General features: G+C 32.5%; 3 protein-coding genes across 5 annotated transcripts; 2 read left to right on the top strand and 1 right to left on the bottom strand.

Annotated features, from left to right (window-relative positions):
• Positions 1-4,371: 4,371 nt before the first annotated feature.
• Positions 4,372-10,137, bottom strand: LOC127700595 (mpv17-like protein 2). Its single transcript, XM_052204141.1, has 2 exons — positions 10,065-10,137; positions 4,372-6,715 (listed from the first exon to the last, which is right to left on the bottom strand). Exon 2 carries the CDS (start codon positions 6,657-6,659, stop codon positions 6,066-6,068), a length of 594 nt encoding a protein of 197 aa, XP_052060101.1. The 5' UTR covers positions 6,660-6,715; positions 10,065-10,137; the 3' UTR covers positions 4,372-6,065.
• A 4,189-nt stretch (positions 10,138-14,326) lies between these two features.
• Positions 14,327-80,801, top strand: LOC127700592 (uncharacterized). 3 transcript variants are annotated; one of them, XR_007981652.1, is made up of 9 exons: positions 14,327-14,444; positions 21,478-21,904; positions 26,473-26,530; positions 40,580-40,773; positions 41,223-41,360; positions 43,088-43,200; positions 50,936-50,983; positions 77,397-77,734; positions 80,523-80,801. XR_007981652.1 is itself a non-coding variant. In XM_052204137.1 (8 exons), the coding sequence occupies exons 2-8, from the start codon at positions 21,502-21,504 to the stop codon at positions 52,465-52,467; spliced, it is 999 nt and encodes a 332-aa protein (XP_052060097.1). In that variant the 5' UTR covers positions 14,341-14,444; positions 21,478-21,501; the 3' UTR covers positions 52,468-53,325. The 3 variants fall into 3 exon arrangements, 2 of the variants coding, with proteins under 2 accessions (XP_052060097.1, XP_052060098.1); XM_052204137.1 differs by lacking the exons at positions 77,397-77,734; positions 80,523-80,801 and adding an exon at positions 52,423-53,325 and having other exon boundaries at positions 14,341-14,444; XM_052204138.1 differs by lacking the exons at positions 77,397-77,734; positions 80,523-80,801 and adding an exon at positions 52,423-53,325 and having other exon boundaries at positions 14,341-14,444; positions 50,936-51,019.
• A 9,324-nt stretch (positions 80,802-90,125) lies between these two features.
• LOC127700594 (uncharacterized) lies at positions 90,126-91,926 on the top strand. Its single transcript, XM_052204140.1, has 2 exons — positions 90,126-90,368; positions 90,939-91,926. Exons 1-2 carry the CDS (start codon positions 90,158-90,160, stop codon positions 91,355-91,357), a joined length of 630 nt encoding a protein of 209 aa, XP_052060100.1. The 5' UTR covers positions 90,126-90,157; the 3' UTR covers positions 91,358-91,926.
• The last annotated feature ends 34,038 nt before the right edge of the window (positions 91,927-125,964 follow it).

Here is a 125,964-nt window from a genome sequence, read left to right as displayed (position 1 = left end):
ATAAAAGGCCCCGACATGAAAAATATGAAACAATTTAATTGAGAAAACTAACGGCCTAATTTATAACAAAACAATTAACGAAAAACAAATATGACAGCCATGAACCAACGACAACCACTGAACTACAGGCTCCTGACTTGGGACAGGCACATAAAGAATGTGGCGGGGTTAAACATGTTTGTGAGCGCTCAACCCTCCCCCTAACCTGGGACAGTAGTGTTACAGCACAACATAAGAACAAACTATAAAAATCAGTTGAAAAAGGCTTAACTCATCAGATCGATACAAAGCAGAAAAACATCAAACATAAACACAGACCGGACGTGGCAGGGTATTTATCCAACCCTCATCCCTAACAAAAAAAAGGACACTAAGTACAGATCTGAGAGTACTCGCAGTTACTGACAGCTAGTTCAAAGCCAATAACAACTAATAAAAAAAATCATGTATCTAAGACTAAAATATCAATCAGTACACATCCAACATCCAATGGATTTAGTTTAAAGACGTCATTAACAGTCAGAGAAAAAACTTGACCTTGTACAATGCCAAAATGCCCCTTTATAACTTCGAATTTTTTGTTTGTTTCCGCACTCTTAACTTGCAGTGACATCAAATGCTCTCAAAAACTATTGTCACGTATTATAAACAAACTTGAACGGGGGCATTCGTGTCCTCATACATGTTTTTTTTTTATTTGGCAAATATATTTTGAAAATTCTGTCACTTATTTCTAAACAAAAATTCAAAATATTTGTTTGCGGTATACGCTGTAGCTTATATTAATATTTACCGAAACTCTTGAAAATTGTCACTTCCGGTCAATTATGTTTATGACATTATACTTCCATCACAATTGAGATTTCTGCAGTAAAAAGTGACTAAACTATGAAACTATTCTAGTTTAAGCATAACTTGGAAAATAATTGACAAATCTATCTATCACGATTTGCACTTTGATGGGCCTTATAATCTTGTCACGCATCCTCCTGCGAAGGGGCATGCAGAGGGCGTGTAACTCCTGAGAAATAACCATAACAGCTACTGTATAAGGTAAATTTTAAACGTTAGTTTTTGTAAAATTTACCAAATATTAGAGCTTATTCGAGGTTCCTTACATCCATTAATGATCATTAGGATGACAAACGGCATGTTTGGTTCTGATTGGTCATGCATTTCGCAGAGAATATGAAAATGTGACCGATTTCCAATCCAAATCCACTGGGATAAGTCTACACTCTAATTCATCATTATTATGGAGTTTTAAGAAAATTAAGTCTTATTAAGATTCAGATGAAAATAGAAAATGTACGAATTCATCATCATTAACCAGTAAAATGAGGTAAGGGTCAAATGAACCCGGTCAAACGGACATGTGCACTTACAACCATTCCATAAACCAAATACAGTCAACCTTTTGATTATAATATCTGAGAAACGGACCTTATTACACACACAAGTTTTTATCACTGGTCCAGGTCTGAAAGAACCGCCTAATAATCATTCCATACACTAAAAAGATTATACCATTAGAAGTGGACCATCACGAAATCTCATCATCGACCAATGAACCCACGGATCAGATGATCCTACCAGACGTACGTACATACATTCATCCCTTTATACCCACAGGCACTTGTCTCAGAAAAAATTTCCTATATAGGGGAAAAAAATTCCGAGACAAGTGCCTGTGTTTATACCTTACATATATTTGACCTAAAATGAACAATTAAAAAGTTAAGGTCAGACGAACCTGGGACTATTATATTATGTCCCAGGACGAACCTTGTCAGGTGGACATATACATCTTACAATCATTCCTTACCCAAAATATATCGTATATATTAGCGAATTATTATAAATTTAAACCAAACTTGTTGGGCAGGAAAATTTTGAAAATGAATAATTTGGCCTGGTAAGAACTGAAAATAAACTTTGCACAAGACAGGATGAAAATAAATATTCTGCAACACAAAATGCCGAATCTAAATGCGTACTAAAGCAAAGCTGCGGAATTTGTATATGTCTCTGCTATTAGCCTTTTTCATCTCATGAGGAGGAAAACCCCACCATGATGGGTCTGGTGATTTATAATAAATGTTACGCTCCAGGACAATAAAACAATTGCAAAAGCTGAAATGTCGCTCCTACTCGCCTTACGGATCATGATTAAATGGAGTCATGGTCAGATGAACCCTACCAGATAATGATTATTATGTACACTTTAGGACATTCCATACACCAAATAAAGTTAACCAATACCTTATAGCAAAGGTATAGTATCTGACAAACCGACATAATCACAAAAACTTAATGTTGACCAATGAACCATGAAAATGAGGTTAATGTCATATGAGCCCTGCGAAACAGACATGTACGCCTTACAATCTTTCCATAGACCAAATATGCTTGACCTTTAATTAATCAGACATAACCATGAACATTTAATATTGACCAATGAACTATGAAAATGAGGTCAAGGTCATATGAACCCTGCCAAACGAATATGTACACCTAATCATTCTATACAACAAACAGTGTTTACCTTCTGTTTATAGTATCTTAGAAAATGACATGACAAGAGAAGAGTGCACACGCTGAAATAGCTCGCCTGATTTACTGACCATGATAGATTTTATGTTGATAGTCTTAATGATGAAGTGTTACAAGTATCGCATACACAGTATCAATGATCCATGAAAAAAGAAGACAAAAAACAAGCCAGACAGACATGCACACATTACAATCATTATATTCCCAAATATAGTTTACCTTTTGCTTATAGTGTAAAAGAAATAGACTTAACCATGAAAACTTAATAATGACCAACGAACCATGAAAATGAGAACAAGGTTAGATGATACCTGTCTGATGGACATGCAGACCTTGCTAGGGACTTGTATATCAAAACGTCATCTTATTACCTATAACAACTGATATATTTTAGCAGTTGCTAAGCAATGAAAATGAGATCAAGGACACTGGTCACATAATAAAGAGAAACTTCAGAAAATAACGCATCTGTATACAAGGTATGATATACCTTCTCAAATATGAGGCTGTATACAAACAGTTTTCCCTGCCGCCGTTTAAGCACCCTTTTATCTTGAATCAAAAAATCAATTGCAGCTCAATTTTTTTTGTATGCGTTTAAAAAAAATTGGTTAACCAGAAACGTGGGGCATTGGTGCCAGCATAGTCCAAGTAGTTCATCTATAGTGATCACTAGTCAACACTGATGTTGTTAGTTTTAATTAAGCTCGTGGCAAGGTGCATTCGAATCATTTCAAAAATGACAAGGAGACTCTGCAGAAGCTATGTATTTCTCTCTAGTTTCTTCCACAAATGTAAACTGTTACTTGCTGACATGATATAGAAAACAGTATTGAAAGTGGCAGTAAACACAAGCAATCAAGCAATCAATTAACTAGAAACAAGACTGTCAAGAGGTTCATTATGAAAACCAAATGCCTAAAGATTACAACAGGAAATACAATGGACCTTATAAAACAAACTGGAAAACTCAAAAATGTTTTGCATGACAAATTATTTTGACCATACTTATCATAACCAAACCACAATGATGTTAAAATGTCTCAAGGCATGCAGAAATTAAATTTCAAATTAAACTTGCTATTTGTTCAGGCTTTCAAAATTTGTGTCAGGTTTTTATGCTTGGAAAGTACATGTTAATGTATTAAAATATAAAATCAATTTTGGTTAACAAATAACAGTTGCTTGTAAATAGATATTAGTCATGCCAAAGGCCAAAAAACGTCTCTTTGACATTATTTAATTTGCATAAAATCAAGCCACATCAAGTAGTGGTAACAATTTCCGTATATGAACCAATTATAAAAATAAGAAGATGTGGTATGATTGCTAATAAGACAACTCTCCACCAGAGACCAAATGACATAGAAGTTAACAACTATAGGTCAGCGTACGGCCTTCAACAATGACCAAAACCCATACCGCATAGTCAGCAATAAAAGGCCCTTAAATGACAAATGTAAAACAATTCAAACGAGAAAACTAACGGCCTGATTTATATACAAAACAATGGACAATTAAACCTAATTATGAAGCTAACTTCTTTTCTGGGTTTAAGAAAACTATAAAAACAAGATTTACATGTTCCAACTTTTAAATTTAAAAGGAACTACACTCATGACACTTAGCTATGAAATCATAATCAAAAAGAAAGAATTTTTGACATTTTTCCACCATTTTAATGTGTTGTTGTCCATGTTGGGTTGTTGTCAAATTGTCCTTTGATCTTACAGATACTAACTGAAGTTAGTCATTATCAAAGAAACAATTTGAAGTAATTCAAATAAGAAGGAACAGAGTATTGTCAAATATCTGTAATAAAATTTCATAAAAATATTTTATTTCAAATAATTATATAACAAATGTAATAAATTCTCTGTTTATAGAATATTCATATAACAAATTAAATACTTCATTTAAAATAATATATTTAAATAAAAATTCAGACTTACACATAGCACCATATTCATGATATTACAATTTAAACATTAATCAGCACTTTTCAGCACTGTTGGCTATATTGTGGTGGTAAGTTAATATTGGTGGAGGAAGCCAGAGTGCCTGGAGAGAACAATTGACCTATGACAGGCTAGTGAAACTGTAGATGAACCACTTAGACCACTCCATCACTGAGGCCCGTCTTTGACGTATGACAACTTTTTTGTAAGATTTGCTGGGGCAGTGCAAGTCATAAAATAGCCAACCTACCTCAGAGCAATCTCACACTAGCTGTACATTGGCCTGCAGTCATGCCATAAAGTTATTTTTTCCTATAAACATTAGGATATATATATAAAATTGTAATTTTATCAAACCTCTCTATGGTGTGCTAGTCCCTTTAATTACAATTCCTTAAATATTATTGGCCATGATCTGTCTCTTTGTTTATAATTATTAAAATTCTATTTGCATTGTTCCAGCAGTCCCCTTGTTCACAACTCAATAAATCTGTTTTCTAATGTTTGCCAGTATAAAGGAAATTTAGTTGAAGGACCATATTTAAGTCAAATTTGAAAAGATGGTTAACAAAAACTTAACTCATATGTGATCTGAAACTAATCATTTTTAGTAACAGTGGCTAATATTACAATGTTGGTTGATTTTAAGGAACATTTGCCATTTTGGAACATATTGAAAACAGAAACCCTTAGCGGATTGTGATCAAGTTTGGATTCATTGGACTCAGTGGTTTCAGAAAGAGTTATAAAAATGTCTACAGACCAACAGTGACAATGCTATGGACATAGACTGAAATACATCAAGGAACAACAGCTCACACTGGCCCCTTAAGCCTCATAGGTTAGCAACATAAACCTAGACATAGGAAATACAGTCAAAAAGATTTTTTTGTCAGTTGGAATTTTTTTTTACCTGTGCAACTTGACTTCACTATGAAGTCAGTCAACCTGTGAGTTTAAGAAATATTATTAAAAAATTTTGGAGAATTAAATCATCATTTCGTTGGTCAGATTATGGATGACTTTATACTTGCTTTTTTTTTTATTGTTTTGTCATAAATCAGGCCTTTGGTTTTCTTGTTCGCATTTTGTCATGTCTCTGCCTTTTACATGTTTTATAGATGTATGGGATTTGCTCATTGTTGATGGCTGTACAGTGATCTTTTGTTGCTTATATCCACGTCATTTGAACTCTGGCAGAGTGTTGTCTCATTTGAAATCATACCACATCTTCTCTTTTTTTTCATATCAAACTATTTCTTCAGATTTTAGTTAAATATTTCTTGTTTGATGCAAATATATTACATCATGATCAATACAGATATAAAAGTTTTATTCCAATATTTTAAGAATCAGATAGAACATGTAGAATGACACCTTTTCAGGTTTGTAATAAGAAAATCAACTTTGTTGGACTTGTGCTTGGTTTACATTAATCATAACATATAAGATAAATGTACAATAAAAAATGCCACTGTCATAATTTATCTTCATTAAAATTTATAAATAATTAATTAATTCAAATTTTTGCATAGTATACTATATTCACCAATATCAACTTTCCACTCGCCCGTTTTTACCGTATTTCACCCTAGAAAAATAAATGTCAAATAAAAATGAGACAGCATTGTCAAAGAGTACTCTATAATGAGTAGGTAAGAAATAAAAGTTGAAAAGCTGTGCTGGTGGCCATACAGCTAACTCTGCAACAAACAGTTTCCCGCCTTTCTCAGAACATTCTTCTTTAACAGCAGTCAATGATTTCTTTTCTAAGAAAGTTGTTATTCCTAAAAACAGTACAATCACAACAGGTGAACACACCAGCTGATCAACAATTAACTTTTTAGCCAGTAACTTATAGCATCTACCTGGTATCCACCAATCAAGAAACAGATACCAATAGTGACAGAATGGTCCAATAAAAAGACCCGTAATAGCAACATCACGTGAACGTTTTATATCAAGACTATCTATTTCCTTTTGTTTGATTTGGAATCTCTGATTGAGAAAATCTCCCGTTGTAGATAAAGTTACTCCTATACATACATTGGTATATAATAAATACTTCCTTGAGAACAATATTCTTCCCCTTGCTGCCCAGGTTTTTACAATAGGATGAAATGCAACTCTTACTGAACCAAAGTTCATCTTCAAATGGTAATATCTGGTATAAAGGTTTTATGGTACACATTTACTCATTGTTTCTGAAATAAGAAATTGATAAATATATAAAAATTTCAACAATCAGCTTTAGTTCAAAAATGCATTTTTTTTTGTCTGTCTTAATTACAATATGGTCTAGATAGGCAAAAGGGGAGACTTGTGTGCATAAACTGGTTTAACATCATTTCATATTGTGCTTGCATTTGTTCCAAGTCTGGCTATATGTAAACTATATATATGCAACAGTTTCACAGTCAATAAACCATAACACACAATGACTTAGCAGCCAGGGCCAAAATTTTTTACTGGAAATGAGATGTGCCAATGCTAATACAAATGCATACCAATATAATTGACCTACAACTAGTGGTACCCCATAAACTGATCTAATTACAAACTAATACATTGTTGATGCCACAGTAGTCTAAACAAGAATACACAAGTCTGATCTTTGAGTGATATTTTATGAATTAAATTGTATGAGATATCTCTTACAATGTCTTATATTTCATGAATTATCTCATATAGAAAGTATTATAAGATATCTTTATATAATCATGATAATTAACTCGTACATTTGATAACTTATAAAAAAGTTAATAACATATCTGATAAAAAATATAAGATGTCTTACAAACTAATAAGATTTAATTATAAAATATCGCGGCATATTTACAGTTTTTTAAAATTACGCCCCTGTCAAAAATTCTGGATCTGCCCCTGGATTTTATAAAGTACATTTTATATAATTAAGATATCTTAAATTGGCGAGTTGAATAAACATAATATGGGATTCCATAGCAGGTTGACAATTTAGTGATTGCACTTATCTACATTTGAATATTTGACCACTAGTCATGCTAGTTGTCTTGTTTTTGTGTTGGGTTGTTGTCTCATTAATATATATTCCACCGTTATGGCCCACATCTTCTTTTATGAATATTAATTGATTTTGTCAATAGACGTAACCCTCAATATTTGCTCAATGCAGATGCAGGGTTCCACAGTCCGCTGATATGAGAAATCTACAATTTTAGCTTTATAGAAATGATTGACCTATAATATTTATCTCCCTTTGAAATTTTTAAAAAGAAATATAAGTTTCTGCAATAATATTTAGAAGTCAAGTCTAAAATTTTACAGGCATAATGAAAAAACATAATTTTAACTCTTAAAATGATTTTGCAAAGTTTTAAATTGCACTTCAAAATAACAAGCAAAAAACTAGAATTTCATCAATAGTCGTCAAAGGCAAAGGAGAATATTTTGTATAGTCTAGTCGGGCTTTATAAATACCCAGATCATGCAATATCAAATCACAATTCAGATAAGCAGAACTTGTAACATATGTGGGGCTAGTTACTCAGCATGGTCATGTCTTAGTCTCAATAAGTATAACATCTTTGAAAGATATTTAATTTTTGCTTTGATGTCTTCATACTGATATCTCCAAAATACGCTCAGCAGACATCATGATTATCTGCACTAATCGTCTAATCCAGTACCAGTTATCATCACAAAAAGATTTTAACAGGAACTCTTTTTAGAAATATTCTATTGACATAAAAAGGGTTACGAAAAGTAATCACCATAGACACTGACTTTAAATCCCTATTGACAAAAAAGGGTTACAAAAAGTTTAGCACCATAGACTCTGACTTTAAATCCCTCTTGACATAAAAAGGGTTACGAAAAGTTTAGCACCATAGACTCTGACTTTAAATCCTCTTATAAATCAAATATATAAACAACAAAAAACAGGTAATAAGTGTGCAGTTTTTCATGAAATTTTATTGGAACGAGGACCAGTTACCGGGTATTTTGAGCCCCTACTATGGAAAATTGAACCCCCCTATAAACCTCAGATTTTCAAATTGTCATAGCTATTCGAACTACTTTATATATTTTTAATGTTTTAATAAGTAATTGGTAGGAATAAAAAATGTAAGAAAAGTCTGGTTTAAGCAAAAACAGGGGGTTCAATTATCCATATGGTATTTTGACCCCGATGTCATGGATGTCAATTTTCCATAAGGTGTTTTGACCATTGGTCAAAATACTATGACACCTGCACACATAAAGCTAGCTTCTAAATAATAGAAATTTCCAGATAATTTGAACAGAAAACTGCGGAAGGAGACAAAATATTTTTTGAGACGATTTTATGCTGAAAAATCATGTAAATTCACGAGAAACATTTTAATTACTTATTTTTTTGTGATCAAGAATGGGTGGTGGGTGATCGACCTCGGGTTAACAGTGTTACTCATTCATAAAAAACAACTTGAGATTGGTGCATCAGAAAACATATATAATAAGGACCATTAAAGAGTTAAGGGACCACCCTTGCCGTAATCCCTTTTGGGATTCTGAGTCTGGAAGGTTTTCTGATTTTATGTCAGAGGGTGGGCAAATCAGAAAATCACTCCTGACAAAGAATGCCAAAAAGGGATTACCCTGAATGCACCTAGCTAGCTTCTTATTATTATCTTGTATTGTAATCCCAGCTATGGGACACCAAGGAGTCAGTATATATGTTTAACTTCTTGTTAAAAAAACATCAATAAAATGGTGCAGTTGATTGTTAAAAATACATTTTGGTATAAAATCTAAAATATCCTCACAATTACTTCATTAAATCCAATGAATTAAAACATTAGTAGTGGCAACAAAAATTATTACAGTTATCACTATGTACATCTTCAGTAGGCATGGTAGGGATTCAAATATATATCATGGTGGACCTGTACACAAATTCAAGCAAGGCCAATTTCCATGCATAAATTAGACAAAGTAAATCCATCTTGAGTGCTTAGCTATTTATCTAGATACATGTCACTAGCTATATCAAGCCTACAGGCTACAGCACTTTAAATATATGAATAAGCGTACACAGAGGACAATATTGTATGGATGTGTGAGTGGAGCATAAAATGACTATTCATGATAGATGCATATGATTTCTATTGGTTTAGTGTAGAACAACCCACGCTGATCAGCGAATGCTTTAATTCACAATTGAGCACAACATCATCAGTAAATGAGGCAAATGCGTTGAGATTTGGCAAAAATTGTAAAGATCAAAGAGAAAAAACAAATTATTTTATAGATGAAAGGAAAATGCAGCCAAATAAGCATGCAAATGCGTGAATCTCACACAAAGTGAGGCTTGACAGCACTGGAGATAGTCAGGTCTTTGAACTTTGTATAGTACATGTTGCTCTGAGGTCCTTATGTAAGTTGTGATATTTTTTGCAGCCAGCTAACCTGTCCCAAGTTATGCTCTTGGTGCCTATTTTTCCTACCATTCATAACAGAATATGTGACAATCTCGACTGGTACTTTGTTCAAACAGTCACCAGGTTCTTATAAATCGTGTGTAAACCTTACCTCTATGCTTTTATAACCGGTCCAAGGTTAAGTAAAAATATATTACTTTCGGTTCTCCACGGCATGAGGTAACATATAAATTGCAAACCGTCAAGAAAAACGAATTATCGACACTCCACAGACTGGCGGTTCAAATATACAAATGTGAGTATTTGAGTAATTGTTATTGACTTTAACAACATGCACCATTACAACTTTTTTTCATAATTATCAAATTAACTGTACATGTATTTAGAATGTATTATTTTATTTGCTTTTTATGTTCTATAAATCAAGTCACTTTTCCCTCAGAATTGTTCTTTTGTATTTATTCAACTGTTTATAGTAATAATCTAATGATGCCCATTGTATGCCCATTAATTTTGAATCAATTATATATTCTCTATATATGTATCTGCCAAAATGAAAAGTTGGCTTAAAAAAATTATAATAGTAAGAATTAACGTGTCTGATTATACTATATATTTAAGTTTTTTTTAAAGATTAGATTAATATTAGATATTTTATTGGTTTAAAATCCAAAATTACAGGATTGTTATATAAATTTGTATCAATAGTGGCAAGGTTCCGGTGCAAAAAATAGTTGACATGCATTTTGTAGCCGGACACACGGACACAACCGGATAAATTATAAATATTGAATATACTAATTCAGTTTAAAGGCTTAATTTAATACAAATGACGGTGTTCTAATGTAAAATGCCACAAATGTAAATTTTAATTAAATACAATTTTCTGGAACACAAATTATACTGTAAATTCGTATTGTCATTGCGTAGGCACCGGACACATCCATCTAGAATACCAATATTTAATATTCAAATAGTTCCAGTGTAATTTGTATATCCCTTCCATTATTAACAGATTCTTACATTAATATATGTATGATAATCTCTGCTGAAGAGTTGTAACACACATAGTTATTTATTAGGCGTATTTATTACGAGTCAATAAAGATATATGATTATACTTTCCTCGTGTGTTTCAATTCCTTTCATGATGTCCAAATCGGATTTTTTTGCATTGGCTAACGAATTAACTTTATAGTTATAATCTTTCCTAAATATGGCACTTTGTGAAGTTGGAATCAGTTATTAACCCTCAAGAGGAAGAAAGCAACCCAATCTAATTAAAATATAGAACTCGGGTTCTATATTCTAATTAGATTGAAAGCAACCCCGTAATACCATATAGACTAGAATCAATCTGATTAAAATTCAGAAATATCGTAACTCGCTTACTCGTCGAAGAGTAATACGAATACGAATACGAATACGAAAGTTTTATTTTGATTCGGTTCACATATAACAGTACAAACAAGCTCTTGAGAGCTTTTTACCCAACATAAATACCATATACATAACATTAGAACAGATAGCATGCAAATAAGATATATAAGCAGCATATATTACAGTGCATAGATACAGCACAGATATCAGTTTTGAAATACATGCAAAGCACTACTAAACTACACATCTAAAGATGCTAAAACTGAAGCATACTTAAAAATGATTTAAGCACAACTAAAAATTAAGCAAAACTAATTTGAAGCACAACTTAAAATTAAGCAAAACTAATTTGAAGCACAACTATAAATTAAGCCGAAAACTAATTTGAAGCACACATCCAAAATTTAAGGCATCATGCAACATTAAGCGCTATAACTAAAAAATCATATCAATCTAATCTGATTTAACTATAAAACAATTTTTCACGATATACAAATCAAAAATCGAACCACGCTAGTATAATTTTAAAATTTCAAAATTGACGCAGGCTAAGTTTTTACAACAGACAATGCATAGATATGCATCCAAAAAAGAATAATAATATGCGATATGAGCTGATAAAATTTTAAAATTTCATAGGTGACGAATGACAAAGACTGCGTATAGATTAATAGCACTGTACGATTTGAACTGGTATAATTCTAAAATTTCAAAGTTGACAGAGGTTAAGTAATTACAACAGAGACTGTGTATTTAAACATCCCAAATGAATAGCACTGTTCGATTTGAACTGGTATGATTCTTAAATTTCAAACTTGACGAAGGTTAAGTTACTACAACAGATAGATATAGGAAGATGTGGTATGAGTGCCAATGAGACAACTCTCCATCCAAGTTACAATTTATAAAAGTAAACCATTATATTTCAAGGTACGGCCTTCAACACGGAGCATTGGCTCACACCGAACAGCAAGCTATAAAGGGCCCCAAAAAATTACTAGTGTAAAACCATTCAAACGGAAAAACCAACGGTCTAATCTATATAAAAACGAGAAACGAGAAACACGTATGAACTACATAAACAGACGACAACTACTTGAAATCAGATTCCTGACTAAGGACAGGTGCAAACATTTGCAGCGGGATTAAACGTTTAAATGGTACCAAACCTTCTCCCTTTTCTGAAACAATAGTATAACATCACAGAGGCTGCATATTTATACATCCCAGATGGATATAGCACTGTGCGATTTGAACTGGTATAAATCTAGAAATTCAGAGTTGACGGAGGTCAAGGAATTACAACAGCGGATCCAGGGGGGGGGGGGGGGGTTCCGGGGGTTGGAACCCACTTTTTTTTGACGATCAATGCATTTGAATGGGGACATATAGTTGGAACCCCCCCCCCCCCCCCCCCCCCCTTTATCCTGGGTTGGGAACCCCCTTTTAAAAATGGCTGGATCCGCCCCTGAACAGAGACTGCTTAGTTAATATACAACCCAAAATGAATTGCACTGCGCGATTAGAACTACACCTTTTCATTGATCCCATTTGGTGCCATTGTTTTTAATTTTCTTATCCCAAATCTTTCCCGAGTGATTCCCTCCTCCTTAGACCAAGCAGTGTTGTGGTCTATGATGGTAATAGTCAGTCGATCGAGATCTGCCTTAGTATGGCCAGGGATCTAAAATGTCGACTAAGAGGAAGGTCTGGCTTGCATTCATAGTCCCCGCTACGATGGCCGTTCATACGTTAGCGAAAAAGTCTTAAGATTTGCGCAACGATACTAATATAAGATGGTAATATACGGAGAGGATGTTATAAAATCGTGTTATAATATAAGATGGTAATATATACGAAGGGAATGTTATAAAATCGTGTCAATATAATGATACAGCAACAAATGACAACCATGCACTGAATTACAGGCTCCTGACTTTGCAGGCGCCCAACCCTCTCCTACCCTAGGGCAGTGGTGTAACAGCGCAAGTTAAGAACAAACTATAAAAATCAGTTAAAAAGGGATTAACTCGATCATCAGATCGATACAAAACACAAAAATAACTAACAAAAACACAAAAGGCACAAAGTGCAGATCTGAGAGTAGTAGTTCGCAGTTACTGAAAACTAGTTCAAAGCCAATAACAACTAATAAAAATATCAGGTATCTAAGACTAAAAGGGCCTTGTTTGTATATTGATATAAATATATATATGTATATGCTGCTTTGGCCGGTTTGCTTCAATATGTTTTATGTGTATCTGCTGGTATGCTATGATTGATTATGTAATGATATCATATATCAGTCGGGATAAAGGGGCATTAGCTACGAATTAGAAAAAAAATGTTATTTTTTGTTCCGAAAAGTGTATAAAAGAAAAATATAGAATTATTATTTCGCTATAAGAAGCGCGATGGGTGCGACATGTGGAGTAAGGTCTGCTTACCATTCCGGAGCACACGATATCACCCCGGTTTTTTGTGGTCAGTCTTGAGTTTTCTATGCAGTGTTTTGTAGACATGTTGTTCCTTTTTTACACAGGTACTTGGGGACAGGACATTTTTGCCCTCCCCCTTTTTTTTATATATGTCTCTGTTTTTACTTTCGATTTTTAGTTCTAATAGTGATATACCGCAGTTGTAGGCAAAACGTTATAGAAATCTGTGACATGTCCCATGTAGTACATATAATTCCATCTTTAAGTCAGGTATTTCGAAAACTAAGAGGCGGCAGATGATTTCAAAAGAAAATCAAACTCATAATGTAGGTACATGTGTATAGAAAGACGGTAAAATCGAAGAAGAATATTCTTTCAAATTGTTTTAAAATCACATCAAATCTCCAAGATCTTCATAGATTTTTCTTCAACATTCTAATTTTGCTTCAACAAAAATTTACGTTTTATTGATATAAAATAGCAAGGACGTATATTAGACGTATGTTAGTTATACGTCCTTGAAAATAGTAATTGGGTCACCTACTTTCTAGTTTTCTTTTTGTTATTCGTTTTGTTTCGAATTTCGCAAATTATCCTCTCATGAAAGGAAGTTCATCAAACGCCATTTCCCCCGTTAAGAAGAAAGGAACATGTGTTGAAAAAAGAGAAGTCTTTGAAACTCTCTGTTTAAATACACACTTAATTTCACAAAAGTAAGAATTATTTGAGTGGTCTCTTATTTTCCAACAAGTCCTGTCTTAAAAAAAGAGCGCAAATACGATATTTTTTTCTGAACCACCAAAAATGATAACGATATCCGATATCGCAAACATTTACCAAGCGGACCGACGAGGCATTGAATTAAAGAATGTCAAAGTACATACCACACCATAATGAAACATAAACAAACATTCGATAGTTTATAGCTACATTGAAAACTTTGAAAGACTAGAGCTATTTAAACCCCACAAATTTGAAAACAAGATGTTCGGAGAGTGTAGGCAGTGTTTCTGGTCAGGTCCACCATAATTTAGCATCTGCACCATGCATAACTGTGGAACCATAACTCCTATGTCTCTATGATATTTTTTGGACAATTTGTGTACCATAGAGCTACGCCTACAGATTTTTCCTTTTTCAAAACGTTCAGAATTGCGACCTGAAGGACTCAGCTTCAGGTCGCACTTATTTCCAAAATTTTATTGTTTATCGCCTGTGCATAGCTTGTCAATGTATATAGTTTGTTTCATTATATATTTTTCTTTGAAGTGACATACCTATTTATGTTTGACTATTCATTTCCTTGGCACTATTTAATTATTTCCATTTGTATATGTCTCTGTAAGTGTAAAGCAAAATATTGTCCTATGAAAAATTTTCCCCTAAGACAATATTTTATAACTTTATATCATAAAATTTTGTCCCCATCTTTGAAATAATGTGCACAGAAGAAACTCTCCTTGAACTCTCCTATTCCAAACTCCATATTCCACAAATTACAAAAACAGATTTAGATGAGCTAGGCCAGACTTAAAAATATTTCTGTTTGCCCAAACCCTACCCACCAGTCTCAGGTGTGGGTAGGTAGGTAGGGAAATTCTTTTTTAGTCCCCAGTGTTCTCCATTTTTCACTAAGGTAAGGTGGGTGTTTTGAAAAAATCACTTTCAACCGGTTGGTTTTTTGTTTTGTTTTAACATTTCCAACCGGGTTTTACTTTACTGTTCTTTGGGACACAAAAAGAAGGATAAGTATTGTATTCACATTTAATAAAATTGAACCGTTCTTTGCTATCACTGCTGGCCTTTTATTTGACAAATTAGTTGTTAGCATCTCGGATAGCAGATATGGCTTTTGCAGGACTCCCTTCTCCTGCATATGCATTGCTTATCGATCCAAGTTTCTGTCCTGTTCCTCGCTTTAGTGTTGTATTTTTGGCACACAGAACAGAAATATCCTCCTTTTGTGCCGATTAGCCATTTAAAGTCCTATTCATATTTATCAGCTTGGTAACAACCCCTCAAATGAGGGGTAGTTTAACTCTCAATGTAATGACTACCCTTTTATGAGGGGTACATTTCACGAGATACAAATGAACTCATATTTATTTTATTTACAGAAACTTTTCCCAAAGAACTATACATCTATTTGGTATTATATGGTCAAAACATGTCCAAGAAATTTGTAATATTCCTGGACTTATATCTGCTTTATCATTAAAAATAAATGGACCCTCTTTTAAAAAAGTTGTTCCAAATAGAACGATTTTCCCCCTTTTAAGTTAAAAAATCTAAGTTTTTCTCTTTTCTTTTCTTCAACAGTATTGACATGACCTCTTGCCAGAGAGACAGTCCCTCATTTAAGGGATATCCCTCATTTGGGGGATTGTTCCCAACCTGTTCATCTTCGCGATCGCTTGCGTGCCTTTTCCGTTGTTTGATACTTTTTTTTCAATTTCAACAATTTCAATAATTTCAATACAACTATCCGTTTTAGTTGACTTATTTGGCAAATAATTTTCCTTATCACCATCGTCACCTGCCTTTCTCTTCCCCCGATTAATAAAAAGAAAACATTGAAATTTAACGATCCGCCATTTTTGTCAATGAAAACAAATGCGAGGCGCGATTAGTATTTAAATTTTTACGGTGCGGAACCGAAAAAAACAGGAATTTGAAAAAAAAGCCGACCACCTCCTAAAATGGAAAGGTGGTCGGCTTTCAAAAGAAGGTGGTCGGCACACCCGGCTTAAATGCCGAATGGAAAACACTGGTCCCCTACCGACGAAGTCGAAGGGGACTTTAGGTTTGCACTCTGTCCATCTGTCCATCCGTCAGTCCGGCAAATCAGCTTTCCACACTTTTTTTCTTCGTTCTTGAAGTTATTGATTTGATATTTGGTATATAGTTTCATCATGACACGTTATAGGTCAAGATCGAATTTTGTTCCGGTCTGATGATTTAGTCCAGAGTTATGGACCATAACTCTGGATCATATCTAATGTTAGAGTACTATGTTAAACCATATTTCTGTACAAAGGGAGATAACTCATTTTTTAAAAGACATTCTTTGTTAAATTATTTGAAGAATTTTTTGGCAGGTTTGTTTGTTATTTAGTATAAAATAATTTTCTGAATGCTATATATATAAAAAAAAAAATTATGAAGAGAAATCCTTTAATTAGATAATAATCTATTTTTATTAATATATATATTTCAATACATTACATTGTGCAGAGTTTGCAAAAATGGTCGGTCCTGTCGGTCAAAATGAGGCTCGGACCAGTATTTTGAAGGCTAGTGCCGGTCCCGATGACCGATGTAAAAACGGCCGTTGTAGTGCATATTTCGGCACTTTTTTACATCGGTTATCAGATGTACCCGCTGCCAATTTCCGGTACTGGTTTACGGATGTATTATAAACAAACCAAAGCGGCGATCTACACGTGGCCTACTAAATTTGTTCATAGAGCCATTCCTGGCAAGCAATCGGTGATTGAACCCTACAATGGAGCAAACAAATACTGTAACAGCCGAGAAAGTGATTCAGATGATGAAATGGATAGTGAAGATGACTTTAAAAAAGAACAATCAGAAGACTTGAACTGGTCCTTCATTGTTAATTTGCCTGTGGGTGCGAAGAATAAAACTAATATTAATAAAGTTATTTTTCGATAAAATATGTTATTAATTTTATTTCAGGATAAAATTGACAAGAGTTTGTAGGACTGGCTAAAATTTTGTAGGACTGACAAATAATCATGCTTTGTCGGTCCCATGACCGACGGGTCAAAATAAGTTTTCGCGAACTCTGATTATGTAGATAAAAGTTGTTGACATTTTATAGATAAGTTACAAATCTATATTAGTTTGTATTGCCATGCAATACTCTCAGAATGCTTGTTTTTTTATACTTTTCATGATTTTAGAGAAAAATAGAGGAACAAATTTTTTCACCTTGTAAACAACTTTTAAAATGAAAGACTATTATAGAGTTTTGTATAAATTGTCAGACAAATATATGCCAGGATCTATATGTACTATAAAGATCTTTTCTATTAACAGTTTTTTTTTTAGCATTCCACCTCAATGTTCACACTTTTTTTTGAATGTTAACATGGTAAATACATAAAAAATCATATGGAACTGCACCTTCACAAACAAAACTGCGATAGTACAATTGCTTATAGACTGTTCAAAATATAAGGAGCTGTTTGATAACTGTGAAAAATTCCAGGAAAATATTGAAAAACAAAACCAGAAATATGTTATTCCAAATGCATATAGAAAGATTGAAAATTATGGACAACAAATAGCAAGACATATATTGCATATATACGTATATACATCAGTCAGAGCTCAGACATAAACAAGTCGTTTTTATGCCCCCGCCGTACCGGAGGGGGCATTAAGTTTTACCCTTGTCCGTTTCCGTTGGTTTCCGTTCTCCTAACTTGAGTTTGCCTCAACCAAATGTTATGAAACTTATACACAATGCTTATTACCACAAAACACAGATCAAGTTTGAATTTTGGTGGCGTCACTTTAACCGATCTAGAGTTATGCCCCTTTATAAAAGGAAATATTGCAAAATTTTTAGTTTCCGTTCTCTAACTTAAGTTTGCCTCAACCAAATGTTATGAAACTTATACACAATGCTTATTACCACAAAACACAGATCAAGTTTGAATTTTGGTGGTGTCACTTTAACCGATCTAGAGTTATGCCCCTTTATAAAAGGAAAAATTGCAAAATTTTTATTTTCTTCTAAATATCAAGTTTATATAATATATTTTTAAAATTGGAGTTATCTTCCTTTGACCATAATTATAGTTGAATCAACTACAATCAATGCTTTATACAATGCAATGTTTAATTTTGACTACCAGTGATAAAACACAGATCAAGTTGAATTTGGGTAGTGTCACTTTAACCATTATTGAGTTATGCCCCTTTATAAATAGAAAGATTGCAAAATTTTTTAGTTTCCATTCTGTAACTGAAGTTTTCCCCAGCCAAACATTGTGAAACCTATACACAATATTCATTCCAACAAAACTCAGTAAAGATCAAGTACATTTTTTTTTGTTTCAGTTCTCTAACTTGAGTTTGCCTCAACCAAATGTTATGAAACTTATACACAATGCTAATTACTACATAATACAGATTAAGTACGAAATTAGGTGGCAACACTTTTACCATTCTAGAGTTATGTCCCATTATAAACATAAAAATTGCTGAATTTTTTAGTTTGTCTCAACCAAATGTTGTAAAACTTATACACAACCGTTCTAGAGTTATGCGTCATTACAAATAGAAAAATTGCTGAATTTTTAGTTTCTGTTCTCTACTTAAGTTAGCCTCAACCAAATGTTATGAGACTTACACACAATGCTTATTACCACAAAACTCAGATCAAGTTCAAATTTGGGTAGTGTCACTTTTACCGTTCTTCAGTTATGTCCCTTTATAACTATATGATATGCAAGCGGGGGCATCATCTGTGTCCACATGTGGACACTATCCACATTTATTTGTTTTTGACTAACAGAAGTCAAAAATTGTATTATAAAAATGTGTTTTCATTTTCAGACTTATTTAAGTCAGAAAATGACAGACTTGTTTAGGTCTATTCGTGTTTATGAAAAGACTTAATTTTAATTGGTGGCCAAAGTGCACCACCGATGACATCATTAACTTGTCTGAGAGTTCACAAGGACCTGAGCTATCTATGTGTAATTATCTAATAGAACATTTTTACTTAACATAAGATTATTTTCCTCATTTTGTGTGGTTATAACTTATAGATGGTTGCATTGTAAAGTAAATAAACATTATCTCCGTTTTTTTAGGCTCTCATGCTTATTTTTCTTGAGAAGACAAAGCATTATCTTTCAATGTTGTCATAATTTCATGTAGATGCTCGAGCTTTTTATAAATATGCTTGGGTCTTGAAGTTGACCAATTTTGGTAACTTATTGATTTGTAGGAGTCAATATTTGCAACTTTTTAATTCAGGTCAAATATTTCTTACTTAACACTAATCGACTTATTGAAGTCATAATTTGTCTTAAATTGAAGGGAGATAAATCTTGAAACCTACATATTTAGACCTCTAGGAGTCAGAAGCAGATTTAGACTTATTTATGTATGAGCTCTGACTGTACATATATCTCAAAATGGAGGAAATGACAAACAAATGAAAATAGTGATTATCATAAGTGACTTATATATATACCGACACAGAGTCTGTCATATAACAATTGTAAGAAATGTAAAGAAGCTCTGGACAAATATTAAAAGCTATGAAAATGAAATTAAATAATTAATAAAAAGGTCCCTGTAAATATGCCATGCATGATACTTTTATTGTTTTATATTTATATGTGCTGTACATATGTTGGAAAAAACGTTTTTGTTTTATTCTTTAAAATTTTATTGTTAAGGAAAAACTCCAAATATATTTGGAGGTTCTCCTAATTAAAGGAGGCTCATACTAAGAAGAAGAAGTTTATTTGAATACAAAATTCAAATACAAAACACTTGAACAAAACACTTGACAGAACTTCTGTCAGAATAATATCATTTTAATCAAATTTTAATGCCGAATCAAATTCCTGAACAACTTGGATTGGTTCCTCAAAATTGGGCTCAAACGAGTGTCCCGATCGGTCAGAGACGGTCACACAAATTTCATCAGTTTTCTGTAGGATGAAATCGTCATCACACACTTTATCAAACACCTCTTTCCATGTTTTTGCGTTTTCAAAACAATAGAATTTGTTGGAAACTACAGGTTTTGATTTTAATCCAACCTTTATTTGTACTAGACAGTTACATGTTGTTTTTCATCCGTATCAATTGTAGGCTTTAATACATAACACAAATTGTCCTGTGATAAAGCGCGGTCAGATTGGGTCAGGTTATTCTATGCAACAAACTCAAGCCGGATACAGATACGACAGAACTCTGCAAAAAAAAAATATCACGAATTTTGAATAAAAAAAGATTTTGACTCAGGTGCTTTTTTATGGGTCGTTCCGGTTAGGGCAAACCAACCTATTCTTTATTATGGTCCTACAAGTTAAGACGGCCACTTAAGAGGTTCTGGATTTGTTCAACTCAAATGATCATGTGGTAGCGTAAAACTAAAATTTTTTTTGGTATCTCAACCCTCCCCCTTTTCATTGATCTGCAAGAAAATAAAATAACCAGTTCAGAATAAGCACTTGACTCAATATAATATCATATAGAATAATAGATATGTGTTCCCAAACTATCCAAGTGATTATAAAATTGAGAATGGAAATGAAGAATGTGTCAAGGAGACAACAACCCAATCAAAGAGCAGAAAACAGCAGAAGGCCACCAATAGGTCTTCAACACAGTGAGAAAACCCCGCACCTGGAGGCGGCTTCAGCTGGCCACTAAACAAAAATGTGTACTAGTTCAGTTAAAATGAACGTCACACTAAACTCGGAAACATACAAATGAACTAAAATTTAAAAAACATACAAGACTTAACAAAGGCCAGAGGCTCCTGACTTGGGACAGGTGCAAAAATGCGGCGGGTTTTAACATGTTTTGTGAGATCTCAACCCTCCCCTAATACCTCTAGCCAATGAAGAATAAACAAACACACAGCCAGACGCACAGTAAAACTCAGTTTAAAAGAAATCCCGAGTCCGATGTCAGAATATATGTAATGTTTATGTATGAGTTTCATCATAATTTTTTTTTTATTCACAGACTAATAACTAAAAAATTGTCATCATGATGCCCAGAATGAGAATGCCGGTTCGTCATATGGGACCACGTGGTATGCGTCCCAGAGGACCACGTCCCGTCCCCCCACCAGGAATCAGACCAATGAGAGCTCCAGGAGCACCACCAATGCGTCCACGGTTAGCTCCACCACCCCAACCTGTACCAGCTCCATCTATCACTGGAAATGCCACAAATGATCCATCGACTGCTAACAAAAGAGTATTTGTTGGAAACCTTAACACAATAGCAATCAGCAAAGAAGAAGTGGAGAGAATATTTAGTCAATATGGCATTATTACTGGCATATCTATGCATAAAGGTTATGCCTTTGTGCAGTTTGCTTATGAACATGAAGCTCGAGTAGCATGTGGAAGTGAAGATAGTAAGACATATGCAGGACAAAAATTAGGTATGTTGAATGAAGACAAAATAACTGCAAATCTCATGTTTTAATATTGAATACAATGGAACTTAGACTAGAGTAAGAGAATACTGTACATATTACTGTAAATTCAGGAATTGTTTCAGATGTTTTTTATACGACTTTTGCGGTCGTTTATTGGTATCACTTAGTCGTTGTCCGAAGTCACATTGATCTCCGGACAATAACTTTTGTTTATGTGTATGGATTTCTATGAAATTTTACCATAAGGTTTATGACCACAATAGGAAGGTTGGGATTGATTTTGGGGGTTATGGTCCTAACAGTTCAGGAATTAGGGGCTCAAACTGTTTAGGAATTTAGGGCAAAAAAGGGGGAAAACAAGGGTTTCCAGGTTAATGGACAATTACTTAAGTACAAAACATAATTTTAAAGCAGTGTAAGGGAGGTAATTCAAACACATATTGTCAAATTACCTCCCTTACACTGCTTGTAAATTATTTATAAAGAAATGTATTGTCTTTAGGTGATTAGCTGTCTATTTATTTTTAGAAGTTACTATTTTAAAAATGTTTAATAAAGGTAATTTAATTATAGCCATGATTATGTATATAAATGTGAAGGAATTTTATTTTTAGATATTACTATTTAATGTTGCTGATGGAGGCTTTTAAATTTTAGGCATGATTATGATGTCATTTTTGTCGAGCCTGCGACTTTTGTCGCAGAAAGCTCGACATAGGGATAGCGATCCGGCGGCGGCGGCGGCGGCGGCTACGGCGGCGGCGGCGGCGTTAGCTAACTTCTTAAAAGCTTTATATTTTAGAAGATGGAAGACCTGGATGCTTCATACTTTGTATATGGATGCCTCATGTTACAAAGTTTCCGTCAGTCACATGTCCAATGTCCTTGACCTCATTTTCATGGTTCAGTGACTACTTGAAAAAAAAGTTCAGATTTTTTGTAATGTTAAATTCTCTCTTATTATAAGTAATAGGATAACTATATTTGGTATGTGCGTACCTTGCAAGGTCCTCATGCCCGTCAGACAGTTTTCACTTGACCTCGACCTCATTTCATGGATCAGTGAACAAGGTTAAGTTTTCGTGGTCAAGTCCATATCTCAGATACTATAAGCAATAGGTCTAGTATATTCGGTGTATGGAAGGACTGTAAGGTGTACATGTCCAACTGGCAGGTGTCATCTGACCTTGACCTCATTTTCATGGTTCAGTGGTTATAGTTAAGTTTTTGTGTTTTGGTCTGTTTTTCTTATACTGTATGCAATAGGTCTACTATATTTGGTGTATGGAATGATTGTAAGGTGTACATGTCTAGCTGGCAGTCGTCATCTGACCTTGACCTCATTTTCATGGTTCAGTGGTCAAAGTTAAGTTTTTGAGTTTTGGTCTTTTTTTCTAATACTGCATGCAATAGGTCAGCTATATTTGGTGTATGGAATGATTGTAAGGTGTACATGTCTAGCTGGCAGGTGTCATCTTACCTTGACCTCATTTTCATGGTTCAGTGGTCAAAGTTAAATTTTTGAGTTTTGGTCTTTTTTTCTAATACTATATGCAATAGTTCAACTATATTTGGTGTATGGAAATATTTTATGATCTATATGTCAGTCACGCAGGTTTTATTTGACCTTGACCTCATTTTCAAGGTTCATTGCTCAGTGTTAAGTTTTTGTGTTTTCGTCTGTTTTTCTTGAACTATAAGCAATAGGTCAACTATATTTGATGTATGGAAGAATTGTTAGCTGTACATGCCTGCCTAGCATGGTTCATCTGACCTTGACCTCATTTTCATGGTTCATTGGTCAATGTTTAGTTTACTTGGTTAATGTTAAGTTTATGTGACAGTTGTAATAAAGCTTTATATTTAGGACTATCAACATAATATCAATGATTAGTAAAGAAGGCGAGACATTTCAGCGTGTGCACTCTTGTCTATTTTAAAAATTATTTACTTTTAGCCATGATTATGTATGTGAAGGAATTTTATTTCTAGATATTACTATTTAATGTTGCTGATGAAAGTGTTTTAATTTAAGGCATGATTATGATGTCCTTTTCTATTTTAATACTTTTATGTATTTAAATGGGTTTTATGGTTGCAAAGTCCTAGCTGTCAATTTATTTTTAGAAGTTACTTTTAAATGCTGATGAAGGAATTTTATTTTTAGATATATATTACTATTAAAAGTTGCTGATGAAGGTTTTTTTAATTTTAGCCATAACTATGATGTCATTTTCTTTTAATACTTTTATGATGTATTTAAATGGGCTTTTATGGTTAAAAAAAGCATTTTTCTAGTTTCCAGACAGTAACTTGTGATGAAGTGTATGGATCTCTCTAAAATTGTACTACAAGGTTCCATACTACAAAGGAAAGACTGCCATTGAGTTTGATGGTTAATGCTAAAAGGGGGATTCAAAAAGTTTGGGGGGACGGGTGGGAGTTTCCATTTTTTTTCTAAAAGGGTTCATATTTTATTTTCAAAATTTCAAATTTTTGACAAGTTTCAAGAAGAAATCTTCAATTGCACAGTATTGCACATTAGATTTGTAAGATCTTTGACCACATTTATTTTGTGTCAGAAACCTATATTATGTCAAAAATTTGATCACAATCCAAATTCAGATAGTATCAAGCTTGAATATTGTGGCCAAATTTGCTTCAACTGTTCATGGTTTGACCACTGCAGTCGTATCAGGCTGCGCTCAGCGAAGCATTTTATTTATCATTGTAAAGACTTTGTTGTGATAAGCAGCTCATTCATTCAAACTGATCAACTTAAATTGCATTATTTGTATGCAGTATTTCTTGAAATTACATTGATTAATCTAAAATTTTGCTGATTGACCAATAACACCCTTTATAAATGCACTTTCCTTTGCTTTTTATGTGTTTTTTTGCTGGACATGTACTGATTATGTGTTATGTATGGATATCCTTTGTTTTTCTTTTATACACAAATTTCCGAAATAGAATTTTTATAATTTGTATGTGCATTAGTACATACAGATGATTTTTCAGATATTTAACAAACAATTGTACATGTAAAATTTCACAAATGTGATCAGACTGCCACAAGTACAAAAAATTAAGCATTTCTGACTTTCTTGACTATTCCAACTAACTTCTGTAAAGTGTAAAGAGAGAGCCAAGTCAGGAGGATTTGGACTTGAAGGAAGGACAGTGTTGTTCAAAGAAATTTTTAATAGAATCCTAGCATAGAGGAAATTTTCGATAGTATCTAGTCCAAAAAATAACAAACAACATCAGGGCTAACCAAATATTATTATTAAACCATCAAGAAATTCCTATCTGAAAGGATCAAAGTGAAATTGATGACATTGTATATCATTTGTATATTATATATATATAGTTTTTCTGGAGGTTTTGGCGTGGTATGGTGCCCTGCCCTTTTTAGGAAAAAATTTTGGCGCCATGCCCCTTTTCTGTCGTATTTTACAACGCCCCGCCGTAATTTAATATCAATTCTGCAATACATCCCTTGGAACGGAAATCAAAATTTTAATGGCCGACATTTTATTGAATTTGGTGATTATGTTTGAACAGTTTTGAAGTGACAGAGTACAAATACGATTCATGATTGAATCTAATAGGAACAATATTGATTTGTACCTCTACGAATTTAAAATGTAGACAATTTAAAAGGGAACCATGCGACCATTTGAGTTATTGGGATGAACAAGATTTACCACTGATTACGTAAACAATATGATGTTTGTTTATATTTTCTATTTATACTATTTGGTCGGTCGAGATGTCAGATTTGGTGTGAATTTACGACGGCTTTCTTACTGTTGTTATCTTAATAAAATTAAAGTTAAGAATACAGCTGATATAGTTTTGAATAATACGAAAAATCGTTTCAATAAAAAAAGACATGCATAAACACAGATTGAAAAAAGATGGAAAGTAGAAAAAAATGTATAGTAAGTCTTGCTATACAAATCTTTGAATATCTTAAAAATATTTGTACAGTTATGAGCCAAGGTAGCTTTGATTGGTATAAACATGTGAGATCCAAAAGGTATTTGGCACTTTTTTTGTGCATCTAAAAAGCAATGCATTGCATATGCTCTTGGTCATACAAAGTCCACTTTCACAACACATCGTTAGACAAACAGCCTGAGTGATCCAGTATTAAAGTTTATAACTGGAGTTATTGGTTGAAATGAGGCAGTTGCACAATGAACATGTTCAAGATACTATTAGCTGAGTCTAGAAGTGATAATTTTATTACAAAAAGGAATTAAATTAACAACCTAATATACATATCTTTATTTCTTACCAATAGATTTGAAACAATGGTATATTCGATTAAATCCCTATCCATAACAGTGCATTTATATCTATGTAAAGAGGGACCTAAAAGTGTCGTTCTCCGCGCAAAAGGTGCCCTTAAAGTGTAGCCAGTCGTGCTTAGAGTTCCCTTTGAACAAAATATTACCCTGCCCTTTTAAAAAGCTGCAGGAAACACTAATATATATGTGCATTATACACTGTTGTTGATGAATAATAGATACACTCAATTGAAAATGTTTCTTATTTTGTAGATTGCAATATTGCTTCAGAACCAAAGAATAAATCTACAGTAAATCTAGGGGTAAAAAGGTACTTGTCTTTTATGTCTATGTAATCAGTCAGGTGAAGGTTGAATATTCACTTGAAACAATGTAATAACTGTACACTGCGACTTTCAAGCTTTTGCAAAATCCACATAGAGATGTCAAACACAATGTTGAGTCTTAAAGATTTCTCTATCTGTGAAATGTACTTGTTGAGCTAACCAGCGTTATTTATCAAAATTCAAGACCATGCAAAAGTCAATATTATTTTGGGTTATAAATGGAAACTTTTTGACAATCAATTTGAAGAGCAAAATGTTTCAAATTTATTAGCATGTGAGCTATTGACCTTACTTGGCATCTGTTTTTGTCTGTAGTCCTTGACATTTTTTGATAAAAATATTCTCAGAAACTGCTGAATGGATTGGGATATACATTGACCACAATCATCCTCAACTAACAAACCATAGTTTTTGTCTTATTTCTCAAAAACAGAAGCAGTTAGAGAAAAAATGATAGAGGTAAAGAAAATGAACAGGTCAAGGTCTGTCAACAGTCAAGGATATAACTCTATAGAGTTATTACAGAAAAATAACATACATTTGTTATTGGGGACTAAAAAATCAAAGAACTGTAATAACATATGTATGTTACATCACTTACATGTTTCAAAGGGACAATATATATCATTAGTTTTGTTAAATGTATACAGGTTCTATTGATATTACTATTGTCTTTATGTATACTTAACTATAAAAAGATATAACAGTTCATAGCTTGCCAATCATGCATAGTACACCTATGTTATTACAGAAAAAATATGCCTATAATAACTAACGGGTGTTATTACAGCTCCTCTACATCACTCCTAAGCATTTGCTCAGACATTCATCATGCTTAATTACGATGTATTTTAATTTATTGTAAGGAATAATGATCAGAACATGTAATGAGGTTCTGCGCAAGCTTCCCAGTACACTGGTAGACCTATTTGGAAAATGCCCGCGATTTTTGGCTAATCTCCGCGAAACGGATAAAAATTAGAGGTTCATAGTAAATTTGCTGTATTACAGAATATTATGCATGTTATCCGGAGATTTTCCGTGTCGGCGGGAATTAGCCGTTTGTCCGATAAAACGGGTGTGTATTGAGTCAGTGATAGAACCAGTGATGCGTGAGCGACGGTTATTAATAGATCGTTGAACATAGATGATTATAGAATCCGTTATGCGTGAGCGACGGTTATTAATAGATCGTTGTGATATATACAATGTTTATAGTCAGATTAAAAAAACTATCTTATTTCCCTTTTCAGTCGAGATCAAACGGTGTTTTTGATAATAAAGTTACTTACGATTTAAATATCAAATGTTGTCATTGTTCATTAAAGAAAAATCTATTTTAATGTGACCAATGAACAAGATGAATACACGTGTTATCTTTGCTATAGACAACAACAATTTTTTTAAAATATGAATGGAAATCGTATTTACGTTAAAAAACGTAAACTAATCTACTATTCATGATAGATTCATAATGTGAATCGATAGTTTGGGTCAGAAACTTTGTTCTCACTTTAAAAAATTATTCACAATTGTCATGTTTAGAAAAAAAATCAGTCCTTGTACTAATAGAGTCTCCGGAAGATACCGTAATTGGGCAGGATGTCAAACTGATCTGACACTTGTCCTAGTGTATTTAACACCTGCTGTGATATTGCTTGTAAGGTCGTAAATCAATCTGTACCAGATTGATCAGAATTTAATTTTACCTGTACATATATTTAGTCGTTATGGAGGATATCATAGATACATGTTATATATTGTATTGTAATTAATGAAGATAATTTAAATATATTATATAATAAAGACCTATTTGCATATAAATCGAACATATTCATTCAAACCAAGAAGGTTTGAAATTGAAAGTTTTCAACAAACTTTCGATAAAATCTTTCCCGTAAATTACATACGAGTCATTGGTTTATAGTTACACAATTGTTACCCTTCTAACGTCTTATTTCTTTGTGCTATTAAATGAACTCAAAATTTTCCATATCAGATGACATTTCGTACGAGTCCTAAAAATTATAATTGAATAATCTTCTATTTTCCTTTCGACACCACGTTCCCCATAGGAGCCTCAAGATCTAATCATACCTGTCAATCATTAGCCACAAGTTGGTCCGCCAGATAGATCACTCGTGCTTTCCATTATGACATCGTTGAGAAGTTTTTGTAAATTGATTTGTGATATAAATAAAGTGATGTGAAGTTTATTTTACGGCCGATCAAAATTTGATGTGATTCGATTTTTCTTTTACACAAAGATGTTTTTTAATGTCATAAAATACTTGGAAATAAAACATTTGAGTTCTTTTTTTCCCGTAAATATATTCAATAAACCAAAATTTATTTCAAAAGGTAAACATTTATAATCATTACAAAGTTATAATTTGATTTTTATTTAAGTCGGTTAATGGAAACAATAAAATGACAACGTCTTTGCAGAAATATTAATCCAGACATCAACGTACTTAGACTGTCCATTTGTTCCACTGTGTAGGACAATTTATTCACGAACTACATCATTAATAATTACTAATATAACTTACAGTTGCTGAAATGTAAGTTGTATATTATTTATTTTTTTACAAACATGCGTTTTGGTTCCGTTCAGATTTGCTATTACAGCATGTGTAGATTCCTTGATTTTCATCTAGTTTCAGTTATATATATACTAGTTCCAGTCAGTATAGGCCTAATCATTTTGCCTTCCAACAAAGTCAACAATTTAGCATCGGACGTATACGTGAATGCGTATTTATACATCTCTATATGTTATATCTGATGTAATGGACTCCTAATATGTTGTCCTTTTAAAGTTGGCTATACAATATTGGCTGTGCTCATTGTTGAAGGCCGTACAGTGACCTATAGTTGTTAATTTCTGTGTCATTTCTCTTGTGGAGAGTTGTCTTATTGGCAATCATACCACGTCTTCTTTTTTTATAACGTACCCGTTTTAATAGCAATGTTATATTCAAAACGGATGAGAAAACCCCATGGATGACAATTATCTATATCCATGTCAAGTGGGGTTAGGTAATAGGAGCGGAACTTATTGATTATGTATGTTTGTGAGGGTCTGGATAGGATTTATAGAAGAATAGAGAACACAAATGGATAAAAAGTGCACAAGATAGGACCAGAAAAGTAAAGAAAAATAGACGCCAAGAAAATAAGGAATATAGAATAATGAGAGAAAAAATATGAAGAATAGAGAAAAACAGATGACTAACAAATTAAAAGACAATTGGATTGAAAGACCTCCCCCCCCCCCCCCCCAATATTCAAGACCTTCGTATGTGTTCAAAGAAAATCTGCATACATTATAGTTCCTTGCTATAAAGTTACGTTCTCAAAAGCTTTTAAGGATTATGTACCCTTGTGTTGATTAAATGCTAAACATATGGATTTTTTTTTAGAAAATCCACAGCTTTTCCCTTGTACTGTCATATTTGGCGATTCAATGCTTTATTGATGAAGGATTATTGCATTCAGTGCTAGCAATGATTTTTATACGACCGCAAAAAAATTTTTGTGGTCGTATATTGGTATGACGTTGGCGTCGTCGTCGTCGTCGTCGTCGTCGTCGTCCGGCGTCGTCCGAAGACACATTGGTTTTCGCACTCTAACTTTAGTTAAAGTGAATGGATCTTTATGAAATTTTACCACAAGGTTCAATACCACAAAAGGAAGGTTGGGATTGATTTTGGGGGTTATGGTAATAACAGTAAAGGAATTAGGGGCCAAAAAGGGGCCAAAAATAAGCATTTTTGTAACTTCCAGACATAACTTGTGTGTTAGTGTATGGATCTCTCTGACATTGTACCACAAGGTTCCATATCACTAAAGGAATGCTGGGATTGATTTTGGGGGTAATTGCCTCCAAATTTTAGGAATTAGGGGCCAAAAAAGGGGCAAAAAACAAGCATTTTTCTAGTTTCATGACAATAACTTGTGTGTAAGTGTATGGATCTTTCTGAAATTGTACTACAAGGTTCCATATCACAAAGGGAAAGCTGGGTTTGAGTTTGGGGGTAATTGCCCTAAACGTTTAGGAATTTGGGGCCAAAAAGGGGCCAAAAAACACATTTTTTTCTAGTTTCCAGACAATAACTTGTGTTCAAGTGTATGGATCTCTCTGAAATTGTACTGCAAGGTACCATACCACAAAGGGAAGGCTGGGATTGAGTTTGGGGGTGATGAATCATAATGGGGGTTCAAAAAATTTGGGGGGGGATTTATTTTTTTTTCCTTTTTTGTTTCTTTTAAAATTTTCCATTTTAAGTTGGTTATTTCTGATTTATATTTAAAATCAAATAATAATGATATGGTAGGAGATACACACCAAACAGGATGTGTAAATTATTATATAATAAGTATTGTGCAATAGCAAGAAATTTTCAATTGCACAGTATTGCACAATAGCAAGAAATCTTCAATTGCACAGTATTGCGCAATAGCAAGAAATCTTCAATTGCACAGTATTGCGCAATAGCAAGAAATATCCAATAGCACAATATTGCGCAATAGCAAGAAATTGTCAATTGTATAGTATTGCGCAATAGCAAGAAATATTTAATAGCACAGGATTGTGCAAAAGAAGATACTTCCTATAAATTGCTTATTTCTTGACCAATTTCAATGGGGTTTTATTCTTGATTTCATGGGGTTCTTTAATATGCTGAATCTAACCGTGTATTTAGTTTTTGGATTTTGGCCCCGTTTTTAAATTGGTCCACATTGAGGTCCAAAGGGTCCAAAATTAAACTTTGTTTGATTTCATCAAAAATTGAATTATTGGGGTTCTTTGATATGCCGAATCTAACTGTGTATTTAGATTCTTAAATTTTGGTTCCGTTTTCAAATTGGTCTACATTAAGGTCCAAAGGGTCCAAAATTAAACTTAGTTTGATTTTAACAACAATTGAATTCTTAGGGTTCTTTGATATGCTGAATCTAAACATGTATTTAGATTTTTGATTATGGGCCCAGTTTTCAAGTTGGTCCAAATCGGGGTCCAAAATTAAACTTTGTTTGATTTCAACAAAAATTGAATATATGGGGTTCTTTGATATGCTGAATCTAACCATGTATTTAGATTTTTGATTTTTGGGCCCCGTTATCAACTTTGTCCACATTGAGGTCAAAAGGGTCCAAAATTAAACTTTGTTTGATTTCATCAAAAATTGAATTATTGGGATTCTTTGATATTCCGAATCTAACCGTGTATTTAGATTCTTAAATTTTGGTTCCGTTTTCAAATTGGTCTACATTAAGGTCCAAAGGGTCCAAAATTAAACTTAGTTTGATTTTAACAAAAATTGAATTTTTAGGGTTCTTTGATATGCTGAATCTAAACATGTATTTAGATTTTTGATTATGGGCCCAGTTTTCAAGTTGGTCCAAATCGGGGTCCAAAATTAAACTTTGTTTGATTTCAACAAAAATTGAATATATGGGGTTCTTTGATATGCTGAATCTAACCATGTATTTTGATTTTTGATTTTTGGGCCCCGTTATCAACTTTGTCCACATTGAGGTCAAAAGGGTCCAAAATTAAACTTTGTTTGATTTCATCAAAAATTGAATTCTTGGGGTTCTTTGATATGCTGAATCTAACCATGTATTAAGATTTTGGATATTGGACCATAATAGGTGAATGTCCAATTTAAAATTTTTAAGTTCTTAGACCACATTCAATCTGTGTTAGAAACCTATGCTGTGTCAAATATTTAATCACAATCCAAATCCAAAGCTGTATCAAGCTTGAATGTTGTGTCCATACTTCCCCCAACTGTTCAGGGTTCGACCTCTGCGGTCGTATCAAGCTGCGCCCTGCGGAGCATTTTATTTTAATTGAGTTATATATGTTTAAAATATTATAACAAAAATAAAATGCTTCGGCGCTGAGCGCAGCCTGATATGACCGCAGAAGTTGAACCATGAACAGTTGGGGCAAATTTTGACACAATATTCAAGCTTATTACTGTCTGAATTTGGATTGTGATCAAATTTTTGACATAATATAGGTTTCTGACACAAAACATGTGCAAAGGTCTTTCAAATCTATTGGGCAAAACTGTGCAATTAATGATTTCTTCTTGAAACTTTTGAAATATTTTAAAATTTGAAAATTTTGAAGAAAAAAAATTAAACCCCTTTAAAAAAATTGGAAACCTGCAAACTTTTTGAACACACGACCTCCCCCCCCCCCCCCCCCCCCCCCCCCCCCCCCCCCCCCCCCCCCCCCGCGCCCTTTGGAGCAATAACCTCAACACTTTATCCCAGTTTTCCTTTGTAGTATGGAAACTTGTAGTACAATTTCAGAAAGATCCATAGTGACTTAAACACCAGTTATTGTCTGAAAAACTAGAATAACTAAAAAAAAATGTTTTTTGGCCCTTTTATGGCCCAGAATTCCTTCATGAATGGGGCAATTACCCCCAAACTCAATCCCAGCCTTCCTTTTGTGATATGGAACTTTGTGGTACAATGTCAGAGAGATCCATACACTTACACACAAGTTATAGTCCAGAAACTACAAATGTGTCTTCGGACGACGTAGATGACAACAACCACATCATACCATTATACGATCCCCCCCCAAAAAAATTGGAATCGTATAAAAATCTCGGTCTTAAAATCTGTGTTAAATACCATTATTTTGGCGTTTCTGTATACTATGAACATACATTTATTATCAATAAAGTATATTTGATATAAACTATCAATTCCTAGTTTCTTCTACACGGCGATCACTGCTAAATTGATTTCTCCTAAAATAACCCAAACAGTAGAATCATAAGAATAGATGACAAATGCAACTATGCATGGAACCTATAGAACACAGAGTCATGATGAATAATTTATTGTGGAAGGAAGAGAAGCGACTAACAAAATGAGGTCTTCTCGTTTAAGTAGTATAGATAGATATATACTATAAGTCGGAGAAGCTTTTGTAAAGAAACATAACAAGCTATACACAAATTCATAAACATCACATAAGTACATCCTTAACCAGGCTATATATCAAGTCGACAAACATTGGAAATGAATGAAAAAAAAAGGATGAGATGTGAAAAAAAAACATAAATTCCCTGCTACATACATAGATTGCTTTAATGCATACTTATGGTCGTGCCTTTTTTTCTCTCGATTTTATGTACGTATATTTTGGTATCACACAAGTTCATGATTTTTCTCTGACTGTTTATAACTGCGTTACACTAGGTCCAATGATTCTTATTGATTTTAACTTTAATTTTCACAATTTGTGCATGTTATTACCTCACTGTCCAGGTTGGGGGAGGCCCAGTCCTATCCTATAAAGCAAAGGATATGGATTTTCTCAGTCTTACATTCCAGGATTGGTGACCGCATGAGGGTTGAGCTATCTCAAATAGGTTTAAAACCCTCCTCATTCTATGACTGTCCTGGCAAGTCAGGAGCTTGTAATTTTTTCAAGGTGTTGTCTTTTTAATTTTCCAAATTATGTCATGTCGGGGCATTTTATAAATTCTATATGGTATGAGTTTTGCTCACTGTCTGAGAAGGGCCGTACGGTGTCATATAGATCCTTAATTTCGAGTTCTTTGTTTTCTTTTTAATTTTTAAATTGATGTCCAGTGACAAATATTTCTCGAGTCATGTCATTTAGGCAGTATATAAAAAAAATGAAAATTGTTCATGCTAGTCGGTAGGAAATAGACTCCCTACACTCTTGTTTTAAAGAATATTTATTTTATTCAGTTATCTTGAAAGACAATATCTACTGCAGTTAAATGAAGTTGTTATACTGAGAATTTGACTGATTAAGATTTTATTTTCAATTGCCAAAGTGTGAAGTGGTAGAGCCCATTTCTGTAACCTTTATTTGTTGCATTCTGTGTGATAAAATTTAGTAGTTTTGAACCTACTGAGATTTTAATAACTTATTTTCGAATGATGGAACCTTATCAAAATGTTTGTCAATTAAGATAAATTGAACATGGTGTTAACAGTCAGCAAACTGTCACACAAGAAATATATTTAATGTCCGAGAACATGTAAAATAAACTACCTTATGTGAGGACATTGAATAAAATGTGTCGCATATTTCTCAACTCCTATTCGTTCCATGTCAACAGAATTTTAATTTATACCGTCTTAGATGACAATTTATCAGAGGCTGCTTCAATGGTATATATGCATAATATAAACTTTATACATAAATCTCATTTCGAATGTTGTCTTTTCGTCCTCCAACATTCTTTGTCAAAATCCGGGATTCGCACTCGACTGTTTTGGAGCCAGAGATACATCTTACCATAGATGTAAAATTACATCTATAACCTTACACAGGTACACTGGCTAGTAAAGGGACAATAAACGGATGTATAAATTGCCCCAGGTATTTTAAGTCGTATATTGAGTGTAATGTGTACACCGCCACGTGTGAGTGATTTCAAAGATAATCAAAATGATGTAATTCATGTAGTAACTTCCATGCAGCTACGCATCATCGCACGTAATATTGGACATCGCAAAAAAACTAGAATTTTTTATGTGCCTTGTTAGATATTTAAAATGATATAACATCCAGTGAAAAAAGAAATGTTTAAGATGGACATTTCTGATTTACTGGTGAATTAAAAATTCCATAGAATATCTGAAATGATTTTAAGGAGCATGCATCTCGTTTATCTGATACTAAGTGAGTACAATAAGTCAAAGTGTTAGTCGAACTATACAAACAAGTGTGTTTTGTCTTAAAATGTGTAGCTGTGTTATTTTGTTCACAGAACGAAGGGTAAATTGAAATTGAAACAAAAGGAAAATAAAAAAAATAAAAGTTATTACCGTACCATAAGTTGACAAATAATAAAAAATAAAATATATTAATTACCTATTCCGGCACACATGAGTTCAATTTATTAATCCCACAAGGGATACCAGCTACCAAGGAGACATTTCATATATCGGTACTCAAATCACTTCAATATTTTATTTCTCCGCGTGTATACCTGATGAAGTCTCGATTATTTCACAAAGACGGAGTAAGGATTAAAAAAAATAAAGGAAGTAAAAAATATATCATTTATAAGCTAGCACACCAGTGGCGGATCCAGAAATATTCATATGCACTGACTGCCTAAGAGGGGGTCGCTTCAGTCATGCTTCAGTGATTCTCAATACATGTATAATCAACCAAATTTTTTTTCAAGAAAAGGGGTACCTGGCCCCCTCTAAATCCGCTTCTGTCACACTATTCCATCAGTACCTTAAAACTTCTTGTACGGTGAACTACTATTAAAATTAATTCGTAACCAGTCACTTATGCCCACCCCCCTTTCACTTATTTTTCATGCTCATCTTTTCCGTTTGTAGGAAGGGTCTAAAATGCCTTTAATTTTATGTTTTATTATTTATGAATTAAAGAACAGTTTCATTTAGAGTTAAAACTATGCCCGACACTCCCTTTATCAGAAAAAGCTTTCATTATTTAATAAAAAAAAGTTTTATCTTATCTTATCCCGTTAGTATAGAAAGTCCCTTTAGTCTAGAATTTTAGTTTATTGAAGGACCTTTAAATTGTAAAAATATAAGCTCTCGCCGCGATATAGCATGTTTGTGCTAATGCAGCGTAAAGCAAACAACAATCAATAGAAAGTCCCTGGATTAACTTAAAATGGTCATTCATTCTCTCATTGATTATCCAAGTTTATCTAATCACTTGACTATGCACCAATACCCTAAAATTTCATTACACAAGGACACCTGTGGTACAGCAAGGATTCGTATATATAAAATTTAGTTCGTTGTACGTTCATGGATATTCATGACATGTGACCATTTGTGTGCACTTAGAACATGTCCGGTCATCTTTCTGACCATCGATCAGATCGTGCAAGGGCTGTGTAGCCAGTCAAGGTCCTTTCAAAATTCCATATATATATATCTGACCATCTACTCGCGCTTTATCCTAAAGAAAAGACGCGTGTATTCTCGGATGACGTAAGGAGAATTAGTATTTGTAATTGTGATATTGTTATTATATATAAAAAAAGATGTGGTATGATTGGCAATGAGACAACTCTCCACAAGAGACCAAAAATGACACAGAAATTAACAACTATAGGTCGCCGTACGGCTTTCAACAATGAGCAAAGCCCATACCGCATTGTCAGCTCTAAAAGACCCCGACATGTTCATATTAATGATCCACTCTTTGAAACCTAACCTAAGTATGACGAAAGTGCTATATATAACGAAAACAGCGGAGAAATGGATTAAATAGACTTGCTTTATTGTATAAACTAAAAAAAGGTCGGAGTGGAACTAACCCCGAAAAATTCAGTCTCTCTCCGTAATCGATCTCTTCTATATACTTGTTAATGAAATAATCGTAGATCAGCGGAATATAACGACTGAATTATTCGGGTAAGTGAAACAAGTAAATAAAAGTCAAAATTAACCATATGTAGTTCCATAAGGAGGGATCTGGACAGCCTGCTCCTAAATCAGCCTCCGAGTTGAGTCATACGTATTGACCTTTCTTGGCGCACACACGGTTTTCATTGCCTATGTGTTTTTTTTTGTACAAATAAATAATTTGACAATTAATATGCCTTCAATCCATTTTCTTGAGACATATTACACGTACATGAATCATGAATTTTCTACGTTTTTATAATTTTGAACACAAAGTATGCCCTGGGATCTGACCTGAAATATACATGAAACATTGAAAATTCACGATAGTAAGGTATATAGGAGCAACATTTAATTTCAAAGGGTTAGGGGTTTGTTCTGAGTCGGAAATAATTCGGAACACAACGTTATTCCCCACTGCCATGCACCAAACATTTTTTTCTCGAAATAAACGGTATGGGGAATTCTGGAATTCCGATTGTTTATCATTGTTTTCATTAGTTTACAAGTTGTGGCCTTCGAAATTGTTTTATTCAATGTTCCTATAGATTTTTATGGTAACTCCCTGTGCCCCTAAAAAACAAACAAAATAAAGTTTCCCTCCCACAAAATTTTACACTTAAACGTTGATTTGAAAAAAGAACTTGATTTTGTAATTTTGGTTATCAATTGAAATGAACCTTCTAGAGCCTCAACCTAACGCCCACAATAATGTCAATCATTACACATCAAATTTAACCCTAAATTGACATTCCACAATCGGTCAGTAACATCGCCTGTGTTTATGGCTACATGATATTTCCCGCCGTTGGAAAATCTCGTGCAGTGACAGAATTGATAAAATCTATTTTTAACATCTCTATTGTGAGCGAAATTTTTGACGTGCATTATTTCATTATTAAAAATGTTCGATCTACATTTGTTGCAGTCTAATTTTTAATTAAAAGAAACGTAATATCATTTCTTTTTCTTTGGCAATTATAGTAAATTAATCTCATCCCGGAATGTATATTCACTTTACCATTAGACCTGAAAGTGATTTCTAATAAATGAAGAAACTGTGTTTCACATTAAAAAAATTAAGAATATTATCGCTCAGGCATATTTATTTTATTTTAAGATGATTGATTGTTGGTTGCTTAACTTCCAGTGCCAAATATTCCATGCAAGTCCGGACAAACTTAGTTTTAAGATCGCACTTTCAAAAATCATTGTAAAACAAAAATGATCAGAAGAACTTTTATTCATGTGAAATAACCGTCCAATCTTTTAAATAGAACGTATTTACATTTCAAAGTGTAACAGATTAGTTTACAAGACAGGCATTGACGTTAAATATACAATTCCTTGTATACATGTACGCAACTTTCATATCTTTTAAATTGAACTTTTTTTGTCTAAAAAGACAACCCACGAGTTTGCGAAATCGAGTTTGAATGCACTGCATTGTGTGTAAATACATATACATATTATGCAACGACGGTCTGACTCTATGTATTACCAGGGTTGCGTTCAATATCGTACCGGCTACGTAGTGCTATGTAGATTTTTACTATTGAACGTGTAGCTATAGATTAGCTGCTACATAGATATTGATAGCAACTACATAGCCGCTACGTAGCTGCTACGATATGGAACTCAACCCAGTTGACCCCTGATACCAACTTAGGTTACTAAAGACTTTCCCCTGGCCGTTCATTTTATTTTTGTTTCAATAAACGGTTCTAGAAGCAATTAAATGATCTGCGGCCTCTGACATATAATTAAAAAAAGTAACCATCTAATCTCCAGATATATATAATCTGTTTCTCTCTAAATTTACAGAAACATTATATGATATATTTTTGAAAATTCCTTATATCTCAAATGATTATAGTTACTTTGTTTTTTAATTCTGTAAACATCTATATATCATAATTTGTACCACACTACAAGGATCTATTAATAACCGTCGCTCACGCATAACGGATTATACAACGACCTATTAATAACCGTCGCTCACGCATCAGTGATTCTATCAATGACTCAATACACACCAGTTTTATCGGACAAACGGCTAATTCCCGCCGACACGGAAAATCTCCGGATAACATGCAAAATATCCTGTAATACAGCAAATTTACGATGAACCTCTAATTTTTATCCGTTTCGCGGAGATTAGCCAAAAAACACCGGAGTTTTTACAAAAATCGCGGTGATTTTCCAAATAGGTCTGCCAGTGGTAATTCCCAAGTGTCTTATATAACAAGTTAAATGCCTTTAATAACTAAGCCTTGTTATTACAGCTAAGTTTATACCTTAAAAGCCTTGTCTCATTGATTTACCATGGTTAATGAAAAATGTATTAATTTAATTAAAAAATTAATTATCAAGGCTATACATTTAGTTTCTGCGCAAAGTTTCAAGAGTTCCCTAGAGCCTACTAAAAATCAAATTATTTATGATTTATTTTACAAATAACAAACATATGTTATTACAGATTTAGAAAATTTAAGGATTAAAGGTTGCACTTTGTAAATACAGCTGTTTCTCAAACCACGCCTCTTTTGGGGAGATATAGAATATTCATAGATAATTAATTTTGTTTACATACTGGTTCCCAGTTATGATGTCTAGGTTTCATCTCATAGAGACATAACTTGGGAATGTTACCAGTAAATATACATATGCATATTGTCTATATAGAAAACTGTGGTAATCCTACAGTCAAGGTAGCGATAGTTAAGAAATTTAGTGTTAGTTTAAACTCTTAGAGGTTGCAATTCTGTAAATACTGACAATGCAATTTCCCATAGGAACTCCCTTTGCGGCTAAAATTGTGACACTTTAACTATGAAGTTTCGTGAAAAATAATATCCCAGAACGGAAAGTTTATATGCACTACTATTTTATTCAAAGGTCAAAATATAGGGCTGTGTGGCATATTTTCAACATTTATATGCCCTGAACTTCTAAGAGTTTAAACTTATACTAAAATTCTATACTACCCTTACCTCCATTTTTGGACCTCCTAAGAATTAAAATTTAGCCGCTACCATGTTTTTCAATACTGGTTACATTCCCAAGTGATGTCTCTATGAGATGAAACACAGAGATCATCAATGGGAACCAGTACGTTAACAAATTAACATACCTATGAATATTAAATATCTCCCCAAAAGAGGTGTGGTTTGAGAAACAGCTGTATTTACAAAGTGCAACCTATAAGTTCGGGGCATATAAACGTTGAAAATATGCCGCACAGCCCTATATGTTGACCTTTGAAAAAATTGTAGTGCATATGAACTTTCCATTCTAGGATATGATTTTTTTCAAAACTTCATAGTAAAAGTGGTACAGTTTTAGCCATAAAAGGAGTTCCTATGGGAAATTGCATTGTCAATATTTACAGAAATGCAACCTAAAGAGTAGACAACTCATGAAAGTATCTGTAATAACACATGCAAGTTATTTTCTGTAATAACCCTATAGAGTTATATCCCTGACTGGTCAAGGCTGCCCAATCATTTAGTCTTGAGTGTAGGTTATGAAGATTATTTCAAAAATGTTCATAAAGAAAATCTAAATTTTACAGGAGTAATTTGAAACAAATCGTTAATATACATTTAATTTTACAGACCTGCAATAGCCTTACAGACAGTGAAAATGGGAGGCCCAGGAATATCTGTTGGACCTCCAGCTATGAAGAAAATTAGACAAGATTCTATACCCACAATAAAACGTACCTTAGTAGACCTTACAGGAAATGCAGCAATCACAGAGACAAAAAAGACTATCACACCTATCACAGCTAACTCAGCATTAAGAAAAGGTAAGGAGATTAAAAAAGAATCATACCAACCACGATTATTAACTTCAACAGAAGAAGAGCTTTGTAGAGATGAAAGAAAGGAAAAAAACACCAACTGAGGTTATCTCGGCAAAAAGAAAAGCTAAAGAGCAAAAAAAACCAACCTTGGTTACCTCAATAGGTAAAGAGATAAAAACACAATCATACCAGTATATGATTATACATGTATCCATTTTATGTAGACTAGGGAGTTAAATTAACAGTATGTGAATACTCATGTCTGTGTTATATGTAGGTTACAAAGTTGATTAACAGTAACTCATTATGTCTTTGATTTTGGTAGACTTGAGAGTTGATTTAATTGCACATGAAAACTTGTTACTTCATAAGCTTCCAGAACAGTTAAATAATGGGTGATTGAAAACTCAACTGTTAAAGCTGAGATATAAAACTGTACAATTTGTTTTTAGTTGCTACTAAAGATGTTCTGATTTGTGGAAATTGCAAGACAAGTTTTATGAGTTTGCACAGTTTGGCACAGCATAAGAAAGTTCCGTGTAAATTAAGGTTTTCCTGTAAATGCCAGAACACCCCTGTTCCAGATACTGGTAAGTTTTATAAACTTTTATGATCCTCAAATTTAATTAATTACCCAGGTTTTTTATTTTTTATCAAATTATCATGTAGAGTTCAATACAGTACTACGAAAGAAATTTGATGAAAAAGTTGATGCCAGAGTTGTTTTTCTTCAATTTTCAGTAAACTTCAATTTTGGCAATTGGATTGATCTGCACATTTCACTATTTTCAGTAGACTTGCACACTTACATTTTAAGACTTTGTGGGTAATTCAATAACCTCAACATTGTCATAGAATGTGTTCAGTAATAACTTTTTGTATAAAGCTTTATATTTAAGAAGGTGGAATAAAATATCTCCATATCTTATATGCAGATGCCTTATGGCTTATTGTCGGAAATTTTCATCTGTCATATTCCATTGTCCTTCACTTCATTTTCATGGATTAATGGTGGCATACAAAACTGTAAATGTTTTCTATCACTTGATTTGTCCAGTTATTATAAGTAATAGGTCAGCTTGAATTTCATACTCTATTGTTTTATTACATATAAACGTTTAGGAATCAACAGGTTGTAGATCTCCTAAATCAAGGAGATGCTATTGTCTATTTGTTTGTAGGTTTTAAATTTTTAAAGAATTTAAGACTAACATGACTTACATATGTAAATATGGATAAAGGCAGGATATGGAGTTTAAAATCTCTTCTTGTACTTGAAAAAACATTGCAAAACCAAAGGCAAAGGAACAGCGCTTTTCTTTATTTTCTTTATCTCAAAATCTTAGTGAGGCCTTTATCAGTCAGAGATATAACTCTATAGGGTTATTACAAAAAATAACTTGCGTGTGTTATTATAGATACTTTCATGAGTTGTCTACTCTTTATTCCTTAAATTTTCTAAATCTGTAATAACATATGTTTGTTATTTGTAAAATAAATCAATTTATAGTGGGCTCTAGGGAACTCTTGAGACTTTGCGCAGAAACTAAATGCATAGCCTTGATAACTAATTCTTTAATTAAATTAATTACATTTTTTATTAACCATGGTTAATTAATGAGACGAGGCTTTTAAGGGATAATCTTAGCTGTAATAACAAGGCTTAGTTATTAAAGGAATTTAACTTAATATATGAGACACTTGGGAATTACTGGGAAGCTTGCGCAGAACCTCATTACATGATCTGGTCATTATTTCTTACAATAAATTAAAATACATTGTAATTAAGCATGATGTATGTCTGAGCAAATGCTTAGGAGTGATATAGAGAAGCTGTGATAACACCCTTTAGTTATTACAGGCAAATTTTTTTGTAATAACATAGGTGTACTATGCAAAATTGACAAACTATGAACTGTTATATCTTTCTATAGTTAAGTATACATAAAGAAAATAGTAATATCAATAGAATTTGTACACATTTTAACTAAACTTATGATGTATATTGTCCCTTTGAAACATGTAACATACATATGTTATCACAGTTCTTTGACTTTTTAGTCCATAATAACAAATGCATGTTATTTTTCTGTAATAACCCTAAAGAGTTATATCCCTGACTGTTTATATGAACATGCAGCAAAAGTTTACTCCTGACTGCAAGATCTAGATGACCACTAGCAATGATTAAATGGAATTCTTTGTCACATGTGGATCACAATACACCTGTGCCACAAAGAACACAGTCGAGGGGTATTATATAAAGTGTATAGGGCAAAGAAATGTATTATACATGTTTTCATGATTTATAATTCAGAATCAACAGATCCAACAACCCTTCAGTGTGGTACATGTAATGCAGAATTTTCAAGTGCATGGGCTTTAGTACAGCATTGTCACGAAGAGCATAAAATGTCAATATATAGAACGGTTTGTATTCCTACTTCATATTTAAGAATATATTCTTATTTTATATCATCTTATCAAATTCCGCCCTTAAATTATAAGTACTGTACTGTGAATGCACTCATTAAACATTTAAAAAATATCTAATATACCGAATTCAGGCTTGTATAGTCCGCAGTTTTATTCTCCAAAATTGAACCTACCAGACAGGGGTGCGAACTAGAGAGAAAGACAAGCCAGAAATAAGAGAAAAATTCGATTTCGAGAGGTTTGTTTACGTTCCAATATGTTTGTTATTGAAATTGTAGAGGGCGCTCTTCTCATTTTCAAAACAAATAATTTACCTAATCCATATTTATATGCAATTTTTATTCAGTATCAAATATAAACTGATAAATTTCAAAATTAAATGCTTCACTTCAAATGTCTCGCTTTTTTTCACTACATTGCATGAAATAAACTGGGATCTGCTTGAATTTAACGGAACGAAAAAAGTGTATAAGTCAGCTGGGAACTAGCTTATGCATAACGATGTATAAACTACAAAACGTAATCGGTTATTCGTTTCGTTTTGGAGTTTCATACTGACGCATGTGTTTTGTTTTAGCTTAAGATCCTTCAAACATTAATGTGATAGATATGTTAAACATCATTACTTTCAAAGTCCTATTCTAGTGATATCTATTACGTGAAGATTTTCCAGACACTCTCACCGTATTTATATTTTTTTTACACATGCTATACGAACTTCCAGTTTAATCATACCTAATTTTCTCAATTGTTTTTATACGACTGCAAAAATTAAAAATTTTTTGGTCGTATATTGGTATCATGTTGTCGTCGTCGTTGTAGTCAGCGTCGTTTGAAGACAGATGGTTTCCGGATAATAACTTTTAGTATAAGTAAATAGAAATCAATAAAATTTTAACACAAGGTTTATAACCACAAAAGGAAGGTTGGGATTGATTTTGTGGGTTATGGTCCCAAAGGTTTAGGAATTAGGGACCAAAAAAGGGGCCCAAATAAGCATTTTTGCAGTTTCCAGACAATAACTTGTGTTTAAGTGTATGAATCTCTCTGAAATTATACCACAAGTTTCCATACAACAAAGGGATGGTTATGGGGGGTTATGGCTCAAACCATTTGCAATTAGGGGCAAAAAAGGGGGAAAACAAGGGTTTTTATGGTTAAAGGACAATTTAGACAATTTAAAAGCAGTGAAAGGGAGGTAATCCAATCCATTTAAAGAATACTGTTGTATATATGTTTGATTACCTCCCTTACACTGCTTGTAAATTATGTATAAAGAAATGATGATTGTCTTGAGATGATTAGCTGTAAATTAATTTTTAGAAGTACTATTAATTAATATTAATTTTAACCATGACTGTATGTCATTATTTAAATGAGTAGTTATGGTTGCAAACTCCATTAAAAATTTGAATTGACATTATTTTTGGAATAAGGGAAAGGGAGAGTTGAAAAAAATAGGGGGGATACAATTTTTCTCATTTCAGATTTCAGAAATTTAAAAGAAAATTTCTTCAAATATTTTTTTTGGGAGGGGGGTTAATATTCAACAGCATAGTGTATTGCACAGAAGAAAAAAAAACGGGTAAATTTTATTGGGAGGAGGGGGGGCAATTCGCAACAGCATAGTGTATTGCACAAAAGCAAAAAATTGAATATAAATTCAAATCATATAACCAATTTTAAGTTCTTTGACTACACTTATTCTGTGTCAGAAACCTATTATGTGTCAAATATTTAATAACAATCCAAATTCAGACCTGTATCAAGCTCGAATAGTGTGTCCATTTTGGCCCCAACTTTTCAGGGTTGGACATCTGCGGTCATATCAAGCTGCGCTCAGCGAAGCAATTTATTTTATTTTGTGATTTTGACTTATTTTTCACACTCGTGAAATGTTCTAGAATCATTTACATGCATTTTCAATTTCTATTTGATGATGGAAAACGGTCAAACAGCAAACGATCACACACGATTTAAAATTACTGGAGTTTCAATAGACGTTTGCAAACAGTTACAAAAAGTTTTTTACCGGAATTTTCGTGGCGAAAAGGGGGTGCGGACAATGTACCAGTGCGAACTATACAAGGCTGATGAGGGTACTGCAAAATTTTATGGAAATTTTGTTTACTTGATGGTGTATTAATATTGATATCTTAGTCTTTTTAGCTCACCTTTCCACAGGAAATGTGAGCTTTTGTCATCACTTGGCGTCCGACATGCTTGTCCGTTGTCGTTCGCCCGTCCAGTGAAATCTATTTCAAACATCTTTTCCTCTGAAACTACTGAACCAATTCCAACTAAACTTAAGCTGAATGATCCTTAGGGTATCTAGAATAAAGTTTGTGTTTTATTTTCTGTTTCGTCAAAAAACATGGCTGCCATGGCTAAAAATAGAACATAGGGGTAAAATGCAGTTTTTGGCTTATATCTCAAAAACTAAAGCATTAAGAGCAAATCTGACTTGGGGGTGAAAATGTTCATTAGGTCAAGTTCTATCAGCCCTGAAATTTTCAGATGAATCTAACAACCCATTGATGGGTTGCTGCCACTAAATTGGTAATTTTAAAGAAATTTTGCAGTTTTTTGTTATTAATTTGAATATTATTATAGATAAAGATAAACTGTAAACAGCAAAAATGTTCAGCAAAGTAAGATCTACAAATAAATTTATATGACCAAAATTGTCAATTGACCCCTTAAGGAGTTATTGCCCTTTAAAGACAATTTTTCACAATTTGTTCATCTAGTTTGCTTACTTTAAAAAATCTTCTCCTTTGAAACTGCTGAATCAATTTCAGCCAAACTTGGGCTCAATGAGTTTCAGAGTATCTAGTATAAATTTTGTATTTGAATTCCTTGTACGTCAAGAAACATAGCCACTATGGCTAAAATGGAACATAGGGGTAAAATGCATTTTTTTGCTTTTGAAGAAAATATGACAGATACAGAGAACATTTAAATGGCATTTTTAAGCCACTCATTAATGTATATTGAAAAGCAAAAATAATCATTGATGAAAGATTTAAGCAAAAAATTACAGGTGAGCGATTCGGGACTCTTGAGAGCCTCTTTGTTTTAAAACTCAGTTTCAGCTGTTATTGTATTTGTACAACATATATGACATTTTAAACATGTTTATATATTCTTAGAGTAGCTAGGGTTTCTGGCCAATCTTGCATGTTGACGTCAGTGAGCAAGGGATACAATTTAAATTCTTGCTGACTGATTGATTACCTTGAATTAGATCCTTGTTTATGTGGAAATCCAAATGAACAAAACTTACTAGTGTTTGTTCACTACTTCATGGGTTTGCACCTTGCTAATTTTATACCCCTCAATACCCTTTTGTGTAAATATCTTTGATTTGATTGCACATTGATCGATACTGTTATCATTATTTACTGTTAATATATTTAACAGGTAACTATTAATGTAATTGAGTATTGAGACTGCATAATTAGATCAAACTTGTAATTTATTGTAAATGTGTTTAAATCTTAGGCATTCATTTTGATAAAACTGTGATCAAGCAAGTAGGTGCTATTTTGAAATCCTGTTTCAATCATATCAGAGACATTGAGCAAATTTGTCTATTCATTACCTAAAAGATGCCTGCAAGATGTTTGTATGCTCTCTCGTGAACTACTTTGGACTATTGGAAAGCATTGCACTATGGACTCTCATAAACCAACGTTTAGAGATAACAGCAAGTCCAAAACACACCAGCCAGGCTCATTATAAGAAGGAAGAAGAACAATCACATCACAGCAATCCTCAAGTCCCTTTATTGTCTGACTGTAACTTATCCATGCCAATACAAACTTTAGTATGTGTCAAAACAGCTGTCGTTTTGTTGAATAATTTGCCAAGTGAACTACGTAACATAAACTCTGTGAACGTGGGAAGGAAGATATAAAATTATCGAATTGTGAAAGAAAAAGTTAAATACACCAGATCATTTTATGTCTGTTAAGACAAAGTTTAGTTAACAAATGGGATTATCTGAAGCATGGAAAACATAAAAAATCCAAATGAATATGGCTCTATTATCATGATCATCATTATACATGTGCTCACCACAACACTGTTGATTGTTTATCAAGGTCATGATCAGTAAACTTTGGCACCAAAACCTTCAAATTAATTAGCAGCTTTTTTGTTCAACAATTGCTGTCAGAATGAAATGTATTTTGGTGATTTTACATTATGGGTTCATAATAAATTTGGAAAAAAAAATGTGCTGAAGACTTAGTTTAGTGTTTTGATTTAATAATTTCCTTAACATTACAATCACCAGATACCCTTTTCCTATGACTTTTATTGAATAGTTTAGAATTTCTAACTACTTTTTTTTGTACAACTTTATTGTTATTAATTTAACCATGCCCATTTCTAACATATTTTTCAGTAAATTTATTACTAGAAATTTTATCATGTTTATATGCAAAATATTTAGAATCAAAATTTTTAAATTTTAGCGTTTCTTTTTCATCTTTTTTTTCCACTGATAATTAAGCAACCAACAATCAATCAATCAACTTTTTTATAAAAGTTATTAGTGATCTAGTTCATATATAAAATTTTTATCCTGAGCATTCTTGTTTTATTATTATAACATGTATCTGAGAGATAAGATTATGTTGTAAAGCGCTTAGGGTAATTTGCAAAAACTGTTTGATAATCATTATAATAATGAATCAAATGTTTATGTTATGTATAAGTTGTGTGATTGAAATAGCCTCTCATCAAGTATGAGGTATATGTACAAAGGATTTACCTTTACAAAACAGAGAAATATACAAATGCATATAAAGTTTATGCCCTTTTTCCAATAATTTAAGGGTCAAAATTACTTCTTAATATGGTCTATTTCGTAACATGATTAATCATTCAAACAAATATGAGCCCTATCACTTCAGTAGTAGAGGTGTTTTATTATTTATTTTGTTTGTGTTTATATGTCCATCTGTTCATCCATCCCATGTTAGGTTAAAGTTTGTATGAAGGATGTTTACATGAATTCTGGTACACATGGTCAATATGATGTGAACCAAGGGTCCGGAAACGGTCATATTTGCCAGTCTTGTCCTAAACTGAAAGGTATTTGTCCTAAATGAGTAATTGGGATTTAGGACAAATTTAATTTTTAACAGAAATAATTTCGGTCATTTCATTGACTCAATGTTTGAAATTGGATTTCTTAATCGCCATTTTGCACTTTTGATCACTTGTTTTTGTTTATAATCCCTTTCCTGTAATAAAACTGCCACTCCAGTATAGTTTGATAATCCTGAGGGCCCTCCTAATAACTATATCAATGCCCCCAGGAAACATTGGCTAATGATCGCTAATTACTTTTTACCTGTGTTTTTAATTCACACCTGACTTTGATCACAAGCTCAGAATGATATCTTAAAGAAATTAAAATTCCCTGACAAGTGTATTAATTATTTTATTACTTTTCAGCGAAGACAATCATCTATTCTGATTTAAAAATTAAACCTTTATTTAATTTATGTAGAAAAAGTATTTTTTCACGAGTAACACATGTACTTGTTAAGTCTCCCAAACGAAGTTTGGGAAGACTTATTGTTTTTGCTCAGTTCTTATTATTATTATTATTCTTCTTCCTCTTCCTCTTCCTCTTCCGCCGCTTTTAAATTTGAACTTGTCCGCACCCGTTCTCCAAAACCGCTTGTCAGATTAACTTCGGGTTTCACAAAATGTTAGACTAACATGTCTAGTGGTGCAATCAGGGTTTTGTTTGTGCAATGGGGTTTATAAAGGGGTACTTTGAGGGGCAAACAGAAAGGAGGGTTTTACTATAGAACCCTATGGGATTTTATTTTTTTAAAATTTTCAAATGATTATAAATTGAAAACTGTTTGTGATAGACACAATCTTTTTAATTGAAAATGTTCTAAATGATAAAGCACATTATATGAAATACAGGATTAGTCCCCAGGGGTCACCCCCACCCCCTGCCATTTAAGAAAGTTCTAATATCTTGTAAATGGTCGAGATCCCCACCCCTAAACCATATATATTCTGGTTTGTCATGATAAAGCACATCAAATGAAATACAGGGTTAGTCCCCAGGGGTCACCCCCACCCCCTGCCATTTAAGAAAGTTCTAATATCTTGTAAATGGTCAAGATCCCCACCCCTAAACCATATATATTCTGGTTTGTCATGCTAAGATGGTTTGAATGATATACAGGGTTAGTCCCCAGGGGTCATCCCGACCCCCTGCTATTTGAGAAAGTTCTAATATCTTGTAAATGGTCGAGATCCCCACCCCTAAACCATATATATTCTGGTTTGTCATGATAAAGCACATCAAATGAAATACAGGGTTAGTCCCCAGGGGTCACCCCCACCCCCTGCCATTTAAGAAAGTTCTAATATCTTGTAAGTGGTCAAGATCCCCACCCCTAAACCATATATATTCTGGTTTGTCATGCTAAGATGGTTTGAATGATATACAGGGTTAGTCCCCAGGGGTCTTCCCGGCCCCCTACCATTTGAGAAAGTTCTAATATCTTGTAAATGGTCGAGATCCCCACCCCTAAACCATATATATTCCTGTTCGTCATGTCTTGAACATTTGAATGACGTATAGGGTCAGTCCCCAGGGGTTCCCCCTACCCCCAATGTTCTAGTATCTTGTAAATGGTCGAGATCCCCACCCCTAAACCATATATATTCTGGTTTGTCATGCCAAGATGATTTGAATGATATACAGGGTTAGTCCCCAGGCATCACTTATGCATATAACTTTACTGGACCAAACCAATTTTTACTGGACTTTGCCCAATGTCAGGCGATCCTGGGAATTACGAATTATGGGAGCTTCGTTTGGGAGACTTCGTAACAGCATCCTGTTACAATCATTTCTTGTTTACTGTGTAATACGCATGTGGAACTTGTCTTCAGCAAATTAAATATTTAATTGTAAAATGCAAATTGATTTCATGCTAAAGTAAACGAGTGCAACTTTTATCTGTTATATTTAAACACTTTTAAAGGTAATAAAATTAAAAAGCCGGTGATTTCCTGTCAATTTGATAAACAAAACATATCCCGGAAATGAATCCGGAATTTTCCGTACTTTATATATTATCGAAAAACTTCTGGTTTTAATTTTGTCAAATCGAAAGAAGGTAACAATGTCTGAGAAATTAACCATTTTGAGTCATTAAAATCATTTCTATTTTAAACTGTTGCATTCACTAAACTGTTCTTGAAGGTTTTTAGAAAATTGGTAAGAAATTTACTTGTAGTAAATGCGATGAAACAGCATTGAGCAAGTTTGTTGATGTTATAGCCTATGAATCTAGTTTGACATCAATAATAAAAGGGGAATCAACTTTTCAATCATCTTAAAATGACAGAAATTGTGTGAAAAAATTTCCGGATCCTTGAATTGTGAACCTTTAAAAATTAATGCCAAATACAGATTTTGATTGAAATTTGCTGTTATAAAAGATTGGAAATCATTTAAAACTAAGAATATATTCCCCTTATGCAAAGCTCTGATTCATTAGATTTTCTAAGAATTGGGCCTTGGACATCATTGAAGCAACACTAATTGTCAGAATCAGTTAAAATATGAATTAAGCAATAACTTATTAGCCAAGTTCAAAATTTTTATATGTTTTTGTTTTGAACATGTTGAATGCAATTTCTTTACCTTCAAATATTTATATTTTTTTTTCAATGACAGGAAGGACAAGGCCAGGGAGATGTTGCAACAGTAGAAGAAGTGGTTGAGGTAATTGAACTTGAATGATACATACTGGTATATTGGGTGAGATAAATAAATAGAGTACAGTAAAACCTTTCATGGAAGGCATTCATAGAAAACTGGAAAAAATCCCTGTTTTTAACAGTTGATATTTATGCATTAATGGACAGAAATTGATGGCTGTTTAAAATGATTGGCACTCTAGCTTATATGGGCAGGGGTTAAAAATCTAGCATAAATATGAAGATACTAGATTTTTTCTGATAATAAAATTAGCCTCCCACGACAGATTTTACTGTAGTCAAGTGTGTAGAGTACATTACTAATTAACTGAAAACCCAGCAAATGGTTATCAAGATTCTCAATTCTTGACTGTAATGCTACCACCTATTAAGATATAGTCTTCCTGCCTATTCATAAAAACTAAACTTTTTTTTGACTTACGAGTTAGCTTGCTATGGTGCCATATATTTTAGCCTGTTATATGGTATTGTGGCACTTACTGGAGTTAAATAGTAGACATTGTCATGAATTGTCATTTTTTGTTTTTTTTCAATGATGGCTATTTTTAAAGATTTTTCTAGTGTCAAACATCAACCTTTTACTGTAGGATTAGGGGAATATCCACAATTTTTTGATTTGATGGATTTCTTGATTTTTCATAGCATTAAACATATTCTGAGGCAACAAGTAATAGAATTGTTTGACCTCAGAAAAAAGAATCCTTACTGAAAGGTGATGTTTATTTTTTTTTCTGATGGTTAGAAAAAAACATCAGAAATATCTGCATACTTTAAGGGGAAGTGTATTAAGGCATCATTACTAATATATTTCATTGCATCAATAGTTTTTTTTTTCATGTTGCACATTTTCGATCATATCATCATTTTTATGCACAACTCCATTATATCTGTACAATTAATGTCTGACAACTTACACTTTAGATATGGTAAAAAAAACTTGTGCAAAATGTCTAATGTCCTACAGATCAGGAATTTTAATAGCATTTTTATTTTTAAAAGGAGTGACATTAGGTATCATTGTGCCATTCACAGATTATAATTATTAATATTAAAGCTGTTATGAATAAAGATCATTTTTGTTGATCTTTTTCAGTAATTTTTCATAGGAAATTTGTGTGCATTAATTTCAAATAATATAAAGTATGTAAATAAAATTTTACTTCTTATAAAATTATTTACTCTTTTAAATGATTAGTATTCAGCTGTTGAATGGTTCATGGAAATATCTAAAGATATTGATCCTCGGTCATGAATCCTTATTTTTTCAGAGATTCAGATTATTTTTTTTGTGAGGAATTTTTAATAATTTCAGCATGACATAGGAATAAATACTATTATAGTATTATTTTGTGTCTTTTGAAATGAAATTTTTTAGAGATGATAATTGTATATTTTACTGTTTTTATTGTTAATTTTTGTTGAACTATTTCTTTTTACAAACAGGAAGTTGTCGTAGTCCAGAGTGAAGGGGATGTGAATGGCCAATAGATGGTGAATGTACATATTTTATTGTACATCAGTAATTTTACTAGCAATCAACCCTATGGGACAATAATTGACCTTGGTTTAGGTGTAGAATTTGGTGATCATTATTTTGAAATAAAACATTTTTGTAAAAGACATACCCTAATATTCATCTGTAAAATAAACTGCTCACAGGATATTTTTGAGAATCAATAAAGACATGGAGAAAATCTTATCACAGATAACAGAAGATGAATCGCAATTAATTGAATTTTTGTCATTTTATTATTTGATTGCCTAATTGATGTACTACAATCATGACATTTTTGTTACCATGGTATTGTTATGCTGAAAAAAGACATTTCTGGGTATTGTTTAATACATTTAGTTATTTCATTTAATAAATATTTTGCCATGATAAACATAATGCAGACTTTTCTCTGTTTTACAGTGTATTTTGAATGAAAGTATGAAACAAATTTGGAGCCATTAGAATTGAAAAGCAAATTAAGTCCTTTTCTCTCCAATCCCCTTACAGTCATGTTAATAAATGACTTGAGGTATTTGAAAATTTGGCAGCTGGTTATATTAGTTATGTAAAGAATTTTAAATTTTGTTATACATGCAGGTATACACTGAAATTAAAATGAATTCTCAAGAATCAATTATTATTTACATCACATTAATTATTCACAAAATAAGTAGTTTTTGTCAGACATCAACAACGTTAGAAAGAAATCAGGCCTGTTAAAACTAAGTTAATCTTGTATATAATATGATTCTTCTGAAATTAACTGCATATAGATTATATGTATGCTGATGTTCTTGTCAGTTGTAAAATGAATTTTGTAGTATTTGATGTCCAATAAATATTTTAGTCTATATTTTTGTTCAGTTTTTACACTGGATGTGTTTTTATATCATTTAGTGGTTGTTTTTATCAATTTTCTTCTATTAAGCAGACCATGAATATTACAACTGAATTTTACTTGGAACTAATGTCATAATTGCATTTAATACATGTAGTTTGACAAATATTTTCTTGTTGACAATAGGACAAGGCATTTTTCCTGTGATAAATATTTCTTGTCATAATGAATGAAGAATATTTGTTCTTGTAGCAGGTAATGACAAGTTCAATTTTAAAAGCTAGTTTATGGATATTTTTAGAGTTTAAAGATGCAATATTTTATGACAATTTTCCTAATCTACTCAAATAAACACTTTTTAACATGTTAGAAGTAAATTACAGAATAAGTCAATATCAAAGCTTTTAACAATTGCACATGAAATTCAATATGGCTGTTCACCATGTTTTACCAGAATATATGAATATGAAATTATTGCAAACAATTTGTAAAAGTTTTAAACCCTACTTTAAAAATCAATGATATATTTGAAATCCGGAAGTCACATTTATAAGATATTTAAATGAATTTAGAGAAAAAAACCTGCATGGGCTGATATAATTTCGGACAAAGCACAATCTCTTCCTGTAAGTTTTTCTCAGAGCCTTATTCACTGATCTTTGCTGAATACCTTCTATGATATTCCATTACATTCATGCGACAAATTCAATATGCAGTGGCATTTTGTGCTCCTGGTGCGGGTGAAGTTATTAAGTCTGGAAATTTTCACTGCAATTGAATAGACATTTTGATATTCTGTCCTATTTAATATTAAGGAACACTTTTTTGTATTTTGTCTTCCTTTTGACATGGCATGAAGTAAGACATAGATATTACTTCTCTGGCATAATTGTCGACACTAGTTGTTGAGTTTTCTGAATAGGTCCATTTCAGAATAAGTTCATATGATATGTCATTGATATTTAGCATACAGTCTCATCACTTGTTTTTTTTGCAGTTATCTAGGGTTGAAGTTTTTTAGACCAATAACTTTGTCAAATGTCAATGAATGATGAAAGGACAGTATGCAGTGAACATTTTTTTTTTTCTGTTAACATTTACATACTACTTGGGATTGGATTGTTAGACATTGATAACTTTGTTAATCTTCAAAGAATTTTATGAATCCTTGACAGAAGCTGATTCCAGATCAAGTAAAAGCATCTGAAGATAAAAATTCAATCCCACCCATCCATATTTTACTGATAAATGGACTTTGTTTTTGGCAATCAACATTACATTTTTACTCTGACTTCAGCATTAACATGCAAGACACAGGTTTTTTCCGGAACCCTTTCTTAATTTTTTTATACATATTTTTAAGAATTCTTTTACTTAATTATATTATTTAACATAATGTTGTAGAATCTTTCCTTCCTCTCAGTTTGAAGTTCTAAGCAGTTCTAAAAATAAGTCCTGCTTTAAAAACTTTTCATTGTTCTAATGCTGGAATATATTTTTCGTTAATTGTGATAGATTTGGACTATATTATTTTGTTAGGCCAAGGTTTCTAGTCATGCTCCACTCCGTTTGAAGTAAGTACATTGTTAAGATCAGTTAAGCTTTGGAAGGGATATACACTCCAACATTAATACAATTGTATGACTTTTATCAAATTAATGTTAATGATTTTGCTGCATAGCATGTGAGACCTGTGTATTCCCAATTCTATTAAGTTGTTATTTTGGTAGCAAGATTTTATATTCCTTATTTCTCAGTTTTAAAATCTTAAGAAGTTTTATTGAGTCTTCTTTAAAGGATATACAGGAGTAGAAGAAAATTTGTCTATACTTTCTTATTTTTTCCAGGTCTAGATGTTTTTGTTTATTACTGGGATAAATACTTTTTTGAGCATTACTTACATATGTGCTAAACATAAATACTATTTAATTTACCTTCAATAATGAAACCTGGAGGGGTGAGTTCCCCTGGGTGACAGGATTCTATGGAAGCCATCATGAACTTTTAAACAGAAGTCTCTTGTTTTTATACGACCACAAAAAAATTTTGAGGTCGTATATTGGTATGACGTTGGCGTCGTCGTCGTCGTCCGAAGACACATCTAACTTTAGTTTAAGTGAATGGATCTCTATGAAATTTTACCATAAGGTTCAATACCACAAAAGGAAGGTGGGGATTGATTTTGGGGGTTATGGTACGAACAGTTAAGGAATTAGGGGCCAAAAAGGGGCCAAAAATAAGCATTTTTGTAACTTCCAGACATTACTTGTGTGTTAGTGTATGGATCTCTCTTGACATTGTACCACAAGGTTCCATATCACAAAGGGAAGGCTGTAATTGATTTTGGGGGTAATTGCCTCAAAATTTTAGGAATTAGGGGCCAAAAAAGGGGCAAAATACAAGCATTTTTCTAGTTTCATGACAATAACTTGTGTGTAAGTGTATGGATCTCTCTGACATTGTACCACAAGGTTCCATATCACAAAGGGAATGCTGGGATTGATTTTGAGGGTAATTGCTTCCAAATGTTAGGAATTAGGGGCCAAAAAGGGGCAAAAAACAAGCATTTTTCTAGTTTCATGACAATAACTTGTGTTCAAGTGTATGGATCTTTATGAAATTGTACTACAAGGTTCCATATCACAAAGGGAAAGCTGGAATTGAGTTTGGGAGTAATTGCCCAAAACGTTTAGGAATAAGGGGCCAAATATAAGCATTTTTCTAGTTTCCAGACAATAACTTGTGTTCAAGTGTATGGATCTCTCTGAAATTGTACTGCAAGGTACCATACCACAAAGGGAAGGCTGGGATTGAGTTTGGGGGTGATGATTCATAAGGGGGGGGGGGATTTTTTTTTCCTTTTTTTTCTTTAAAATTTTCCATTTTAAATTCGTTATTTCTGATTTATATATAAAAGCAAATAATAATGATAAGGTTTGAATAGGTAAATTAATAATTTATAAGTTCTTAGACCACATTCATTCTGTGTCAGAAACCTATGCTGTGTCAAATATTTAATTACAATCCAAATTCAGTGCTGTATCAAGCTTGAATGTTGTGTCCATACTTGCCCCAACTGTTCAGGGTTCGACCTCTGCGGTCGTATCAAGCTGCGCCCCAGCGGAGCATTTTATTGAACATATCTTTGCAGTGATATATGGGAAAAGCAGTTATAATCACAATGAAGTGTTTGATAAAACTAGCAATTTTACAAATAAAACTTTCAAGCAGAAATGTCAGTATGGTACTCTTTCAGGAAGAATAATTTAAAGGTGCTTTAACATATAGACAAGTTGGGAAAATGCTGTAAGAAATAGTATTTATGTGAAAAGGAGCCATATATACAATCTTTTCAAGTTTATGTGTTGTCTCATTATTATTTACACAAATCTCTATTTCTCCTTTAAAGCAATATTGTTGGATGGGTTATTTTTGCATTTTTATCTTTAAAAGAAATGTTTGTAATGTTATATATAATAGTGTTAAAAATGTGCAAGAAAGCATCATGCTATCTCCTTTTTTAATAATATGGACGGAGGAGAATCTTCCCACAATAAAAATATCCACTCTGACAGATGATAAGATGCATCATAAGAAGGGCAAATTATTTGTGTGTGTGTGTTTTACAAAAGATGAATATAGCAGAACTTATTTTGAAAGAAATGGTTTTGTATTGATAATTTTTATACGACCGCAAAAATTGAAAATTTTTTGGTCGTATATTGGTATGACGTTGGCGTCGTCGTCGTCGTCGTCGTCGTCGTTGTCGTCGTCGTCGTCGTCGTCGTCGTCGTCTGGCGTCGTCCGGCGTCGTCCGAAGACACATTGGTTTTCGCACTCTAACTTTAGTTTAAGTGAATGGATCTCCATGAAATTTTACCATAAGGTTCAATACCACGAAAGGAAGGTGGGGATTGATTTTGGGGGTTATGGTACCAACAGTTAAGGAATTAGGGGCCCAAAAGGGCCAAAAATAAGCATTTTTGTAACTTCCAGACAATAACTTGTGTGTAAGTGTATGGATCTCTCTGACATTGTACCACAAGGTTCCATATCACAAAGGGAAGGCTGTAATTGATTTTGGGGGTAATTGCCTCAAAATTTTAGGAATTAGGGGCCAAAAAAGGGGCAAAAACAAGCATTTTTCTAGTTTCATGACAATAACTTGTGTGTAAGTGTTTGGATATTTCTGAAATTGTACTACAAGGTTCCATATCACAAAGGGAAAGCTGGAATTGAGTTTGGGGGTAATTGCCCAAAACGTTTAGGAATTGGGGGCCAAAAAGGGGCCAAAAAACACATTTTTCTAGTTTCCAGACAATAACTTGTGTTCAAGTGTATGGATCTCTCTGAAATTGTACTGCAAGGTACCATACCACAAAGGGAAGGCTGGGATTGAGTTTGGGGGTGATGAATCATAAGGGGGTTCAAAAAATTTGGGGGGGGGGGGGGGGGTTTTCTTTTTTTTTCTTTTTTTCCTTTTTTTTTTTTTTTAAATTTTCCATTTTAAGTTGGTTATTTCTGATTAATATTTAAAAGCAAATAATAATGATATGGTAGGAGATACACACCAAACAGGATGTGTAAATTATTATATAATAAGTATTGTGCAATAGCAAGAAATTTTCAATTGCACAGTATTGCACAATTGCAAGAAATCTTCAATTGCACAGTATTGCGCAATAGCAAGAAATCTTCAATTGCACAGTATTGCGCAATAGCAAGAAATATCCAATAGCACAAATTGCGCAATAGCAAGAAATTGTCAATTGTACAGTATTGCACAATAGCAAGAAATATTCAATTGCACAGTATTGTGCAAAAGAAGATACTTTGTATAAATTGCTTATTTCTTGATCAATTTCAATGGGGTTTTATTCTTGAATTCTTGGGGTTCTTTAATATGCTGAATCTAACCGTGTATTAAGTTTTTGGATTTTGGGCCCCGTTTTTAAATTGGTCCACATTGAGGTCCAAAGGGTCCAAAATTTAACTTTGTTTGATTTCATCAAAAATTGAATTATTGGGGTTCTTTGATATGCCGAATCTAACCGTGTATTTAGATTCTTAATTTTTGGTTCCGTTTTCAAATTGGTCTACATTAAGGTCAAAATGGTCCAAAATTAAACTTAGTTTGATTTTAACAAAAATTGAATTCTTGGGGTTCTTTGATATGCTGAATCTAAACATGTGTTTAGATTTTTGATTATGGGCCCAGTTTTCAAGTTGGTCCAAGTTGGGTCCAAAATTAAACTTTGTTTGATTTCAACAAAAATTGAATATATGGGGTTCTTTGATATGCTGAATCTAAACATGTATTTAGATTTTAGATTTTTGGCCCAGTTTTCAAGTTGGTCCAAATTGGGGTCCAAAATTAAACTTTGTTTGATTTCAACAAAAATTGAATATATGGGGTTCTTTGATATGCTGAATCTTACCGTGTATTTAGATTTTTTATTTGTGGGCCCGCTATCAAATTGGTTCATATTGAGGTCAAAAGGGTCCAAAATTAAACTTTGTTTGATTTCATCAAAAATTTAATTATTAGGGTTCTTTGATATGCCAAATCTAACCGTGTATTTAGATTTTTAATTTTGGGTCCTGTTTTTTAAATTGGTCTACATTAAGGTCCAAAGGGTCCAAAATGAAACTTAGTTTGATTTTAACAAAAATTGAATTTTTGGGGTTCTTTGATATGCTGAATCTAAACATGTGTTTAGATTTTTGATTATGGGACCAGTTTTCAAGTTGGTCCAAGTTGGGGTCCAAAATTAAACTTTTGTTTGATTTCAACAAAAATTGAATATATGGGGTTCTTTGATATGCTGAATCTAAACATGTATTTAGATTTTAGATTTTTGGCCCAGTTTTCAAGTTGGTCCAAATTGGGGTCCAAAATTAAACTTTGTTTGATTTCAACAAAAATTGAATATATGGGGTTCTTTGATATGCTGAATCTTACCATGTATTTAGATTTTTTATTTTGTGGGCCCGCTATCAAATTGGTTCATATTGAGGTCAAAAGGGTCCAAAATTAAACTTTGTTTGATTTCATTAAAAATTGAATTATTGGGGTTCTTTGATATGCCAAATCTAACCGTGTTTTTAGATTTTTAATTTTGGGTCCCGTTTTTTAAATTGGTCTACATTAAGGTCCAAAGGGTCCAAATTTAAACTTAGTTTGATTTTAACAAAAATTGAATTCTTGGGGTACTTTGATATGCTGAATCTAAACATGTGTTTAGATTTTTGATTATGGGACCAGTTTTCAAGTTTGTTCAAGTTGGGGTCCAAAATTAAACTTTGTTTGATTTCAACAAAAATTGAATATATGGGGTTCTTTGATATGCTGAATCTAACCATGTATTTTGATTTTGGACATTGGACCATAATAGGTAAATTAAAAAAATTGAAGTTCTTAGACCACATTCTTTCTGTGTCAGAACCTATGCTGTGTCAAATATTTAATCACAATCCAAATTCAGAGCTGTATCAAACTTGAATGTTGTGTCCATACTTGCCCCAACTGTTCAGGGTTCGACCTCTGCGGTCGTATCAAGCTGCGCCCAGCGAAGCATTTTATTTTAATTAAAGTTATTTGTTATTAAAAATTCTGTACACTGTTGTCGAAGGAGGATGAAGCTGAGTAAGTCCAAACTCATCAAAGATACCACAGAAGGAGAACATCACACATCTCATATTGTTTTGGTGAATGATGTGTGTGTGTGTAAGCTATGCATAACCTCTCTTTTTGTTTTTCTTTTTGTTTGGGTTAATGATTAGTCTTCCTCATGGCAACTTTTATAGTACGTAAAATACTTTGAGTATTTAATTCAAATTGTTTTGATCTTTACTTATATATAAGTAAGTATTTTCTTGCAATTATCAAATATACAACAGAGGTAATGCAGATATTGGATTTTCCAAAGTTCAGTAGTTTACTCTCTGCTTAGAAAATGAATTTGAAAAAGAAAACTTCTAAACTTTTTTTCCTAAATATATTTATACTGGGTAGAAATTTTACCAATACTGCATAATGCACCAGTTAAGGCCTATCATATCCTGCATCAATTTTATCAGTTTAATAAGTAGACGTGTTTGGATGTTATAATGTAATCCATGTTTTTTTCATACATATCATTTATTTACCAGTGAAAAAAAAAATGTATAGTTTGAAGTATATTCCCTTATAAAAAATATAGGTACACATGAGTATGAAACCAAAATCAGCCAAAGTATTTGGAAAATAAGACGATAGAAGTACACAAGAAGGTGTTAATGAACGAGTAAGACATTCAACAGTTACTTACGTAATTTGTAGTAATATCCTCACAACTTGATCAAACAAAGAAGCTTACTACCTGAAGGTGTCTTAACATTCTTTTTTATAGTTAAAAAAACAAATATCAAGATCAATTCATTATAATGTAAATGCATATCACTTTAAGACCAGAACACCAACTCTAACACAAAGAGGAGAACAATTTTAGTATTAATCTTTTTTGTTAGTATAGATTAAAAGGGAAATTTTTAAATTTTGAGAAAATGTTGTTAACTCTGATTTATGTATGAAACTGGAACATAAAACGATTAAGAACGAATTTGTAATGAAACACGTGTCTGGCGTACAATATGTTCAGCCTGGTATCTATGATGATTTTATTGTAAAGGTGTATAACATAAAGAAATAGTCAATTTTGAAAGTTTTGACAAAATTATTAAAAAAAGTTGGACCAATATGAAGAAAAAAATTTAAAGATATTTTTAGAATAAACAATAATGGATTGAACTGCAATTTATTTAAATGAGTGAATTAAGAACAAACAGGAATTTCCTTAAGTAATATTAAACCTTTGTGTTCTAATGTTTTGTCTAGAATAATTTGAAGCGAAAGTTATATACCTTTATATACTCTATTTTATATAACAACTAGATTTATTTTAAATTGGTCTACATGTTTTATAAGATTCTTAATATTTTCATGAATAGTACATCATTACTTAAAGAACAAACTAAAAAGTTTCTCAGCAAGATTATTCAAACATAAATTGTTTCTTGGACCTTAAAGTAAGAATCATCTATTGGAAAGTTCAGGAAACTAGCGCAAGTCAGTTTTTGTCCAGAAATTATCACATGTCAGTTATGACCCATGCTATAAAACGAGATAGGATAACAGCATATTTTAACTGGCATCCATTTAAATATGCTATGATCTAAGTTTTAATCTAATTCCCCCTTCCACCTCCACCACAACCATTTTTGCAACAGTCCGAATAAGCTTATGATTCTTTTGGATGTCAGAGATTGGGTTTTGAGTATCACGGATAGGGAATGACATTTTGATTGTGCAAGTCCTGTTTAGGTTTCCAATTTTTTGGGTATGAGCATTCCTGATGAACCTTAACACAACACAGAAAAGCACTCCTGATGCAACAAATTTGTAAAGAGTTTTTTTTTTTTGTGATTCAAGTTAATTTCTGTATATATAATTTGTTTTGCATAGAAATGGAAATTTCTCAAATTACTTAATATGACCTTATGACCATACAATTTATTAAGTCTAAATTATTCTGTTTTTAAAATGAGCAAGATATTTTAAAATATATGTGGCATAGTTTTGTAGAACTTAATGCTTTTGATAATATAATAAACTAACCTATAAAAATCCTATATATAGAAACACTTGTCATTAAATTTCTTCTTCCGTATATTAACACTGAACAAGTATTCAGTTATGACAATATTACTACCTGTTTCCTACTGTTTTTGCTGTATTTGAGACTACCATGTCTGCGTATGTGTCTTTTAATGGCAAAAGTGCCCGAAATAACATAACTACAATATTATGAACTATTGCTTCCTTGACAATGATTTAACAATGGAAGGATTTGTTTAATAAAAACACCATCGTAGACCTACAAAGCATATTTTAATTGTTAAGTAAACCCTACATGAGCTAGTTCTTTTATTGCATGATGGTAAAACGACCAAATTATCACAGATAAAGGGTTCATACACGTTTATTGTCAGTTAAAAGAAAGATGACAGTTGATGTCAAGCATCCATCATTATCATCACGAATTATGTTTATTAGTATTTTGTCCTGCTTTATATTTTATTTTTTCAGGTGTTGATATTTCTTTTATCATATTGCTACATGTATTGCAATTGCTTTAGAAGACATATAATACAGATCTTTTTATACATCTACATACATTCACTTATTTAGTTTATTTTAAGTGCAGATAGGCTGAAACTGATTCCTGTCAAATTTAGCTTTCAAAGGAATACATTATGCATTATTGTGCATGTTTTACAAAGTTACATATAAAGTTGATTGTAAATTAGAGTTTAAAGAGGGCTTCCCCATGTTAAAACAATAGGTCATATAGAACAGTCCCTGCAAACTAAATAATTGTTACTGAACAATTACATGACTTTGCGACCTTATTTTCCCCTGTGTTCTATTTTATTATCTCCATTGCTGTCCTTTTAGCAATATGTTATCTAAAACCGTCCTTGCAAACAAATTAATTTTTACGAAACATATTGACATGACTTTTGCAACCTAATTTCCCCTTTGTTCTATTTAATCTCCATTACTTTCTTTTTTTCTAAATAGGCTTTAATTTTTATTAATGAACACTATATTGTATTTGTATGAATTCATATGATGAACTAAAATGAGATTTGAAAAATACTACAGAATATAAAAGTACATGACGAATTATAAAGATGAATAAGCTAATTTGTTTTGTCTAAATAACATGTTTGAATTTTTTGACTTCAGTTACAAATCAGAATAAATTAAGTTGTTTCATGCTATCCCGCAATGTTTGTTATATATTCTTAGAGAAATTGTCTAGATCGTAAGATAGCATACTCAACCTTTTTACAAAAAAATGTTGAAGAAAAAAAAAGGTGAGAGAAGAAATGATTTATATATTGTTTTACTCTAACAAGTCCACAAAACTAATTTTTAGGCAACACGCTTTAGAAGTAGGTTCTTCATTCTAATTTAACGTATTCTTCTACTATAATACTTATATGGGGCTGTCTATTAATTACTGTTCAAAATTTGCAATAAAGGAAAGGAGTATGAGAGAAACGCCCAAAAAACCCAAAGGTATATACAAGTGAAAGATGATTAAAAACCCAATGACTCAAATTAATAGCTTACCAAACGTTCTAGAGATTGGAAATATCTTTCACCAAGAATATTCATAACCAATAGTTTCATGCTTAAGATCCTCATAAGCATTACTATTTTGGTTTGTATGATACAAGAAACTAAAAAACCAAAAGGGACCTTGACTAAGATAAAAGTTGAACTTGGTCTAAACAAGAGGAACCTTTGTTTCGTAGAATTTACACAAATATATTGACAGATCACGTCTAGAATGATGGCATTTTGGTAAGAGTTCCATACGGCACCCCCACCATACTAAAAGAACACAATAATGTATTACAGTTTATTCCGTGGGGGTGCCATATGGAACTCTTTCCGTTTCTAATAGCAAAAAGATGCTAGCGCCATGCTTCTCAATTTAATATTTTCCCGCCTTGAATCGACCATATTTTCCCCCTTAAGATAATGTTTCCCTAAACACTGCCTCTCACACGTGTTACAATTTAGTCTCTTATAGTTATAAATTGAATGAAATCGGGTGATGCATGCCAGTTTTATAACAGATGTTACATATGCAGAATAGAAGCTTTTATCCATTCATGCAAGATACTCCAGTTTATATAGATAGGTGCACACCTAATGTTTTTCCTTATTCTGCAAGTCTTTCTTGTGCTGCTTCTATTCTTTGATGTTGCCTTTAAATTGTTATGTTAATGTTTCCCCAAAAAGTTTTTAACGTATCATCTATCATGTGAGATATATATATATATATATACACATATATATATTGTTCACTTTCCTGAAATCCTTTTTTATGTTTTGGTCGTCGTCCATTGATTAAACTAGATATCATATTAACTGCATTTTGAATTTAGTTTAGCAACAGTTTTTGTTCAGTTCTGCTTATGTGCGAATTGGCTGATCCTTTGATATTAATATTAAACTTCAAAGTACAGTAGTTTACAAAGTTAACAAAGTTTACACTAAAACACTATTTGATTATTATATTTTATTTTTTTCACAAAAATAAAAATACCAAGAATGCTGAAATATGTAGTATTTTGCAGGAACTCAATGGGTTACATCGTGAATTATTCTATAATTTGTTTATCCAATGATATTCTGTATTTTAAATCAAAACATCAACTATACATGATATTCTTCTCGATGGAACGATTTTCAGAACGCATTGTGTTAAGTCAATAGTATTTTACGATTGATTTCTTTTTTGATTAGTAAGCGAAATTGTTACCATTGGTCACCCATGATTTTCTACGTCATTCAGAGATAAAGTATGTATCTCGGAAACTCCAAATTGCGTGTCAATATTTTATTGACTATTCTCCATGTGACTGAATAATTCCATAAAGATATTTAGATGAACAAGTGTCTGTTCGATATGTCAAGCTCAAACAATTCATTTGTGAATAAATTTTACATAGACAAATGAAAAATCTGACATCAACAAAACCCTGCTTATGGGCAAAAACATTAAATCCTTTTTTTTTATTTGTCGTAGAAACTACCCTGTATTCCTGTATGATTTCTGCATCCCGGGAAAATTGCATTCTATTGTTTGATCTGGCTTTTATTTGTTGTTTACGAACACCAAAATGATCTTGCTTAGCATTTTGTACTAGCTTCTTTCTATAGTTTACCTTTTTCATTCAGAAATTTCTGTCTTAAAAAAAGAATGATCATTTTACAATAGTTTTCTCTTTTTTTTTTTTTTTTGTCTTTTTGAAATTGATTGAACCAAGGTATATTTCTATGTTAAACTGAATACGCTAAATTTTTCTGACAAGCTTAACGTCCCCTTTCTTTCTTAAATTGTGCTTATTATGGATGTCTTATTTGCTATCTGTCACATCTTATTTATTTTTTAAATATCATTGACATCAAAATGTAGACTAGTCCTACATATTGCTGTTCAAAGAAGACTTCGATAAAATTTCAAATTTTTTGTGGTGGTTGAAATATGTAAAGCAAGATACCCTGGACGTAAAGCGCTATTTTCAAAAACACTATCGTTTGAACGTTTTTTGGTATTGCGCCATGAAGATGATACTAATTTCAACAGGAATTGTAATTTCGCTTTCTTTTAGGGGTACATTTTTAATCCGTATATCTATGATTATTTTACTATATGATAAATAAGCGTAAGTCTGATTTTTATAAATTCTTCCAAACATCATTTTGAGTACTTCCTTTCAACCCCTAGCCAGTCACCATGACATACGATTTCAAGCCCCACAAAATGATTAAGACGATTAAATGATGATATGAGTAAATCCAAAAATTGTTATTTTTTTCATACACATTTGTCCTATCCTTGATTTATATTTCGTATCTTAAAAAGGATTCAGTATGTTTTTGGAAAGATTTGAACTTATGTTCCAATTCTTTCCAAAGGCATCAGCTGGGATGTTACCGGGTTAACCGTTAATGTACACGAGTTGTTTGTCTACCCCAGAAATTGACTACATTAGCTGTATTTTGCAACACCTTTCGGAAGTTTGGGTCATCAATGCACTTCTACCTAGTGCTTAATTTGGCCTTTTAACCTTCTCGATTCGGTCCCTGGGGGATAGTTGCCTCATTGACAATCATACCGTATCTGCTTAAATTAAAGTTTTATTTGGAAATTACTCTATTATGCCAATCGACCAATCTGCCTAACTTTTTCCATCTCTTGGCCAGTTGTTCGATGGTTGTGATTTTAATTATTAACCTGTTACTTTTGATCTACACCATATAAAGTTATTCTGTAAATTATGTCTCAAAGATGAATGATTAAGGTTTAATAAAATGGAGAGTATGTCGAATAAAAGATGAAAAATCTAAATCGGATCTAGAAATTCTTATAAAATCAGTGATATGGTGAGATGTAATAATAAATAATAAGGTGACTTGATCACTTAAAACAAGCAAAATTGCATAAATGTAACCTTGCAAACTGCCATAGATTCTATGCATGTGTATTTATTACTTATCATAATTCCCTTTAACAGTATTGGGTATATGTTTATTTGAAAAAGAAAGGAAGAATGAATCCACCATTTTAAAAGAAAAACAACATGTGTTTACCAGGCGTAAAATTTTGAAAGTAAAATTCATTACAAGAAAACTACAGGATATCATCGTTTAATTTCTATTTCCATAATATTTAAAGTTTTATTCTGTTGTCCAAAGATGTAAAAGTTTTCATTTTTACATCTTTTTTTTTATAATAAATTGCCATTCATGATTTTGATATGGTTGGAATGGGATTTTGCAAATGTTGTTAACACAATATATCGTCCATGACATAATTATTTTCAATATCAATAAGCAGTCCTAACAAAAGTTCACAAAATAGTATTCATATAATTGAAATGCCGCAAAACATCTACAGGATTATTTTGGTAGACAAAGATATTGAAAAAAAATAAAAGAAAGTTTGAAGTCACTTCAAAGCTTACGTGGTTTGAAATCAGAGGCATCCGTACGGTTTTTGTTCTCTCTGAGTTTTCGGGTTAAAATGAGTCTTACGTATAGTCAAAACGTGTGTCTGGCGTGTCAAATTATGAGTTTACAGAAACTGCAAGGATGAACATTTTCTATGAAATTTTTATTTTGGTATTTTCTTCTGACATTTGAAATTCGTGTATTCAAAAATGTGAACATGATTTGATAAAAATATTAAATGGCAATTTAAAAGAAAATTTAATGCGAATTTAGTGACCTAACGTTGACACACATTATATCTCCTGAAAAAAATGCTATCCTTCAGAATTGCAATAATGCTACTGTATCTCTTTGATCGTTATTATGTTTACCTCTATTAGGCGTTCTTGGTGTTTTTTTTATCATCCCAATTAAAAATATTTTATATTGGCATAATAACTCCTGTTGTTTGTATATCAGCATTAATCCGAAAGACAAATGTTTTTGCCTCACCATTGTGATATTCTTACAAATGTTCCGTCGTCTGATTTATCGGTGTTATATTTGGAACCTGCTGTTTTTTCTTTTTTATTAGATTTCTAATATTTTCCCCAGCGTAACGCGTTGCGGGGGACATGGAAATATACCCCACACGTCCGGTCTAGTAAGCGCTCTCACGTGTACAATTCTTGCTAGATTTTTATGAAACTTATATCATATGTTTATATTAGTAATGTCTTGGACGAGTTCGAAAATCAGTGCCGATCAATTATTTTCAAAAGAGTTATGCCCTTTGGAAACATTAATTTTTTGGAAAATTGCATCTTTAGCGCTCTCATGTGTTCAATTCTTGCCAGATTTCTATGAAACTTATATCATAGATTTATATCAGCAATGTCTTGGACGAGTTCGAAAATCAGTGCCGATCAATTATATTTAAAAGAGTTATGCCCCTTGGACACATTATTTATATCGAAAATTGCCTTATGAGCGCTCTAATGTGTACGATTCTTGCCAGATTTGTATGAAATTTATATTATAGGTTTACATCATCAATTTACTTGAAGAGTCCAAAAATCAGTGCCGATCAATTATTTTTTAAAGAGATATGCCCCTTAAAAATATCTATTATATGAAAAGTTGCAATGTTATCGCTCTCATGTGTTCAATTCTTGCTAGACTTTTATGAAACTTAAATCAAAGGTTTATATCAGCAATGTTTTTGACACTTTCGAAAATAAGTTCTGATCAAATATTTTTAATGAGTTATGCCCCTTGGAAATATAAATTATAATGGAAATCACATTGCATTTTCTCTGAGGCCTTCATTTCACTTAAGATATTATTAAAAAGTGTTAAATAACAAAAAAAGTGGGTTTTTTTTTGGTTATTGCCCTTGTACCTTGGATAGATAAAATATGTGCAACTCGGGGGACATTGGAACTCTGATCATTTATTTTAATTATTTTTCAGTCGATTTTTATACGACCGCAAAAATTTTAGAATTTAAAAAATATAAAAATTGGGTGGTGGGGGTAAAAAAAAAAAGTTTTTTGGGGTGGTCAATTTTTTTTCCTCAAGATTTAAGAAATTAACAATTTTCGAAAAAAAAATGGGGTCACATTTAATTTTGCTAATTCTTTGTATATAGTCAGGAAAACAGATTTACTAGGTATTGCACAACAGCAAGAAATCTTCAATTGAATATAAATTCAAATCAATTAACCAATTTCAAGTTCTTTGACTACATTTATTCTGTGTCAGAAACCTATAATGTGATAAATATTTAATTGCAATCCAAATTCAGACCTGTATCAAGCTTGAATATTGTGTCCATTTTTGCCCCAACTGTTCAGGGTTGGACCTCTGCGGTCGTATCCAGCTGCGCTCGGCGGAGCAGTTTATTATTTTTTTATGTACGAGGTCTAAATTTTCAGTAAATAATTTGTTTTTAAAAGAAATGGTTGGCTTAATATTTTTATGACTATTTCTACACTTGAATGAACAACACATGTCATTGGTACCGCAGGTTTTATACATAAAAAAGAGAGATTTGGCACTTAGTTGACCGACTGAGAAGTATTTGAACGAACATGAGTTGTTTTTTAATAATAATTGTGAGTAATTTTAAACAGTATTTTAATCCAGTTACCGAAATTAAAACCTTCCATAAACCTGCATTCACATTCGACCATTACTAATGTTGAACTATTTTATTTCTATAGATCTACAATTCTTACATATTGTAAAAGCCTGTTTTCATTGCTTATGTGTATTTCTCCTGCGAATGTTTTTTTTAGTAAACAATTGTACAAAGAAACAATTTTACATACACTGTCAAAATATTTTATATTACTGGTATGTTCGATATTATTTCAAATTGGCGTTCTTCCGTGGTTATTCCAATTCAACGAATAGCCTGTTATCATTTTGATCTACTCCAGTCCTTATAATCGGACTAAGCTTGTTTGCGCAATGCTTCCTAAAGTTTATTTTATATTGTAGTACATTTATGAACATACTGAAGTTGTGCATAATGTCAGTATTTTAATATTTGTGAATTATTCACAAGGTCTAGCAGTTGATGTGTTTGCATTATTCTGAATATGGTATACAGTTGTCCGCCCAATTTCTTTGTTATTTTTCTTATATAGAATGTTTTAATTTAATAGAATGTTCATACACACCCTTCAGGTTTGCAGTATGTAATAAGAACTTTGATTTTAATGAACTATTAAGAAAATGACGATGTGTTGGACAAACTCTTTTTTAAATTTTGATAATACGGTGCACTGAACATAACGCCTATTAAACCGATAAACTCCGGGAAACTTTTAGCTGAAAAGTATTTCTTTTGTGTCTAATACTTTTTACAGATAATAAAGGTGTGCATATTGTCAGGATTATGAGATTCTTGAATTAAAAAAAAAATGTCGGGTATAAAAATTTTAGTTATAATTTACTGATCACACTTTTTGTTTGCTCATCTTTTTTTATTTCAACAGATTTGGAGCTGAACCTGTTCATTTTGTAGAATAAATGACCGCATACTAATGGTGTGCGTATTATGAGGATTCTTTAGTGAATCATATATTGAATGAGAAGTAATTAAACTTAGTTCCTTCAGTTTTCAATCTGTTATATTTTTAATTGTAGAAATATACATTTAATATGTGGGCATTTGGCCGTACTTTGACCTATAATTGTTTACTTTTTACACATTGTGTCTTGGATTGTGAGTTGTCTCATTTGCACTCATACCACATCTTCTTATTTCTATAATTTGTCTGGATGATTTTGTTAATCAATTGTTGGCGTATATGTTAATGTAATAAACCGATTTTCTGATTTATCGTTAAACATCGAACGAATCATATGTGTAATACAATGACAGGCATGGATACTTGTACGTCAAACAACAAAATACTGTCCACTCACTTAGATTCAATGAAAAAGAATTTGCAGGAGTAGATAGATAGCAAACCTATGTCTAATTTTAAAGAAATTATGTACATTTGTTCATACTTTTTGTCAATATTTGAAAAGATGCATGTTAGGTTTGTAGTTTTTATGTATTCACAATTCATTATTCACAATTCATCTTATACGAGAGGGGTATTTTTTAGAGCACAACAGCCTTTCCATTGTCACTTAAAATAAAATACAAATTACAGACACTTTACCATGATCAAGTACTTGTACTTCAATATATAATGATGTATAGAATTAATTTATTGTCGAAGAGAACTCGAAATTTACGAAGAGAACACTTTTTTTTGTGAAGAAGAGACTTGACCAGTTGTCATGGTACATGTGTATGAATTTTAAAACCTAATGGCCGTCTTTGTAATTAACTCAAAAAATAGAAATTACTTTATTGTTTTGTTTTTATTGAAACTCCATCAAACAATACTCATCAAAGATACTGGGCTTATAGTAGTGTATACCAAATAAATACTGGAAAGAAACAAACAGATACATTATGCACCGTTCATAACGATGTCGTTTAAGGAAACATATGACAATAGGTAATGCAATCGGGTTATGAAAACAGTTGTAAAATGAAATGAAACACTATTGAAGTCATGTTGATCTATTTAAAGCGATATGTGAATCGGTTCCTGCGAACAAATAAAAATACGAGAATGTAAGTTATTTCAAATATTTTTTTTTTCAGTTTTCCATCAATATCGTTTATGTATTTACTTCATAATTGAAATAGATGCAAATTGTTTTCCGTTGACGTACGACCTACAGGAAGATCAAACATGTTTTAGTGCATATTTTGTTTTAATAAACGTAATTGATGGAAGTATTACTTTTATTATGAAAATAGAATAAATGTAGAAAGTCTTCTTGCATAGTTTTAAAATTGTGATATCCTATTTTCATTAATTAGATTTATGAGAATTACTATTTATGAAATAGCGTAGGAATAAGATAGTTATGTTCCAACAATATATCAGTATATTAACCTGTCTTCCGATGATAATTTTTGTTGCATGATAAACGAAACACCATATTGATTGATTGATTGAGTGTTGGTTGCTTAACGTCCTGAAACACCATATTAAATGGTTTATAAATTTATACCACAGATGACAGGTCTGCGCTATCTGGTTCAGTCTCGGGATCAGAACCGAAAAGTTAAAAATTGGAGCAATACAAAAATATTAAATACAGAATGATAATCATAAGATTTACATTTTATTCAACATGAAATCCGCTAGTGGCAGGTGCGTTCAAATCAAGGATTGTCAGGTTTTTTTTTCTGAAAGCCGGTGGTTCTCTCCGGTTACTCCGACTTCCTCCACCAATAAAAAGTGGCCTCCATGATGTAGCCAAAAGTGCTGAAAGTGGCATTAAAAGCTAACAATCAGTATTACACATTTCTCCTGCACACTATATGACCAAATAAACGTATTTAACAGGAATTACGTGGCGTGTGTCACTTGTCGAGCAGAAACCGATGACCTTTCCATAGCACCTACGTTAACCCTTTATTTTTTGGTAGTTTGTTTTACTGCTTTTTGTGCTCCCATAGTATTTTATTTTTTTACCATATCTTTTTTCTTCAGATAATGGCTTTTGATTGCCCCTTTGGTATCATTTCTCTCTCTTTTTTATTATACGCCCGTTTACGGGACGTATTATTCAAAATGGCCAACGTTTTCATGAAAGAACACGTCTTTTAAAGGTAATACTTTACTTTATTTCTAAATTTTAGTAGATACTAAAAATAAGTAAAAATTGAAAGTTAAGTATTCATATTCTATTTATACATCTTTTTGTCATCATATGATGAGTTTATTTGACATTTGTGGTTTATCAATGTTGATCAATGATCGAAACACGTATATCCATTCTGAGTATACCAATGAAGAAAAATACCTGAGGGAATCATATAGAATAAAACTTGTATTTCTGGACCTATCCATTGACATATAGGAAGTTTAAATATTGAATGCCAATATTAAATTTGTATTCAGGTAGGTTGAATTGGTTTTTTTAAATTACCACAAATCAGGAATTGTATTGGAAACACATACCTGTAGCAATTTTTAATAATCTGAAAGAAAGCCTACCTTACACAAAACATACTTTTCATATCGTTTTTTTTCTGTTGAAATTGTATGTTAGGGTCATCTCCAAATTCGGCAGTTGTTCATACATCTATAACAAATTATCCCAAAAAATAAAAGAATTCAGACTGGGTAAAAAGTATAAATTCGCGACTCAAAAGTTTGTCACACATTTCAAAGTGTGTCTTATTCCCTGATTGTACAATGAACTGCTTCGGTTTTTGTGGATTAACCCTAATTTTTGTTATTATGTTCTCGAATAATATGTAAAAAATACATGACATGACCATTTATGCATTGTTTGTGTAAGATTTAGATTCAGAGTATTGCAAGTCTTTATATAATGTGGACAACTATGTAATTGTCAATCATATAAATTGTAAATTAACGATTTAAAAAAAAAATTATTCTGTCAATTTACATTTTCGAACATTTTATAACTTATTTGAGAACCCGCAAAATTGGCAAGCACATGGTAACTTTCTTGTTTTCATCCTACACAATAGTTATGTCCAGATAGCGGTTTATAGGGAATACCAGCGGTTCATACAGGACAACAATAAAATTAGTTCTGTTAATGGGAAGATGCTTACGGATTTTGTAAACCAATCAAAATATATACTAAACTGGAACTTTAAACATAAAGAGGAAAAGTTCAGGAGACGAGTTTAAAATAAACAAGAAATAAATGGTGTTCAATATACGCTCAGAATTCTTGTACAGATTTCAACTGATTTAGGGCAATTATGTATAAATTTAAGAAAGCAACTGGTTTTGAAAAGTTATGCATGTATAAATCCGAAAGAAACAGTACAAGTTTATAGCAAACCCATGCCAATCACTGGAAAAATATGACATAATAACTAAGCTTATTGCGACGTCATTTATCCGAAACTAAGTGGTTTTCCTTTTTCAATAGTATCTCGTATTTAAACTAGACATACTCGACACTCTTATTTCAATATAAAGATAGTCTTAATAAGACCATTGTGACAGCATGTCAATCTTAGACAGCAATAGATAATACCGGCTGACTGCGTTAGATCTGGCTTAGGTTTTCCAATGTAAGATCTGCAGGTCGTATCTGACATTGTTACTATCAAGAACATTATCTAATTATTTTATCCATTTTGGATCAATTAAGTCTCCATGCTTTTCTAACCCAAACATGGAAGCTTCATTTACTAGAATATGTGTAATGGTAGCCTGAATAAAATGGCATTTGCTTCTTGAATCGTTTGATTTATTAATTTAAACAACTTCCCGTTCGGTAACTTTCGCTTCATTTATAAATATGTCTAAAACATTTTTGTGTGTAGTGATTTTGTCCCCCGTGCAACGCGTTGCGGTTGACATAGAAATACCGAGCTTTCGTCCGTCCGTCCGTCCGGTCTTTTTAACGCTCTAATGTGTTCGATTCTTGCCAGATTTTTATGAAATTTATATTATATGTTTATATCATCAATGTCTTTGACGTGTTCAAAAATCAGTGCCGATCAATTATTTTTAAAAGAGTTATGCCCCTTGGAATTTTTGATTTATATGGAAAATTGCATTGTCATCGCTCTCATGTGTACAATTATTGCCAGAATTTTGTGGAAATTATATCATAGGTTCATATCAGCAATGTCTTTGACACTTTCGAAAATAAGTGCTAATCAAATATTTTTAACGGTTATGCCCATTCGAAATGTTAATTAATATGGGCATTAAGTTTACTCTTGTCCGTATGTACGTCCGTACGTCCCAAAGTTGGTTTCAGTTCTCTAACTTTAGTTTGACTCAACCAAATGTTATGAAACTTATACACAATGCTTATTACCACAAAACACAAATCAAGGTTGAATTTTGGTGGCGTCACTTTAACCTTTCTGGAGCTATGCCCCTTTACAAATGGAAAAGTGCAGATTTTTTCGTTTCCGTTCTCCAACACAAGTTTAACTGAATCAAATGTTATGAAACTTATACACAATGCTTATTACCACAAAATACATATCAAGTTTGAATTTTGGTGGCGTCACGATAACTGTTTTAGAGTTATGCCCCTTTACAAATGGAAAAATTGCTGAATTTTTCGTTTCCATTCTCTAACTTAAGTTTGCCTCAACCAAATGTTATGAAACTTATAAACAATACTTGTTACCACAAAACTCAGTTCAAGTACAAATTTGGGTAGCGTCACTTTTACCGTTCTTAAGTTATGTCCCTTTATAACTGTATATGATATGCAAGCGGGGGCATCATCTGTGTCCCATGGATACATTCCCAATTTATTTTAGTTAATATTGCCCTTGTACCTTGGATAGAGAAAATATGTGCAACGCGGGGGACATTGGAACTCTGTTCTTTGTCTTTTTGTTGTTATTCTTTTGGTCATGGTATTATATGTTTTAATTCGACAAATGATATATCATTCCCCTTGGCTCCGACTCTTTTTAAACGCGAAAAAATATCTCTCTGTTACCTGTTTTGGTCCATTTTTACGGTTCATTAGTCATTATTAAGATTTGTAAAACCTCTGATCTCAAAGAATTAAAACATTTGCAGTCAAAACTATTCAGCAGGCGAGAAATTTCATCGTATTCTCTAGTTTTAGGGCCTTTATAAATTCCAGCCAATTTCTGCAACATCTGCATTCTTGCATTTATCTCTATGTAAGAAGTTTGCAGAATAGGTTGACTCATAATGTATATCATCTGTCTTATGTTTAGCAACACATGTAATGGAAGTTCTTTTACCGCCAAAATTGATTGCATTGTTTTTATAATACTTTTCTTCTTCTTCTAATGTGAAACTTATCGATTCATGTACGAGTTATTGCTGCTTTTGTTTATCTCATTTGTATTGAAGCTATTTTTGTGTAACCGGCAGAGTTGTATATTATACTCGAACTCCATGTAAAAATGGTAAACACCAAACATGCTAGTATATGACAATAATGGTAACCAATAGATGAGCTTGTATATTTCCAGCAGTCGTGGATTTTTAAATTTCAGCCAGTTATGTTTTTCGTCAAAAATGTAAACAATGACGTTTTTTTTATAAATTGTTGAGATTTTGTGTATGAAGTATGAATGCATTTATTTGTAAGTCCTTTTTGTATTTATTTTTATGCTTATTGATATCAAGTTAATTAACATCCGTAATAGATTGTTTCTTGTTAATTTCATTGTTTATTTTAAGTTGTAGATTTTAAAACTATTTTTCGAATTTTCTAATATGTTTTGAATGTTAGAACATAATTATGACTGCTAGATATTAAGTTGTGATACATTTAGACGTTATTTTAACATTGTGCCTTGTACCGTAGTACTCATTGATGGAAAAGAAATCAGTGAAAAATCAGGTCTGTATCCTTATTTATACTGATTGCACCAATTCATTTTTTTAATGACATACTTTTAAAGAAATGTAAGCATATGAATATCCTTCCTTTCAATTAAAGAATATTCTAATTGACGTAAGCATTGACTTTTTACACATTTAATATATATAGTTACAGTAATTATGCCATACCTTTTTGTGGGGTGCGTGTTGCTTGATCTTTGGTTTCTATGAAATGTTATGTTATTGTAGTTTGTTTTTTCGTCGATTTTACTTTTGGCTATTGTGTTGTCTGTTTTTATTGGACTTACGATTTTTGATTGTGATCCTTTGTATATTCCCCCTCTTTTTTATAAACTAATAAATATACATTACTCTTCTGTTGACACTTTTGAAAAAAGTTCCAAGAATATCCAATATTAAGTAAATATCAAAGGTCAATCAAAATTCTGATAACTGCGGATAAAATAATTTCACAATATACATTATGGAAAGATATCATATAGAATAACAATTATTTTAAACTGAAGATTTGAACAATACAAACGATAGGCTGTTAAGATTCTGCAAAACACAAGAAACATGTTATGAAGACTAACGTTTGTTTCAGAACTGCACATTGTTTCTTACTTCAGTGAAAATAATGACAAACGCTGTATACAGAAAGTGATGGTTTCATTGATTAAAATTTTTACATTTATTGGTTCTACACCTTTTAATAAACGCCAAATGGCCTTATTTCATATTTCTGACAACTATTTCAACAGTAATTAAAATAGTTTAAACTTGTGAAAATGTCTGACAAAATAGCATCTATGGTAGTTGAATGGCACGAAAATTATCACATATAAGAAGTACTTAAGATCTTATCTTGTGTGTCATTATGATCCGTTTCCAATAAATGTTACAATATACGTTTCAAATTGAAGTGCTTTTTGGGATTAAATTTGAATAGAAAGAGAAGTTTGGAAAGGCAAATAAAAACAAGGGTATATCTAAATATCTATAAATAATTAAAAGGAGCACACATAAATGGCATAGCAACTGTAACTCTATTACCGGGTGATTTATCAGCTGTAACAGCCAAAATAGTCAAAATCAGACTGAATATTGAAAAATAATATTTAAAGTGATTTTTTTACTAATACGGCCAATTTTCACAAATATGCCTACAAGATAAAAAAAAAAGACATTTTTTATATAAATTTACCAAAAATAATCAACTGAAGCAGTTACTAGTAATCTGATTCCTATTTTAAATGCTAGGAGTTTGTCCTTTACGCTCAGTACTTTGCAGTTTCCTGAATATAAAAAGAATATTTTTTTCAATTTGAAACAATACAACTAATGCCTATTAAAAATATATAAGAACAAAATTTAAGCCTTAAGATAGTAATATACCCACAAACTATTCCTGCATTGAATATGCAACTTTGAATATAGATAAATAAAAAGGATAACGGGAATAAAAAAAATACTGTGTAGTACAGCAGATTATTGCAACCACCAACAACACCGACTCCTCCGAAAAAAAACCCAAACCAAACATATATACAAAAACAAACAATAACAAACAACACACGGTCTACAGTATACACATTTGTATTTTTATTTTAATTTTAGGACATAGAAAGCATTTTGCTATCATCCTACAGAATACTAGTAGAAAGAGAAATACAGTCCTGTAATTACCAAGGTGTATCTGAGTTACATAAAGATGATAGAGTTATTGACTTTGAAATTGTAAAAAAGAATGAAAAACTTGACAACAACAATAATTGTGAAAACTGGAGTGTGTAAGACTCCATTAAAAGTAGAATTTATCAGTCAAATAATAATAAAGACGTCATGAAGAGTCCTAAGACTAGTGTTTGCTTCAGTTGTAGTACCTTCTTCTGATGAGATTGTAGCTATGGACTCTTGGGATGTTGCTGAACACCCTAAAGATACAAGCGCTTCAGGTAATTCTAATTTAGATCACATTTTATCAATAGTACTATAGCTATGTACTGGCTTGACCAAAAGTTGAAAACTTGCTGTAAATATAGAAACTTTCGCAATTTAAATATTTGAATTTTGAAGTCTGAATTCATCTAACAGGCTATTATTTGAACTTGGAATTATTTTCAATTATGGAATTTGCATAATTTCTTGTGCTTGAAATTTTTAATAAATTCCATGTTTATTTGGTATTATAATGTTTTGAGCGGTTCATAACACTTCTCATACAATGTATTTTGTATAGATAGTGATGTGCGCGGCACAGTACATTCTATTGAAAATGTACTATCTTCTTTGTAATAGAAAGTGTTGTGCGCAGCACAGAACATTAAAGTCCAAATAAACATGGAATTTATTAAAAATTTCAAACACAAGAAATTATGCAAATTCCATAATTAAAAATAATTCCAAGTTTAAATAATAGCCTGTTATCTATTCTTTTTTCTAAATGTTTTTTCTAAAGAGGAATTCCTCATGGTGAAAATACCCATTAATAGACATTTGAATATGAAAACATTTTCTGTAGTATTCTGGGTACAAATATTTACAACTTTGTTGTGGTATTAAGGTTTTGACCGTGGCACATTTTGTATAAAGCCAAGACACGCTTCAGGCTCAAAATATATGCACAGCCATTGCTTTTACAGCTTATATGGTATTAAAAAAATGAATATGACATTTCACACGGAAAGGTAAAAATAAGTTGTTTAAACATTCAGGAAAGATATTAAAAATATATTTAAATGAATAAAGAGTTCTAAATTGATATCTTGATAAGGTTTCCAAAATGCCAGAAATTAAGGAAGCAGTAAGTTACCGATGTATAAATCGATTAAGACAGTGCAAAACTAGGTAGCAGACAAAAACAGAGGGAATTGCATGAATTCCAAAAGGAACGAGACAGGTGTGTCCACAGGGCAATCATCTACTGCTATGTATGCGTCATCTGCCATTCGAATCGATAATCCATCGGTATATTATAGATCGACAAAAGACCGCGAAATCAAGTCGTTATTTAGTTGAGACACAGACACATCGTATCGGTTAAACAATTCGTGAGGATGACCGTAAAACTTATGTAAAATCGATTTCAGTCGTTCTTCCTCATAACTTTGAAGCAATGTGTGTGTGAGGAGCAGTCTCCTGCTTAAGACGTCCGTACAGTGTGAATATGCACAAACGTACCGTAATAGTTGTGATATGTAAATGTCATACGATTGGGCAGAGGGCATTTCACTGCTGAGAGGTTGACAATTGCAAATTTGAAATCATCACGTTGTCATAGATTCTAGTTTGCAGTCGTCCATCTGTGTCAATATCGAGGATATGATCAACATAGGAAGCAGACCTTCTAGTTTCGTTAGTATCATTGATTTTACTCACTGAAATGTTGGTTATTGAATGGCAGGACATCCTACCGACATTTTTTTAACGGGAAGGCCCAAAAAGTGGATTTATGAATTTTGGGACTCTGGAGAAAGTATTGATATAATATTTGATTTGATAACAAGTGTGCCATTATGGATCTTGATGATTTTTGGGCTCACATGTAGGACGACATGGATTTCGTCATATCTGAACACTATCCAACTGAAGTACACATTTGTATCCGCTTTCCGTCCTAAACACCTTATCATAATTCAATAAAACTTTCGCAAAATCCTTTTCAGCTAACTGAAGCTGTGCATATTTCATTATGTATTTTGTTCAGAATAATATTTGGGGTTTCCCTTATTACTAGAAAGACTTTTGCCATTGGTCTTTTTATTGGGTCCTCATTTTGTAATTTGCAATTTATTGGAATTTTCTCATAATCTAAAACATATGAAATGCTATTGTTCATCTTCTATTTGTTTTTTGATCCGAATTATTTCTTGGGTTCCCCAACCAAAGCAAATACTTCGCCACTGCTTTATTTTGGATGTTAACCATTTTGTATCCACAAATCCTCCAAACCCTACTATTAAGTAATTTTTTTCACAATTTCAACCATATAATGCTATTGTGTACCTCCTTTTTTGTCGTATCAGAATCATTTTTCACGGTTTCTATTAACAAATAATGTGCATCCTACAGTTCCCCTTCTCCTAAAACCTTAATAACAATTTAGTGAAATTTTTCTTCAAACCTTCACCATATATAATGCCATTTTCCCCCTCCACTCAGGTATTTTTGGGGCTCCCCTTGTCAAAGCAGGGACTTCGGATTGGTTGTGGTATAATTGTGTGAGCCTTGGTTGCAGTACCTCTAGTTTTACATATTTGGATAGAAATACAGTATGTTTCACAGTTCACTTTCATTTGATTTGTGATCTGCTTACCCTTCCGGAGCACCTGAGATCACCCCCAGTTTTAAGTGGGGTTCGTGTTGCTCAGTCTTTGGTTTTCTATGTTGTGTTTTGTGTATTGTTGTTTGTCTTTTTCTTTTTTAGCCATGGCGTTGTCAGTTTATTTTCAACTTGTGAGTTTGAATGTCCCTTTGGTATCCATCGCCTTTCTCTTATAGAATCAAATAATCTTGTCAAGCTTGTTACTTTTATCAGATTAATTCTGTTGATGTTGTATAGATCATTGAGAAAGTGTTCATTATTAAGACAACACATAACTGCAACAGAAAACTATCTTTGAATTTCTGAGAAAAAAATGTCAAAATCATTGTGAAGACCATGAAAAATTATTAAATCATTGTGTATCAGTTATTTTAACATAGTCTTTATTAGGAAAGTGTAAAAATGCTTATTTTTTTCAGGAACATCGATTCAAGAAAATGAACACATGAAGACTAGAACTGCGTTAGATTTGTATAAAACCATTAGAGCTACATCAAGATTAATAAGAAAACGAAATAAATGGCAGGTGTTCAACAGAAACCATGAACAAAAACTTGTCATCGTATTTCATTACTGTCAATTCCTCTTGTCTTTTGATAAGAATTGTTTCATTATATTTATCTTATTAATGTTGTTGTTGTAATTTATTAATAAAAAAAATAATAATAAATAAAAGTGTAAACATCACTGTTTAGAAATCTCTTGTTTTGATTAAATAAGTGATGTGAACGAAATTCTTCCTGACAGTATTCGTGTAAAATGTCACCTTCACACACCCTCAAATTCACTTCATTACCAATGATACACTCACAGGAAACGTTTTCTTGGTTTTAACTTTGCCAAGATGAAGTTACTTTTCTAGCATGTTCAGTATGGAGTAACAGTCGCCTTAGAGTTAATATCCAACATACGATGAGGTCGGCCATGGCGAGCTTTTTCATATTTTTGTTCTAGGGAAGTGTAGATTTGTTCAATGGATGAGAAAAGTACATAGGCTATCATATGTAATTTGTTCATTGATGTTACCAATTATTGTTTGCTTTATCGGTGATTGAGATTTTAAATACCTGTTTAATGTAAGGATTAGGTAGCACTCCATAGTTAGGTGTGTGTTTTCGCATTTTGGCCCCGGTGGATTTTTAAAATATGAAAGTTAGCGTGCAATAAGATTCATCTTTGGAAAGCTGAAGATTAATTTTGTCTTCAAAGTGGGGTAATATATCAAATTTAAGCAGTTGAATAGAATTATGAAAGTACTTTATCAGTATCTTATACATGTGTAAGTAGTTGAATAATATTTGGTACACAATATGTATTGATATTAAAGTTAATTCCCACACTTTATTCAAATTGTATTTTTCCGATTCCTTCCTAAGGCAAGTAAGAATACTGATAACATACCAGAAGAATTGACAACTGTCATGATTTACAAACAGTTGCACTCAAAGGCGCAAGTACTTATTGGATATTGGAATCACCTCCACTCTAATGTTATCTCAATTGACCATGGTTATTTATATCTCTTGTGTTACACAGCTTACTTTATACACTACACTTGACCTCAGTTTCCGATATGCTCTCTTGAACTACACTTCATAAAATTATTTATGTAAATTATATGTGAAAAGTGAAAGATTAAGAATTAATAAAATGTGTGGCTTTTTTGAAGAAGAAAAAAAAAACTAATTAAATGTGTTTAAAAAAAATGCAAACAGATTCTATTTCACTTGTAAAATCAGTCACAATCATTTGATATTAGTCAATAATTTAGGTGAATTTAAGTTACAATTCTCAGTAATTTGCATGAAACAAGAAACAAAATTGCATAACTCTTGCCTGAACATTTTCTGCAGTAAGAATTATGTTGTTATTCCCAATGATTTTGCTATTCAACAGTATAAGGTATTTTTTCATGTTTATTTGAATACAGGAATTTTTTTTTTCTCAATGAAGAATAAAGACCAATTTGAATAAAATTTAGTTATTAAACATATTTTTGTTGTTGAAAAAGTGCATACTTCTTTCTAGAAATTAGTCAAACTTCAATAAAAAAATATATATACTACACCTTTGAAGATTTCATTTTCATTATCAAAATGGTGAAATAGAAAAAACGATTTAAAAAGAGATGTTACAAATCAGTATACCATCAGAATTGAATCAATATTGAAAATCTCTACGTCTGTGGTCAATAGAACAAAAAATATATAGAAAGATAATGAAAATGTAAATCATACTTTTTACTATTGAAAGTGAGATCAGAAAAATGTCTGACTAGCTGCAAAATTGGCTGGACCACAGCACCGACGATGCTTTGATTGAATTGCATGTTTACTTCGTATTTATTTAATCTTTTAGTCATACATGACGAATGCGCTAATAAAATATGTGAACACTAAGCATGTTTGTAATGGCTAGTCCCTTCGCTAACTTGGGACAGTGGTGTAACAGCACAAAATTACAACAAAGTTGAACAAATTGTAAAAAAGACTTTACTCTGATCTGTATTAAGCACAAAATGACAAAAGACACAAAGCACCAATCATAGAGTAACAGAAGTAACTACACGCTAGTTCAAAGCCCAATCTAAACTAATGAATATGCCACGTCTTCCTCGACTAAAATATCAATCCATAAACCGCAACGGATTGAGTTTGAAGACGCCATAAGCAACATGAACGAAACATAACCTTATGCAATTCAAATATACAATTATCGACATGGTACAAGGTTTTGAGTGTTCATAACTAGGTGGCAATATATGTTTACTTATAAATTGTATTATTAGGGCCCCGCCAAATGGCGGGTCGCCCTATCGTGATCAGTCCATCCGTCTGTCCGTCCGTAACAAATTGTGTCCGCTCTATATCTAGAGAACCGTTATGATTTCATACTTTATACTTGACATGTATATTAACCAACACCAGAGGGTGTGTCATAATGTTTGTACAACTTCCTAGGTCAAAGGTCAAGGTAACAAAACTTGTTTCAGTAGACAACCCCATGTCCTATGGTAAAGATCGTGTCCGCTCTATATCTTGAGAACCTTTATGATTTCAAAGTTTATACTTGACATGTATATTAACCAACACCAGAGGGTGTGTCATAATGTATTTACAACTCCCTAGGTCAAAGGTCAAGGTCAAAAACTTTGGTTTCTGTTGACAACCCCATGTCCTATGGTAAAGATCGTGTCCGCTCTATATCTAGAGAACCGTTATGATTTCAAAGTTTATACTTGACATGTATATTAACCAACACCAGAGGGTGTGTCATAATGTATGTTCTACTTCCTAGGTCAAAGGTCAAGGTCAAAAACTTTGGTTTCAGATGACTACCCCATGTCCTATGGTAAAGATACAAATTTTTTACCACACGTTATTCACAGCGGGGCCCACAGAGATGGCTCCCATCTCAATGATGTCTAGTTAGTATTATTGATATTTTGATATATATTTTTTATAAAAATTCTACCAACTTAAAATAATGATTACTATTCCAATAGCACTTGAAGAAGAAAAAAACCCAACCATGGGACAATACTCTATAGCGGAAGGCAACATTATTCAGCTTGTATTATGAGACACTCGCACATTCAGTTATAAATGTGATATAAACTTGATAAGATATAACACAAAGTTTAGAAAAAAATCCACAAATATAAATTCATAATTTGGAATCTATTGAAGATTTGTGCAGTTTACTGAAATTGCGCCCGCGCGACACTTGTAAATAAGGCGTATACAATGTTATCCGCAACTAGTTCGCCATGTGTTGTATTCATCGAAAACAAACTGGCAATGACATGGCCAAAAACGAAAAACCACGAAGAGACAAACAACAGTATACAAAACACTATGAAAACGAGGAACATGAACGGAGTTTCAGAAATCAATCCTTATAAAGCAGTATCATGCATCTCTTGCTCAACCTCATGCAATAACTGGTAAATTTGGAAGTAAAATCTTGCTCTATACTACACAAGCCCAGTGTTTTATTCAAGGTTCACTATGCTGACATTTTACATGTATAAACAAGTCAAAATAAATATCTGGCTTGAAACAAGTATACACGTTTCAACAGAGTTTATGTATTATTGAAAACAAAAAAATATCTGTTGTAGAACTGTGAATAAATTTCAGAAATAATGAATAAGACAAATTTACAAAATAAATATTTAATAAAAAGACATACAGCACAAACCAAACACCTCAACCCTCTCTTTCTCTCATTTCTCCTATATCACACACACAACTTCACACACTTTTTCAAAAGATTCAGTCACTCATTCACTTTCATTCAAGCTTGCATAAACAACATTCTCTTACATACACAGACATACAAACTCCACTCTCTCACACGAACACACATTCTTTCAATCACACAGACCGACACTCATTTACTCCAACAACTCAATAATGAAACATGATCAAAGTACACTTGTAGTTCTTTTGAAGATAAAGTGAATTAACCAATAAGGTCAACATCTCCTCAGTGTTAATGTTTCTTCATATTTTCGGTAGATTTGCAAAAGAATCCCCATTTCTTTTGATTCCATGGGTTTGTTTTATACCACCCAAAGGCAACTTCTGACTCGTCTGTAGCGACCTTTAATTTAACGATCATTCCTGAAAATGAGAAAAAAAAGTCCAGTTTATTTTTTTTCTCTGCATTCCCAAAACTGATAAATTAAAAATATGTAATGATAAAATGGAGGTGTAACATAATACAAAGCAAAATGACAAACACTATCTATCCTCTGGACTTTTGGATCCTTTACGATTACTATGGTATATTCTACCTCTCACTTATGTACTTAATAACCCGACACATATTATATTATCGTTATACTTTTGATTGTTTTGTTTTTTGGTTTGCTGTTTCTGTTTGTCAAATATGAATAAAAAAAAATAATTTCGCCCTCTGATATGGAAAAACATGACATATTATATAGACCTTATTTGTATAGTGTACTGTTGAAGAAAACATGTCCCTTTTGGGTCGTATTGGACTTTTGGATTGCTGTATTTCGTCAAACCTGCTTTTATTCATATTTCCGATTTTTATTTTTTAGATAAGAGCATAACTGAAGAGACATTTGCCAAAAAGTTAACCTGTTGCAAGGCAATATCATATAATGTTACCGTGATATGGCAGTATCTTCTGAAGTTTTTAAAATTGTTGAAATTGCAGATCCTGTCCAAAGACCTTATTTAAAACCCTCGTAATGACTTTAATTTTGACAAAGCATTCGTTTGTTTTCTCTGAAAAGTCTGTTGCCTTCACATAAGTGTTGCTTAAAAAATTGAAATGGTTCTTTTGGCAACTGACGTCTGCAAATAAAAAAATGGGAACATTATCAGATTTAATCATTCATAGTGGCCAATTGTAACATAGAAAGAGTATAGTTGTAAGCGTAACTTGCAATTAGGGCTTATGAAATCCCTCTGATTTCTCCAGTAAATTGTAGTTATGCTGCATTGTTTTTAGAGATTTACTCTGGGTATGTGAAAGATCGTCACAATTTAAAACTGACCAAGTATTTTGCGAAAAATTGACATTTATTCCAATGGCTAATATAAGAATCATTCTGTTTAATATAAAAATATTAAAGAATTGGACCACGAACATAACAGTTTTGTTAAGTAAAATCCACATACCAAACATGGAGTTCAACCAAGAAATGCTTCAAAATAAGGTATAAATTACATGTACAGTGAATTAGTGTATTGTATCTGAAGGTTCGTTAGCATCATTAGGTAACAACAAAATTAGAAAAAAACTTATGCCAACAAATCTTCACGTTAAAAACTGTGGTCTCAATGTTAATGCAACTCAAATAAAATATCATTAAATCATTCATTTGCTTGCATGTACACTTTCAGACCATCACTCATGGAACTGATGCACAGAAATTTGTTTCGTTATCCAATCAAATTAAACGTTACAAATTATAACAACTGACTTACTATTGTTATTGCGTTGTTCTTTTGTCAGCTCATATGATTGTTTCCTCGTTATCTGTATGTCTGATTTGTAATTAACATATTGTATATTTGGAAGCTTGGATTTAAATCCGTTTGCTGTGTGAAATTCCTACAAAAACATCCTTGAATAATAATCAATATTGCCACGAGGAACCACATAAATTATGTATGAAGGGATCGCTTTTTAAGTGACAGTTTTATCTGTATGTTCACATTGAACAAAAAGAGATAAATCAAGATTATTTTCAAGTTTTTAATCTTTTAACTTGTGCATATGTTAGTGCCAACACAGTATTGTTTATTGTTGAACACTCTGAACATCATTTTGTTTGTTTTTATGTACAGTTGAGCTGCTTTCTCATTAGCATATACCATACATCTCCTTTCAGACAAATTACAACATATTTCAATACTTTCTCAAGGGAAACTTTAAAACAACTTTCATTATATATTATTTTTTTTTCGCTCCCGACAATGAAGAATTGGATACCTTGGCTGGGATGTTTTTAGAATAATTTTGAAAGTTACGCTACTTGGTTATGACACTGTTTTGTTTGAATACTTGTTTGTTATTGGGTTATTGGGTTATATAGCCGTGATTGAGACGTTTCCGTGACAGTAATAATGCTATATATAAAGTCACGATAATTGACACAATACTTTTTTAATAACAGAGCATGTGAAATGTTAAAACATGCCCCTGACTGGTTAGGAAAGGAAAATCCACTTTTGTGAAATTAAATAATGGATATGCAATCAGTGTAGACTACCAATTGAAAATATGAGGCAATTGCCCAAAGCTACGAAGAAAACATAGTGTTTGAATAGTTACCTGTGGTGAACTGAACTGGTATTTGGAGCTTAGTTTCTCTATAATTGATTCTGCAGCCAATCTCCAGTCAAAGTCGTCAATGTGCGGAAGTACTTCATAAAGTCTACAAGAAAAAAGAAAGTCAACCAGGGAATTGGCATATGTAACTGGTAATTGATGTATAAAAAACACCGTCTAGCTGCTTGTTATAATTTTTCTAAGAATTGATATTAACTTGCTTATCGGAATGAAGCATTTGATTGTAAATAACATTAAATTAATTGCAGCATATAATTATTTTTTCTCGACCGTTTGATCAACGTTAGTTTATTTTGGAAATTAAACGCAATCAGTGTAAAAGAAATTGAACATTTTTCTATTGTTCAGGGCCGCACTTAATTAGGGGCGAATTCGGGATTTTCAGAAAGGGGTGGCGGAGTGGTCTACTGAATTTAACGAAAATGAATAACTTACTTGTTAGTTTGTGTTGTTAGGATATATTTCATAGACAAAAGTCCACTGTGTATACGATCTTCTAAATTAAATCTTATATCGTCCAATAGGTCACGTTCAATCTAGATAATAAATATATTATGAAAAAACAAATTATGATAATTAACAGAAAAAAAATCACAAAAATTATATTCCGCCACCTGTATTTCACTGTACAAGTTAAAGTATAAATTGATTATTTTCCGCAGATTTTGGTGTTATTCTACATATATATACTTGCAATTCATTGTATTCCTATTAAGTTTTAATTTGGAAATTTTTTTTTAATTGAAAGCCTGTTTTCGTTCAAACAATTGAGCGCCAAAAGAGAAATTGTTGATTGGTGTTCTATGCATATCGATAAAACTGTTGATATTGTGTTCTAACAGCGAGAACCACGAAAGCATTAATCGAATCGCATGAATCAATAAATCATTTATCAGTTTGTACTTTCCTTATATTGCACAACCTGTACAATTATGTTCTCCAATTGATTATTGACAATTGAACGATTAAAGTTTTGACATCTTAAAGTTATACTGACTCTTGAAATTTTCTGTTAAACTCACCAATCTCAAAGTATTTCTAGTCATTTTCTCCTTAGTCAGCAAAGTTTGGTATCTCTTGGCTGTTTCTGCTGCTTTCTGCATTTTATCATTAAGTTTCGTCTGCAAATGTTTGATGCTGTCATCTCGAGCTTTCAGGTTTTTACTGGATAGCTTGTCCGCCAGGTGGTTTCGTGACATCTTGGCTGTCTTCAGGCATAATTCGTACTTCTGTACCTTACTGTCAGCAACCCAACCCATCTTTAAATGTAAAACAATTTTATATCTAGTTGTGAGCCATATAATACATTACACACTTCAATTTCTAAACTGTTGCAAAAAGATATGCTAACACTAAAGATTAGAGATTGTTAGTAAAATATACATAGCTTTACAAATGTTTTTGGTCTAATATGGGAGATCGGAGGAAAAAAATAGTAGCAGCATTTCGGCCTTAAGAAAACGATGCCGTCAAAGTCATCCGAGCAATACTTGATCTCAAAATATTATAATTTCGGTATGAGGCATTTGAAAATAATTAAATTGAACTACAATCTTGCAATATATATTATCATATATGTGGTTTGTGTTGTAAAACATTACCTCTTGTTGTCGCTGGAGTTCTTTGTAAAAATATGTGTGGGCTCTCATAACTTTATTCATTTCATCAATCTTTGTATAGTATTCTTCGGTTTTTATCTGATCAAATCTAAAAATATGCAATTTATTATGAAATCTTATTTTTGTTACAAAGCGCATGTAGGTCAACACTTTTGTTTATTCGAAGATCTCAGCACGTTTGTATGAATTTGTATATGTATATATGATCTTTACAAGAAGAACTTGTTTTTGTGTACTGTTTAACGAAAGGTATGCTAAACATTTAACAAAGAGTTCCGTTCTAAACTGGTGCTAGAGACCGTCTTTAACTTGCAGTGAGGTGAGAGTTTTTGTTCTATGTTGAAGGCCTCACTGTGACCTCTAGATGAAGAACATCAATAAAAGCGCCGTTTCTTTGCTTTTGCATGTACATGTAATGATTTTGTGTCATTAATTGACATTCTTTATTTCTATTAAAGAATAAGAATAAATTCATACTTTTTGTTTAACGGATTATTTTTTACAGTAAATACAAGAAAACATGCATATACATTGGTTACCTAAATCAAATAACTTACGTTGGAATTGGCAGAATGCTGTCAGATGATGAAAGCAGTTTAACGATTTTGTTCTGGATTCTTTCAGCAACAGACTTCCTACTAATATAACTAGTTGTCTCGTGTGCCCCAACAACACCCAACACCATCTCAGTCAGAAGATAAAAACAACTTGTTTATTTCAGGAAATTCTGGAAAAATAAAAATGATCCACGTCGCTCGAGTGAATGTGCTAGAAAATGTAAACAGCATGCATATCCCTTTTTTACTAGTTGTTGCATCACTCAGAATTTAATGATATCAAATTATTACAAATACGTATAGTTCATTGTCGAGTAACAAATAACAAACAACGGGCATTTAGAATATTTAATTTAAATAGTTTGAATAAAATCTAATTGTACTATGGTTATTTCATCGGAAGTGCTAATCGTGAGAACGATTCGGTTGTTTACTGTTTTAAAGAGGTAGTATTGGTATGTACTCAATTTTTAAAGGCAGTGCTTTAATGCCTTTCTGGTTGCCGGGTTAATCCTTCCTTCCGCGATATCCAACTTATCTACGTGGGGGGTCATTAGGCTCAAAGTAGATCCGGAAATGTTGAATTCTCTCCTCTTCTTATTGCGATATAAAATGTTTTTTGTTTCATTTCATTTACATTGGGAAATAGAGAAACGATCATTGTGTTTTGTTAGTTTTAAAAACTTTTGATATATTAGTATTTTGCATTATAAGCAGTCAACCGATTGACAAACTAGAATTATTTGAATTCCGTGTGGAAAGAGCTCGGGTTAATTTCGAGTGTTATCTGCAATCTAGATGTTTATAAATCATTTCAGTCGTTGATATAATAATTAAAGGTCGACTGAACATGAATTATATTATACAATTTAAAGCGCATTTCTGTTTATGCACGTGAACCCGTCTAACGTTATTGTTATTTCGCAGTTATATAAAGTAGCAAATTATCGTTCCTGAATAGGTGGCGCCGTGGTAGCAGATCCTGTTCCTCCACTTCCGGTTTCTGCACTGCAACTATTTCAGTTATATTTTTAATTAACGATGCCAAGTACTTGTTGTTGTGTACCTGGATGTCATTTAAGAGGAGGACATGCATTTCCAAATGACTTAAAAAGAAGGAAAAGTTGGATCAACGCCATGGCCATACGCAGATTGGACGAGAACACGATGATATCGTGGAGTCCATCTCAATCAGCTGTTGTTTGCAAGGCACGTTTTACTGACAAAGACTACGTGCAGGAAACTATTCATGGTAAAACTCTATTTTCTTTGTGAAATATATAGTTATATATGTAATCGCCATGCGAATAAACCAAAGTCTGTTTACAACCGCAATTATCGTTTTAGAATAAAAGGGGGTGGGTAATTCAAGACGTCATAATTTTTTGGATTACGATTCAATGTGATCTGTTTGAGATTTTTTGGTGATTGCTACAATTATAGTGATTTCTTACAAGAGGTATATCATACTGAGAATTATTTTAGCAGTAATTATGCTAATGTAGTAATGACAGGAATGCATAAGCTATGCCTCATAGACTTTCTTGAAAAATATCAATGACAATGTTAACAGGAACAAAACAATGACATGCTCTCATCTATATTATAGTTATTTAGGTACAAACAATGTATGTTTGTTGCATAAGTCTCTCATTGTTTGTCCTTTGGATTTACATAACATACATTGAATCAGGCAAACATAGTTTTATACAGATTGTAATGAATAAATCTAGTTAATATTTCGCCAGGTAGTACAAAGTATACATTGCTAATGGAAATTCATTTAATTATCAAAAAACTAATGTTTTATAACCTTTTTCAGGGCGCAAACCCACCATACAGAGACTTAAGTCTACTGCCATTCCCAGCCTATTTTCCTGGACCAAGCAAGAGACTGAATCGTCCGCAAAAAGAAAAATCAGGGCAGTTTCCTGTAAAAACAAAAGAACAAAACTTGATGAATATTGTAGTAGAAATCTAGAGGAAAGTTTTGATTGTAAAGTTGGTTTTCCTGAAGAAGTCATTCATACTGCAGAAAGGATTTATGACTGTCCACCACCAACTGCCGAGCTAATGTTGAGCTTCACAGATGGAATTACGCAAACACCATCAATGTCTATGTTTTCAGCAGAGAATTTTGAAATGAAGACACGTGACACAGCCATGCATTTTTATACCGGTTTAGAGTTGTATACTAAATTTTTATTTGTTTTGACCACACTTGGTCCAGCAGCACATTGATTGAGATACATATATTTTCAAATTGATAGGGTGTCAGTTGAAAATCAGTTTTTTTTGTGACTTTGATGAAATTGAGGCATTATACAACCAACTTTGAACTGTCTAGATTCTAGATTGAATCTAGTGTTAAGAATATTGTGTATACATGGATTGTTTTTATGTCTAAACAGTGGTGTGAGGCTAACACTTGGCCATCTAGTGGTTTAGTCAGGTATTTTTCACCATCCAACTTCAAATTAAAGTTTCCTATGACTTGGATTATTATTGACAGCACAGAATATCCTGTGATAAAACCTAAAGCTCCTAGAGCTCAGGCAACCTTTTCATCAAATAAAAACAGAAACACTGAAAATTCTTGAATGTTCGACACCTGGTGGTTTAGTCAACTATGTCTCTATGTCACATAGAACGAATTATTGGACTTGGCAAAACATACAAAATTCTAATAAATCCTATGAATGGAACTGAAACAAAACTTTCATCTGAAATAACATTTAGTTGTTTTATGTTGTGTAATTTTAGAACTTGTATTGTGCCAAAGGATGCATAAATAAAAGTGACGCAATGAATTTTGTTCTGATATATATATATTTACAATTACATGCACATGTAAATTGTAATGCATATAAAAATAAGGAGATGTTGTATGATATTATCGAACTAAAGTGCATAAGAAATGGGTTTAAGCAGTTACAGGTGTTACTGTCACCATACAATCTCCAACAATGAGAAAAACTCGTACCCTATAAAAAATTTCAGAGATCTTACAACTAAGTTTTGTTGTCTCACCTTGACTTTGGTGAATTTTTTATATCTGTTGATGTGAATATAAAAAAGAAGATTGCCAATGAGACAACTCTCCACAAGAGACCAAATGACACAGAAATTAACAGCTATAGGTCACAGTACGGCCTTCAACAATGAGCAAAGCCCATACTGCACAGTCAGCTATAAAAGGCCCCGAAATGACAATGTAAAACAATTCAAACAAGAAAACTAATGGCCTAATTTATGTACAAAAAATGAACAAATATAACTAATATATGCAACACATAAACAAACGACAACCACTGAATTACACTTTTACAGGCTCCTGACTTGGGACAGGCACATACATGTACATACAGAATGTGGCGGGCTTAAACATGTTAGCGGGATCCCAACCCTCCCCCTAACCTGGGACAGTGGTGTAACAGTACAATATAAGAAAGAACTATAAAAATCAGTTGAAAGAGGCTTAACTCATCAGACGGAAAAATACAAATACAAGTGGACGTGGTCGGGTAGTTGTACATCCAAACAACAAAAAGACACTAAGTACAGATCTGAGAGTACTCGCAGTTACTGACAGCTAGTTCAAAGCCACTAACAACTGATAAAAAAATCTTGCATCTAAGACTAAATTATCAATCCGTAAGCTCCCTTTCGAATTTTATAAATTTTAGATTTTACATTTCTGAGTTATGGGGTTTTATTCATTAAAAAAGGGGTGATTTTCCAGTTTTTGGACAACAACTCAAAAATGCTTTAAGCAGTTCACATGAAACTTTGGTGAATTATTTATAGCTATTGATGTAATCTCGCTATTGATTTTCATAAATTTCAAATATGACATTGAGAAGAAATTGAACTTTATTTGTTTATAGTCTGGCAACAGATTTATTAAGTATTGTGCAACAGCACAGTGTATTGCACAACAGCAAGAAATCTTTAATTGAATATAAATTCAATTCATATAACCGATTTCAAGTTCATTGACTACATTTATTCAGAAACTATAATATGTCAAATATTTAATTACAATCCAAATTCAGACCTGTATCAAGCTTGAATATTGTGTCCATTTTTGCCCCAACTGTTCAGGGTTGGATCTCTGCGGGTGTATCCAGCTGCGCTCAGCGAATCAGTTTATTTCTTAATTAAGAACTCCTTTTTTCATTCATAAATTACTTTATGCTTGGAAAGATAGTTTTGCTTGGAGTTGAAAGAGTTGACATGTTGCAATGTACATTTATTCTACATAGTTCTATGGTACCAAATCATAAGTTTATATAAAAGAAAGAAGTCAAAGGTTTCCCCATCATAGTTTAGTTACATACATTTTTTTTGTACCTGAGGTCGTTGAATATAGATCATTATATAAATAAGGAGATGTGTTATGATTGCCAATGAAAAAACTAAGGATTTTCTTATCCAAGGAATAGATTACCTTAGCCATATTTGGCCCAACTTTTTGGAATTTTGGGTCCTTAATGCTCTTCAACTTTGTACTTGTTTGGCTTTATTACTATTTTGATCTGAACGTCACTGATGAGTCTTATGTAGACGAAACACGCGTCTGGCGTATTAAATTATAATCCTGGTACCTTTGATAACTAATTTGACTATAAACATAGATAAAAAAGATGCAAACTGGACATAATGCACTAGTTCATAAACAAGTGAGAACAATCGCCTTCATATAGTGCTCAGAATATGACATTCATAAAACTTGTTCAATATCATTAGAGAACTCTAAATCTTAAATACTGAAAGCCACCTCTGATAAGTACACTGTACTATGCAAGATAATGATATAACTGGACTAAAAATACACACAACCTGTAATTAACTGCCTTTACAGCGCTTTCGCGCTTTGATTATATGTTCAGGCGTTGATGTGCACGTCTATGAAAAAGTTTTCCTTGTTATGTTATGTATGTCTCGGTTTCCATTTAATGATGTCGAAATATATTTTGTTCACATTTTGATATTTTCATCTCTAAAATATAATTGCATAATCTTACCCATATTCTGTCTGTATGCCATCATCTTCTGCATGATGCTTTTTACTTGTTGTATGGGGAATTCAGCATTTTCCGAATTGAAATTGACCTCAAGGGACTCGCTTATTGTAGCGAAAACATCAATTCTGGAGAGAAAAAAATAATTATGCTTGACACCAAGTGAACAACTTACTTATTTTACTTTTGAAGACGATTTCACTGTCTATGGTGGTCAGAAATTCTGTTCGTGTTCAAACTGTTAGGCATGGTTATATGACTTTAGCAATCAATACATTAAATTCATTAAATGAAAGCAATAAGACGGAATAGTTTACCCTTCCACATATAAAGGTAAACGAAAGTTAGATTCCCAATGAAATTATATAAAATCGCCGAACATTTTCAATAAAAAAACTTACGTTCTGTGTGAAACAGAAGTAATGCTGTAAATATCCGGGAAATAGACACAATCCATTTTCTTTTCTTTGATTTCTTTTGAAAAGACTGCTACTCAGAATGTTCTTGCTGGGCTTTCCGTCGTAGTGAGGGAAAGATACCCCGGATGGCGGAAAGAGGTAACGTCATAATCTTGACGTCTTTTTGTTGGACGTTGAAACAAAGGTAGAACGTCACAGGTAAAGTAATTTTGAGTTTGATGCTGGACTAAAATGTAAAATACTGTGAAATCTTTACGGAAGAGTATATACGTAATTGTATAGTATTTCTTGATTTAAATGAAAATTTGTATGCATTTATATAAAACTTCGTTGAACTGCATCTGAATATACTTTCACAGATACAATGAAAAAATGAAATGGAAAAAAACCTAAAAAAAAAAAAAAAAAAAATAAGCGTAGCGTACATCGAAAAGATTTGTCTTTGTTAAAACATAAAGGTTGAATGGGGTATTGAAATATATAGTTACCTGGTATTTTCCCATCATGAAATAAAACCAATGCTAAATGGAAATAACACTTTCTAAATTTTGTGCGTTCAAAGCGCTTTTCTGGATTTACTTTCAAACGGAAAGTTCAAACCTAAACATGCAATAGTCAGGAATGTATAAATAGCCGGCGACTCCCGTTATTTTGCGTGTTTCGTTATATTGTCTTAAAGGCGTTAAAATATACCATTACTAGATCCACATCAATTGTTACATATATACAAGTATACGTATTAAACAATCGTCTTTGTTTCGTTCTTCAATTTTGCTGCTGTCGAGGTAAATTGGAACCAACAGAATCAGTTGTTTGATATTTACAATTAACTATTGTGCCCGTGTCCGGCTATAAAATGCACACAAACTCATTTTTGCACAGGAACCTTGCCACTTATGAAAATGTTACTGTATCATAATGACAAAGACATCTACGAATTTGATAGGCATTGCTTGTTGATCATTTATGATTAATTCCGTTTCTGTTCTTCGACTTTACTATTCCTTCCAGTCTCTCATAGACTGTTCAGTTTTACGCTTGGGCATCTGCCGAGTTCAAACACTACAGTAATCGGGCAGTTTAATGTTTCTTTCAGATTGATATACAAATGATATGTTTTTTTTAACATTTATTGATTTAAAAAACCAACATAAAACCGTGCAATTTTGAGATAATAAGGGTTCTAATATTACTCCCTTCAAACGTTTTTGGTTCACAACCGATTTAATGTACGAAAATATTGTATGTTAGCTGATCGGAACGTCAACATTTGTTTAGACTGTTACAATTTACTAAAAGCTATCAATCGAGACTCCTGTCAATTGTTGTAGACTGTTTGTAGAAATCGTGTCGATAGGTCACCGTCACATCTCCTTTATAAATCATAATTTAAACTGATGAGTAGGTTCATATGAAACAAGTTTAACTGTGAACTATTGCTCACTGATGAAACCCTCCTAAAAATATTTTGTAAACAGGAAGTTGATGAGTGATGGAAGTAAAAACGCAATGCAAAATAAAGCATGCCGACATGAAGCTTGATACTAAATTCCACCCCGTGCTAAATTCCAAGAAGCTCTATACCATAATTGTTTCCATAGGCAGTTCAAATTTTCCGTCTTCGTCCCCGCCTTCCAACCTTGCAGAACCTAACTATTGTAATTATTGTATTTATGGTTTCTCTTCCTGAATATGCATGTATGCAATAATTGCCACTGGACATTAATCAAGCAACAATCAACCAATCCATCAATGAGTAAACCTTAGTTTGTAGTGACTGAGAAAAACGTGACCAAAATTTTATACATGGCTTTTTTATGTGTACGAATCATATAACTGTTCGGTGAGCAGGAAATGGCCAAGGGCGAGAGATGCATCTGAAATAGCATTACACAGTAAAGGATGATCGTATGCTACTTGATACAAATTTCAGGAAGCCTTGATTTTTAGTTCAACATAATTTTTATGGGACGGACGGACACAAGGACGGACTGAAGGAGGAAAGGACATACATAAACTATTATACCTTCTACTTTCGGAGCGGGGGTATGATTATCATATCTAAATGCATGCATAAAAAGTAATAAAATAGAGATTATAAAACATTTTGAGGTGAGGCAGATCCTTTTTAGATAAGGTTTTAGAAATACATACAGCATTTGTAAATAATAACTAAGATCAATTCATAAAAATTATTATTTAATAACAAAACCTTTAATAAATATACACACTTACATCTAACTCACAGAGTCCTCTCTCTCTCTCCCTTTCTCCTCAACACCCAAACATACTCACACAGATACAAAAATAATGCAAGCCTTCTGGTGTTTCAGTCCACAGACGCATTTTCTCACTATCTTACTCACACAGGCATATTCTCGCACTCACAAAGACACATATATGACCTCCCTGTCTCACGCAGACAAGCATACTCTCACTCTTATATATCACACAGGTCCACACATATATACGTCTACACATCAAAAATGAAACACGAGTTGACCTACTCCATTCATTATTGAACCAATAAAGTCAACACCTCATCAATTGGGGAACTGAACTGGTATTTGGAGCTAAGCTTCTCTATAATTGATTCTGCAGCCAATCGGCAGTCAAAATTGTCAATGTGTGGAAGAAGTTCATAGAATCTACAAGACAGAAAAATATTGGAGAATCAGCAAAAAGTTTTATAAATATATCAACCAGAACTGAACTGTTTGTTGTCATATGTTTGTCTGACAATCATTTGATTGTTCTTATAATGTATGAGGTCAGCAAAAGATTGTTAGTCTATAAAGATCAAAAAAGGTCCGCAAAGATGAATTAAAGTGTTCATTTTATTAGGTAGCGATGTTGTATGAGTTCTATCTCATTAACAGTCACCACCTTTCATTCCTTTTACTTTACATATTACATAAAATTGAGAATGGAAATGGGGAATGTGTCAAAAAGACAACAACCCGACCATAGAGCAGACAACAGCCGAAGGCCACCATATTAAATAATAGATTATACAACATATTAAATAATAGATTTTATTATATGACTATACATTTTCTGTTTTCTCATTGGCTAAAAGCATAGGAAATCCTCTTTGATAAAACATATTCACCGCGGCAAAAATCACGAGAGGTTAATATAAGATTTGGAACAGCGTCCGTGTACCTAAATATAGATATTCCAAGGCAACGTCAATGACGTAGGTTTATAATGTCATGTAAATTCCGGTTTTTTTCTTGTTTTCGGTGTATTTTTCTCTTCTCCTTGTTTTCTGTGTATTGTTTGTAACCTTTATTGAATATTTCAACCTATGCAAATTAACAACTGCAAAAGATATATATCTTCCGGTTTAATGGCTGCTGCCATGCCTTTTATTTATCGCTGAAGAATTAATTCAAAACCCTATAGTTAAAGATGTTGGAACTATATAATAGTATTCAAAACAGATCCTATTGATAATAATAGCATGCCGATTTACTTGAACATATGATTAATCATGTCAAACATATCAATTAACACCTTACACGAGGCGTAAAATCTCAAAACATCTGATATCATGGCAGTTTCTACTCGAGAAACCAAACCTCCATCAAAATATGCGGATTGCATAGTTGGAAATAATTTAGATAACATATTTAATGACAAAAACAAAGAACTAGTACAACATGAATCGCCCGTAACCCATTTACAAAATGATGGCAGAATCAATAATGTCACGTTCAGTACGTTGCCCTCGAGAATCGAGTTATGAAAAATTGCTATCATGGAATACTTTGGTCCCGGAAAAACTACATCGATGAAAGATGGTGCTGTTATAAAAATTTTATGTGATTTCGAAAATGACAAAAACTGCTCAATAAAAGTCAACTTCTATAAAACAGGCGCTGTTGTAATACAAGGCTCAAAATGTGTTAAATTTAGTGACACCTTCTTTCAAAAGTTAAAAAATAGTATTACGGATTCGACCTCCCTGCCGTTTCATGAAAATGACTCTTAAGATGAAAATATGAATCACGAAAACAAGACTGTCGTTGAACAAAAACAAATGGAAGAAAATTCTCTTGATTCATCGGCAACATTTACAAAAAATCTTATCACCAATGAATGTACATCAACACCAATCCAAAAGCAGATTACTATCAAGCATGATATTCAGTCACCTAAGGAACGTATCAACCAACATAGCAAAACTTTGAGCGTGAAATTGGATGCAGTTAACACAACCTTGCACACAATAGAATCATCCTTACAATCATTTGTACACAGAATGTGTGAAATTAAAGAAGTTACAGACAGTATAACGCCAAACATTAAACAATCTATGTCAGAATCCATCTCATCAAATTTGAAATTAAATAAAGTTAGAGAACAAATTGATAGCATTGTCAATAAAGTGAGCCATTGCAACAGCACAATAGATTCACTTCATGTGAAGGTCAATCTTGTTGATTCCAAACTAAAAGAATCTTTAAAGAATAAAGAAAACATTCTTGAAAAAATGGATATCAACATCAATAAATTGGAAAAATACCAAACAGAAAATAAAGAATCTAGGGACTCCATGTTAACAATGATCATGAGCATCCGTGATCGACTTGATCACCTGGAACACAACAAAACAAGCGCTAAAACTCCAATGGTAAGCATTGAAGAACCAGAGCCCAAACTATCACATGAACAGACGAGCTCTAAAACATCCAATCCACCACTCAACACAACAGATTGTGATTGCCTAATATTGAGCGATTCCATACTCAGGCGTATAATGCCAAGAAAATTTACACCTATGGGAAAAACAATAAAACGCTTTATTCGAGGCGGGGCAATGACATGTGAAGGTTTCATAGAAAACAATGGGATGAAAATGAACCCCAAGAATGTGCTCATCCATGTCGGAACAAGAGATCTTCAAAATATGCATGGAGTTCAAGCTGAAGATTTTAACAAACTATTTGAAATTGCATCCAAAACGTGACCCGAAGCCAATATTTTCAGTCTACCCATCATTCGTAGAAAGGACATGTCCAACGAAAAGATACGTACAGCAAACACCATTATTGCTTCTGAGTGCGCAAAATTTGGTAACATTACATTAATAGATAAATTTGAACCAAAGGACGACATGTTTTATGACCAGGTTCACCTAAACAACCAGAAAGGTCTTCCAGCCATCGTGAAGTACCTAAAAACTGTAATGAATCTATACCCAGCCAATGAAAGTAAAGACTACACAAACTTTCATGAACAAAGATCATACCGTGGGCCAAGGCGAGGTGACTATGCCAACCGACAACAATTTGTGCAACCCCAACATGCACCGTATCAACAAAAGTTTAACAACTTTGAAATGGACAGACCACCACCAAATCATGTACTTGATGTCTCTCAACCCCCATGGATCCCTCCGCCAAACCACTTTCCACCGTGGCAAAATCCATGGCTCTGGCAAGCATTTGCCCACTTCAACCAAGTCCAACCTCAGATGTAGTGCATTGTTGCACCAACTATATGAACAATCAGCTTTGTACAATCAGTTAAATACATATAAACACTTTATTGTAACGTGTAACGGGCGATCAATGGATCCGTATCTGAATAAATCAGGATTTCAAGTGTTCAACTCAATTTTGCACCACAACCAGTTGTCCTATTCAAAACAATCAACACATTCATAAATGGATTTACAACGAAAAATATATACACAGCACAATGCACATAAATCAAAATGCAAGGTGAAGTACCTCATTCACAATGCATAAACACACTGTATCATAACAGAATATATATACACAATGTCACTATGCAATCACTATGCAACATGTATCAGACCGATTTATTCACAATGTCACTAACAGATTACTATGCAACATGCATACGGCCCTAAATTTATTACACAATGTCACCAACAGATTACTTTGCAACATGCATCAAGTAAGTATCACACAAAACGTATGAACACAAAATCTATTTACAACGTCCACCAATATGTAGTATCACCTTGTTAGTCTGCAACTAACCACAATAACACAATGACACAATTACACATGCACAAATCCTTCAATGCACAAGGAATATATATAAACACAGCTGAACTCACGCACTAACTATCCCTTTGAGTTCCCACACACTGAATATTATTCAAACTGGTAAGATTTAACACAGTGCACTTTCACTAATACACTTCCACAATATCACACATAGTACAACTTGCAACACCAGCAAGTATACACCTTGTATTCTCACTAATACAAATCTATGAAGTATCCACACTTCCACATAGTACAACTTGCAACACCAGCAAGCATACACCTTGTATTCTCACTAATACAAATAACTGATTATATAAGTTTCACTTTATATCACAATCACTATTGCAATATCCACATATAAATTCGAACACTATTCATATATATCCTTTAGAATCACTTAATTCACTCTACTTACCAGTTGGAAAATAATCCCTGATGTTATCACTTCAACGGTCCACATAAAACTGACAAAGTATCTCTGTCTTGAGCTGGTTTATATACTACCATCTGGAACGGTCCATTATACTTGAAGGGGTGAAAATCAAGACTATACCAACTTTAGGGGTGTTTTAAGTAACAGATGGTGCTCGAACTATGGAGAAACTTATATACATATAGAAACACAATAAATAGGAAAAGACAACTGGTATTTCACATCAAAATAAATGAACTATGACCTATTTCCGTTACACTACCCACGCCTCAAAAATCATGCGTCCCGCATGACTCCTTGAATACATCTGACATGCTGAGAAATCATCTATCAAAGTGGTCATTTTTCATACCCAAACGCTACCATAGTGCAGGCACTATTTCCATTGGACATATATACATCAAGACAAAGCCTTTTCCCGCTTTGCCACTTCACAATACCAAAACAACTTTGGTTAGATTCTGACCATATATATCTTCAACTATATATATATCTTCTGACCAAAGCGTCAGGCACCATTACATCCGACAATAATGTCAGGCTACCCTTTTGTCCATCAGGTCTAAACTGATGACATCACAAGGCACAACCCGTAGATACAAAGTCTACCTATATGTCCAAATTCCAGTCAGCCATATCAAACATATTGAACTTTCTTCTTATGCACAAACACTATTCACAGGATTTTTAATTTTGTCCGAATAAAACTTTTTAAAACTTCCTACTTCAAAATATCCCTGTTTCTAACATTAACCTCTTTCCTATTAACGTCTGTAATTTTGAGCGTCACTGCCAAAGAATAAATTTAAAAGGTCCCTAACAAATTTTGCCTCTGCAGCGGCCCCCAAGGAGCCTACTCTTAACGAAATCTGCAGGAGGGGTCTTTTACATGCACAGGGCGTGACATGTTCCTGTACATGAGGCCTCGGATTTAACGTCCCCATCCGACGGACTCACATTTATCTCTATGTACACTATATACAAATATGATATATCTTATCATTTACTCTACAATTTTCAATTTGCCTAGTTGTATGTCTTAAAGGCAGAGTCTCTTTGTCAAAAATATTCACTTTGAACAGACATGTTTTCAGAAAAGTGCTCCTATGTCCCTAAACTAAACAGAATTTCTGGTTACTTCATTTTCATCCTTACTGAAATCAGCACAAGTGTATCTCTAGAATCATTTACACTTTTCAACGTAGATAAATTAATATGATCAATATTGAGCAGTGAATGCCTGAATCTTTGTTTTAAGCTGTATTCTAATCTTTCAATTTCACTTGTTAAAACTGCAATTTCCGAATCAAACAGATTATCTGCCATTTCAATATCAACTGACTTAATGTTCCTTTTTACTTAAAAAATTTACTATACTTTGACTACAAACGCAACACACAAATAACTTTGAAATATTACAACAACTTTCAATCATATGCGAATTTACAGTAACGAAGTAAACACATGAAATCCCACCGCTTGCCACCAAATTTGTAACGTGTAACGGGCGATCAATGGATCCGTATCTGAATAAATCAGGATTTCAAGTGTTCAACTCAATTTTGCACCACAACCAGTTGTCCTATTCAAAACAATCAACACATTCATAAATGGATTTACAACGAAAAATATATACACAGCACAATGCACATAAATCAAAATGCAAGGTGAAGTACCTCATTCACAATGCATAAACACACTGTATCATAACAGAATATATATACACAATGTCACTATGCAATCACTATGCAACATGTATCAGACCGATTTATTCACAATGTCACTAACAGATTACTATGCAACATGCATACGGCCCTAAATTTATTACACAATGTCACCAACAGATTACTTTGCAACATGCATCAAGTAAGTATCACACAAAACGTATGAACACAAAATCTATTTACAACGTCCACCAATATGTAGTATCACCTTGTTAGTCTGCAACTAACCACAATAACACAATGACACAATTACACATGCACAAATCCTTCAATGCACAAGGAATATATATAAACACAGCTGAACTCACGCACTAACTATCCCTTTGAGTTCCCACACACTGAATATTATTCAAACTGGTAAGATTTAACACAGTGCACTTTCACTAATACACTTCCACAATATCACACATAGTACAACTTGCAACACCAGCAAGTATACACCTTGTATTCTCACTAATACAAATCTATGAAGTATCCACACTTCCACATAGTACAACTTGCAACACCAGCAAGCATACACCTTGTATTCTCACTAATACAAATAACTGATTATATAAGTTTCACTTTATATCACAATCACTATTGCAATATCCACATATAAATTCGAACACTATTCATATATATCCTTTAGAATCACTTAATTCACTCTACTTACCAGTTGGAAAATAATCCCTGATGTTATCACTTCAACGGTCCACATAAAACTGACAAAGTATCTCTGTCTTGAGCTGGTTTATATACTACCATCTGGAACGGTCCATTATACTTGAAGGGGTGAAAATCAAGACTATACCAACTTTAGGGGTGTTTTAAGTAACAGATGGTGCTCGAACTATGGAGAAACTTATATACATATAGAAACACAATAAATAGGAAAAGACAACTGGTATTTCACATCAAAATAAATGAACTATGACCTATTTCCGTTACATTATTTTTATTTTTCCTTTATTATGTTTAACATTTTACATAAATCTAGTCAATCTCATGTTTAAGTAATTTTCAATCTGTAATTACAATCAGGTAGTAACACAGTATTGTGAAATATTGTCTTATGGAAGATTTGGATCTTTTTTTTTTTTTATTTTTTTGGTTGTTTTGTTTTTATAAATTTATACTTCTATAATTTTGTATTTTTGTATTTTTTTTTTTTTTTTTTTTTATGTTTTCTGTATTTTTCTTTATTATTACTATTTTTTAATGTTGATGTTTAATAATGAGTCCCTTCATTAGAATATATACATCTTATCAATAAGATTATTCATCTGGTACACTAATGTATGTACATGTACAATTATTAACATACAGTGTAGTATCTGTTCATAGATACAAATGCACAAATTTGAAATAAACAAAAAAGCTTTTTTTTTTTTTTTTCATTGAAAAAAAGAAATATATAATATATTTCACAACATCTAAAATTATTGGGTTTTAATTTAATATATATAAATGTATACGTCAGAAAGTCTTTTACAAATTGCTGTTTGGAACATTGAAGGACTATCTTTAGATAAAATTCATGACCCTTATTTTATAAGGACCATACAGAAATTTCACATTTTTGGTTTTGTTGAAACCTGGTCTAATAATTTAGACGATGAAATTAACATACCAGGCTTTAGTCTAATTGATATAAATACCAGGAAAACACACAAAAAAGCTAGGCGAAATTCAGGTGGCATCTGTGTACTTGCTAAAAATAGCATAGCAAAAGGTATTAAAAAACTACCTAAGAATCACCCAGATATTCTTTGGATTAAATTAGACCATTCATTCTTTAAATTTGATAAAGATGTGTACATAGCCACAGTCTACATATCCCCTGAAAACTCAAGTGTAAATGTTTCTGGAATTGAACCAATTTATAATCAGTTACTTGCTGATACAGTAAAGTATAGTAGTTTAGGACATATCATGCTACAAGGAGATTTTAATGCATACACAAATACTAAACCTGACTATGTCACATTTGATGAATCCAAGAAAACAAATCTAGAGGATAGTCATTATGTTGATGATAAAATAATGTCAAGAAATAATCTTGACCCCAAACTCATTAATAATAGTGGTAAAATTTTGCTTAGCCTATGCAAAGAGTCAGGCCTAAGAATATTGAATGGAAGAACTATAGGTGATCTTCATGGCAAATACACCTGTATTACTTATAATGGATGTAGTGTTGTTGATTACGTGCTTGTTTCAAATGATTTATTAAAATTAATAGGCCTCTTTGAGGTGCATGAGTTTACTTCACTTTCAAATCATTGTATAATCTGTTGTACTTTATTAACTAATTTTTTTACGAGTAGTATTGTGCAATGTCAACTGGATACACTCCCTAATAAATTTATATGGTCGCAAGAGGCAATTGACCTCTATACTCAAAACAGTAACAGCACAACAAGCCAGAAAAAATTTGAAGAATATTTACAAACAGATTTTAAAGATGCCGACAAAGCTGTAGAAGCTTTTACATCAATTCTCTATGAAAATGCTCAAAAGTCAGCTAAATTAGTTAGAAGTTTCCCAAAAAACAATTCAAACAAGAAGTCTAACCGAAAACCTTGGTTTTCTGAATCTTGTAAAGATCTTCGCACTTCAGTGAAAAATTATGAAAAACTTGTAAATAAATTTCCTGAAAATGCAGAGTACAGGAAAATTTTTTATTCCTTTCGGTCAAAATTTAGACGACTTTGTAAATATAAAGAAAAAACATATAAAAGAAAAATATGCTCTGAACTCAGTAACACCTGTGAAAAGAATGCCAAGGTTTTCTGGAAGATTTTGAACAAACTTAGTAAGCAGTCAGAAGTAAAAGATAAATCTGCTAATGATATTCCCCAAAAAGATTTTATTAAATTTTATAAAAATCTTAACAAGTCCGATCATGAGTATAATGATCACCAAAGCAATGTAGTACACAAATTTGAATCACTAAAAGCTAATTTAAATTATTCTGTTATATCAGATGAAATAAATACAGATGAAATAGTAAAAGCTATTAGATTGCTCCGTAATGGTAAGAGTTCATCTGCTGATATGATCTCAAATGAAATGTTGAAAAATGTTATACCAGTATTAATTAAACCACTTCATAAATTATTTAATTTTATTTTTACTAGTGGAAATTTTCCAAAGACCTGGAATGAAAGTTTTTTAGTTCTTCTCCACAAAAAGGGAAACAAATTTGACCCTGGAAATTATAGGGGCATATCCATCAGTTCCAACCTTGGCAAGCTGTTTAATAAAGTTATCTATAACAGACTTATGAACTTCATAAATAGTAAAAACTTAATCAGCAAAAATCAGATTGGTTTTAAAGAAAATAGTCGCACTGCTGATCACATATTTACACTAAAATCAGTAATTGGTCATTATAAACAACAAAACAAAAAGGTTTTTGCAGCTTGTATCGATCTCAAAAAAGCCTTTGATACAGTTTGGCGAATAGGATTGTTTTATAAACTTTTGATACACGATATTCCAAATAGAATTTTTAGAATTGTTTATTCAATGTATACTGACTCAGTATGCAGAATCAAGTTTTCAAATGGACTCAGTTCAGCATTTTTATCTGAGCGAGGAGTAAAACAAGGAGATGTACTGAGCCCTGTACTTTTTAATTATTATATTAATGACCTCACTAATGATTTAATCAATTGTAATTCTGATCCCGTTGTAATTGGGGACTTTTCTTTAAATATTCTTCTTTATGCAGATGATATTGTTTTATTGTCTGAAAGTAAAAAAGGACTACAATACAGTCTTAATGCTTTATATGATTATTGTGACTGTTGGAAACTACAAGTTAACACAGATAAGTCCAAAGTTATTGTATTTAATTCAAATGGTAAAACTTTTTTGGACGAATTTACTTACAATGATTCTTGTATTGAAACTGTTAGTCATTACTCTTATTTAGGTATTGTAATAAAATGTAATGGTAATTTCAATTTAGCCATTAATACTCTTATGGAAAAGGCAAGAAAAGCCTATTTCAAAATAAAGAAAACTGTTGGTCTGAATAATCCATGTAGACTACTTGAAAAACTGTTTGATACATTAATATCACCTATACTTATGTACTGTTGTGAAATTTGGGGTGTTTACTCATCCTTAAGGGACTCTGAACCCTTTGAAAAACTACACATTAAATTTATCAAAGAAGCACTTGGTGTTCATTGCAAGGCTTCAAATGATGCTTGTCGTGCTGAGCTTGGTCGAATTCCACTCAAAAATAAAATTATATTTTTAAGCATAAATTTTTTAGAGCATATACTTTCATCAGAAAATACACTTGTAAATCAAATTTTCAGTGCAACAAGGTTGTCAAACCCCTGGATCAAAAAAACTAAATGCACTTTACAAAAATTAGGATATTCATATCTTGTAGAAAAAAGTTGTTTAACAAAGCAGCACTTGGGACAAGTAAAACAAAGAATTTATGATCAGTGCTTGCAAAATCAAAATGCAAACATACAGGAATCTTCTAAACTCAGTTTCTTTCGTCGAGTCTACAAAATGGGTCAAAGACCATCATATGTTGATTCACTAAACAATGTAAATGATAGAGCAGCAATATGCAAAATACGCATAAGTGCACATTCTTTAATGATTGAAAGGGGAAGACATCTTAACATTCCTAGAGAGGAAAGATACTGTCCTGTCTGCAAAAATGGGGAAATTGAGGATGAACAACATTTCTTATTACAATGTAATAGATTTACCTCAAAACGAGAAATATTAGAAAATAAAATAAATGTTATATTTAAAATACAGCGTAACATTACCACTGATGATAAAATATCTCTATTGGTTAACAATAGCTCAGCATTATTACTAAGACTGTCTTCCTCTTTCATATCAGAGTGTCTAAATATAAGAAATAGTGAACTAATATGAATCACCAATATGTAACTTTTCATTCTATAATGATATGTTATCATGTAACTTTTCATTCTACCATGTCAATTAATATAATTATATGTATGCAATAGGTCTTAACCATTTATTGTTAATGAGTTTGTGCCAATAAAATATTTGTATTTATTTGTATTTAGTTTAAAAACAGGGAGCAGTTTTATAAGTATCTTGAGCAAATACTAGAAAATTGGAGAAGGATAAAAAGTCATATAATAGAACAATTGTTGACTTTTGATTTCAGTTGATGCAATGATTTATCAACCCAAGAGATATGACATTCACTCTCGGCCGTTGGCCCCGGTCCATAAATCCATAAATCATTGTATCAACCTCATCAAAAGTCAATAACTGTATAATATCAACTTACTTGTTAGTTTGTGATGCTAAGATATATTTCAGACACACTAGTCCGCTCTGTATACGCTCTATCAAGTTGAATTTTATATCATCCAATAGTTCCCTTTCGAGCTAAAAATATACAATAAAACAAAATCGTATCAAGATCGAACTAATGATAATCAAATACTGACTAAACAAGTTTAAGTACAAATGAATTATTATTCACAGATTTCAGAGCTATTCTACACCGTATACTTGGGACTTATTATGGTCCTTTTGTATTCTGAAATGAACATGTGGTTTTCTTTAATATAAAAAGATTATGTGGTATGATTGCCAATGAGACAACTCTCCACAAGAGACAGAAATTAACATAAAGTTCATCGTACAGCCTTCAACAATGAGCAAAGCCCATACCGCATCGTCAGCTATAAAAGGCACATTTAAGTTCATTTTCTTTGAATAAAAACAACTGACAGAAAGTGTGAACCGATCAGCAGTTGATTCGTGTATTAGAACCAAGGAAATGGTTCATAAGTGTTCTATGCAAATCAATAAAACAGACATTTGAGCACAGTGAACTATTTTATCAATCACATACACTACTGAAAAATTTCTCAGTTTTTTTACTTTACGTACTTAAAAAACTGTACAATACTGTTTTCCTATCGTTTTTTGATAATTTGAATATTTTTTGTTTTCTCATTGATTTTTAGTTCTTCTGTCATACTAACCAATATCAAAGCTTTTCTTGTTCTTTGCTATTTTGTCAGCCAAGTTTGGTATATATTGGCTGTTTCCGGTGCTTTCTGCTTTTTATCGTTTAGTTTAGTCTGAAAATATCCAATGCTTTCATCTGTGGCTTTCAACTTTGAGCTGGATATTTTGTGTGCATTGAAATATCTTGACAACTCGGTCGTCTTCAAACATAATTCTTATTTCTTCACCTTACTCTCAGCAAGCAAATACATCATTAAATGTAAAACAATTTTATTTTTATTTGTAAGCCATATAACACAATTCATTTTTCTTAATACTAGTCACAAATACGTGTTCCTAAACAATAAAATCTAGTGAGTGTGGGGAAATGTAGATACTAGCTTTACTTTTTTTTCTCCAGAGTTCAAGGCCTCACTGTGACTATGAGATGAAGAACAGTTATAAAATCGCTGTTCCTTTAAAGTTTGTGTTTTGCTTTACATGTACTGATTTTGTGTCATGGATGGATACCCATACCCTGTCTATTACTAATATATCTAAAATTGTTTTATCTTGGAGAGAAGTAGTAGCTGCATTAAAGCCTCCAATAAAGAGAGAGAGAGAAAAAATAAAATAATACTGTAAATTTTACCCATGGAATATTTTATCGCAATTCTAATATAGCTTTTGATAAAGATAAAAACCTGACATACCCTTTGCACTCCTAACCCCCCCCCCCCCCCCCCAAAAAAAAAAAAAGTAGAAAGGTTTCAAATAAGTGGTTAATGCTATAAGAATTTACCTCATGTTGTCTTTGAAGTTCCTTGAGAATATTTTTGTGTGTAGTCATCAGTTTATTCATTTCATCCACCTTTTCATAATATTCCTCAGTTATTATCTTATCAAATCTGAAAATATATAATTTGATATAAATGAAATGCTCTAGTTAATAAAGTTATAAGCGCATATTAAGTCACACTTTTGCGAATTTCAAGTAGAACCCTTCTGGTTTGAAGGTATAAATATCATCTTTACGTGTAGACCAAACTTGATGCTAAATCATATATAGGTCCAATTAACACGTTCATAGAATGGATAAATTCTGGAAAGCAACTACGAGTCTGTCATCTCAAAATTATACATTAGGTCTCATGTAAAGTATAAAGTGATTAGCTCTCCGCCTGTAAAAGGCTTTTGTTTCAAAACAAACGGAGGTTGTTTTACATGATGTTTTTTTTTGATACAAGAAAGGCTTTTTAAGACAGGCTACTAGTATTTTAGGACAGGCTTCTAGTATTTTAAGACAGGCTACTAGTAAAAATGGTAAACGACTTATTTTGACCACAAAGAAAGTTTACTTACTCAGGTTTTTTGTGTGATGGAACCTCTTTTAACAGTTATTATATACAAGAAAACAATATTTTGTTAATTATCTGAATGCAACAACTTACGTTGGAATTGGCCGAATGCTGTTAGAGAATGAAACCAGTTTAACGATTTTCGTAATGAACCTTTTCTTTTTTACAACGGACCTTTTACTACTAGCTGTCTGATCTTGTGATCCAACAACACCAAACACCATCTCACTCAGTAGATAACACAACTTGTCCAATTCCGGAAATTCTGGAACTAAAGAAATATGCAAGTTTATAATTAATAGTCTAAGATATATTGACACTTTACTTAGAGAGCATGCAAACAATAAAGATTTCTCAGAATAATGAAGACGCAAATAAAATAGCAAATTGACGATTTACTTTCATTGAATTCATTATTCTTTTTCGTCATATTTACCTTCTGAAGTTTAAAAACTGTAATATACTTGACGAACGACAAGAACGCAGATTTATATGAACACCGATCGAGTGAGCGTGCTAGCAAATATAAATAGCATTCAGTTGCGGATCCAGGGGTGGGTGGGTTCCGGGGGTTGGAACTCCCCTTTTATTTTGACGATCAATGCTTTTGAATGGGGACATATGGTTGGACCCCCCTTTTAAAAATGGCTGGATCCGCCCCTGGCATTAACGTTCCTACTTTGGGTAACATTGTGGTACCTGTTATTGTGGCATTGAGTTTTTTCATCCCAGGGAAATTATAACTAAAACTACACACACCTCAGAATGCTTAATTTATATTGTTTTAATTTGCTTATGGTCACTTCCACAGAAGTGATATAAATCAAATTTTTCAGTTACATTTTCTCCAAAACAATTGCGATTGTCCAAAGTCTAAATAAATTATACTGTTTTGTGGATATAACGATGTGCAAGCGCTGATGTAAATTCTATGGGAGCGTTTTCCAAGTTATATTAGTATTTCCTTTTCTTCGCATTTTGATATTTCCCACTACTTAACATTTCGTAACGTTTAACCTTACCCATATTCTGTCTATAAGTCATCATCTTCATCATGGTGCTTTTTATTTGTTGTCTTGAGAAATCAGAGGTTTTCGACTGGAAGTTCACCTCAAGTGACTCGGTAATTGTAGTGAATACATATATTCTGGAATAATAATAATAAATATGCTTGATATCAAGTGAAAAACCAAACGTATTTACATTTAAGTTGAATTATTCATTTTTTTAATAGCTCTTTGAATAGTCCTATAACATAAACCTTCGTAGGTTCAAATCGTTTGCTTTCGACGTTTTTTATCGGATATTTTTTTTTATTATCAATGCCGAACGCAATGATAGTAAAAAAATATTTGTGGTTCGGCATTGATAGTAAAACAAATATCCGATAAAAGACGTCGAAAGCAAACGATAAGAACCTTCGAAGGCTTATGTTATAGGACTAGCTTTTTGAACATAAAAAAAAGTAGGGCAAATTTCACCCGTATTTGTTTCACTCATAAGGTCGAAATCTAATAGTTGTCAAATCCTACTGGAAATTTAATATCAAAGAGTCTATATCCTACCCTTAATATATTTTTTTTATCAATTTTACATATTTACATACATTCAAATGCTGTTCTGCGCTGTATATGTTGCTGTAGAAAGTATTTTGATACAAAATTGTAAATTTTGCTTTGAATGACGTCGCTTATAAAAGCGAAATTCAGTTATAACCGAAACACATTACATATACATGTAGCTTTACTTGCAACAGAATTTCGTATTTTAGTTACCGATGTCCTTGATATACATTTAATGAAAAAATACTAAATATTTGCAAACATCTGTCAAAACAGCGGTTTAGGACTACCATCAGACATCTATTATTTGGTGATCTATTAAGAAATAATTAGCCATCTTACAGTACATTCATATACTGTAATTCTATGAATATAAGTAAATATTGAAAGACTTCTTGAAAATGGCCCTTGTTTGAAATAAATGAAAGGGAACATTGCACCTACATCTTTGTTAACATATTTATGATTCGGTTGTACTACTGTACATTTTACCGAATTGAGGACTCATTAATTATGGACGTCTTAGAAAAGGTCCAGACACGCCCGTTTAGTGCCTGATCTCAATGGTTTTTGTCATTAATTATGGACGTCTTAGAAAATGTCCAGACACGCCCGTTTAGTACCTGCTCTCAATGTTTTTTGCATTATAAAACAATCGACCACCTCTAAGAATCACGCTTTCATGCACATGATATTTGTTATCAATGTCAATAATGTCATTTTTGTTTTTTTTTCTAGTACAGATTTAGACCGTCTACCATTCAATTTGCATGTTGATAACTGTAAGTGAAATTTTAGCAAACAAGTATAAAACATGTGTGTGTTAATTGTGTGTTTTAACTCTTGACAGCCAATTATTTCACGATCAAAACATTGCAGATATGATCACTTGTTTAGGTTCCTTTCTATATTATAACAGGGTTTTGCAAAAAAGTAGTCCATAAAAATATATTTATTTTTTAAACTTTGAAAGTTCTACATATCTTCCATTATTATTTTTAATTTTGGTGGGAAAATATACGAAATGAGAGGGGAGGGGCTGTGAAATTTAATTAACCCTACTCCGCTTAACCGAAGAAGCATGACGTAGGTAATAAAATGCATCATAATTGATTCACTACGCTTCCGTATCCATAATTTCCCTACGTAACTATACCTATCAGGTTATATATAAAAGTATGTGGAAGCAGCTTCTGGTTTTTAGGTTTGACAGGGAAAGGAATCTAACTTATACACTGCTACTTTTGCATAGGTACTATTTCTGTACTAAAAATCTGTAGTACTGGAAATTTACTCTTAATATTTAGTACTATTTCTTAACTTTAAAATTATTGTAATATTTAGGTACCTGTATTTTACAGTACTTGATTTGTACTAAAAATTTTGGTACAGAAATAATACCAACAGTGATCACAATATTCCATATTGAAAATTCTAAATTTAAGAGATTTGAAATAGACTAACTTTCAAAATGCTGAAAATGTAACAGTAGTAACCAAAAATCTGAAGTACTTAAATTTCAAGTACAAATCAGGTACTGTAAAATACAGGTACCTAAATATTACAATAATTTTAAAGTAACAAAATAGTACTGAATATAAAAAGTAGATTTCCAGTACTACAGATTTTTGGTACAGAAATAGTTCCTATGCAAAAGTAGCTGTGTATGACATCCTACAGTCGATGAGAACGAAGCTTAAAATAGCTAACACTTTTTGGCGACACCATTGATCTCTTTTACAGTATCGTGATATTTCAATATATATTTTTTATATAAATTCTACCAACTAAACATTAGCAACTAATATCACAGTAAACATTTAATGAAAAAATAAGGGACAATAATCTAGGAAGGCAAATTTCTTCACTTTGTATCATGAGTCACTTATAAAAACACTCGCACATCTAGTTATAATGAATTATAATACGAGTTAAAAAAAATCCACTAATATAAATTTATATTTTGGAATCTGATGTAGAATTGTGCAGTTTACTGAAATTTCTGTTCACTTGACAGTTTTATCAGAAAAAACATTGATTGATAGAATTTGTATTCCAAAGCTTGATAAATGTGCTACTCAGTAGGGACCTTTTAAAGCTGACTAAACCATATGGGATTTTCTCATTGTTGAAGGTCATACAGTGACCTTTAATTGCTTGTATCCCAACGTCATTTGAACTCTGGTGGATAGTTGGCTCAGTGGCAATGATACCACATCTTCTTATTTTTATATCGGACAAACTAGTTGTCAATGATAATATTATTTAAAATCTAGAAATGTGTAGATTAATAAAATTTCAAAGGAATATGCTCTTACTGGTATTTGGAAAAGCTTGTTCTTACTGTGCATATTTGCCAATGGACATCAAGTAACCGAAAACCAATTAATTTAGGAAAGTCAACTTGAAATAACATCTCCACATTACCCCATTAACAGAAGATTGTTTATTTTTGTAATAGAGTTACCTTTCTTTTAACAGAAAAAAAAAAATCAAACTAAAACAAAAGGAAGAATATTAACCCTTGAACATTAACATAGATATAAAAAGATGTGGTATGAGTGCCAATGAGACAACTCTCCATCCAAGTCACAATTTGTAAAAGTAAACCATTATAGGTCAAAGTACGGCCTTCAACACGGAGCCTTGGCTCACACCGAACAGCAAGCTATAAAGGGTCCCAAAAAATGACTAGTGTAAAGCCATTCAAACAGGAAAACCAACGGTCTAATCTATGAGAAACGAGAAACACTTGTGAACCACATCAACATACGACAATCACTGAACATCAGGTTCCTGACTTAGGACAGGTGCAAACAAATGCAGCGGGTTTAAACGTTTTAATAGTAACCAACCTTCACCCTACCTGAAACAATAGTGTAACATCACAACATAGAAAGACACACTATAAGATATCAATTGAAATGGCTTAACCCAATCAAAAGACATATTTACGAAAACAAGTGAACATACACTGAACGTATAAATTTGATCTATGACACAATGTAAATACAAAATTAATTAAACAAGGGGTTAGATGTAAAATACATGAATCAATTAATTAAACAATACTATAAACAATCAAAATGAAGATATCAAATAGTTGAATCTGCAAAAAATATAGAATTTTGGGCCTTTTATATGACATGGGAATTTATTTCGAATAGTAGAATTTATCTGTAAGAATACCAGAAGGGTCAGATAAGAACACGCAATAAAAAGAGGTTCGAAAACCGCTATTTTTTTTTCCAAAGTACTAAACACGACAATATACACATCATCAGTTTAGAATACATGTATATACAACTGTATCGAAAAAGATATATAAGCTACCTTTATGTATATAAAAATCAGGAATTCTTACATTTTGACATTCATGGTAGATTTCAAACAGAAACATCATCAACAGTGCCGAACAACATAACATTGTGAATTGATATAAAATACAAAAAAAAAAAAAAAAACAAGAATTAATCATACAAACACTACTAGTATATTTGTGATAAAATTTAGTATATGTTTTGAGTAATTAATGTTTATAGTAATGCATATATATCGTGCATTGATATCTGAGGCTATACTTCACTACACGTACACGTTGAAACAACGGCGAAGTGTATACTCAACATAGGAAACATCAGATGATACTCCTCAACTAGAAGTTTAAAAAAATATGAACCGCTCGCTCGGATATATGCCCATTGTGAATCTTCTGATTCTCCTTAAGTTCAGAATCCGGATTTTCAAAAAAAAATCTTTGCATTTTAGAATTGATTAGAATTTAGTATTACCTCTGGTCGCGGTGGGAGAACATTATTATTCATAGGATTGGAATAAAATGATAAGCAGCAATCCGTGATTTAGACAAACATCTGATATCAATTTTTATTTCTTATGCAGGAAAAATACTGCAATCTGATTGGTTAATTACCAAAATAAAGAAAAAAAGTATTTGACAATGTGCAGCAACATCGACATTGAAAAAAATGTAACACTGGAAATTTTTCATTAGCATTTTTCAATTTTACATCCCGGTTTAAAAATGAGTAAAGGAATTGTTCATAAGAAATAGATTCGTTATCTTGGTGTAATCAGGGGTGTACGGAGTTTTACACCGTTGTTGAAAATTCATACACCCATTCGGCTGCGCCTCAGGGTGTATGAATTTTCAACAACGGTGTAAAATTCTGTACACCCCTGATTACACCAAGATAACTAATAATACATCACATTATTATTTTCCTCATTTATTGTCGAGCCTGCGACTTTTGTCGCAGAAAGATTGACATAGGGATAGTGATCCGGCGGCGGCGGCGGCTACGGCGGCGGCGGCGGCGTTAGCTAACTTCTTTAAAGCTTTATATTTTAGAAGGTAGAAGACCTGGATGCTTCATACTTTGTATATGGATGCCTCATGTTACGAAGTTTCCGTCAGTCACATGTCCAATGTCCTTGACCTCATTTTCATGGTTCAGTGACTACTTGAAAAAAAAGTTAACATTTTTTGTAATGTTAAATTCTCTCTTATTATATGTAGTAGGAAAACTATATTTGGTATGTGCGTACCTTGCAAGGTCCTCATGCCTGTCAGACAGTTTTCACTTGACCTCGACCTCATTTCATGGATCAGTGAACCAGGTTAAGTTTTGGTGGTCAAGTCCATATCTCAGATACTATAAGCAATAGGTCTAATATATTTGGTGTATGGAAGGACTGTAAGGTGTACATGTCCAACTGGCAGGTGTCATCTGACCTTGACCTCATTTTCATGGTTCAGTAGTTATAGTTAAGTTTTTGTGTTTTGGTCTGTTTTTCTTATACTGTATACAATAGGTCTACTATATTTGGTGTATGGAATGATTGTAAGGTGTACATGTCTAGCTGGCAAGTGTCATCTGACCTTGACCTCGTTTTCATGGTTCAGTGGTCAAAGTTAAGTTTTTGAGTTTTGGTCTTTTTTTCTATTACTATATGCAATAGGCAACTATATTTGGTGTATGGAAATATTTTATGATCTATATGTCAGTCTCGCAGGTTTTATATGACCTTGACCTCATTTTCACGGTTCATTGCTCAGTGTTAAGTTTTTGTGTTTTGGTCTGTTTTTCTTAAACTATAAGCAATAGGTCAACTATATTTGTTATATGGAAGAATTGTTAACTGTACATGTCTGCCTGGCATGGTTCATCTGACCTTGCCCTCATTTTCATGGTTCATTGGTCAATGTTTAGTTTTCTTGGTTAATGTTAAGGTTATGTGACAGTTGTAATAAAGCTTTATATTTAGGACTATCAACATAATATCAATGATTAGTAAAGAAGGCGAGACATTTCAGCGTGTGCACTCTTGTTTATTTATCAGTAATAGAAGCATCCATGTTTGAATGTGAGACGATTCATTTACCATAATTCTAAAAGTGAAGAAAAATTTGTCATCAGAGTTTAGTAGACATTGGTTAATCACATTATTTGTCACATATTTTTATTAACAGTTTTGTCGAATTTTCTATTTTCCGTTATGGTGATAGCAATGCCTGATGGCAGATGAATTCTGACTTATATATATACATATATATATAGAAGTCTATAAAAAGGACCAACCAGCAAATTTACTATGTACCGAGCCTCCCATGATAGCTTTTAGGCAACCCAATAGTCTGCGTAACCTGCTGGTGCGGGCTGAAGTGTCTGATAATAGAAGTACTTCTGGACAATGTCGTTCGTGTGATGAAAAACGCTGCAAATGCTGCCTACAGATGCATCACTCATCAACTTTTCACAGTAAGGCAACCGAAAATAACTATAAGATATTTTGCAATGTTAACTGCAAAAGTATGAATGTTATTTACATTCTAGAATGTTCGGTTTGTGGCCTCCAATATGTTGGTGAGTCAAAGCAGCCTTTCCACAAACGCCTCAATGGCCATAGGAGTGATATCTCTAAGAAGCCACTTCTCCCAGTTTCTCAGCATTTCAGACAGTCTGGTCACACACATGATGACTTTAACCGCATGAAGATCCTAGTGATTGAACAGAACATTCACTGGAGTGATGCCCAGCGACAGGTTCGGGAAAGCTTTTGGATAAAGGAACTAAATGTACATCATCCAAACGGCATCAATAAAAAATACTAAGTTTTATTTTTCACTCATTTTGGGTTGTAAATATACACAGTCACGTATATTTGAGTATTGAGTTTTGTTTTATATTATGATGTTCAGGATTTTGGATTAAATCAATAGACCAAAACTTACCTGTATTATTGAGCTATTTTTATACATATTATCAGTATTGTTAAAATAATTGACACCGAAGAAGGCTATTTGTTAAGCCGAAATATTTGTCAACACGATTTATTAACAACATCTTCGTATAATACCATCTTATATTAGTATCGTTGTGCAAATCTCTAGACTTATACATATATATATATATATATATCTGCCATATGGCTTCATACCTCTGGCAGTTGACGCAAAACTTAAAAAACATTACCAATAAAGGCTCATTTTGTGATCTAGTCATTAATATGTAGATATTAGCCAAGGCTTTATTAAAAAAGTTATTAATGCTACACAGTGAATACATAGCTGCATGTGAAGGTTAAACATCTGTTTGGGTAAGGTCTTGGCATATATCTTATTTGCCAAAACTAAACGTAAAATGGAATTGGAAGGTCAAATATGTCAATTTTATCATGGTGACTTTACAACTGACATTTCAGTTATAACGTGTCCAGATTGTACCGTCCTATTATTTACCAATACATAGAACTAACCTAATTTTGAAAAGGCTAATGACATTTTTTTGGGGGATGATACTTGTTAATGTATGCAGATCAACGGGGTCATATTCACATACTTACTAAAAATTTCCATGTGCACGAAAGTGAAATACCACACCGTTCAATCATGTGATTACTCCTTCAACGTAAGAGTACACAGCCTAAAACGGAGAATTTCCTTCATTACTAGTGCTACAGCGTAGTCGGTGAATAAAACTTAAATATTCTTTCAGTAATACTTATAAGGAAACGATGTATAATTATTTTGCTTGACACTTGATTTATAACCATTAGGAGATTTAAATTTCTAGCAAGTCTGGGTCAGCAATTTCCATGTTTTCGATATGGACAGCGCTCTATCAGCCAACGTCAAAATCCATTCCCTAAACAGGACGTCGGAAGACAGAACAATTACGACCCACGGCCCAAACTATTCCCCGACACGGGCCGAAGGACGTCAGAACAATCTCGGACTAGTAAGTACGCTCGATGTCCATTTAGTTTGAGTTGTTCTGCTTTTTACATCCCCGCTTTCGGAAGTGGGCGGCATATAAGGATTGGTCCGTGTTTTCGTCCGTTAGTCCTTCCGTCGTATGGTAACTTCTCAGAATTGATAGAATTTTGTGAAACATTTACATAACTTACTCATGCATGATGTAATTTGTACCTTCTATCTTATTTCGTCAGCACAATTATTTTTGGGGTTTAATTTGGCATGACATGGACTTTGTCATATCTGTACACTAAAACAGACCGATGACGCGAAAACAATAGAAATGGTGCTCTTCTTATGATACAGGCGACAAAATCAATAAAATGTCTACTATTGCATTAGAACTTACAGAATTACACTAAAATTTTAAAAATACTAAGCATTGCTGCATATTGATAAAAAAAGTCATCTACATACAAAAACCTAAAGCTCTTTCCGATCGCCACTTTTTTTAGAGTGTCCCACATAGTCCCTGGCATTATATAATTTTCCAAAGCTAAATCTTCGACCCGCTGGTCTGATCATTGTCACGTGATCTTACAAAATAAAAATAAATTCTTTGCGTTAATATAACGATTTAATATGAAAATGAGGAGATGTGGTATGATTGCCATTGAGACAATTATCTACCCAAGTTCAAATGAAGTGGATGTAAGCGATTATAGGCAACCGTACGGCCTTCAACAATGAGAAAAATCCATACCGTATAATCGGTTATAAAAGGCCCCGATATGAAAAATAACTCAACTCAACTCAACTGAGAAAACTAATTTATAACAAAACAATTACCAAAAAACAAGTATGACAGACATGAACCAACGACAACCACTGAACTACAGGCTCCTGACTTTTACAGGCACAAATAGAATGTGGCGGGGTTAAACATGTTTGTGAGCGCTCAACCCTCCCCTAACCTGGGAGAGTAGATAAGAACAAACTATAAAAATCAGTTGAAAATGGCTTAACTCATCAGATATACATATCTGTTCAATTAAAAAGTATTTTATCAAAGTAGATTATCCGTTAAAAGAGTTTTACTATTTTTATTCAAAAATAGGTTGTCTCAAATTTTGTACATGTATTTGTGGGCTTTTCAGTTTATTTGCATGTTAACATCGGAATAAGTTTAATTCCTTAAGTAGCTTCATTTCAATAGTGTTAATTTTTACTTCATTTCAATCTATCAAATTGATATCCCCCCCTCCTTTTGAACTTTTCTTATATAGTTGCATACTTATATACGGATAATTGGTCATTTCCAGTGAGGTCAACATGCAACCAGTGAAAAAATAAATCAATTATACACAAAACTGTATCCTGCCGTTTTCTATAATAGGAGGAAAATGTTACATTATATGTAAATTTTGTTTTATTTCAATTTATGTTTATTATTACTTTTTATCAGAACGTTTTCTTGTGAATATTTAATCAATAGCGTCATTAAGGAGGACGTGCCCAACTTTGCAATCTTATTAAAATTCACATCTATATTAACTCGCGTGCTCGTACATATAAGCTCATATGAGTATAACGAAATCAGAGAACTACATTTTAATTAGATTGCAAACTTTGAAGCGATACAGTTCTCAGTGTTTGCAAGGGAGGTAATTTTTCCATTAGAAATCCCACTGATACACTTAGTATATATCCGTTTCTCCTCATAAAAACTTTATCAGAATTTAACAAAACTTTCTCAGATTCTCCACCATATAATGCTATAGTGCACCTTCTATTTTTTAAAAGATCCGAACTATTTTTTCTTTGGATTTCCCTTAGGATATCATGGATCTTTCTTGCACATCTTTTATTTTGTGTTTTGATCATATATTGTTTAGAGGTTGTTTTTTTTTTTAGAAAATCGTTGACTTTGCCATTGCTTTATTTTTTGGCCGAGGTATCATTTTGTGAATTTTTACTCGAAGTATTTCTACTCTTTTGGATTGTGACATAACTGTCTCATCTCAGTACAGGGTTTTAGATTTTCAAGCTAATTAATGTTATTCAATATAAAAAGTATATAATCATTACAGACGGCAACCAACGACAACCATTGGAACACAGGCTACTCATTTGGGAACGCACATAAAGATTGTAGAGGGGTTAAACATGGTAAAATACCAGTACTATATGATTGAATGCAAACTTAATGAAACGGGTACTTAAAACAGGGTATCAAAATACGTATGTCACTCTCTATAGATCCTGAGACGTTGATAGTGTTAAGTATATAAAATTTATGTAAATCAAGTAAGACACAAAGACCAAATGTTTCATTTCCCCAGCTTTAACATGTTTAAGTGTTTTTTATTCCAGATGATTGTTCTCAATGACTTCGTATTTTTGTGAATATGATGGTGAGGATTTAATGACAACCAGAATAAATACATAACGATGCATGTGAGTGTACCGATCTGACTTTTGACACATGATCTTATTTTCATTTATCAAATTTTATTATTTTGTATTTTTTGAATACAAGATGAAATGTAGTCAAATTAGTGATCTGGGTACACATATCATGATAAAGCGAGTCGGGTGACATTCTTATTTATATAACACAATGAGAAAACTTGATCTTTAATTAATTCTATCCATAGCTTCATGTTATCTATTTAAGAAACACTGACACGATTAAGATCGGATTTTTAATAAAATATATCATATCTAAGACAGAAATAAATACCCTGAACCAAATAAAATCCTGAATGCATATTTAAAATGGTTTGCATTGTTGTTCACGTAATGTTGCATGTAATGAAATAAGAGTAATATAAACAGTATAACTGCTGTGTCATTGGTACCCTTGTACTCAAATGTAAATGTAAATTAAATGAAAAAAGTTTTTGTTTTGAAAGAGCTCCAATGTTTAGCAGAAGAATGAAGAATTCAGGCAACTTTTTATGAATATTTTTTGAATACTGCAATATACAATGGGTCTATTATTTGGTGTATATTTACCCCCTCCCTCACCCACCAAAAAAAAGAAATTATTAAAAAAATCATTAAACAAAGGGACCGTCACCCCCCCCCCCCCAAAAAAAAAAAACCCAAAACAAAACAAAACAAAACAACAAACAAACAAACAAACAAACAAACACATAAAAACAAAACAAAACAAACAAATACAAAAAAACAAACAAACAGAAACAAACAAAAAACAGATCAATAATTAACTGAATTTTTAATTTCAAACAATTAATAAAAAAAGACAAGCTATGTTACTTTCTCGGTAGAAAAGGAGACCGATATAGCTAAGGGAGCTACCATTTGATTTTTATAGGGGGGGCAAGGATGAAATTTGAAAAAAAGGCAGGACAGGAGTTTTGAGTAAAAAAAAAGGCAGGATGAGCAACTTTGCAAAAAAAAAAAAAAAAGGCAGGATGAAAATTTATGTAAACAAAGTCAGGATAAACTGATAAAAAATTAAAAAGGCAGGACCAAATAGAGTGAAAAATAAAAAGGCAGGACAGAGATTCAACTAAAAAAAATGCAGAACAAAATTTTTCATCCAAGCCCCGCCCGCCCATAAAAATCAAATGTGCCTCCAAGAAGTACGGAGAGTTTCTGCTCATCTCCACCTAGTTTAATTTTCGGATAATACAATTACTGTTTTAGACGACATATGACATAACAACGGTTGATGCAAGCGGAGAAAATATCGCAATCATTCCAGAATGGATGATGAATGTGGAGTATTCGCCAGTGTGACAACTACCCCCCCTTTCCCCCCACCCACCCAATAAATACTAGTACAATAGAACCAGCTGAAAAGACGTCTAGAATATAAAAACGAGAAGAGGTGGTATGATAGCCATGAAACCATCCTTCACAAGACACCAATTGACGTAGAAGTTAGCAACTATAGGTTACCGTACGGCCTTCAACAATTAGCAAAACACATTCTACATAGCAAGATATATATATAAAAGGTCCCGAAATGACAAATGTAAAACAATATAAATGAGAAAACTTACGGCCTGGTCAATGTACAGAGCAATAAACGAAAATCAAATATAATATACAGCAACAAACGACAATCACTAAATTAAGGCTCCTGACATTGGACGGGCACATTCAGAATTTAGAGGGGTTAGGCGTGTTAATGGGAGCCCAACCCCCTCAACTTGGGACAATCGCGTAGCAGCACATCACAAGAACAAACGGTACAAACAATAAATGAAAACAAATATGATTAACAGCAACACACGAAAAACACTCAATTAAAGTCGGATGATGTATTTCCTCGTCGACTTGTTCTATAGATCGTTCATAGTGGCTTGGAGATAGAATAACTATGTAGTTTATCTTTATTTAGTACAATATATCGTCAAAGGCTAATTACTATTACCTGTCTTTCAGGCTCACACATGTTCTTTGTTGTAGTTTTTTTTAGTACATACTGCTTTATTTGTGAAACCGCTACACTACGGTATATTTTCTCCATTGAATATCCGAACCAACAGCTTTACAGGGCTTTGCATATTCGCACTTCCAAATTTATATCGTTCCCTCAGCGAGATTTAAATTCTATATAATAGGCACATGTCCTATATTGAGAAAATTTGTGCTTAAATCATCTCTACATTGATTAATTATAAATTGTTTACAATATCAGAGGTAAATAAAAAACTTTTTTTTTCTTCAATTCAGCGGTCATTCACCTAAAACATAAAATGCCGGGGCCGATAGATTAGCAAACATGTCGAAATCATTATCATGGTCTCTGAATACAACTTATATATAGGTGTAAATTTTGTAGTTTGTTATGTATGGATCTTGTGGTGTAGTGGTAACGATTAGGTTAAACTTCCTTTTGTAGTAAGTGTTATTCTGCGATGTACCAACAAAATAAAATCAGTGGGAAATCTGGCGTCAAAATATTACCTCCCCTTTATCCACCGAAAACTTTATCTTTTTAATGTTTTTTATTTTCGTTTTTTGGTAAATAGTTAAAATAAAAATTAATTGAAATAAAAAAAAAAAATCCATATAATGTTATCAATTCCCTCCTAAAATAGCAAACGACGAGTAGAGCTTTGTGTAAGTTTAGTTTAAAATGTTGCTATGTGAATAAATTCCTGGAGTACCACCTTCAATGTATTTTTCTACTGGCTCTCTGGAACGTGCAAATTATCCGTATATAACTATGCAGCTAGATCAGATAAGTTCAGGGGAAAAATTCCAAGGGAATCGATTGATATGCAGCAAATATTTACACTTTTAAAATTAACTTACTAAGCACATTCAAACGGACCTTATCCCGACATACATATTGAATGCGAATAGATAGTGAAGACCGTAAATACATGTACAGAAATGGAGACGACTTTTTCTTAAAATTGTACAAAAAATAGTAAAAATCTTTTAACGGATAACCCACTTTGCAAAAATATTTATCTTTAAGTTTTTAACATGCACAGACACAACTTGTAAATCGTTATAATCACGAAAAGACACTATTTCTATATTGAAAGTTCACATGACAAGAGGAGATAGGTGTACTCGAAAACTTAGATGTGAAAAATAGGTATATTTTGGGAAATTGTAACATGCTAGAGACTTTGACGAACACTACGAAAATTGGGACCCTGAAAATCTTTAGATATTATATGATATAAAAATAAGAAAATGTGGTATGATTGCCAATGAGACAACTCTCCACCAGAGACCAAATGACATAGAAGTTTACAACTATAGATCACTGTACGGCCTTCAACAATGAGCAAACCCATACTGCATGGTCAGCTATAAAAGGCCACGAAATGACAAATGTAAATCAATTCAAACGAGAAAACTAACGGCCTGATTTCTGTACAAAACAATGAACGAAAAACAGAAATGATATACAGCAACAAACGACAATCACTGAATTACAGGCTACTGACTTGGGACAGGCACATACAGAATGTGGCGGGGTTGAACTAGTTTGTTGGCACCAAACCCTCCCCCTAACCTAGAACAGTATAGTGTCACAGTACAACATGAGAACAAACTATAAAAATCAGTTGAAAAGGGTTTAACTCATCAGATCGATACACAGTGCTCAGAAAAACATCTAACAAAAACACAGACCTTACGTGGCAGAGTATTATACATCCCTACAACAACAACAAAACGACACCAAGTACAGATCTGAGAGAACTCGCAGTTACTGACAGCTAGTTCAAAGCCAATAACAACTAATAAAAAAATCATGCATCTAAGACTAAAATATCAATCAGTACACATTCAGCATCCAATGGATTTAGCGTAAAGGCGTCATTAACAGTCAGAGAAAAACATGACCTTGTGTAGTACCAAGATACAGGTATAGACAGATTGTAGAACGATTTTTTTCATTTTTTTTTATCAATAAACAGCAAAGATTAACATTTCTTTTATTTTAGTTTCACAAGCTTCAAAGCAATTATCTCAATAAATAATGAACATAAAACATCGTGTATTTGCATGTATATTAAAAAAAAAACACAGTTTAACAAATGATTTTTTTGAAATTTTGAGTGTTGTTTAAAAATAACTTTTTATCGGTATCGTCATCGGCATTGTTTTACTATTGATTTTCTCGACTTTTTCATAATTAAGAAGAGTGACTTTTCTATTATTCTCGCGTCATCAGTTTTACCACTTTATGGCGATGCTTTTTTAAACGCAAAATTGTACTTTAAAAAAATACCAGCTAAACCTTTCGATATTTATGATGCTATAAAATCTTGAACTGCTAGTGATATTTAGAATTATATATGTATAAAATTGGATATTTATTTTAGCATCTGCCATGCTCAATGTATTCCACTTTATATGATACTAGTACCACACAATCAAGATAGTTACTAACTCCTACACACATTATCTAGTGACTCGATCCGAGAGTGTAGAATGTTGACCGCGGTGTTTGAAGCATACCCATCCCCACCCCCCTCCCCAAACCCCTAGATGGAGTTTTGATGAAAGTACCGTAGCTCACATATCATTACAGATACAGAAAGATTATCGAATATCAAGGCGGCAAATGCTTATTTTTACTGGAAAAAAATCCTGAAAGAGCATCAACCTCATGTATGT

Source organism: Mytilus californianus, unplaced genomic scaffold (genome assembly GCF_021869535.1).
Source record: "Mytilus californianus isolate M0D057914Y unplaced genomic scaffold, xbMytCali1.0.p SCAF_5, whole genome shotgun sequence".
Lineage (NCBI taxonomy): Eukaryota > Metazoa > Mollusca > Bivalvia > Mytilida > Mytilidae > Mytilus > Mytilus californianus.
This window is presented reverse-complemented; position numbering and strand designations above follow the sequence as displayed.

Excerpts from the sequence above, each read along its gene's own strand:
- LOC127700592 (XM_052204137.1), top strand. The coding sequence starts at position 21,502 with ATGATGCCCAGAATGAGAATGCCGGTTCGTCATATGGGACCACGTGGT. Across the intron at positions 41,361-43,087 it reads CACCCCTGTTCCAGATACTG|AATCAACAGATCCAACAACC; the intron begins GTAAGTTTTATA and ends TTTATAATTCAG. Across the intron at positions 50,984-52,422 it reads CAGTAGAAGAAGTGGTTGAG|GAAGTTGTCGTAGTCCAGAG; the intron begins GTAATTGAACTT and ends TTTTACAAACAG.
- LOC127700594 (XM_052204140.1), top strand. The coding sequence starts at position 90,158 with ATGCCAAGTACTTGTTGTTGTGTACCTGGATGTCATTTAAGAGGAGGA. Across the intron at positions 90,369-90,938 it reads CGTGCAGGAAACTATTCATG|GGCGCAAACCCACCATACAG; the intron begins GTAAAACTCTAT and ends AACCTTTTTCAG.
- LOC127700595 (XM_052204141.1), bottom strand. The coding sequence starts at position 6,659 with ATGAACTTTGGTTCAGTAAGAGTTGCATTTCATCCTATTGTAAAAACC.